The sequence below is a fragment of the Cibotium barometz genome, chromosome 20 (genome assembly GCF_041138505.1).
Source record: "Cibotium barometz isolate CiBa-2024 chromosome 20, ASM4113850v1, whole genome shotgun sequence".
NCBI lineage: Eukaryota > Viridiplantae > Streptophyta > Polypodiopsida > Cyatheales > Cibotiaceae > Cibotium > Cibotium barometz.
Window position 1 is genome coordinate 22,015,314 of NC_141065.1, and position 144,179 is coordinate 22,159,492.

General features: G+C 43.2%; 2 protein-coding genes across 3 annotated transcripts; one reads left to right on the forward strand and one right to left on the reverse strand.

Annotated features, from left to right (window-relative positions):
- Nucleotides 1-4,339: 4,339 nt before the first annotated feature.
- LOC147627667 (ARM REPEAT PROTEIN INTERACTING WITH ABF2-like) lies at nucleotides 4,340-99,471 on the forward strand. Of its 2 annotated transcripts, none has more exons than XM_086814604.1 (19): nucleotides 4,340-5,130; nucleotides 24,288-24,442; nucleotides 57,490-57,662; nucleotides 63,600-63,720; nucleotides 63,995-64,069; nucleotides 81,157-81,251; nucleotides 81,373-81,448; nucleotides 81,628-81,735; nucleotides 81,810-81,938; nucleotides 82,030-82,098; nucleotides 84,004-84,063; nucleotides 92,974-93,097; nucleotides 93,283-93,425; nucleotides 98,018-98,081; nucleotides 98,181-98,260; nucleotides 98,359-98,423; nucleotides 98,512-98,629; nucleotides 98,759-98,883; nucleotides 98,997-99,471. In XM_086814604.1, exons 1-19 carry the CDS (start codon nucleotides 4,872-4,874, stop codon nucleotides 99,088-99,090), a joined length of 2,133 nt encoding a protein of 710 aa, XP_086670730.1. In that variant the 5' UTR covers nucleotides 4,340-4,871; the 3' UTR covers nucleotides 99,091-99,471. The 2 variants fall into 2 exon arrangements, with proteins under 2 accessions (XP_086670730.1, XP_086670729.1); XM_086814603.1 differs by having other exon boundaries at nucleotides 4,341-5,130; nucleotides 81,807-81,938.
- LOC147627668 (uncharacterized) lies at nucleotides 46,103-47,020 on the reverse strand. Its single transcript, XM_086815106.1, has one exon. The coding sequence runs from the start codon at nucleotides 46,978-46,980 to the stop codon at nucleotides 46,300-46,302; it is 681 nt and encodes a 226-aa protein (XP_086671232.1). The 5' UTR covers nucleotides 46,981-47,020; the 3' UTR covers nucleotides 46,103-46,299.
- Nucleotides 99,472-144,179: the final 44,708 nt, after the last annotated feature.

Here is a 144,179-nt window from a genome sequence, read left to right on the forward strand (position 1 = left end):
AATAAAATGATTAGCTTGCTTTCCTCCAGGCTTCCCAAGTACTCCAATCCTTTAACCAAAACAACAAAAAATTAAACTACTTTTAACCATTATGTAGCAACCTTATCCACTTAGGTCTTCACTTAAAACCTCACCAAAATTGAAATTGTAGACTTAAAAACATGCAAGCAAGGAGATGAGTGCTCTTTAAGAAGAAGAAAGAAGTAAAATTGGCCTCGACAGAGTGCCAAAAAGGTTATGGCCTGTTTCTACCCCTTCAAGAACTCTCTCTTATTCAATCAAGAGTGGAAATAGACAACAATCATCGTGGGGATACTTACCTTACTTGCTATCTTAGGATCTTCAAGACCTCCAAGCTTTACCAGTGGTAGCTAGCCAATCTTTCAAGCCTCGCTCTTGCTATCAACAAGAGGTTTACTACACCTTAACACACCTGTATCACTCTCTCTCATAAAGCATAAAGAGGCATATGTACCAAGAGCAAGCAAGCACCTTCTCTTAACTCTCTCTCTCTCTCTCTCTCTCTCTCTCACACACACACACACACACACACACACACACACACACCCCAAAGTAGAGCAAGGAGATAATAATACCTCACTTAGAACAAAGGGGGATTGTGTCTTCACATTATGAGAAAATATATCGTATACATCTGGCCCTTATTCACATTTGGGCACTGCAAAATTTAAAAACTAACTAGTAAGCTTGGTCATGGTTAGATTTTCCCATAACATTTGCAACTTCTATAGTGCCTTTTCATGACATTTATTGCTACTTTGGTATGTTGTAGAGAGCGCTTTTGTTAACCTATCACACAGGTGACCCGAGTTTAATCCCTTGGGAGCGGTGCCAAAAATACTATGGTTTGTTCCCTTTTAAGAACTCTCTCTCATTCAATCATAAATGGAAATAGATAACAATCGTCCTGGGGATACTTACATTGCTTCCAAGATTAGGATATGTGTGACCAGTGGTGGTGGGTAGATAGCTCCAATCTCCCAAGCCCCCATCTTGTGTCAACAAGAGGTTTGCTACACCTTCTTGCAGAACACACCTCTCTCACTCTCTACACTCTCTCTCACAAAGCATAAAGGCACATGTACCAATAGCAAGCAAGCACCTCCTCTCAACTCTCTCCCTCTCTCCCTCTCTCTCTCTCTCTCAGAGCAAGAGCAAGGAGATAGAAGAGCTCACTTAGCACAAAGGGGGATTTTGTCTTTACATTATGAGAAAATGTATTATATACATCTAGCTGTGCCCAAAACTTAAAAACTAACTAGCAAGCTTGGTCATAGCCAGCTTTTCTCATAATATTTATAACTTTATAGAGCATTTTCATGACACTACTCCCATATGTGGTAGAAAGCACTTCTGTTAACCCCAAAATGTGTTCAAAAAATCAAATGTTGCTTATAAAAGGAAAGTGAGTTTCATGCACATTAGACATCTTATCAAGTTTTCTCCCATTGGTATAGTTATGTATAGATTATCCTCTATGATCATAGTCTTGTTAATTTTATAAGATTGTTTCTCCCATCGGTATATTCGTGTATAGATTATCCTCTATAGTCACCATCTCATGTGGCTTATATTGGGTATCTCAAATGATACTAGAAGTTGAGTGGATCTACTTTGACATGGATAACAATCATGTTGCACTTTACAACTTACATAGCTATTTTGTATTAGTTCTAACCATGTGTTTCTATTTGATGGATTAGGTGATATTTTTCCAACTCTTTATATGTTAATTTACTTTTAAAAAAAGGTTTTACATTTGTATAAATTGATACTCGTGGCCAAAGCATGATCGTGCCAATGCTGTCAGACATATTTGTGATGATCAAAGTCCTATAGTCTTTGTATCCTCTGATGAAAAACAACATTTGTTTGCCTAAATGCATGTGTATACACACACATGCATGCGCACGTGCGTGCATGCAGAGAGAGAGAGAGAGAGAGAGAGAGAGAGAGAGAGAGAGAGAGAGAGAGAGAGAGAGAGAGAGAGAGAGAGAGAGAGAGAGAGAGAGAGAGAGAGAGAGAGAGAGAGAGAGAGAGAGAGAGCTCTTTGTTATCAAATTAGGGAAGTAAGCTTAATATTGAAACTTATGCCTTAAGAACAAAGACCAAAATTAGAGGAGTAAGTAGGAAAGCATTTGTATTGAATAAGATAACAATTTAATTACCACATGGATGTAATTTAAATATTATTCTTAAATTTGTTTTTTGAATGTAACTTTTCTCTCACTTGTTACTCACATAATTTATTCTTAATATGAAGTGATGTACCCAAAAATATATACTTTTGGTGTGACTGAATGCTTGAAAACTTGTATAGACTTTGGATTCACCAATGATAGCTTATGAACATATCATGCATAGGACAATGATTTGTCTTGATTTTATTTCAAGGAAAAAGGCTATTCCTTATGTACTTTTGAGAATGAAATGTTATAACATGTATACTACATGCTATGGTCTTAAGAAAACATCACATGTAGTCTTGTGAAAGGATGATAATTAATGTGGCTTGTAGAATGACATAGTCCATAACAATTATCAATTGTTAAAAACCTAATTAATGATATCACCACGAGGCGATACTCCATTACATCCATGACAAGAAGGGAGATACTACATCAATGATGATTTACTACCTACTTTATGAAAGCAACAAGCTAAGGACATATTGAGAAGGCTCGCGTACATGTGTTATAGCAAAAAGTGCATTACATTAAACACTATATTTCCAAGTAAGGACAATACATTATCTTAAAATAGTGAAGTGACATAACTATTTGCATTGCTAACATGATTAGATCTTCCACATATAAATTGATCAACACATGTACTCCATGGAAAATAGAGAGTGGTTCTTAATCATACTACTGTGAGGATTCATTGGCCTAAAGGTTCCATAATCTAAGAAGGTAACTTTGAGACATGTGTACTTCGAGAACAAGTTGACTTACTGGTTGGGTGAGCTATGCCAAATGGAGAACCCATATTATATATTGGTTTTCCTTGCAAGAATATTGATGTTGCTAAAAGAGGTTGGTAGGGTCTTATTATGTGATCCCTCTCCTTTTCTCATCATGCGGCCCCCAAACAGCCACCACCACCACTAAACTAGAGGAGATGGTATAGGTGTTTGAGTATGCTAGCCTTATATTGGCACTTGGGAACCTCCGACTCCATTACAAAGACACAAAAGTAAAATTCAAAGAAATCAAGATGATTCACAAAAGGTCTATTGTGAAATAAGCAAATTGATGACTATAAGAGGTACAACTCAAAAAGAGGCATCCCTTTGACTTGTTGAGAGAGCGTAGTCATCCTGCAATATAAAGGCGCACTTGAATTTTAGTGTAGGCCCTGTGTGTTACATAATTCACTACAATATGTATTTTGTGTGCATATCTTATCAACCTCCGCTTTGAGATGATCAAGGTGTGTTGCATGCTCTTGTGGTGCTTTAGGAGGGAGAGGCCACTCTTTATCATAGAAGGTGTCTAGCAGTCATGAGAAAATCTTATAGCTCCTATCCTCCTCTAGTTCCATGCATCTCCTCAACCTTGGTGTCTAGCAGTCATGAGAAAATCTTATAGCTCCTATCCTCCTCTAGTTCCATGCATCTCCTCAACCTTGGGTCTCGCTCCTTCATTATCATGCTCATGGGTAGAGACAAAATCACAGACATGAAATCAACAAAGCCTTCTCCATAGGAATTTGTTTTACACGTTTTAAGACCCAAAACACATTCTAATGTTGCTACATGGTAAAGACGCTTCATGAGTCACATTTTTGACCATTGTGGAGTTGTTCTATCAACATATGGGAAACTTACTTTTAGGAAGCGTAATATTTCCTCTTCATTTGTCACGAAGCCAAAAAATCGATGAAAATAGCAGTACCTTTTGAGAAATTTACACCGTTATTGCTGTTTTGTAAGTTGGCTCGGTTCCTTCAGAGATGCTCTAAATTGGCCATTTTGGATAAGCTCAAGGATTAGCTGAGGCTACCCTTTCGAACAATGCTTTGCATGAGAACATCAGTGTCTTCCCATGATCAAGGCAACCATGAAAGGGCATGCGAAGAAGAGCAGCAAGGCCATTTTGGGATAAGCTCAAGGATTAGCTGAGGCTACCCTTTCGAACAATGCTTTGCATGAGAACATCATTGTCTTCCCATGATCAAGGCAACCATGAAAGGGCATGCGAAGAAGAGGAGCAATGGGTTGAGCATGCGTAGAGCTGATAACACTTCTTGTCATGATACATCATACCAACATAGAGCAAAACAATGTGCGCCTTGTAAAGGCTAGTCGAAAACAAGAGGGGAATTTGAATTTGTTGAGAAACGCAAAACGAGATGCCAATTGTACATAAGTGGCAATATAAGGCTTGGTTTTCAGCATTTCTCAACTCTTTTCTTCTCCTTAACCTCTGTACCTTTTAAGTGCCATAGCCATGGCCGTACTCTGTTTGCCATAGCCCTTCCTCTCTCTTTGCAGAAAATCTCCTCCTTCAACATCTTCTCCTCTCGCAGAGAGGAACGTCCCTCCCTTTCCGGTGATCGCCTTATCCGACTCCGAATTTTACTCTCCTCGCTGTCTTTTTGAAGAACTGAACGCCTTCTGTCTTGCTCGCTGGAAGGAATGATTTTGAAGCTTTCTTAATTGGAGCGCATGGCTACTCGTTCTCTCGCTGCCTTTACTAAAAATTAAGCGCTGAAAATCTGAGGTCGGCTTTCAGGCCCAGGTTAGGGTTTCATGCCATGTTTGGGCTCTGAGAGGAAGACAAGATCAGCTAGGGTTTCACAGAGGAAAAACCCTTGGCAGAGCGTTTCCATACTGGACTCTGCGCTTCATGGAAACAAGGGCCCTTTCTTCTGGCAACGATCGAATGGATGCAAAATTTCCAACTGCAAGTGAGAGGAAGGGCCACAAAAGAAAACTGGCGGACACCAATCTAGCCGCTGGGCCTGCAGCAGATGGCTCCAATAGTTCCCTTCCTGCCGACGTTAGAGCTCAGGTAGACGTTCTGAAAAGTTGCGTTTCTTCTTCCGAAGCAGATCGTATTGCTTCTCGACGAGCTGCCCGTGCCTTAGCTGAGTTGGCCAAGCAAGGTGTGCCTTCCTCCTGCTTTTTGCTTTTTTTGTCTTTCTTTTCTTTGCTCGTTGATCTTTCGTGATCTCTTTTGGGCCTATTCAGGCATGTGATTGCTCGTGTTAAACTTTGCTACACCATCAACAATTAGATGAAACCTGATTTGCATGCTTGCTCTTGTCAAACTCATACCATGCTTGCCCATTTGAAGCAATCACATGTCTCCTCATGTGACGTGATTTCATGTGTGCTCACATTTAAGCGATTCAAATCTACATATTGAGGGCTTGAAAGTGGATTTAATGATTGATCATGCACACAAGAGGCTTTGAGCTTGTGATTCCGCAATACTGCATGAAGCTGCTGGCTGTTTTGTACCCTCCTTTTGTCTTTTTGTAGGACAGCTTGAAGAATTTGTAAGTGTATGCTATGACGGATGTGCTGATCTGCTGAAGGTGTGTCAGGATCATTTAACAATTTACAATGGGAGAGTTTTGATTAGAGATATAACACATTTCTGAGAGTATAAGTTACCGCAAGGAAGTTTTAAAGGAATTTTAGGGCAGCAATTGAAACTCCACAGGCGTACCTACACGTTCTCGCCATTCATTAACTTTTTTAAAACCTTTTGAAGCAAGACCGACTTTGTACTTTTGAGGCTACTCATATTTTGTAGTGATCATCTTTACCTGTTCCCAAGCTCACACGTAGCAAAAATATTAAAGGGATTGACCATTTCAAAATTGTGCAAAGCATAAAACTCAAGCTGCTAAAATCTATTGGAGTGTTGAAAGAGCTTGAAAGCATATATATTGAGACACTCCTATATGAAATGATAGGGGAGATGGTTGACTTCTCAAGTTCTAGGTTCACAGTTTGAGACCTTCTTTTTCATGTTGCTAAGAGAACTTGTCTACTATATGTGGACAAGACTTGCACACCTAGGAACAACCAAAACCTTCACTTTGTTGTAAATGTTGCCAAGAGAACTTGCCTACTATATGTGGACAAAACTTGCACACCTAGGAACAACCAAATACCTTCACTTTGCTGAAAATGTTGAAACACTCGAGTTCTCCTTTTGGTATAAGTGTTTATGTTAGTTGCAGGAAGGTAGTTGTGAAAGACTCTTCCTTTTGATTGGGAGCTTGGGCTCTCTAGTGCTTGTTGAACTTCACGTACAGGCTTCCATATTTCTAGAAAAGAAGCCCGTGTTATATCTACCTTTACTTCTCTTTCCACCAGCACGTCATACTTACGGTCATTAACTTGTACTGCACAAGGTTTTTTTTTGGTATATGATCATAGAACATGCAAATTCTCTACCTTTAGGGATGTGATGATATGTAAATTTATGGTGTTTGGGCCAATGAGGTGATAGCTCAAGTGGTGAAGGTGTTTGCCTAGGACCAAGAGGTCTTGGGTTCAAAACCCCCCTTGGTGCTTTTGTTACAGGACTGAGTATTTTACCTCTTTGTCTTAAGCATTGTAATTATGTTTTAAGCATGTTTAAGCATTCACTAATCATGTTTAATCCAGTAAATTCATGTGTAAGTCTGTACATGTGTGTGGATTCAGATACATGTTTGGTGTGTGTGTGTGTGTGTACATGTGTGCATGCTCATATGTTTGTTCACGTGCATGTATATGTGTGTTTCTCTTACCTTGATGCAGAAGCAGCAGCTGAGGCATCCTGTGGGTCAATGGTCAGCCCAGTCAATAGCTGATGTGGCACTGCCATGTGGCACAGGTGCAGGTGACATGGAGCTGTAGGCGTGCTTTGTAGACGGCTGGCTGACGTGGCAGGCTGGACTGCACGTGTGCAGGTGCTGCCACGTGGGCAGGCCGCCGGCTGCCACGTAGCAGGCGCCAGGCGCTGCAGTGCAGCCAAGCGCCGGGTAGCAGCCAAGTGCAGGCAGCAGTGAAGTGTAGGCAGCAGCAAAGCGCGGGCAGCAGCGAAGCATGGGTGCCGTGCAGCAAGCGCAAGGCGGGCAGCAGTGAAGCGTGGGCGCCGGGCAGCAAAACCCGCAGGGAAAAAGCGCCGGGCAGCCCAAACGCAGCGTGGAAATTTTTTTTAAAAAGCTATTCGCCATGTTTATTTTTTTAATTAAAAAAAAAGAGAAGAGAAAAAGCTAATCGATAGTTTTTGGGAAAAAGCTCTTCTATTAGATTTTTCCAAGGGGGAAAAGCATAGCTTTTTCCCTCAAACTTGTATAAATAAGGGACCAAGGCTCTTGTATCATACAACACATCTTGGGTGAAAGCTAGAAGATCTCCTCCTTGTGGATCGAGGAGGCATCTTCTCGGGAATTGTACAAGGGCTATGCCGACCTTGAGTAATAAATAAATACGTGCGGGGGTGCCACGCTTTGGGGCCAATTGGTCTTTTGTGCAGGAGCACTCTAGCTTCACTTATTTTATTTTCTTCTTCTTTCAAATTTATTATTCCAGTTCATAAACTGATTAAAGTGTGATCAAGTGTGATCAAGTGTGTTCACCGCCCGTCAAGTTTCTGAAGGCCGGTTTCAGCTTCCTCGGCGGCATCACCTATGGGTGGATAAATAAGCGCCTACGGGCGGTGAAATTTGGTAACTATGGGAGGATCTTGGCCCAAAGGCTAGTTGAAAAAAAAAATTATGGTTTTTGGGGAATCAAAGACTAAAGTATGCTTTGGGTGAAAGAGTGCACAGAGCGGAAGCAGAGTGGCACTAGAATGTGGTGAACAGAGAGTGCAAGAGAGAGAGAGATATGGAGCAAACTATGCTGAATATACTGAACCAAAACAGTCCCAAGCAAGAGACAGTGATAGTCTCATAAGTGAGGGAGCAAATAAGTACAAGACTCTATGAAAAATGAGAGGCCAGCACCCACTATTTATAGTGGGGAAGAGCTGGCCGACTGGAGCACAGAAACAGGCCGACTGGAACTACTGGACATGGCTCACTGGAAAAATGCCAGAATGGCTGGGAAAAATCCCAGAAAAATACTAAAAAAGGGGTGGCCAGCCCACAAGCAAGGGCCATACAAAAGGGGACCAAATGGGCACCATACAGAGCAGAGGCCGAGGCACCAAAATCCAAGTGCCATTCCGTTCGATAGCATCCAGCTCTGTCTGCATAGCATGACGCCAAGACTCATGTGAAAGAGCCTCGTCTACAGAAGTGGGATCAGAAGGATTATTAATGATTGTAGACATAAGAGCATAATTAACAAACATGTTGCCCTCATGAATTTGTTTCCCTGTAACTCTGGAAGAACGCCGAAGAGAACCAAGCGGAGGAGCAGAAGGAAGCTCACGTAACCCAGAGTCACGAACTGTCTGATAATACCAACCAGGTACAGATCTGCTCGAACTCGCCGGAGGAGGAGCAGGGTCATCATCATCTGATTGAGAATCCTCAGCTGGAGGTGTAACAGAAACAGCGGGAGCAGGAGGAGGAGGAGGAGGAGGAGAAGGAGGTGCAGGAAGAAGAAGCTCACCACCCCCCTCTGAAGATGTAGGAGTCTCGTCGAACACCACATCACGGCTCACAACAACTTTACCGGCTTGAGGATCATAAAGACGATATGCCTTGGACACAGTGCTGTATCCGAGAAAAGTCATGCGCTGAGACTTCGATTCCAACTTGGAGCGGTGCTCCTTAGCACATGAACATACGCCGTACATCCAAATATCCGGAAATGAACAACGGAGGGCTTCTCACCATGGAAAGCATCATATGGAGTTTTGTCGGGAAGAGCAGCAGCAGGAGACCTATTCTGAATGTAGACAGCAGTGGAAGCCGCCTCAGCCCAGAAACGTCGAGGTAATGAAGAATGCTCAAGCATAGCACGGGCCATCTCCATAATGGTCCTATTCTTCCTCTCGGCAACTCCATTCTGAGATGGAGTATATGCTGTAGTAAGCTGTCTCCGAATGCCATGTGTCTTGCAATATTGCTTAAACTCCTGGGATGTAAACTCACCCCCTCCATCGGTCCTGAGAGCCTTGACCGAGTGACTGGTCTCTTTTTCCACCTCGGCTTTCCAATCACAGAAGTGATGAAAAGTCTCATCCTTGGTCTTCAGAAAGAAAACCCAAGTATATCTGGTAAAATCATCCACCATCACGAGCATGTACAACGCCTTACTCAAAGACGCGGTACTCATAGGACCACATAAGTCTGCATGAATGAGAGCAAGTGATGTCGAAGATCTGTGTGTCGCCTCCTTCGGAAAGGCGGCTCGGTGTTGCTTCCCCTGCAGACAAGAGGAACAAGGAGAAGACAGAGCCTTGATGGTTGGTAATCCATCAACCAACCCATCCTTCGAAGCTCGCTGCAGAAGCTGATAGCTCAAATGGCCAAACGGAGCATGCCAAAGAGCAGAAGAAGCACCAGAAGAAAGCAGAGCGGTCAGTTTGTAGAGACCACTATCTTGGACTCCCTGAGCCAAGATGCTACCAGTCGCTTTATCACGAATGGTAATCTCATAACGAGAAAAGATCACCTCCGCACCCTGAGCTGTAAGAGCACTCACTGACAAAAGGTTAAAAGCCAAATCTGGAATATACAGAACGTCAGAGAAGTGACGGGGAGAAACCTGAATTAGGGTTTAGAGTTCATTCATGGGAGACATACACAGAGAAGCAAGGGAGAGAGAGAGAGTTGTGGGGATAAGTCAACTCATCAAGTGAGTGTGTGACTCCCCTATCACACATGTATATTGCACTAGTACACATAGTGCACTTAGTACATTAAAAGTACTAAGTGTACTATGTACTATAACTTATGGGCTTGTACACACTATAAGGGTGGGCATTATGCCTTTACCCCAACAACCTCCCACTTAAAGGCAAAGTGCCCTTAAGTAAAGGAAAAGAAAAAATCAGCATGTACATGATAATATACAAGGCCATATCAAGGCTGAAAAATGGCCTCATCCAATGCCCATCAAGTGTCTGCAATGAGCAAACCGCTCCGGAGGCAAACTCTTCGTCAACAGATCAGCCGGGTTGTCATCCGTGTGAATCTTAACAAGCTGAATTTGCTTGTTCTCTATCACCTCTCTGATGAAGTGATACTTCACATCCACATGCTTCGTCTTTGCATGAAAAACAGGGTTCTTTGCCAACTGAATGGCACTCTGACTGTCACAATGCAACAATGGAATATCCCCTGTATAGCCCAAATCAACCACTAACCGAGATAGCCATAATGCCTCCTTGCAAGCCTCTGTGGCTGCAATATACTCGGCCTCTGTAGTAGATAAGGCTGTGCACTTCTGCATCCTGGATATCCATGACACAGCACCTCCTGTGAATGTAAATACATAACCGGTAGTAGACTTCCGGTTATCTGGATGACTGGCATAATCCGAATCCGTGTAACCATGCACTAATGCATCCTGTTTGCCAAAGCAAATGCACAAATCCTGTGTGCCCTTCAGGTATCTCATGACACCTTTCACTGCTTCCCAATGCTTCTTGCCAGGGTTGGCCATGTATCTAGAAACCACTCCCACTGCAAATGCAATGTCCGGCCTAGTAGCAACCATGGCATACATGAGACTGCCACAAGCTGAAGCATACGGAATCTTGGCCATATCAGCCCTGTCTCTATCTGACTGTGGGCTGTCCATAGCACTGAGTTTCACATATGGAGGCAAAGGAGTACTAGCTTTCTTCCCCCCGTCCATATTGAACCTCTGCAAGACTTTGCCAATGTATTCCTTCTGAGACAAATACAACACATGCTGATTTCTGTCCCGAAGTATCCGCATACCCAAGATGTGATTTGCATCACCCAAATCCTTCATATCAAAGGTTTCATGCAGCCTCTTTTTCAATGCATCCATCTCTTTACGAGATTTCCCGGCAATCAACATATCATCAACATACAAGATGAGGATCAATAGACTGCCATCCAAAGCTTTCTTGGTGTACAAGCAGTGATCTATGTCACTTCTCCTGAATTTCTGAGTTTTCATGAATGTATCAAATTTATGATACCATTCTCTTGGTGCCTGTTTGAGCCCATAAAGACTCTTTTTCAGCTTGCATACAAGCTTCTCTTTTCCACTCACTGCATAACCCTCTGGCTGCTGCATATATATCTCCTCATGGAGATCACCATGAAGAAAAGCAGTCTTCACATCCATCTGAATCAAGTCCAGATCATCATGCGCAACCAAAGCCAACACAGCTCTAAGTGTGGTCATTTTGACCACTGGAGAGAAGATCTCCTCAAAGTCCACACCATATTCCTGCTTAAAGCCCTTAGCCACTAACCTGGCTTTGTATCTTGGCTTTGCATCTGGTGCAACTTTGAGCCTGTAAACCCACTTGCATGGCAAAACCTTCTTGCCTGCAGGCAAAGGCACCAACTTCCAAGTTCCATTTTTATGCAGAGAATCCATCTCTGACTTCATGGCACGTTCCCAAAGAGCCTTGTCTGCCCTCTGTAAAGCCTCTTTATAACACGAGGGCTCCCCACAGTCAGTGAGCATCAAGTAGTCAACCCCTGGAACAAACCTGTCAGGGGCTCTGGAGGGTCTAGTGGACCTCCGTACCCAATGACCATCATTTGCAGGTTGCTGTCCAGCCTGCATATCACCCATTGGTGGCTCCTGTTCCATGCCATAAGGCTGAAAAATCATGCCCGGTATCTCTTCTAACTGTGGTATATCCATAGGGATATCTTCTGCCATATCTGGCTGTCCATTTGGACCATTTTCAGCACCATTTAAGGGCTGGTTTTCCTGCTGTAATGGCTGATTTACAGCCCTTTGTTGTTGTCCATGATGTCCATCATCATCAAAGATGACTCTGCCAGGCTCATGTTGCCTTGCAAGCTCCTTATACATGCATGTTTCATCAAAAATGACATCATTGCTGCGTATGATCTTTCTATTCATGGGATCCCAAAGTCTATACCCCATTTCACCTCTGTCACCATATCCTAGGAATATGCATTTGTGAGACTTAGGATCAAGTTTGGTGCGCATTTCCCTGCGTATGTGCACGTACGCAACGCAACCAAACACTCTCAAGTGCTTGTATGACGGAGGCTTCCCTGTCCATACTTCTTCTGGCACTTTCCCACCAAGCCTCGTGTTAGGTGACCTATTTATAAGGTGAACGGCTGTCATAACAGCTTCAGCCCAAAAACCATGAGGTAATGCAGCATGTGACAACATAGAACGGACCTTCTCCTGTATGGTCCTGTTCATCCTCTCTGCTGTCCCGTTTTGTGGAGGATCATAAGGAGTAGAGAGCTCCCTCTTGATGCCTTTAGCATCACAAAAGTCCTGAAACTGTTTGGACGTATACTCTCCACCATTGTCGGAACGCAAAGCCTTCAGTGTTTTGCCAGTTTGATTCTCAACAAGAGCAACAAACTTCTCAAACACTGAGAATGTATCACTCTTCAAACGAAGAGGATAAACCCACACCTTGCGTGTGGCATCATCAATAAAAGACACAAAGTATTTTGCCCCTCCCAAAGAAAGCTGAGGCATCTCACATACATCTGTATGCACAAGCTCTAACTGAGCATCTTTCTGTCCAAGAGCTTTCTTGTGGGGGCACTGTAGTTGCCTACCATATATACAATGCTCACAAAATTGAAAACTTGAAAACTTTAGAGAAGGCAAGTAACCCAAACGAGACAATTGCTCCATTCCCTTGACACTCATGTGTCCCAACCGGCTATGCCACATAGAGATTTCCGGCAGCTCGGTTGCATTTACATTAGCATGGTGACAAACACCTGCATGCATAAAGTAAAGAGTGTCCACCTTAGAGCCTCTGGCAACAACCAGTGAGCCCTTACTAATTTTCCACTTTCCACTACCAAATGTGGTAACATAATCAGCATCATCAAGCTGTCCAGTAGAAAGCAGATTCTTCTTGATCTCAGGCACATGCCTGACATCATGGAGCATAAGCTGTGAGCCATCTGAAAATACAAGCCTCACATCACCTCTGCCAAGAATTTTGCATGCATGGTTATCACCCAAATAAACCACTCCTTCATTGCCAGCAGTGTACCTGACAAACAAGTCTCTGCAACCTGTGACATGAAAGGAGGCACCTGAATCAATGATCCATGAGTGCATACCATGACCACCTGTAAGAAGTGAATGGGCATCAAGTGAAGAAGTAAAGAGGACCTCATCCTCACTGCCACCTGCATGTGACACATTGATTTCTTCGATCTTGACTCCACTTTTGCCCTTTGGCTTTACATCTTTGGCTTCATCTTTCTCTTTGTCTTTGCCTTTTCCCTTTTCTTTTTGATCATTTTTCCATTTGTAGCATTGCTTTTTAATGTGTCCCTTCTTGCCACAATAATGGCATTCCAAATCCTTTTTGGAGCGAGACTTGCTCCTTCCCCTTTCTTGGCTTTTCCCCCTTTGCTGGGATCTCCCACGTGCATTCATTGCATTGGACTTTCCAACAGAGTTGTTTTTCCTGTTCATCTCTTCTTGAAGAAGAGCACCCTCAACATCTGCATATGACAGCATAGCATGCGAATTGCTAGTGGCTGTCCTGAATGTGTCCCAACTCTCTGGCAAAGTGCATAACAAAAAAGTGGCTTTGAACTCATCGTCCATTGCCAACTTTTGATTAATGACTTGGCTGACAATACCATTAAACTCATTGAGATGGGCTGTCATAGATGCCCCTTCCTTCATCTGAAGGCCTATGAGTTTTTTCAACCAATACATTTTGCTTGAGGCACTTTGTTGGGCATACAAGTCCTGCAATCTCTGCCACATTCCCCAAGCTGTCTTCTCTTCACGAATGCTGAAAAGTAATGAGTCTGACACAGACAACATGATAGTAGATCTTGCCAGACACGCCTTGTGTCAAGTCGTCCTTCGCTTCACTTTGCTGCTGTGTTCGTTCACGCTGAACTGCTGTAGGCGCCTGGCTCTGTTGCCTACGTCCAGCAATAGCGGCCACCTATCCGCCTGAAGTCGACGCTTTTGTGTCCAGGTCCCTTGCTGCAAGCCTAAGTAGTCGACTGTGCTGATGACGCTTCTCACCAGCGATGGCCCTCCCTCTAGCGCCAAGTTTGGCCAGACCTCGTGGCTGTTGGGCAGCCCACGCTGGTTGGCTGGTCCAAAAAGCGAGCGAAGGCAGCAGCCGTAGCGCTGGGCGGAGGAGTTCGCGGCAGGGTGGTACAGTCCAGCCTGCGCCTGCGGGCAGCCACTTCTGCATCTGAGCGTGGAGCGAAGGAGGATAGGATAGCTAGCTGACTCGTTCTTGTGCGCTGGGCGTCGAGCGTGAGCAGCCAGCCGAACATTGGCGAAGAATTCGAATACATCAGGAAGGCGACGTCAACAAGCGCTGCCGTCCGTCCTTCGGAAAGTCTTCGCCCTCGCATTGGCTCGCTTCAGGCTAAGCGTTCTCGCCAAAACAGCCATAGCCATGCTAAATCCAGACACTAGTGATTGTGTTCAACCTCTGCGATTGCGGCAACCTAATCAACTGGCTGAGCTCTAATTTTGGGCACTAATCGCAGAGATAAATCTGAGAGCTGGCCAGAATTGAAATGGGTTTGTCACAGGAAAAGCGAGTCCCTTATCTGCATCAGTTTTCTGCAGAATAGCACCAAATCATCAACCTGCAAATCAGAGAAATTCAGAAATTTCAGAGGTATTTGCCTTCAATTTTTTGCGAATTTCTTATCAATTAAATCAATTGAGCAGGTACAGGTGCCCAATTGCTCAATTTTTGAGCAAAATTGGCAAAATTGGGTGACATTGGTCACAATCAGGATCAATTTGCAGGAAATTGGTCACAATCAGGTTCAATTTGCAGGAAATTGGATGTCGAAATTTGGGGCTTTTGATGTAATTGTGCAATTAAGCACTCATACATGCTGTATGATGTGAAAAATCGCACATTTGGGCAAAATTGCAGCAAATTGCAGTGCAAATCAAGGGGCTTTTGTGCCGATTGAGTTGATTTGCATGCAGGCAATCGCATTTGATGCTGTGGATAATGTGCTGATGCCTTACAAGCACTCAATGTGCCTGTAAATCAAGGGGCTTTCATGTATTTGATGTATATGTGGCCAGGGGGAAGCATCGTGAACACTCTGGATGCCTTCATGTGCGCCAATGTACCATGCATGATCAGAAATTGATCTCAAATCAAGGGGCTTTTCAAGTTTGTATGCTTGTTGAGCTTGGCAAAGCAGCAGGCAAAACATTTATGCCTTGAATCCTCAAAAATCAGCTTGCAGTCAAGGGGCTTTTGCCCAATTTCTGTTCGGGACTGTTGTATGCAGTGTACGGGACTGTAAAAATCTGATTTTCACTCATTTGGACAGCCAGGAGAGCATTTATTGCTACTGCACCTGCTGGTACAGATTTGGCACAGCTTTGTGCATGTTTTGACATGGCTGTACACTGTTTTGAGTGATCAAAAGGTTCAAATTCAGCTGCTGAAATTGCCGGTACAGGTTTGGTACATCATTGGTGAGCGCTTAGTACTGCTGTACAGTACTTTGGAAGGGCAAAAGAGCACATTCAAGGTGCTGTCCAAAATCTGCAGCAACCAGATTTTGGTGTTTTCATCACAAAAAGTGGGAGAAAAGTTGCATTCTTGCTTCCGCAGTGGGAGATAAAGCTTGGGAGAACATTTGTGAGCACTTTGTGTGCTTTGGGTGCAGTGTTTGCACATCTTGGGTGCAGTGATTGCACATTTTGCAGGGAGTCGGGCATTGACAGGTTGCATATTGCTATGGCAACCACAGGTGAGAGCTCTTCATTGCTTCACATCAAGAAGCTTGAAGGCTCGCATAATTATGATATTTGGCAAACCCAGTGCTACAATGTGTTGCTCCAGAAAAAGCAGCACAAGCCTATCAAAGAAAGGGGTGTGATGCCCGCTTCTCTTACGGCTGAAGAGTGGGAAGATATGGATGAGCTGGCAAGATCTACTATCATGTTGTCTGTGTCAGACTCATTACTTTTCAGCATTCGTGAAGAGAAGACAGCTTGGGGAATGTGGCAGAGATTGCAGGACTTGTATGCCCAACAAGAAGTACCTCTTGTCCTCTTCAGAACGGAAGATGGGGATAGTGCCATGACCATGCACTGGCACAGAAGAAGAATCACCCAAAGTGATCTCGCCTGATCTGGCAGTGAAGTCCTCGAACCAATCTCGATGGGGTGTCATATGAGCAGTAGCACCGCTATCAACAATCCAAGACCGTGACTGAGAAGTCACAAGAGCAAGTATACGCCGAGTACCTGCTAAGAGAAGAATTCCATCATCCTTCTTGGGTTGAGACACCGCCGTTGAGGAAGAGTTCTTTGCTGCTTCATCACGCTTCTTCTTGTGACATTGGGGTGACTTGTGACCCTTCTTGCCACAATAATGACATTCAATGTCCTTATTCTTTGAAGATTTGTTGTCTTTATCCTTATCGGAATCCTTGGAGTTCTTGTCAGAACCCCCTTTACCTTTCTTTTGTTGAGACTTCCCTTTATCTCGTGCTGCCAAAGCTCCATCAGCGCCACCGGAGGTGCCAGTCCGCTCCTCAAAGCGAGACTCTATCTGCATAATGGAGGGGAGAACTTCCTCCCAAGTAACTGGAACAGGACGAGGAGAAGAAACCAGAGATTGAAAGTATGCATCAAACCTCTCTGGAAGTTTGGAGAGCAGCCGAGTAGCCATATCCTCTGTGGAGATGTCCTTGCCACAAACAGCAAGCTCGTCCCGGAGATCTTTCATCTTCGAGATGAAAGCAGATAAAGATGGAAACGCAGAAACTGATAAGTTCATAAGTTGCTTTTCCAATGCCAAAATCCGACCCGGAGACTTAATCTCATAGAGATTTGCAAAAGCCTTCCAAACTTCATGTGCAGCATCTGCTGTACGCACATGAGAGAGAACAGCATCCTGACAGTTCAACATCAGGAAGGAGAAAACACGTCGATCATTCGACTGCCAAATATCAATGTGTGCCTGAGTCACACCACCGGAAGCAAGGGTGGGAGGGGTGGCATTGGCTGGTGTAACAAGCCAATCCCAGAGATCCACGCCACGCAAGGCCGATTTCACCTTCACCTTCCATAGGGTGTAGTTGGAACCATCCAACTTGGCAGACTCAGCAAACATATGAAGAGAAGTGGGAGCAGCCATCACAAGAGCTTGGGCTCAATCTCAAGAAATGTAACGCGCGGAAGCTCTGGGTAGTCTTCTTTCAGCCCTAAACACTCTTGAAGACCTCCTGATGCAAAAACGCACCATGATGCAAAAACGCAGGTAGAGAGAGAGTAGAGAGAGAGAGTGAGAAGTGCTGGAATTTCAGTATATACTATGTACAAAAAAGGTACAAATCTGTACAGCCATGGGCTGCCTTCATAAAAAGGTAATAAACCCTAAATTCTGTCCCCTATGGGACCTCTAAGTGACCCACACCCCTAGTGGGTGGAATGAATAAAGCCTTGAGCATGTGGACCTTTTTATATGAGTCTCTGGACAATTTATGCTGGCCGACTGCTGGTCGGCCAGTTCCATGTCCAAACAATCACTTTTTCCCCTGCCCGACTGCTGCTAGTCCTTTGTCTTTGATGCGCATGCTGCCCACCCTATGCTGACGTAAGCCGACATCTCCTCTGGCAGCCAGCATCCACTGTCCTCTGCAGCCGACAGCCATCTGATCCATCTCTGCTCCATGTCCACCTCAGATGAGACACCTGAGGCTCTGATCATTCTGGTTCTATCTGGTTCTGCTCTTTATCTGCTTGCCTCTTCTGGATCTAGCCCTGGAAATGTCCATGGCATCTGTGATGCACATGACATCCCCCTCTGCTAAACTTGATGACGGGAGTCCAACCTGCTCTTGGATGACTGTCATCATCCCAATCCTGTTCCGAAGTCCCTCTGTCATCATCCATCCCTGGCAAAGCTTTTTTCTCTGAAAATCCGTTCTGTTCTCCAAACCACTCTGTCTCTGATGAAGATCTATGCATCTGGTCTTCCTCTAGTCCACAATCCATTCCTGCCCTGACTCTGAACACCGTCTTGGTCTTCGTTCCTGGAACTGAGTCTGGCACTCTCACATCACCCTTGGAGGATCAACCTCCCTTGGGACCGTTCCCTTAGAACCTATCTGGCTCACGGAACTGCCATCCCCATCTGGCACTGTGGAACACCAGCAACAAACCTCCTGGGAGTTCTTCCCGATCTGTGTTCCCGCCTTGGGCTTCGAATCCGTGTACTTTCCTGTACCTTGGACCTGTACACCATCATATGGGACTGAATCAGTGTTTAGCTTTGCTGAGCCTGATGCTCTGATACCAATGTAACGCGCGGAAGCTCTGGGTAGTCTTCTTTCAGCCCTAAACACTCTTGAAGACCTCCTGATGCAAAAACGCACCATGATGCAAAAACGCAGGTAGAGAGAGAGTAGAGAGAGAGAGAGTGAGAAGTGCTGGAATTTCAGTATATACTATGTACAAAAAAGGTACAAATCTGTACAGCCATGGGCTGCCTTCATAAAAAGGTAATAAACCCTAAATTCTGTCCCCTATGGGACCTCTAAGTGACCCACACCCCTAGTGGGTGGAATGAATAAAGCCTTGAGCATGTGGACCTTTTTATATGAGTCTCTGGACAATTTATGCTGGCCGACTGCTGGTCGGCCAGTTCCATGTCCAAACAATCACTTTTTCCCCTGCCCGACTGCTGCTAGTCCTTTGTCTTTGATGCGCATGCTGCCCACCCTATGCTGATGTAAGCCGACATCTCCTCTGGCAGCCAGCATCCACTGTCCTCTGCAGCCGACAGCCATCTGATCCATCTCTGCTCCATGTCCACCTCAGATGAGACACCTGAGGCTCTGATCATTCTGGTTCTATCTGGTTCTGCTCTTTATCTGCTTGCCTCTTCTGGATCTAGCCCTGGAAATGTCCATGGCATCTGTGATGCACATGACAAGAAATGCACAATCTTTGAAGAAAAAAAAGGTGTCCTCCACAGGTACCAAGAGTGCCACCAAAGCCTGCAACACCACAAGCCCCCTCTGCAAAGGGAAAGAACCACTGGAGAGGAAAACCCAGCAATGAACAAGTGCTGTCCTGTAGAAAACAGGCCGCCTGCAGTCCAATCTCCAAGTGGGCAATGAAACGCTGATCTCCAAGAGCCAGACGGCTGAATCGGTGAAGCCAATCTGAAGAAAAAACGACCAGCAGAGTGCTGTCCAGAAAACGCAGCAGCAAAAGCTATGGATTTGGAAGAAAACGCAGAGGAGAAGGTGCTGAAAACAGGGCTGAATCTGGGGCAGCAGAAAGGTTGCTAAACCTGGAGCGATGATACCATGAAAGAGTGCACAGAGCGGAAGCAGAGTGGCACTAGAAATGTGCTGAACAGAGAGTGCAAGAGAGAGAGAGATATGGAGCAAACTATGCTGAATATACTGAACCAAAACATTCCCAAGCAAGAGACAGTGATAGTCTCATAAGTGAGGGAGCAAATAAGTACAAGACTCTATGAAAAATGAGAGGCCAGCACCCACTATTTATAGTGGGGAAGAGCTGGCCGACTGGAGCACAGAAACAGGCCGACTGGAGCTGTTGGACATGGCTCACTGGAAAAATGCCAGAATGGCTGGGAAAAATCCCAGAAAAATACTAAAAAAGGGGTGGCCAGCCCACAAGCAAGGGCCATACAAAAGGGGACCAAATGGGCACCATACAGAGCAGAAACTGGGGATGAAAGTGCTAACATTGGGCCACTGAGTTTGTGAAAGATGCACGAGCAATTCTACCTAACATTAGCGTGTGTGTACTACATGGATCTTTTCAACTAGCTTTAGCTCGTAAATGCAAGACCACTCATGGAGAAAATTGGTCGGTTGACCACCTAGCTGCAAAGGGATTTTAGGCTTACACATGCACATGGGGTTGGGCCTAGGCACATGGCCCATGGGGCTTAGGGGCATTTACACAAGTGGTGTTAGGACATGAGAGCTTGGTACTATAAAAGGCACTAGCCCTAGGTCTATTGTATCTTTTGATTACCTTTTGTGTATCTTTGTTATAATCAGGTTAATCAAGGCTAATCTAGGTTAAGCTAGGCTAATCCAAGGCTAATGTAGGTGTAGCTTTCTTTCATTGATATCAATGAAATGAAGAGAATCCATGGCTTTGATACCAATGAAAAGAAGAGAATCCATGGCTCTGATACCAATGCAAGAAAGCTACATCTAGATTAGCTTGAGATTAGTCTAGCTTAACCTAGATTAGCCTTGATTAGCTTGGATTAGAGTGAAAACTAGAGATGTCCAAAGATATCTGATATCATAAAGGTTCCAAAGTTGTCAAAAGGTACAATAGACCTAGGGCTAGTGCTTTTTGTAGTCCCAAGGCCCTCATGCCCTAAGATCACATGTGTAAATGCCCCTAAGCGCCATGTGCCTAGACCCATCCCCATGTGCAAGCCTAAAATCCCTTTGTTATACTAGCCATAGCTCCGTTTGGGAGCATCCCTGATAGACCAGAACTTGTCAATGATTCCTCATTTAAGTCCCGACAACAAGGACCCACTTCTCACATGTTAGGCTTTAGTTTGGCATAGGCGAGTTCCTAGCCGTGATTTTCCATGTTCTCCTACGTTGATGAAAGTCCCATAAATGAGTCCTCTTCTCACTTGTATGTCTTATTAAGTGAGGTGTCCTTACCTTAAGATCATTTTACACAGGGTTATTAACATATAATTAATTATTACTAATTTGTATTTTAAAACCATCACTAGAACCACAAACTAGTATTTACACTCCTCACGTACATGTCTTGCAGGATGTTTAAGAGGAGGTATATTAGCAACCATATACACTCCTCACATACATGTCTTGCAAGAGGTTTAAGAGGAGGTCTATTAGCAACCATATACACTTCTCACTAGAACCACAAACTAGCATTTACACTCCTCATGTATATGTCCTGCAAGAGGTTTAAGAGGAGGTCTATTAGCAATCATATAATGGTTCTACAAAAGCATCAAAGTCAATTTGACCACTCGAGTGCTAATTCCAGTCTTTTGCACATCTAGTCTATGACCACCCGACTGAAAACTTTGGGCGTTTTCAAGACAATGTTCAAGACAATGTATGAAGTGCTTTTGGCGCGACAACTTCTTCATAAGTTGTGAGTATTTCAAGATAGTCCTTGAAATACTTCTCTGGCATCCATTTAGCATCCATGTGAGAATAGTTTTGGAACTTTAAGAGTAAGTTTCTGGTGATGTTCCTTCCTTTCTTCCTAACCATATGGAAGATAATCTCTTTTGGTTGTAATATCTCTTCCCGTTCATCCATTTCCGGTGGTTCCTTCATAACAGGATCCTCTAGAGGTGGTCTTGCATAGGGTTTTAAAGGTTAACATGGAAGGCATTATGGATCCTCCAATTATACGGAAGTTGCAACGTGTAACAAACATCACTAATTTTTTTGTTGACTTGAAAAAGTCCATAGTTTCTAGTGGCTAATTTAGGAATTTTGTGCTCTTTTTCTTTAGATATCATGAGTTTGGTTTTATCAAACTTTAGCCAAATCCAATCTCCTTCCTCAAAAGTAAGAGTTCTTCTATGCTAATCAACTGTTGTCTTTTGTTTGGCTTGAGACCCTTGTATTGCTCTGCGTACTTGAGCAAAAGCTCTATCCATATCTCACACGAACTCATTGGCACGGAAAATTTCTTCTTTGGTTCTAAGTACAGGTAACAAGAGTGGCTTGCCATAAATGATCTCAAATGGAGCTTTACCTATGGAAGTGTGTAGTGTGTTATTGTAATTCTTTCTATTTGCTACTTCCCTTAGTGCCAGGCTTCATTATGGCTGAGTCTGCCCTACATCTCTGGAGGTTTCACAGAAACTTAGTACGAAGGGCTTTGTGTGAATATATGCGCTTATGTGTGTGTGTGTGTGGAGTGCGTGCGTGAGAGCATATCTTGATACAGAGTTCTGCATCCACTTTTGGGCACTAATGACGTTAGTGGGGATGTCGTAGTATGTAGTCCATACTATGCATAATGGAGTTGATAGTTATATAGTCTTGTGGGTTGACTACCACGAGTATATAACATGCACGTTCCGAAAAGGTGAATTTGGGCATGTTTCTGGATTCATCTAGGTATATATATATATATATATATATATATATATATATATATATATAACATGCACGTTCCGAAAAGGTGAATTTGGGCATGTTTTTGGATTCATCTAGGTATATAATATATATATATATATATATATATATATATATATATATATATATATATATATATATTCTACCAATGGTAGGTACTTATAGCAATAACACTTAAACATATTCAAGATGGTGAGATTTGCTATCTCACTGTGTCCATCTGTCTAGGGATGATAAGAAGAAAAATTCAATTTTGTATCAAAGAGAGCCCACTTGAAAAGACTGTTAGTTCTTGGATCTCTGTCTCCCACGATGGATTGTGGTAATCCATGATACTTAAAGATTTGTTGGATGAATAGCGTAGCCATATGTTGTACCTTGATACTTTTCTTCACTGGAATAAAATGGCCCTCCTTGTTGAACCTATCAATGATGGTCCATATCCCGTCATTTCCATTTGTTGACTTTGGCAAATTAAAAATGAAATCCATAGCAATACTTTCCTAAGGCTGGTTGGGAATTGGCAGTGGTTGTAGAAGTCCAGTTGGTTTTCGTCGATCAAATTTGACCCTTTGGCAGATCAAGCATTTTCTAATATACTGCTCAATATCTCTTTTCATACTGGGCCTAAAGAAATACATCTCCAAGGCCTTAGTTGTGGCTAAAGTACTTGTCACGTGCATCCCACACTTCGATGCCATGTAGACATATTTGAACAAGAAGGTGCAGGACTTGGAGTGCAATTTCCCAAGTGAGCCCAGTCTGGGACGAGTCAGCTAGTGTTCCACTCTATGCGTGTGAGGTGAGGTGTGCATTGTCCTGTACACCTTCTTCCCACATTGGAAACATTTATCCTCTTTGACATAATCTTCAAGTTGCTTGTGGGTTAGCTTCTTTTGGTAAAGTGGAGGTTTATTCTCATTCTTGTTCTTCTTCTCTTGTGGCTCATTCCTTGATTGAGATCCTCCTTTGAACCTCTTCTTTTGGGATGGATCTCGATTCTTGTTCTTTGATTTGCCCACCATCCAAGGCATGTGTAGGGCTTTGGCTTGCAAGGCTTTGTCTTGTGCTTCTTCCAAAGTTTTAGGTCTAAACTGCTTGCATAAGCTTAGGTTGCAATCCATTGACAAACTTACACAGTTCCATTAGTGATGGAATGGGAGTATAAGAAGTAAATTTCAATGAGAGGGTTGAAAAATTATTACGGTATGTTAACACATTCTCGTGACCTTTTGCTTTACCTCATCCCATTCCTTCTACACATCTGTCTCGAAGTTTGCAGGAAGAAACTTCTTGTTGATGAATTTTGAGCATTGAAGTTACCGATTCAAACCTGAAGCTTCCGCATGTTACATCAACCTAATCTACCATGTATATATCAACTGAATGAATGGATATTTGACTCGATGTGGACACTCAAAATAATTTGTGCTTTCTTCAATTGCATGCTATTGACTACACCGGCTGCTCCAGTCCTGCAAACTGATGTTCGGGGCTGCCGTCTACTAACTTGGACTTGTGAACTCTTGATCTAGGATCAAGACATTGATAAACCAATGTGTGCTCAATAATGACTTAATCTTGCTATTTAAAGCTCCCAAAACCACTCAAGTTGGCGGGCCTTTGCAAGCCCAAAAGTTATGCCATTGAATTCATTAAACATGTTCATATTGGGCTAAACACCTTTGGGCTAAAGAGGTGCATTTGGGCGCTTGGCTTGGGCACTTTTGGGTGCCTATGTGGGCTGGTTAGCAGCCCCAAAACCTGCCCAAAACTGGTTAGCATGTCCACGTGGCACCCGATTATGGTGTGCACGTGAGAAAATCCAAGGATTGTCATCAGCAGGGTTCCTCGTTTCAGTTTACAGTTTGTGCTATTACAGTTTCAAAACTCCCACCATGCAGCAGAAACTTTATTGCCTATTGAGTGTGCTAATGTATTTTTTTTCAATCATTGCCCACATATTTTTCATTTTAAAATGTTTTTCTTCACTCATTATGTCTGAATGGCTTCTTTATGTCTTGTAGAGGAGAATGTCGAGGTAATAGTTGAGGAAGGTGCAGTTGATGCGTTGGTTCAACATTTACATGCTTCCACTAGCGAAGAGGATGATGGACCTGTTGCTTGTGAGCACGAAGTTGAGAAAGATGCTGCCTTTGCATTAGGACTACTTGCTGTAAAGGTAAGCATAAAATGAGGTTTTGTTGAGCATGAGCAAGATATGTAGATTGTCTTTTTTTAATTAATCTGTAGTAATTAAGGTTCTGTGCCCTCCTGTAACATACCTAAGGGTGTTTCAGTTCTCTGTGCCGTTCTATCTTAATAATCATTTTAATTACACATTGCAAGGAGAATCTGTGCACAATTTTTTACACACACTCGTTGAGTAGTGAGCAGTCTTGATGTTTTGCCGACAACATTGCAAGGAGCTTGACACATGACCATGTATTGTGACTGTGCAAGCAGCAGTCTGGCTTGTACTTGGGCTGATTGCACCACACTCATCTCTCCTGCCACCCGCTAGCTTTTCACACCTTTTCTTTTGAGAGAGAGGGGGGGAGGAAGTTCCCACCCTTAGAGCCACAGGCTTCATGAAGGTTTAGATACTGTTTACCTTCGAATTTGTCACGAAGAACCTTGCTGAATTGGACTGAATAGCACTGTTTTCAGCCCACAAACATGGTGTACAGGTCACCCCAACAGATGAGAGGGTTGCCGTGTTGTTTGCCTTGAACCTAGAGTAACGCAGCCCTGAAATCTTCTGTACAGCAGTCAACCAGCCCTGTAGAGGAGCCAGAAGTAGTTGCTTGCTTCAAGAGAGAGAGGGAAGAATCGCTTTTGTCTGTAGCAGCTATGGAGGCAAGCAATCAGCTATATATCAGCCTTGGAAGGAGTCGACAAGCCTTGTAGAGCTGTTGTGCATACCAAGCTGACACGTGTCCTCCAACCCTAGAGTGTCACACTCCAAAAACAGCTGGAAAAGGGGGTGCCTAGCTGCTTTTGGCTTTTCCCTCCCATAATAGCAACTTGTGGAGCTATTATTACATGATGGGCTGCCCACTTTGAGCAATGACCAAGTTTCATTAAAAACTGGTCCACTAAACACTTTATAAACTGTCCGCCCAAACTTAAGTGTATGTGAACACCTGCACTCGTAAACTTTAGTATAATAAAATATAAGCTTTAAATTGAGTTTGGGGTCACTTACCATCTGCAAAACACATTAGACCACCACCTCAGTCCCAAACAGGGGTGCACACACGCTTTCACAGGTTTCCAGGCGTCCTCGGAGCCCATGGACAATCACAAACAGAAATACCAGGCATTGTCCAAGCCGCTAAGACAAGTCATTCATGCATTTCAAAACACACATAAATGCTTTATGCATACTATATACATATATATATATTTTTCAGAAAGAGACTTCTATTAAGTATGAGAAAAACATACAACAATCACAGCTATAAGCCGGAAAAGAATAGAATCACCCCAATATGTAAGGTGATTTCAACCACTGAGGAGCATCATGATGCCATGTAAGACCCGTGGTACTAGAGGAAAAGAAGATGCCATGGTCCCACTCCCGCATAAATATCATGCGCTTTGCCTGCATAACGAGAGGGCCCCTGAATGTGAGCCCAAGTAGCCATAAGAGTATGGATGATATCACCCCATATAGTACTAATGCACTGAGATCCAAAAATCTGGACACCCTCAATAGTCTTCATGCATCTAGCTCTCCAAATCTGCCATGCTGTAATACTGGCAACAATCTCCCAATTGGTGTCAATCCTTTGTCTGGGGGGTGTATAATCAGAGTGAGGAACATCTTGCAATAAACCATGCTGGGCAATACCTCTACGAATGAAAATAGCAGAATCTGTACCATAGCCCTCGTAAAAAAGCTGCGGACCGGACTGGAAGAGCGAAGCAACTGCTCTCCAAGTCACATGCATGGCTTGGCCACTCAATTTGCCCATAAGTTGGGCTACAGAACCCCAAATTTGTTGTGCAGTGCTGCATCCCCATAAACAATGTTGTACAGTCTCAGAATCTGCCGCACACCTAGGACAGGAAGATGCTACACCAAAAACCGATCTCCACGGATTGGTGGGGAGACCACCATGTAAGAATAACCAAAAGAAATGAGAGATTTGGCTCTTTCTATATGAGTGTCAAAGTCTATGCCAATATCTATGTTGTATCACTGGAGAAATATCATAGCTATCCCAATGAGGCTTGAGAGTAGGGATCCTATGCATCTGTCGAGTGAGGAGAAGCCTGGCATTCCGGACAATGAAACTAAAAGAAGGAAGGCTTTTCAAAGGATCGAAGGCATCAATCCACTCCCAGTCTCTTGGATCCCACTGAAGATATCTGATAGGACTGCCACCATATAACCACAAATACCAAGAGCCACGAGTCACTATCTGAGGAGAAGGGTCAATGAACCAATGCTTTCCCGAACGAGCAACAATCCTCACTGGACTAAGCCTAGTATTTGGGATGATCTCCTCCATACTACATCTCCTCAATCTCCCTGCAGGCATGATAGAGTAAATGATGCAATCTGTAGCCTCCTGGCCCGGGAGAGCAATGACTAGCAGAGGTATGCCTATCCTCGAAAAAACTCCAAGCCAACCCGGATGATAGTCTTCGTGAAAGGTCCCAGAAAGCCACTCATGCGGAATAGTTGCATCAATCTGATCAATACGAATGCGAGAGCCCCTAAGATGCTGAATGGATGCAGCTCTCCGATCCTCCGGAAGACTCTTAAAGGTCTTCCAAACAAGAATTGTGTGTGCACATCTCTCCCATCCTGACCACTGTATATAACGAGATGCACTAAGTGGCCGACCAGCCTCATCCCTAATGAGCCCATTCCACATAATAGGTTGTCGGTTAGTCTCATCCAAAGACCTAGGAGGCCTTTGTCGCAAAAAAGATCTCATGCTTCTCCATGCTCTAACAATGGCTGCAATAAGAGGGGAAGATGGTGCCCTGAAATTAGCCTGTGTGAACAAAAAACGTGTGCTGGGCATCTAGTCTCTCTTGACCACCCTAGGTGTACATTTGGAAATCTGAGACAAGAAAAAATCCTTCCAAGGCTCAGTGCCTGGTAGAAAACCTCTGACCACAAGTTTGCAAAGCAACGCCTTGCACTGAACTTCCGGATCGATAATATTCAAGCCCCCGTCTCATTTGGGCTGAATAACTGTGAGCCAAGCTACCCTGGCACAAGTGTCTGAGGTGCCATCCAAACCCGACCAAAGAAAATTGTGGATCAATCTCCGCAATTGGCCAGTACCAACAAGAGGCAATAAACCAAGCTGAGGCAAGCAATACCTGATCAGCCACCAAAGCTTTGGAAGCTAAATCTAATCTCCTCGAGCTCCAATGGATAATAAAGGGGCTAAAGGGCAGCCCTGCCGTATTGAGCGAGAAATCTGAAACCGCTCTCCTCTATCACCGCAAGCGAGCACTCTACCGTGGGCATCACGATACATGCATAAAACTCCCTCGTCCATCTCTGAGAGAAGCCCATATGGCTAAGAGTACCCTCAAGGAAGTCCCAATCCACTCTATCATAGGCCTTCTCAAAATCCAAGAGCAGAATGGCCAAGGGCTGATTGCTCGCTTTAGCCCATTTGACGGCCTCCCAAAACGAGAAAATGTTATCAAAGATGCTCCTGGTGTAAGAATCCATTTTGAGTATCATGAATGACATCCTTCAAAATTGGCTGCAATCTGATGCTCACTTCCTTAGCAAGAATCTTATAGGCAGTCCCAAGTAAGGTGATAGGTCTCCACTGGCCAATCAATGTCTTATCCCCACTCTTAGGAATAAGATAAATAAGCCGCTCAGTGAGAGAAGAAGGCATAGAACCTGTGTCCCACATCTCTTGCAGAGCCGATGTGATCTCAGCCCCAATCTTATCCCAAAAAGTAATGAAAAAAACAGGGGAGAGGCCATCCTCCCTCGGACACTTACCACGAGGTAAGGCATGAAGAGCATGATTGAACTCCTGCATAGAGAAAGGGGCATCCAGGTGGCACACATCTCCTCAGTGATCAAATGTGGCAATGCATTCCAAACCATCTTCTTTGCCTTATGTCTCAAATCAGAGTGCGGCTCAGCACTAAGAAGCTGGTGATAGAAATCAGTGGCAATCTGTCTAACCATAAGAGGATCTGAGTGAAGAGTGCCATGTGAATCCTGCAACTGCCTGACACTATCTCTGGCATGACTGTCACCCATCTGTGTCCAAAAGGATTCCTGGGCATGGAAATGGTACTCCGCGCGTTGCTCAAGAGAGTGATGAAGTTTTACCCTAACTATACATAAAGAATCTGCAACCCATTGAGCATGAGGATGTTTCTCGTGCTCTTTCAGCAAGGCAGCCAATCTATGTCTAATAGCCCTTTCTAAATCCACGGCCTCTTGCCTCTTAGGCAAGGCACGTGTGTGATAAAAGTCACTAATATCACAGAGAGTAGAGGCCAGGCTTTGAGAGGCCTGTAAGAAATCATGAGATCTCCAAATATCTAGCATACAACGCGATAGCTCTGCAACTAAAAACAAATGATCAGGGATGCGTACATGGGGTGCTGATCCATGGCAATTCGGATCTCTAATACATAAAACCACTTGGCAATGTCTGATTTAGAGGTGCGTGTAGCAATAAAAGTATGCCCACCTCTGTCAAGCACCCAATCATTCACATAAAATTTGTCTAACCGTGCATAGATACATCCTGCATCTCTTCTCCTGTTAGACCATGAATAAAGAAGAGTGGATGAACTCCTCAAAATGTCATCCTCATGTCAACAGTCTCTGCCATGAATGGAGAGTATAAACCTCTCCCAAGACGCTCTTTCAAGAGGTTGCACCAAGCCCTCATGTCCACCTCTTTTATCCGTTGGCATCTCAACCATGTTAAAATCCCCACCAATAAATAATCCAATGGTCAACAAGAGGCATCAGTGTAGTGAGAGATTTCCATAAGGCAATCCTCTCACTTCTATGGTTAGGAGCATAGAGGTTGAGAGTACCAATGCGTGTAGTACCCTGCATAAGAAGGATCCATTGCGCTCTCGTAGGCAAAATGAAACCATGTCCAATGATGCAAGGCAAGATCAAAGCTGGCTAGCATCTAGTTTATGCTCTTGCAAGAGAAATACATCCATAGGTCCACGTGTGACTGCACAGTGGAGCTAGGTTTTTACAATTTGTTTTCGTCGACGCGGAAGACAAACCCCCAAGACCATGAATGTTCCAAGAGACAATCCTCATAGGGATTGAGAGTAGGAACGACTAGATCTCGTGGTCGACGAAGGACCCCCTTTAGAGGCGAAAGTACGTCTCACATAGGTAAGGGAGGAAAAACTTGACGATGTAAACCTTACCTCTCTCTCCCACTCCGGGGAAAAGCCAGGGCTAGTCCTCAGAACTGGAGAGGTACCATGACAATGCGAATGCGCAACATCATCCTCAAGGGTACAATCATCTTGTAACTGTAATGCAGCATCCTCCTGTGAAGGATCCAGATCATGTGCCTGCAAAGATCATGTGCCTGCAAAGCCTCATCCTCCAAAGAAGGATCAACATCCTGTGAGGCAAGAGTTGCATAGGGGTTAGGGTGCCCCATAAGAGGTGTGGGTGAAGGGGCAGGTACGGGGGTCTAAGGGTGCTTGCCATCCCTAACCACAACCCAACGCTGTGTGGTATGTTGTGGCAAAGGAGCAACTGGAGTATCGGCAACTGTAGAAGGCCTCTGATGGGCAGGACCACACCGCCTCCTAGTATGGCCCCTCGATCTGGGACAATCTTTAGCAATGTGACCCTGTTGACGACAAATCCGACACTAGTCAGGTCTGCTTGCAATCTCCATCCTCTGGCTGAAATGAGATCCGTCAGGTCTCTAAAGCATAACATGATCATTAGTAATCGATGGATTAGGAACAAGCACAAGGACCCGGGGTACACCATCAAGAGTGGCGGTAACGGCCGCGGAAGCTGAGGCGGGAGAGCTTGGAAACTGGTCCGGGGTAAGACGCTGATCCTCCGCCACTAGATCAAAGCCCATCTGGTACTGAAAGAAGAACATTGGTGTGGTAGGTTGATAGGATTGTGTAGAGGCTCGCTCTCTTCAATGGGACGGTTTAGGGCTCTTCCTAGGACCAAGATGGAAGGGGCTGCCAGCCAAAACCTGAGAAGTAGCTTTTGAAGAATGAAAGTCCACCTCGAAGAAGCCTCGACCAAGCAAATGAGTATCCTAGAAGTGCACAATCAGCTCCGAAGGAAGAGTTGCTAGAAGCCATTCACAGGCCTGCGAACAAGAGGGGTGGGAACCATAAACACTCGCAACAAGGGTGGTTTGGAGAGAGGTGAGCTCGTCTTGTGAAAAATTGATGATTCTCCCGGCCAGTGGGGGTGACGAAAGATTGGCTGCGGTAGAAGAAGCCATAAAGCCAATCAAAAAAATGGGCGGCCGACTTGAATCCAAATAAAATTGCTGTTAAAGAGGCGGGTGTAGAAGAGGGGGGCAAAGGCGGGAGCAGCTGGGAAAGGTAGTGGGGCAGGTGGGGGCAGCCGAGGGGCAGGCGGGGACTGCAGATGGGCAGCAGAGGGGCAGGCGGGGGCTACAGATGGGGAGGCGGGGGCTGAAGAAAGGCAGGCGAAGGCAACAGAGGGCTGGCGGGGGGCTGCAGAAGGGTTGGCGGGAGCAGCAGGAGGGCATGCAGGAGGGCAAGCGGGGGCTGTAGAGGGGCAGGTGGGGGCAGGAAAATCGGCAGCGCAAGCTCACCTGTCACTTCCTCCGCTCCTATCATTGACGTCCTTATGCATAATATTTTGGATTCCATCTCCCAACTTATTCATCTTGTACAGAACCTGTCTTGGGCATTGCCCATACAGGTATAAAGAATGCTCACCAGGGTATCCACCCTTCCATGAGATTTCATCAGCATGCCAGGATATCTACCCTTCCATGAAGCCCTTCGACATTTACTGAGCCATGCTAGGAACTCACACCAGGATATCAATCCTTCCATGGAGCCCTTCCACATGTAACAAATCATGCTAGGAGCTCACAGCAGGATCTCAATGCTTTCATGGAGTCCTTCCACACATAACAAACCATGCTAGGAGCTCACACCGGGATCTCAATCCTTCCATGGAGTCCTTCCACATGTAACAAACCATGCGAGGAATATGACAGGAATATACTGCCTAGACATTGTTTTTGTTTGTGTAAAACTGTCTTTTTGGTGTGGACATTGCTTTGGACTAAATGAGTGTCCCTTTTGGGTTTTTGTAGGTGGTAGTGTGTGCACAAAATCTTTTTGGCTGCAGGTACATATTACATAGAAAGGCGGCTGGGCAACTTTTAAACTTTTAAAGCTTTTCACAAGCAGGGCAGGTCGTTTTTACAGGGGACACCTGGTAACCATGGGCGCGTGGAAATCGGGCTGCCCATGCATGTGTGGGCACATGAGTTGCCAGATATAGTTGGTATACCAGATTTGGGAAGTCGACTAGCTACCCTGGGCTTCTCGAGCTTGGCGTACACATAAGCGAGAAAAGGGGTGCAATTCTCCATCGTTTTCGCTTATCCTCCTTGCATAACTATACAGCTAGCTCTCCTATGCACATATCTACCCACTATACCGTTGGACACTGCTGGTTGTCATCTTCTCCTTGTAGGACTATCAAAATCTGCTGGTCAGACTGTAAGGTTTTTTCCGGAGGTGTCTGGTGGTGTGTACTTCACAAATGTGGATTGATCTGTTGATTTAAGTCTTGTACTTGCTGTTCGGAGCCGATTCAAGTGGACAAAAGCTGTAAGCTGTCTCTACTGCCCGGGATTGGTTTATGTTAATCCGGTGGTGCATTGGGCAAGTGTGGGAAAACCTGGAAGGTGTTGTTGCATGGTAGAAGCAAAGCCGTGCTGCTTGTGAAGACTTTGGATGGTTGGAAAGTTGTGATTGGCTTTCATGACTATTTGAGTGTGATCGGCTGACACAAGCACGCGAGTACTCTTAGTTTCTGTGGCTGACTGCCATCGGAATCCTTGGTTTATTTTGTTTTCATCTATTTGATGTACTTGGAAAATTTGGTGCTTGTGGGTTGAGGATTCTCACGGGCACCCACATCTTGTACAAGGACTTATACTCCTTTTGGTAATAAAGATACCTTAAGGGGGAGGGGTCGGCACATCTTTGATTTCCCCTCCTTTGGTTGGGCAACGGTCCTTATCCTGGAAACCTATTTAGAGGATTTGATGGAGATACCATGGCCAGCCACTCTTGAAGTGAAGTGGAAGCTACACCAGAGCGTTTTCTACACACTCAAGGTCAAGAAACATACCCACTTGGAGTTGGAAACTTTAAGGTGTTAGGTGAGACACTATCGTGAAGAGACTGGAGAGCTTAGAGCCATGCATGAAGACCTTGATGTGACAAGGGTCTTGGCTGCAAAAAGGAAGGTTTTGGTGGAAGATGCCACTTTTGAAGCTATTTTTGCAGAGATGGGTGTTGAAAAGTGTTATGTACCTAGACACGAATCTACAGATTAGGGATATAATCCAATGGGGTTAGTGGGCCTTGGGATTAGTTATTACTATATAAGTCAGAGCTTGGGTTATTGTAAGACATAGTTGTGTGGGTGCACCACTGAAGGTTTGGCTTGAACCAGGTGTCGAAGGCCTACGGGTAGACTTCGGTGGTATGGGATGCCGGAGTTAGAAACGAGCCTATGGGATTGTGCAAGAAGCCCTAGCCTTGGCTCGGGAGAGATCGGTGGATACCGGTCTCGGCGACGATTGTTGGGAGGTGAGCTAGTGTAACTATTTGTCCCTCCTAGCTCTATTTCACATGATAGAACCCTTGGCCACCAAATAGGTGGAAAAAGGCATGGGGACAAGGATTGTAAGGTTTGCTCAAGGAAAAGCACCAATCTTGATCGAAAAGCAAGAAAAAGCAAAATGTCAAACTAGGTTGACTGCAAGCCAGGGGCACCATTGGCAAGAGGAGACTGAGATGGACCAAAAATCTAGAAGCCACTTTTTCAAAAAGCAGCTCCTGGGCCAAAAAGCAAGGTCTTAAAAAGTTAGAAAACCAAAGTTAAAGAACTTTGACAAAAGTGAGTAATATTTATTATAAAGTGGAAAGCAAAGGAAAAAAGGCAAAAGCAAAAGCTTGGTTAAGCTTTCGGCAAAAAGCAGAGCCATTTCAAGTATAAAAAGGCTTGAACCTCTCTTGTAGCATCATGAAGGAGATCGTGGAGTGTGTGTGTGGGCATCATTATGATCATGGAAAGCTCCTTCTTCGCCATCAACACCTTCTCCAACTTGCTTTTCATATGTACGGTCAGCCGATAATGTTGGAGATCTATTCACAAATTTACCTCGAGAAAAGTTTGAAGCTTTCCGCAAAGCTTTGGGCTTACTCTCAAACAGAGAGTGATCTGCTACCTTGTACAGGTTCACACTTCCACTACAAGGGGGATTTGTAGACATATCCTCACTTATGGTAGTGCTATGTGTGAACAGGGCTTAACCAAGGGCACTTTTTTCCCATGTGGTTTTTCCCCTTGGACATCAAGTGTGAAAGGACACTCTAACATATAATATTTTGTACTTCTATATTATATGGATGTGGCACACATGCAAGGGTTGACTTGCATTTTGTGGATACCACACTTTTGGCTCTCTCTCTCCCTCTCTCTCATTTCTGTGTGTGAGCTTCTCTACCTTGCACCTAACCCTAATGTGCAGGTTTGTGTGTGTGTGTGTGTGAGTCCAACACCCAACAGAACAAATGTCATGTCCTCGACATCTATGATTTCTTGAGGAGTAACTAACTGGTCTGTTCCACCCAGTACTTCCTTAAGTCTGCTGACATGAAATACAGGATGAACTTTCACATGAGAAGGCAAATCCATTTCATATGCAAGTGAACCAATCTGTTGTGTAATACGAAATGGTCCACAGTATCTAGGGGATAATTTCGGAGATCAACCTGTCCCTAGAGTCTCGGAATCTTTCGAAACTCGCAAATACACCATCGTTCCTTCAGAGAACTCTCTGGGTGAACGATGTCTATTAGAATAAAATCTGTCTCGGTCTTGAGCACTTCTAATAGATTCCTTCGCAACTTGTAACATTTCTTGCATATCTTGCAAAAAATTACTTGCTGCATCATGCTGAAGCCCTCAGAATCCTACTGTAATAGGTGATTTAGGTTGAAAACCATACATAAGCATGAAAGGACTAAAACCTGTACTCGTATGCTTAGTAATGTTATAAGCAAATTCTAACATAGGAAGATAATCTTCCCATGAACTCTGTCTTTTGGATACATATGCGCGAAGCATATCCTCCAAAATCTGAGTCACTCTTTCTGTCTAGCCATCAGATTAAGGATGATCTGAGGAACTCAAATTCAAAGTTGTTTCCAACTTCTCAAAAACAAGTTTCCAAAAATCACTCGTAAACTTAGACTCCCTATCATTGACTATGTCGTGCGGTAACGTGTACAGTCTAAACAATTGCTCGATAAACTGCCGTGCTAATTGCGTAGCTGTAATAGTCTTCCGGGTCGTAAAAAATCTAGCCATTTTTTGTCAAGCGATCTACCACAACCCAAATAGAATCGTGGCCTTGATGTGTTCTTGGCAATCCGGTAATAAAATCCATGGAAATACTTTCCCATTTATTACCTGGGATTTGCAAAGGATGCAACAACCCAGCCTGTCTAAAGCGTTCAGCTTTATTTGCTTGACAAACTTGACACTTAAGAACGAACATAATCTTCTACATACCCTTTCATCTTTGGCCAATAAAAAGTGTGCTTCACTAATGATAGCGTCTTGTGTATCCTAGGTTGTCCAGCAGAAGGGGCATCATGACACTCCTTAAGAATCTTGGACCGAATGTCAGGGATCTGTGGTAGATAAATTTTGTCATTACGGAATAGTAAACCATTCCGAATCATCCACTGGTCTCGTGCAGCCTGAATGGTAGGCTGCTCAATCATCGAGTCTTGGTCAATCAATGAGCTCCCGTCTTGGATCTTCTGCCAAAATGGACCAAAATAACTATTAGTCCTGCAAAGCCCTCTCAATGACTGAAATAAGTCAGTAGAAATCTCGGTGAACGACAAAGTATTCACCTCTCTAATTCGACTAAGCGCATCTGCAACACTGTTCATAGACCCTTTTCGATAACGAATCTCAAAATCAAAATCTTGCATTAACTCAGCCGAACGAGCTTTCCTTCCTCTCAAATCATCCGCATCACACACATGCTTGATTGACTGATGATCAGTCAATACCACAAACTTGGAGCCATATAAATAATGTCTCCAAACCTTGAGAGCATGAATCACAGCATAAAGCTCTTTCTCAAGGGTTGGCCAACGAGATTGAGTGTCGTCTAGCTTTTTACTTTAAAAAGCAACAGGTCTACCATCTTGAAATAGAGCAGTCCCGATGGCATAGTCACTGGCATCAGTTTCAAGAACATAAGGCCGACTAGGATCGGGTAATGCTAAGATAGGTGCTTCCTTGATTTTATCTTTCAAAAGTCTGAAGGCCATATCCAAATCGTTATCCCAAGTGATAGGCTGATTTGACTTTCGTCCACGACCTTTCAACAAGTCGGTCATCGGAAGTGTGAGTTGAGAGTACTCCCACACAGATTTTCGAAGAAAAACAACAAAATCGAGAAAAGAACGAAGTTGTTTCACTGTTCGCGGTATAGGTCAGTCCAGAACCTTCTGAACTCGGTCATAGTCAATGCTCAATCCATCTCTAGTGATCTTGTGTCCCAAGTAAATGATTTCTGTCATAAAAAACTCACATTTACTTAATTTAGCATATAGTCGATTCTGTCTTAAAATAGATAAGACAATCGTGACGTGTCTAACATGATCCTCAAGAGTACGGCTATATATCAAAATGTCATCCAGGAACACCACCATAAATTTCTCCAAATGTTCACGAAAAAGATCGTTCATCATTTGCTGGAAAGTGGCTAGAGCATTGGTTAACCCAAAAGGTAATACGAGAAACTCGTAATGGCCATACCTAGTCCAAAAGGTGATTCTTTCGACATGCCTTTCATGAATACGTATCTGGTGATAGCCAGTACGTAAATCTATCTTCGTGAAATATTTCGCTCCTGCTAACCGATCAATCAGGTCATCTGATCTAGGGAGAGGATAACGGTTCTTAATTGTCAGCTTGTTCAATCTCTTGTAATCTATACACATTCTCCAGGTGTTGTCTTTCTTTCTCCTAAGCAACACAGGTGCACCCCAAGGTGATTTACTTGGAAGGATCTGGCCCATCCTCAAATAATCTTTGAGTTGTTTAGCCAACTCATCTTCCTCAGCTTGGCTCAAGTGAGCACCAGGGATCAAGTGAATACGATGATCTACTGCCCTTTCAGGTGGTAAACCCGATGGCGGTTCCTTAGGAAATACATCTTGAAACGAATCAAGTATCTTCTGTAATTTTTTTGCTTTCAAACACACTTAATTCATTGACATCCATGGAAGGTATGAGAAATGAAGAAAGTGGAATCAATACACAATGGAAAGCGGTATACAAAGAAGAATCCATTATATTTCCAAAATCAACTGTATTTACAAGAGGTCCCTGAGAGGGATATATACAATCACCTAAAATACTATACTGGGTGTTCCTATGCTGAAAAGAAAAAATATAATCTATCTGGACGTGAAGAGTCTTAAACCACTCAATTCCTAATAACAAGTCTACATTTTCTAGGTGCATAACATAGCATTTCAGAGTATCTTTGTAGTCCTGAATCCGGATTGGTAGCATCTCCACCTTTCGATCCCATACTTGCCTTCCCGCAGGTAGACGTATGTCATAGGTATGATCGTTGGGTGTAGTATCAAGACTCAATTTCTGCACAAGTTTGTAGTTAACAAAATTGTGTGAGCTGCCAGGGTCTAGAAGAATGTGGATTCTATGGCCATTCACTTCTCCATAAACTCGGAGAAGATCATGCAAGCCAAAAATTTTAGAGTTGAACAAACAATCAGAACATGAACTAGGGCGAGAAAGTATAGTAACTGACGTACCTGTCAAAGACAACTGGTTAGCTGCCTTTGGCTTGGGTCCTGCGTTGGTCTTTGCATCCTTTTGCTTTGGGCACTCGTTACGTATGTGTCCTTTTTCTTCGCAAATGAAACAACGTCTCTCCTTTGAGCTTCAAAATTTTTAAGGGGTCGTTTCTTCTTCGCTGGTGTTGAACTTGATTTCTTCAAAGGTTGGTCCGAAGACTTTGCTTTTGTTGTGTTAGTCACCATAGGTGCGGAGAACTTTCTTTTATGCTTGTTCCCTTCCTCGGTAACGGGTTTAGACTTGGAAGAGACCATTGTATCGTCATAGATACGAGCTGAATGAATGGCCTCGTCCAATGTTTTGCATTTGTTATTTTTAACCTGTAAACGGTATGAGTCTGGTAAACCAGCTACGAAGAACCCCAAAAGAGTAGTGGGATCTATCTTTGTAGCTTTCATCTGCAAGTCCCTAAACTTTTGGAGGTAGACCTCATAAGTGAGCTGTTGTGAGGTCATGGTCAAAGCTGTAAACCGGGCAACATCATAATCGTTCTCTTTCTTGAGGAATTCCTTCTTGAAGACGTCTTCGAATTGTGCCCGAGTCGTTGGCTTAGGGTTGAGTTCCTTCCACCAAAGCAAAGCTTTGCCTGAGAGGAAACCTGCTGCTAACTGGATCTTTTTTCCATCATCATATGGATGAAACTGAAAATGGACCTGCCACTTATGTAGCCAAGTGGCCACGATCTCCTCGGTACGCTGCTTTTGCTCGCCCCCGAACGGTTTCGGAGTAATATTGGGGCCTAAAGCAGAGGTCAAGGTATCCATACCCGAAAGAGTAGATAGGGTAGTGGTCAAAAGAGAGATGGAGTTCTGCAAAGCTTGCATCTGTGCGGCGATTTGTGCTTGACGTTCCGAAGAAGCTTCGAGAGCTCCTTTGAACTCTTTGGAAAATCTGATTTTGACACATAATCGTCAAAAAGATCGGCATCGGTATCTTCCGTAGCCGGCAAGCCTTCGCGTTTGACAAGGGGCTCCAACTCTGATTCTTGGGTCGACATCTTGAAGAGGGCAAGTGGAGAGAAATTTCGATCTTTGCACAATAAAAGTGTGGGGAACTTGAGAGCTTGAGAGCTTGAAAACTTGAGAGATGTGTGGCAAGAAGCCCACTTAAGGGGTTTATATAACCTTCCCCAAAAGCAATTTGAGCTTTTGCTTTTGTGTTAATAATATATATATATATGTATATGTATATATATGTATATATATGTATATGTATGTATATGTATATATATGTATATGTATGTATATGTATATATATGTATATGTATGTATATGTATATATATGTATATGTATATATATGTATATATATATATATGTATGAATGTATGTATGTATGTATGTATATTCTGGTTTCTTTAAAAAAAATACACCTTTAAACCTTAGAGGGGGCTTTTAAACTCTTAAAAAAAAAAGTTTAATCTAAAAAAAAACCAAAAGCACCTAAATCGGCGAATGCTTTTTTTGGTTTTTTTTTCTCTTCCCTTGTGGATTTATTGTTGCCGCCGGTATGTTGCCGTCGCCTGCGCTGCTGCCAGGTGTGTTTTTGCGGGCGCCTAAGTTTGCTTAGGTGACCTGTGCCGGCCTGTGCCAGCCTACGCCTGGGCTTGGCCGCTTGGCTGCGTAGGCCTAGCCGCCTGCCAGCAGGGCTGCCTACGTAGGCTTGGCCGCCTGTGTAGGCATGGCTGCTTACACGCTTGCCCGTCTACAGCTTCCGATAGCCCACGTACAGCACGCCAACGCCCGCCAGCTTGCACACCTCTCGCACGCTCTCTCTCTCTCTCTCTCTCTCTCTCTCGCGTTCAACAAAAAAAAACGAACATGCTTTTTTTTGTTTTGTTTTCTCACTCGACTTGTTCATGCGACTGCACAAGCATCTTGCATAAATAAAACAGCAAGCTTCTTGAACACATACCTTTCTTCGACCTCATCTTCTCTACCTACCGACTTGCTCATTCACGAGGCACGCTCTGATACCACTGTCAAAACCCCCAAAGGATCTCCCCGTAGAACGCCCGTGGTTCGAGACTCGAAACCTGCAAACAAACAAATAAACAAGAAGGGGGTGCAGGCCGCAGTTGAGGACAACTGCGATGTAAGAGGGAGGGAATGTAACTATTTGGCCCTCCTAGCTCTATTTCACATGATAGAACCCTTGCTCGGACACCGGACAGGTGGAAGAAGGCACGAGGATAGGGAGTGTAAGATTTGCTCAAGAAAAAACACCTGTCTTGGTCAAAAAGAAAGAAAAAGCAAAAAGTCAAATTAGGTTGATTGCGAGCCAGGGGCACCATTGGCAAGAGGAGACTGAGATAGACCAAAAAGCTAAAAGCCGCTTTTTTAAAAAGTAGCTCCAGGGCCGAAAAGCAAGGCCCCGATAACTTGCCTCTTGACATGCAGCAGCTCTATGAGAGAGACAAGTAACAACAGTATCTACTCTATCATTCCTTGATGATATAGTGAAGTTAGAAAAGCAAAGTTAAAGAACTTTGACAAAAGTGACTAATATTTTATTATAAAGTGGAAAGCAAAGGGAAAAAGGCAAAAGCAAAAGCTTGGTTAAGCTTTTGGCAAAAAGCAGAGCCCTCTTTAAGTATAAAAAGACTTGAACCTCTCTTGTAGCATCATGAAGGAGATCGTGGAGTGTGTGTGTGTGGGCATCATTATGATCATCGAGAGCTTCTTCTTTGCCATCAACACCTTCTCCAACTTGCTTTTCACATGTACGGTTAGCCCTAAACTTGTATGGGCATTACGGACGCGTTTTTGGAGCTGTACGGACATGTGTGGAGCCGTATGGAGATGTGCGGACGCGTTTATGGAGCTGTACGAACATGTGTGGAGCCGTATGGACATGTGCGGAGCTGTACGGGCTAAAAGTTTCAAAAACCCTGAAACTGCACCAAAAACTCTAAAAAAATTGCTTTTTGGAAGTTTTTATTGCCAAAAACCCATTAAAATAGATTTTATATCAGTTGGCTTGCTAGGAAGAGCTTTTCCATGGTTTTCTTCATCGACAAGGCCGTGCCTCGACACCGACTTTGACTTAGGGATTCTCCATCGGCATATTTGTTTGCTTTTGTATTCATTGTTGTATTGATCATGGCCAACGTGCCCGCGGATTGTTCCAAAATAAATTCCAAAAAGGGGGCGGGGCTTGTTCCCCGCTCAGTGTGGTGTACTGTGCAAGATCCTTATTGCCTTCTCTCTCTCCCCTCGCTATCATTATCTCTTGGACACATGGTTGAATCTATCACGTCACTCCCTGCTAGGCTTACAGCTAGCTTGCTACCTCATGGTTTGGTTTAGGATTAACCTTGGTTTTTAGTTGTGTCTAGGGTAGATTTTGAGGAGGACTTCACAAGGGAATTGGTAGCATACTTGTAAATTGTGGGGCTGTGGTTAGAGATGCCAATGGGATTTTAGCTTTCCAAAATGCACTCTGCATTCAGTCCATGGAAATACCACAAAAAGAGAGAAGGATAAGCTTAGACTTGAGGTTTCATCTACTTCTCATCGCTGTGCATCTTCTCAAAGAGGAGCCATGCTTCTTCATCTCCTCCACGGCATAGAGATGAAGGTGAGTTGCAGGGTGATTCTCGTTGCAAGGAGAAGGCTAAGAGTTCAAATCCGGTGACAAGGATGTCAAATTCGAGAATTATCAATGATCATGGTAATTAAAGTAAAAAAAAAGAACAAGAAGACACATATACGAGAAACTGTTTCGATGTGGTAGGCGAAGATCACTTTGTATGTAAAATGCTTGAAAAATCCAAAGAATACGGATGCAAATGTGGTGCCTTATGTGCAAGGCTATACGGGTAGCCGCCCAATAATAGAGTGATACGTAAATCATGACAGCAATTGAAGGACAAACACGCGCTATTTTTATTTTTTTTTAAATTTTAATTTTTTTTCGAGTGGCCTTGGGCCCAAGATCCTCCTGCAGTTACCATTTTTATTTGTCCGTAGGGGCTTTTTATCAGCGTGTATAGGCGATGTTGCCAAGGAAGCACCATGTGGGGTTTTGAACCCAGGACCTCGTAGTCCTAGACAAACATCTCTACCACTTGAGCTATTGCTTCGGTGCATTGTTTTTGTTTATTGATGCCTCCAAAGATAATTTTATCTTTGTTCGGATGCTTATCGTCATTGGGCTTGATGTGTATCAGACATGAGAATGCAAATTAGCCTTTGAGGGCAAGGAGGTGAGTGTTACACATGTGATTGACAAACTGCATACACATACATGGATATTTGGATCATGAGAGCTTTTTGATAGCTCCTTTGATAGGGGTCAATCTTGCCTTTCTTTGTGTATTTGCAACATTAAATGATCATGTCTTTATTTTGCATTAATCAACTTTCTTATCATCATTAATTAGGGCTTAATCAAACACGCTTTTGCACGCATGTACAATATTGGTACATTCGTGCAGGAAGTGTGCTTAATTAATGTTAATCACATCATGGTCAAATACACAAACAAGCTTCAAAGTTGACCGAATCTACTTAATATTCCATAAGATTAATAGTTACAACTTCACACTCATCCTTTGGTTTTGAAGAAGTCTCCTCCTTGGATTGCTCTTTCAACGTCCTTTGACAATCCTTTGTGATGTGCTTGGTGGAGTTGTCACGATTTGCAACTAATCTCTTAATCTCGCTAAACTACACCTTAATCACTCATTATTAGTGAAGGGTGTCTTCAAAGGACACAAACTTTCACTATGAAAGGACATGTCTCATCCTTGAGACACAATTGCTTGTTTAAAAGACATAACTATTCGTCTAAGAGTCACAACTCTACATTAGCAATGTGCAACGCCACTTGTACATTTTCGGGTCCTATTTAAGAAGGCCTTGACTGCTTTCCGCTCAAACATCTTGTCTTTAACTATTCTCTGATAAGATTTAATTAAATAGGAAAACCTTATAGTGGTATAGGAGCACTCAAGTTCTGCCTTGTGAGATGCCCACAATCTAAAGGACCACACATAGAAACCCTAAAAATAAATAAAAAAAACCCAAAAATCAGCCATAGCCTGTGTTGTATGGAGGAGAAAGAGAGAATGGTGGAGCCGAATTTTCCTAATTTTTGCCCAATGCTGTAATGTTTCCATCACACAAGTTGAAAAAAAGTAAAAATGAAAAATAAAAAAACCCCAAATTGAGATGGAGAGTACGTGCAATTTTGCATAGGGCTACTTTGTAGCCCCCTTTTGCCCTTGATGCCTTGAATTTTTCCCTTTGTAGTGTAAAAGAAATAAACATGATGGCAAGTTGCAAAAGAACACAAGAAGTACGAAGACTATCTATGATGGTTGGAATTCCCTGCAAGCATAGTTGCAATGAAACACGTTTCATTCAGTTTGAATGAAACGAAACGTTCCATACGAATGAAACGCATTTCATTCGTGTTCACTTGGGAACTGTACGATTTAAGCGTTTTTTAACGAGATTCTTTAGTTTTAACTTGAAAACAGGTTTTAATGTGTAAATGATGCATGTTTAATATTGTTTTGTAGGGAAGGCAACATATTTTTTTACATATTATAAACTTATATATAAATTTTGGAGCCTGTAACACCCCCTTTTTGTATGAAACGTTTTTGAAATGTCTGGGATTTGAAAGAAACGTTTATGAAATGCGTTTCATGAAACGCCTGGCAACTATGAATGCAGGATGGTTGATTTGCTCCCATGATGCCTTTTCTTGCATTGTTTCTCCGCCAGGCATTTTCCTTGGGCTGAATTGTCACATTCCTTCATGGCGCGTGTTCTTGAAAGTACACGACTTCTTTATTAATGTTGTCAATAATTGGGGCTTTTTATATATAGGTTTTCAAACCTTATAACTCAATATTAACATGCACAAACATAAGAAATCCTTATGTTTGAAGAAAATAGCCAGCGTTATACATAAGAAAAAAATAAAGGTTGATTTTTCCACTGCAAATTTTCAACCTGTAGCCTTGGACAATCTGCATCAACTTGCCGCCTGTTGCAACAATAAAAATCAGGTGTGCGCATTTCTCATTTTTGCCCGTTACATCATCATGTGGCAAACTTATGCTTTGAAAATCCGTCATGCTACTATTTTGCGAGCACAATTTATTTCCAAGAAAATTATTACTTCTTTGTGACTTTGGTAACATACCATTAAAATAAAAAACTATGCACCAAATGACGGTCAGCTCTAGCCTCATGTTTAGTCAATACTGGTCAACCCGAGCCTATGTCTACCAACATTGATGGTGATGGAAGTGAACCTCCAATTTACCTCTTCCCGCATACTAGAGCTCAAGCCCACTGTCAGGCACAGTTACCAGCAATGGACGAAGAACAAAATATGGAACATGATTCATCTCCACCTCCTCCCGACTGGCGATTACAAATTGTGAAGTTACGAGACTCGATTTTAACACTCTCTACAGCACGACAACTCATGCGAAGTGATCAATAGATTGCACCTCGTCAATCATCAAAACACAAGAAAACATCTTGGGATTTTGTCTTCTCATTAACGGCTATTGTAAGCATCGACTCATGAAGTACAAGGTGATGCTTTAAAAGCTCTTTATTGAAAGCAAGTCAAACTAAGAAGCCGGACGTTAAGCTCCCATAATCTTATAATGGTCCTCAAAATCATTAAACTTTGGAACAATGGCTTTATAAGATGAATCTTTATTTGGATACATGGAACTGTCGGAGTCAAAGAAAGCTGTCATAGCCGCATCTTGCTCTAACACAATGACTTCCTTTGATGGCATAGAGGGGTCGTTATAGCAAAGGTGCTGCGACGTGGGTTAAATTTGAACATGTTATCCGTAAGTAGTTCATACTTGCCAATGCGGATTTTGAGGTCCGTTCATTCCAAACTTCAGCTATTGGAACAAACAGGTTCCTTATCACTTATATCGCTGAATACACCACATTGGTATTAGAGATTTAACATCCTTTCTACTTACGACGAGATTTATGCTTTCATCTTGGGATTAGAACCCACCTTGCATTCCCATGTCCAAAAATATGATCCTCCCAACTTAGTCTTGGCTATTTGCTATGCAGAGCGAGTGGTGGATCTCAATTCTTCAACTTGGAGATCCTTCACTAAAGGACAATCTTCCTATACTAATAGCAACTCTTTTGGTCCACGAGTTTTGGAAGCCTCAATATTTCACAAAACACCAATCGTCACATGGTGCTACCTTCAAGCGCCTTAACAACTCTCAACATCGGACATCTGGTTCAATCAACTCAAAAGATGCTTCTACACTTGGTCTTTGCACCATGTGTGTTGGTAACCATAGATGGTTGAATTGCTCGAAGCGCCACAATACTCGTCTGAATACTAATGTGGAACCTTCAACTTTAGAAGACAAGTTGCAAGTTCAGTGCTTGGATAGTTTAAAAGGCAAGCATGCAGTAGCTCATGGAATTCATGTTTGTACTAACCTTGCTTCAGAGACTTTCCTAGAGACTTCAGAGGTATCAGCTTCTCGTTGGATATCAATGGATACAAATGAAGATTCTTTCAGCATGACTTTAGAAGAACGAATGGATGAAATTGAAAAGTTCTTGGATTTGTTATCTCAAGTAGATGATTCACTAATGATTGAGTCCGTCGAAGAAACAAAGACTAGCCTAGCACTTATTCAATGTATTTTTGAAGGGCCAATGACACGTCAAAGATTAGTTAACATGTGTTTGATATTGTTCTCGAGAATGATGAACCTATCTTCAATGCTTCTGATAGCTTCGTTGCAAACTTCACTACTTTTGGCATGGAACTTCATACAGATGATGTTCATATATCTATGAGAAATTTCATGATTCTTCAATGTGGAGAGATGTACAATAAGTCAACCTCAGGAAAATAATTCTACAACATTTTTGATGCCTTATTTTAGAAGGCCTTGACTACTATCAATGCAAAACACAGCTTTCTGCTCAAACATCTTGTCTTAAGTTCTATCTTGTCTTCAACTAATCTTTGATCATGTTCAAACCATCCACAAAACGCGTAAAGTGCTTAGGTTGTCGGCAGACTGTTCTTGGGATCATGAGCAAGATCTTTTGAAAACAGGTTAGGTAATCGGTTGCATACTCACAATGTTTTTGGGCAAAGTGCTTCCATTGCCACTTTAACTCATGGTGGCAATCCATGGGTACAAATTATTTTAAGATTGCCTTGCGGCATTTATCCTAGCAGCGTCCATGACTAGTGATCAATAAGAAAGCCCAAATAAGATCTTTCTCCAAACCCGACCTTGTGCAATTTTGGACTCTAGGGCTCTACCCTAGCCAAGCAGGTAAATGCACACGGGTATCAAAAAAGAAAAATTTCTAGGTTCCTTGGGCTAGCCCCAATTGGAGAGTGTTCACGAACCTCGCCGGTCAAGCTTGGCGGTGAGCTCACCTTTTACCCTATTTGCACCATGGAACCACTTGTATGGAAATCTAGCTGAAGTAAGGTTAGGCTCTGATACCAACCGTAGAGTACTTGTGCCTTTGTGCTAGGGTTTGAGAATATATATATATATATATATATATATATATATATATATATATATATATAGAGAGAGAGAGAGAGAGAGAGAGAGAGAGAGAGAGAGAGAGAGAGAGAGAGAGAGAGAGAGAGAGAGAGAGAGAGAGAAAGATATATTAACGTCCTGTCGAGGCCAAAGCTGACCTATAGGACAGATCAGAATACATCTTTGGTTACAATCCACTTCGGGGTATCGGTTAAAGAAAAGTGCATGTGGGATCAAAAAGAAACTAACTTCAAAGCTCTCATGACTCATGAGAGTTACATGTTACAATGGTAAAATCACCATGTGCTTAATGTGATTAGATATGTATAAGTATCAAGTTCATGTCCTTCAAAAGGAGGGTGGACCTTTAAAATCTTTGATGATAGCTTTTCCTCCTCTATAGACCGCCCACTTCCCTTGTTTCCTTGCTTCTCTGACTTTGGCCAGTTCCCCCGCTCTATTCTTTAGTTGTAGTGGGGTCAACTCATCAGAAATCCACACCGAGGTACCTTGCAATGATTTAGTCTGCTTCATTACCTTGATCTTATCAATCATATCATAGTATCGAACCCTAGCCTGTTTCCCTTTAATTTGAATGTCAGTTGGGTCACCAAGGTCTATAAAAGGTACCACTTTAGTGAGTCGTTCCTTTATGATATCTACATCCAAGATGTATCCCTCTAGCTGTTCATCTGTGTTGGTACCTACTGACCAATCTTCTGGCAAGCCCCCAATTCGAACAAAAGTTTCCAGGCTTTTGACCCTTTCATTTTCTTTCAGGACTGACAGTACTTCACTGACAAAGTTCTCTGATTTTACCTGAGGTTTTGTGCTTTCTTGTTGTGTTTCCTGTATTTTTTGGGTTGCTTCTTGGGCTGCTTCCTGAATCTCCTGCTTGTTCTTGATGTCCTGCAATTGAGCTTCGAGGCCAGCAATCCTTGTTTCTTGACTGGCAATCTTTGTTTCCTTGTGTGTCAGCTCAGTTTTGAGGGTGGAGACCTCCTGCTGCAATTTCTTCAGTTCTCCCATGATGAAGATCTCCCATGGGGATTGAGGTTTGATAAGGGGTGGAAGGGTGGGTGGGTTCGAGGCCATGGTTGCAAATGACTTCAGTTTAGGGGCCATGTTGTATCACGGGGGTGCTGAAAATAGCCCACAGGGAGCCCCCCCCCTCCCCCTCAGGGGGGTTACTGAATTTAAACCCTACTCAAGAGAGGGTAAGGGCGAGCAGAGGAGCAGAGGAGGGGGCTGCTACTACAGCGGCGACGAGAGAGAGAGAGAGAGAGAGAGAGAGAGAGAGAGAGAGAGAGAGAGAGAGAGAGAGAGAGAGAGAGAGAGAGAGAGAGAGAGAAATGATATATTAACGTCCTCAAAAGGCCAAAATGATCTATGAGACCAAAAAGGTTACAACAATTGGTGGATCTGATCCAGTGTCTGTGTAAGAAAAGCTAAAACAACTAAACAAGTAATCGAAACTGAAACAATAACTATGAGGAAAAGTAAGGTACTAGGAGCTCCTTATGGATAACATTTGGGGAGGAAAACTCCAGCAACAAAGGTAAGCAGAGAGAGAGAGAGAGAGAGAGAGAGAGAGAAATGAAATGAAATGTTATATTAACGTCTTCAAAAGGCCATAATGACCTATGAGACCAAAAGTTACATCATGGTGGATCTGATACAATGTCTGGATAAAAAAACCCAGAAAATGAAAAATGAAAAATAAAGATGATACTACTGGCACCTAGAAAATGAAACTGGAAATGGAAGGTAAACAGAAACCCTTATAGGGTGTGAATATAGTGAGGAGGGGGGTACGCTATGGAGGTGAGTGGAATATAGTGAGGGGATACAATATCATGTGGGACGGAGGGGTACACTATGGAGGTGCCTCCATCTCATAATATGTGCCGCATCGGACGCTGGCGGATCTCCTCAATATCCTCTGTGGTCAGCACCCTGACTGGCTGTCTCGCATGCCTCGCAAGAATAATCCGAATCCGCCGCTGCAACCTCCGTCTATGCTGGGATGCCCTTCTCCGTAGTCGTGGGCGTCTGGACCACCCAAGCTCAATCGCACGATCAATCAGTGTACCTCTGGTGTGGGCGGTATCCATGTCCTGCTGCTGCTGTGGTCCATCTGGCGCAGTGATGGCTGGACTAAAGAAGTCTGTAATGTGCCTCTGAGTTTGGCTCTCTGTGCGCCTAAGCAGGCTATCTCTATGTCTCTGCAGCTCAAGCAAGAACAATCCCAAACACCTCTGGTCTTGGTACCCCATGACTCTCGAAAGTGGTCCAAAACCCTCTCTGAATAAATAGTGGAAACGACCATGTATCTCATACATAGTATGCAGTACAATGGCATATATAATGCAGCTCTGTCTCTGGCTCCCCATGGCATACTCGGCATATCCTGGCCTCAACTGGTATACCTCTATATCGGCCAATCTCAATCTCAAGCTGGTGTGAGGATGTGCGAATCTGACCAATAGCACATCGTACTGCATGAGACAAGTGTACATCCATGTAACTGGGTCTGATCACAAAACCATCTGCTGTGAGCTGAAGAAAATGCTCTCTGTAGAAGCCATCTTCGTGCCCAGCTCCTCAGTCGGCTGTATCCATGTCCTCCTAATGTCCAGCTGAACTAAATCCTGACAGATGAGTCTGGTAATCTCTGTCCGTGTGAGAGAGAGAGAGGGTGCCTCCAGAGAATACTGGAAGGGAGGCAATCTGTCCATGCTAAAACCATGTGCCTGGAACCAAGATGTCATCTGTCCATACCAACAAGCCGTGTCTCCCTGTAAAGCTAATTGTCAGGAGGACTCCAGGGCGAGGCGTGCATATCTGTCTCGGGGGGAGATCCCACAAGCCATGTATGTAGGAGAGTGATCTCGTAAGAGCCTCAATCACAAGAGGGGTAGCCGCCAGCTCTGCTCGAATAATCTCATGAGGTACCACGGCCTTGGCTCTAATAATCCTAGCAATCATAGATACCAAAGGCCTCTCCATACCTCTCCACCCGCCTGCGCTGTGATGGCCCACTGAAGGTCCCCATATCTGCACTCCATAAAGCATAGCTGATGTCACTAGAGTGTCAAAAAGCCAAAGTTTCGTTCGAGGTTCCTGAAACTGAACCTGCGAACACATCCTCTCCAAACCACGCAGGGCTGCATGTGCTCTAGTCAATCTAGTCTCTGCTGCTCTCCTCATCGAAAACACTGGCCCACTGAATACTACCCCAAGATATGTATATGCATCTGTATACTCCACAATCTCTTGCCTATATGTAAATGTGGAAGCTAATCGCCTAACCCACTGTGGCGTGGTGTTAAACACCATAACCTTGGTTTTGCCAAGGTTGACAGACAATCCACTATCATGTGCAAACTCATGTAAAGCATCCAGATGACGCTGCATACCCTCAGGGGAGTCAGAGATCAACACAATATCATCAGCATATAACAATAGTGGGATCCATGTACCTGCTAACTGGGCTCCTCTGTCCCCCAATCTCTCAATGTAGTTAGAAGCCTCATCCACATACATACCAAACAATGAAGGTGATAACGGGCAACCTTGCTTCACTCCTATAGTGGAGTGAACCAAAGTAGAGACCCCCTCTGGGGTGCGTACCTGTCCTGCAACTGATCTATATAAAGCCATAATCCCCCATATGAGCTCTGTGGGTACCCCCATCTCCTGCAATCGCCTCATCAATCTGGCTCTGGGCACTGTATCACATGCTTTGCGGAAGTCCACAAAGCTACAATAAATCCGTCGCCCATGCGACCTGCCCTCCTCAATAATGGCCCGCAGAGTCAAGATGTGGTCAAGAGTAGAGAAACCTCTCCTGAACCCTGCGTGTCCCTCTGCTCGAATGCCCTCTCTCTCTGCCCATCTACTCAACTGCTGCTCAAGAGTGGATGCATACAATCGTGCTAGTGTGTGACCAATCATAATAGTGCGATAATTCCCTGGCTCCATAGGGTCCCCTAACTTGAAGATAGGCACGATGGTGGACCTACTCCAAGTCTCGGGTAAGCCTTCGCACATAGCACGATTGAACATCACTGCTAGAAGCTCTGCCAGCATGTCTTGCATGAATAAAGTGCTCAGCGACCAATCCATCATGATCATATGCTCTCCCAGTCTTCATCCTATCAATGGCCTTCCTTACCATCTCTGCGGTAAAGAAAGTACATGTCTGTGGGCATGGTGCTGGCGGGTCAGGAAAAGGTGTCTGTCCAGGAACTGTATATAGAGATGCTGCATAACTACCCCAGACCTCTGTAGAAGTGATGGCCAAAGCAGGGGAGGACTCATGAAACAGACGCCAAGCCTCCCTCGAATCCTGGCTCAAGAAGAGAGAGAGAGAGAGAGAGAGAGAGAGAGAGAGAGAGAGAGAGATTAATGTTTGCAATAGGCCAAAATTGGCCTATGAGACAAACAAGTAGTACAATGATGTTCCTCCGGTCATCAAGAGGAAAATGTGGGTGGAGAGAGAGAGAGAGAGAGAGAGAGAGAGAGAGAGAGAGAGAGAGAGAGAGAGAGAGAGAGGGATGTTGAATATCCATGTATGCTTATATTCCTTACCTCTTGTGTTAGGAGCTTTTGCTGTTGCTCTAGAAAAAATGTCCTCATGCCTAGTCGGCCACAGAGAGAGAGAGAGAGAGAGAGAGAGAGAGAGAGAGAGAGAGAGAGAGAGAGAGAGAGAGAGAGAGAGAGAGCGTCTACTAAAGACCCAATGGGCCCATGAGACCAAAGTGATACAATAATGTCCATGACATATCTATCATGGAATGGAAAATAAAATAGAAAGAAAACATAAACATAGCTCTCTCACTGGGGTGATACAAAACTATCCATGGAAACTCATCATGGAATACTAAGAACATAGAAACATGAGAGCAACATCAACTCCGAGTAGATGGTAAACCACTCTCCAAAATATCAAGCATGGGGCTAATGAGTATGGCTGAGAGGTCTCCCTCAGCTATGTCACGTGGAAAGGTAGCTCGATGGCGGTGGAGCATGTCCTGGATTTGGATGTAATGAGGTGATTGTGGCCGGTGGGGGGGTCGAGGGCGTCGGGCATGCTGGGGTGCAGAGGCTCGGTCCGAGGTAACTCCTCTCGGGCGAGGTAGGTCCAGAGCAGCTCGTGGAGGGTCCACAAGATCCACTATGTCGGTGTCCTCCACCTCTTGGGTCCGGAAGAAACTGGTGATGGTTGGCTGGCAAGGGAGGGGGCGGCATGGCTGGGGCCGAGGCTTTCTCAAGGTGTCCCTGTGTTTGCGGAGCTCAAGCAGGAAGAGGCCCAGGTAACGCTCGTCCTGGAAGTCAATGATCCTGGATAGTGGGCCGAATCCCTTACGAAATAGATAGTGAAACCTCCTGCGGATCTCATAGTATACTGGGTAGCAACATATGTAATGCTCCTCCATCTCAATCTCTGTGTGGCATTGTCGGCATATCCTCTCCTCTCTGGGTCTCCGTATGAGCATCCCGGCTCTGAAGATGCACTCAGTTCTACCTGTCTCCACTCTGAGGCGGTGGGATGAAACCCGTTTCTGGCCAATCGCAATCTGCATGGCATGGGACATGTGAACACTCAAGTAGCCTTGTTGTTGCTGGATGAATCCATCCTCAGTGAGTGTGAGGAAGTGATCTCTGTAGAAGTGCCAGAGGTGTAATCCATGTGCAATGTGTGTAGAGGCTGAGAAGATCTAACCGGATAACCCAGTTGGTATCCTTGTGAGACAGGCGGAGAAAAGGGGAGTCCAAATTGTACTGAAGGGGGGGTAGGCGGTCCATGCAGAGCCCATATACTGAGAACCAAGTGGAAACTAGTGCATACCATACTCCAAAGTGGCGCTCAAGTGCTAGTTGTCTGGAGGACTCTAGGGGCAAGCCTTGGGTACCTGTGGGGATCCATGTGACTGATGCGATGGAGGTATGTGACTGTCTGGAAGAGTGGATCCACTACCATTGGGGTTGTAGCAAACTCTGCCTGGATAATCTGGTGTGGGACTGATGGTTTGCTGCGGATCATACGGGAGAACATCATGACCTGGGGCCTCTCAACTCGCTGCCAATCCTCATCGGATAATTTTGGCACCAGAAGGTTGCTCCTTACAACAAGGCTGGTGTGACGAGGGGTGTCAAAAAGCCAGCCCTTCGTCTTGGGCCCCTGGAAATGTGCGTGGAAGCATTGCCGCTCAAGTAAGCTCAAGGCTGCATATCCCCGCGTCACTCTGGCATGTGCTGCGAGAACCATGGTAAAGCGTGGGCCACTGAAAGTGACCCCAAGGTAGACATAGGATGAGAATCTCCACAGGATCCCCTCTATATGTGAAGCTCAATTTGGATGTGAAGGGGCGAGAGGTATTGAAGACCATTACCTTGGTTTTACCAAGGTTAACAGAGAGGTCCCGCTGAGTGCAAAAGTCATGTAAGGCATCCAATTGTCTCTGAAGCCCTTCGGCTGAGTCTGAGAGGAGGACAATGTCATCTGCATAAAGTAGTATGGGGATCAATATGCCTGCCAGTGTGGGGCCAGCCCCGCCTAATCCATCAATGAAGCTCGAGATCTCATCAATGTAGAGGCTGAAAAGAGTGGGTGATTGAGGGCAACCCTGTTGCACCCCAAATAGTGTTGGAAATCTCATGTGATGTACCTCCTGGGGCTCTCACTCGTCCGGTGACGGACTCATAGAGGGTGATGATGCTCCAAACCATGTCAGATGGGACTCCGATCTCCTGTATATGGTGTAGGAGGCGGGCTCAGGGTACAATATCAAAAGCTTTGCGAAAATCCACAAAGTAGGAGTAAATCCTTTGATGTCATGCTCTACCCTCCTCGATGATGGCACGGAGGGTGAAGATGTGGTCAAGGGTAGAGTAGCTCCTTGGAAAGCTAGCCTACCCTGTGGCTCTGCATCCCTGGTTCTCTGCAAATGAACTGAGCTCCGCCTCTAGCATTGATCCATAGAGTTTGGCCAATGTGTGGCCAATCATGATCGTCGTGTAGTTATTAGGATCAAGTGGATCTCCGGCTTTGAGGATGGGGGTGAAGGTGTTGGTAGACCAAGAGGGTGGAGATCCTTCACAAAGGGCTCTATTGAACATGTAGGCTAGTAGGGGCGCCAGGGTATCATCAGCATGCGAGATGTACTCGGTAGTGAGTCCCTCATGATCTTGGGCTCGCCCACCATTGCGTAGTCTACGAATGGTCTTGAGGACCATGCCCGTTGTGAAGAAGGTGGAGGTGGTGGGACGGGGATCTGGTGGTGGGGGTAGGGGTGGTTGATGGGGGATATGATAAGAGGGAGCGTGCATAGGAGTGCCATGTGTCCGGGCAAGTGATAGGTGTGGGAGGGCGATGTTCTCGGAGTTTCCTCTAGGCCTCTTTGCAGTTCGGCCCTAAGAAAAGTCGGTATAACTCATCCTCTTTCCGAGCGTAGAACTCCTGTTTCTTGCGTTGGGTGAGCCGTTGAGAAATCCGTTGAACTTGGCGCTTCGTGATTTGCCCAATCCGTACCTCATGCTTAAGATGGGAGTGTGTGGCCTGGCGTTCGTCATCATACCAACAGTTCTGAGGCATGGAACCGCAAGGTGGCTTGGCGGTAGATCGCCGCGTGCAGATGAAAGAAGCGGAAGCGGTGGCAGATGTGTGGAGTATGGTGGTGAGCTGTGCTGTGAGAGTGGATAGGGGGACATTAGGTTCCCCTATCCACTCGTGATCAAAAAGGACTCGAGTGTAATGTGAGATGGGGGGTGGTGGTGGAGGGACGGGTGGTGTGCAGGTAAGAGTGAAAGAGAGGTAGGCATGGTCAGCTTCAAAAGGGGGGTGGCGGGATGGAGAAGTCGGGGAGAAGGTGTGCCAAAGCCGGAGATCCCATAAGGTAGTCCACGGTGCTAGTACCTTGTGAGTGAGGGAAGGAGGTTAGGGCGCCGGAGGAGGGCCATCGGGACATCCCGTTATAGATAACGAGACCATGTGCAGCTCCCAGCTCTAAGAAATATCTCCCATACACTGTGACCTCCACACGGTCCTGTAATGAACGCTGCAGCCCTGTGTCATGATCGTTGCAGCCCTGTGTCTGTGATGTCCAGCTCCTGTAGTCTGATAGGGTCGTCTAGATTGAGTAGTGGGACCTGCTGATTTCCCGTCCTGGCATTGAAATCCCCGAGCAGGAGGACTTCCCCAACTGTGAGAACTCCATGATATCCCAATATAATGGTAAGTACGGTGATTGGCCATGTTGTGCGGCGTAAGGGGAGTGGCATGGTGCAAAATAACACACAGCAATGTGGATGATTTTGTCACTGCTAAGCTGTAGCCGCACCCAAAGATACCGTGCATCCCTTCTTCCGGACGATGCTGAGAATCTGTCGGAGATGGGATCTAAAAAAGGACAGCTACCCCCCTAGAGCCACGTACTCCTCCTGATGTGCGGGTCTCGCCTCGGAAAGCTGACTCCCACTCATACCCGGCTATGTATGGTAAGCCCCTCTCAGGGCTCTGATGAGTCTCTGTATAAAAAATGACATCCTTGCCTGTGAGAATCTCGCTCAAGCCTCTTGGATTCCACCACATCATGCCATTGTAGTTCCATACTGCCAGTCTCAGGTGTTTGGTCTCATAGACCCCACGTCCCTATTTGGGATGGCGCTCAGTGATAATGACCGTACCATCTCTGTAGATAGCCCACTTGCCTGCTCTGCGGGCCTCATGAATAGTCACCATCGCCTCATGCCGGTGTGCCACTTGTGTGCCACTTGTGCTGGAGTGAGATCATCTCCCATGTACACTTGTGTGCCCTTGAGGGCAGCCCGCCTGTCTAAGAAGGCATGTCTGCTGGTGGCATCAGGGAATCTAATGATGAGGGGCCGCTCTCGTGTCATATCCTTGCCTGCCCTCCATGTATCTGCAAAGGGGGGGGGGAGATCCCGTCCACTACTAGCATCTGTCAAAGGATCATGGCATCCTCCTTGGGGGAAGCCCCCCGCCTGTAGCCCCCGTACTCGCACATGGAGGGCCCTATCCTTCCTGCGTTTCTCCCCCTCGAGAGTCTCATGTATGATGCTCTGTGGGGGTTTGTGCTTCTTCACCACCTTCACCCAATCTTTCTTAGCGGTCTGCAGTTCTTCCCACAGCTTATCACTTGCAGCTTTAAACTGCTCCAAATCAGTCCTTAGACCCTCCTGAATATTCAGTTCCCCTTCCTCCACTGTATGGTCCTTGACCGTAGCCTTTAGGGCTTCCATTTCTGCCTGGAGTTCCCCTATCACTGTCTGTAGCAGCTGGGTCTCTTTCAACATCTGAATCACCTCTTCCTGGTGGTTCACCTGGGCTGCCAGTTCTTCAATCTTGTTCTTCTTTCTCTGTATCTACTTGCGGAGGCCTTCCAACTGTATAGTAAAAAAAGGTGCGGCTAGCCGGTCAGTTCCCAGTGAAGGGGGGGGGGGGTGGGGGGCTGTCCTGGTGCATCATATAGCTCTATAGCATAAGCATGCCATGCCTCAGCTGCAGTAATCGGAGTACCAGGCTGTCTCTCCTGAAACATCTTCCATGCCCTCTTGCTGTCCTTCCCCAGGAAGAGTTGGTAGATCTCCTCCTCTAACTTAGCTAGGTAGGCTCGTTTCTTCCTCCGCACAAGGCCCTGAAAGATCATCCTGTCCTGTCTATGCGTGTGAGTCCCAATGGCAATCTCATGCTGTAGCTGTGCTCGTGTCTCACGACACTCATCATCATACCAACTGTTCTGTGGGGCAGTGCTGGGGGGGGGGGGTGTGGAAGGGATCATAGTGCAGAGAGAGAGAGAGAAGAAATGAGATGGAAATGCTTAATATCCATGTATACTTATATTCCTTACCTCTTGTGTTAAGAGCTTTTTCTGTTGCTCTAGAAAAAATGTCCTCATGCCTAGTCGGCCAGTAGGACTCGTGTTGGCCTGTAGAGGACAGCCCCACACTTTTGGTCTCATAGACCCTTTGGTCTTTATAGACATTAATTAAAACTTTATCTTTGTTCTTTCACGACCACATCGTAGATGGCGGACTGCTGCTATGCCTGGTCGACTGCCATGTGGTAGCCACGTGTCACCTGCACTGACTCCTGCTTTGCAGGCTGCCTGACTGATCATGGGCATTGCTTGGCTGTTGTACACCTGCCATGTATGCCTGGAATACATGGAGGTGAGGTGTGTCACGCACTCTGGAAGCGCAAGTTATACATGGCAAGAAGAGTTTTTACTGACACAGATGAATGGGATTAGTGTACGGTGGGAGGGGCATGCATTAGCTACAAGGTTCTTTTCTTTGTGCCTGAGAGTGATTATCTTTGTCTTGTAATCGTTATCAGAATTGACTCTTTAATGGATCAAAGTCTGTTCCTCTGTTGGTTGATGTCAGTTTTGGACCAGTGGCCAAATAAGCTTTTGCCTTCCACTTCTGTTTGACCTGACGATCATGAGCTTTTCCTGGCAGCATCTAGTTTGATCTTCCTTCCATGTCAAGAGGGATGCTAGCAAAAATTACACCGGTCTTGTCCTTGCCGAAAACACATAGGAGGTGGAAAGTTCTGTATAGCAAGACAAGCTTCTTGTCCTTGTTGATGATTGTTTTTCATGGAGTTTCTTTTCAAAGTAGCTGTCCTATTTGCAGATAGCAAGAAGGGTGCATGGTCTTTTGTGTTTTTCTAGTTTTTGCTGTCCATTTCTCGAGAAGATGAATTGTGGGTTTATTAATGCCCCTTGAATTGTTTGAGAAGCACTAGCCTTTGAATTTTGGTCGGGTCTGTCCTGTGCCTTTAGATAAATGCTAGAAACTTAGCATGGTGTTCCATAGATGAAGGTTCAAACATGAAGGTGGAGAGTGGGCTCTAGTTTTGTACTGAAATTTGCACCAGTTTCGCTGATGTGATATGCATGATGGAGTTCGTCTCAAGCTTTGTGAATAGAAAGTTGCCTTTTTGTCGCACTCAAGCTTGGAAAACAACCTTTTCTCTAGAATATTTCATGTAAAATACAAAATCAATGCTCCTTTTTTCATATACTTTATTGTTTGTATTTCAAGGGCACTAAGCCGGGGTTTAGCTTAAGAGTGTAGATTTTGTTGAAACTAAGTGGACAGTGTTCTCATGGAGCATAAGTATTCCTTTACTTTTCCTCTTTGAAAGCATTGCACTTGTCTTGTATTACATTTCTCCTGAAGGTGCACTTTATGTGATGAAAACTGTGTGTGGGATAAACTCTGAGCTTTGAAGGGTGCAATGCCCATTCAGAAAGTTGCAGACATTAAGTAGATACCCAAGCAGCATTGGGTAGATATATAGCAGATACCCAAGTGGCATTGTGCATCTTCAAAATCAAGGCCCTTGCAGGGGATTTGATTTTCTCTTTAGATTCTGTTTTCACTGTTTCCACTCTGACTTGTTCGAGCTCTTTTGAGTGAATAAAGATTTTTTTTTAAAAAAAAGGAGGAGCTCAAGGATATGAAGACCTTTTGATAACTATCTTTACTGGCTTTGTCTTTCAGCCCGAACATCAGAGGCTCATTGCAGATGCAGGTGCTTTGCCATGTCTCGTTTCTTTGCTGCAAAGGAAAGCTACTGGCTCAAATGCTCGTATTGTTAACGGTGTCATTCGTAGAGCTGCTGATGCCATTACTAATCTTGCTCATGAAAACAGCAGTATAAAAACTCGAGTAAGGTATGTTTTACCTCCCGTTTAATGAGTTGTCGCTACAGGTATATTAATTCAGCCCTTAGAGCATGAATTGAAAGAGAAACATGCAGTATGAATTATCTTCTTTTATTTATCTGGCCAAGTGTCATCATGCCACCTCACTGGCTGTAAGGTTGTTAAGAGTTTGAAGGTCTATACAGTAGGCCAGCTGGTTGGGGAGGGGGGTTTCTTATGATGAAATAAAGTTGAACACAATTAGATTGATCTTGTAAAGCGCCCTTTTTCTTTTGTCATTTGAGAGACTGTAAGGATGCAATCAGGTGAGAATCGTTACTTTCATTTTCAAAGCGATCAAAGGCGAGCCACTTATATAATATTGTGAGGATAAGAGCTTAAGCCATTCTTGATAAACGAATAGCTGGAAACCAAGATTTTGCAAGTTCAGTAAACTGGCCCGTGCAATGATTGACACCCATTATTTTTATGGAACCCCTCTCTAGGGGTTCTGCACTGGAGGGCCTAATTTGAGATGCAGAACCTCATTTTTAAGCTGAAGAAGCCATGTTGACACTTGTGCGACGGACTTTTTTGGTTGATCATCTCACTGATGATGTCATTTCACACACGTGCTCATACCCAAGCAAGTGTGCATTAATTTTGATTAATGAAGATAGTAGAGGACATGTGAGTCCAAGTTGTGCTGTATGATTTTGTATGCAGGGGAGGGTGGTTTTTTGCCCATGCCATGCTTACAGCCGGAGGAGGAGCTTTTGTCTTTCTGTCCAGTGTGGGTCTTCTCTAAAGGGCTGCCAGGTTTTCCTCAGAAGTCATGTCCACAGGATGGCGTGTGCGTTGGGAAAGGTTCTCTTTGCTCCAAAGTTGTAGTTCATGGGTGTTGGGCTGGATATTAAAGTATGTCTGCTGTGGAGGAAGGAGCGTTTAGTGCCCACTTTCCATGATGTGGATATGGGCCATTTGTGCTGTTTTTGACAGTCTTTTCGTTCCCTACCACGAGCAACAGGTGCACTATACCTGAGATTATCTTACCCAAGGAAACAGTGGCAGTTCCGAGGCAGTGAGGGAATACGAATTCCAATCCAGGGGAGGGAAGTTCCAAGATGTGCTCAGATGACTCTTCCGCCTCCAACTCGTCTGAGGATGTGCGAGCTTCCTTGCTGTCTTGTGGAGTTGAGAGGAATAAGGTCAACTATGGGGCTCATAAGGGGGGACAGCCCCCTCCGATTTTGATGAACCTTTTTGAAGTTCTAAATGGGAATTATGAGCTCCCTTGCCATCTTGTGGAGTTGAGAGGAATAAGGTGAACTATGGGGCTTGTAAGGGGGGACAGCCCCCTCTGTCTTGGTGAACCCTTTTCAAGTTCTAAATGAGAAATGTGAGCTTAACAAGGAAGGGATGAGGCAGCAAACCCAAGACACTTGGAGTATTGGAAGAGCAGGACACTACAGAGGAAGAGAATATAAAACTTATTGCCAGCTCCCTTGCTGTCTTGTGAAGTTGAGAGGAATAAGTCAACTATGGGGCTCGTAAGGGGGGACAGCCCCCTCCGATTTTGATGAACCCTTCTGAAGTTCTAAATCATAATTTTGAGCTTGCAAAGGAAGGGACGAGGCAGCAAACCCAAGACACTCAGAGTATGGAAGAGAAAGACGCTACGGAGGAAGAGAAATGATGACATCATGAACTGTGAGCACCAGGGGTCCAGCTAGATCGATCCCATTGGGAGCCCCGATGTTACATTCCCGTAACGCCGCTACGGGCATTACCACAGGAGGGGATGGCCTCTGGCTCACCACCCAGCCATAGAGGAAGAATGAGGATTGCCCCTCATCCCCCAGGCTATATAGTGTGTGGCCTGCCATCCACACTAGCCTGGCCGCCCATGACTCCGCATGGGCATCCTCTCCCACTGAACCCCGGACATGGCCATCCGGTCTGCCGGGCGTTACAGCCTACGTGACATCCTCATCAGTGTTACAGCCTACGTGACGCCATAGAGGAAGAATGAGGATTGCCCCTCATCCCCCAGGCTATATAGTGTGTGGCCTGCCGTCCACACTAGCCTGGCCGCCCATGACTCCGCATGGGCGTCCTCTCCCACTGAACCCTGGACATGGCCATCCGGTCTGCCGTTGGTCACAGGCGTTGCAGCCTACGTGACACCCGAGGAACAGGTAGACGGGTTGGAGACCGTGGAGGTGGTTTCTAACTTTAGTAAGAATGCCGCAAGGAGCTTGCCGGAAAGAAAGAGATCCTTTATTAGGAGCTCTCCTGCTGCCTATGACAAGGTGTTACAGAAATTCACAGTCCGAGCTAAGTTAGTAGATAAGGGAGGGGTGAAGTTCTTACATTTTGAGAATGGGGATGTGGTCAAGGAAGCTAACTTTTTGGTCCGGAATGAGATCTGAGGAAGAAAAAGTGATCACTTGTATCTTCGTTGCTTGTGAAAGGGTGTATCCGATTATTTGATCTAATATAAATGTATATCTGCTTCCCAAAAAGAAGAAGGGGAAGAGAGACAGTACGACCAATTGAGTCCCAACTAAGGTCCCCCACCTTGCGGTGTATTTGCTTATATTACTGGATTTCTAGAGAGTGCAATGCTTGGACATGAATTGGCCCTAAGTGTGTGAGCCGATCTCTACTCAACTGAGTGTGGGATGAATTCCAATTTGATCAGGATGCAGGACTTGCTCACCTGGGCTAGTCCTATGCACGAGTGGGCTGCTTGGGGAGCTGGGAAAGATCTTGGAAAGTGTTTCTGGTTCATGGCTGGTTTGGGATACTTCTGGAGGTGTTCTCTTGCTTGATGTTTGTAAGATGCTTGTACTTGCAGAACTGAAAGATGAAGTTGAGGGGAAGAGGCCTTTGAATAGGGCAACCTTTTGCCGCCTTTGCGGGTTTGGCATGCTTGACCTGCTGCACGACCAGCCCATGATCTTTTCCTGCTACCTGACCTGCCTTTGCTGCCAGATCTGCCCGACCAGCAATCTGTTTCTCCAGCCTGCACAGCATGTGTGGATCTGCCCTCTTTTAGTCAGAAGACTGCAGTCTGCCACACTGCCTGGCATCTGTGATTGGGCTGTCCAGCTGCTTCCTCACTTGCCTGTCTCTTGAGCTACGTGGACCATAGAAGCGAGAAACTCCCCGAAATGCCCCTCCACAGCCGCTTCGGTGGCAACCGAAACATGTTTCCCTTCTGAAACGTTTCAGGATATCGGAAGCAGCCAGGTGCACAAATGTTATGTGCACCTACTGCTCTAGAGTGCCACGTGGACATGTGTACATAAGTGTACAATTACTTTTTTGATAAAAGATGAGCACTGAGCACTTTGTGAGCCCCAGTCCAGGCACCAGCCGCTAGTTGCCAGCAGGATAGACCATTAGGTCAAACAGTCAGTGTTGTCCATATTAGATGTGTAACCCACTTGGAGTTAAAGTCTGTACAAGTGTCCAGGCAGCTTATTAGGCCAAGAGCCAGGCACGGGGCACAAGTGCGGATGGTTTACAAGACCCATAAGAAGATTTACAAATTCCAAGCAGTGTGCACAGCCTTGCAAACAGAGGAGGGAATGTCTGGACAGGCAGGGCACGGTGGACAAGGCACCAGGCAGGTCGGGATGCCGATCGAGCAGGTCAGGCTGGTCGCAGTCTGGTAGCAGCAAAGAAAGGATCATGGGCTGATTGTGCAGCAGGTCGAGCAGGCCAAGCCCAGGTAGGGGGGCACAAGGTGCCCGATATAGAGGTCCCACTTCGAAATTGGCCCCCCCCCCCCAAAAAAAAAATAAAAATAAAAAAAATAAAAATCAAAGCTGCAGCAGAAAGCCCTAAATTTTAGGGAGTGTTTGCTCTCCAATTTTGTTCTAAGCCTCATATTTTGAAAACCTCGGACTTTTTGGAACTATAGGTACTTCAATTTTGATAAAAACTCCAATTTTTCTCGACTCCATGTACCTCAATTTTGAAGGAAAAGCTCAATTTTGAGAAAAGCCTCAAAACTTTGAGTACACGGAAACTTCAATGTTGCATGTACAATTGGTACAGTGCATGTGTGCAGGCACATCAGGTATGGTAACACGCAGGTACAGTACATGGAGGTACAGAGGGTTCCTTTAAAAAGGTACGGACAGTTGATAACTATATGGATAGAACGTAGAGATGTACTACAGCTGTGCGGGTATAGCAATGTGCAATAGTACGACGTGTACAGATGACATGAACGCTACTGCTGAATCTAATTTGTGAGGTGATGTCCATCCAAATGAAGCGGATCGTCTTTGGTAGGTGGGGTGATGGATCAATCTATGGCGTCGGCACATCTGGCTTGCCAGATGTGGTAGGCAGTAACACTGCTTATCAGCTCCCATCATTGGCTCACACCGGCTTGCAGTGATCATTGGGAAACCCATACCGAGGAAGTAGGAATGGCTGAGATTTGAAAGTGTGATCTGAAGGGTGAAACTTGTGCCATCCTTCTCAAAGAGTAGAAAGATGAGGATGATGATTAGTCTCCATCTGCGAGAAGATTCCCATCAAAATCTTACACAAGCTCCCAAACCACCACAGTATTCGGTGAATCAATAATCTGGGGATCTGCTCCAATAGTAGAGGGTCCAAGTCCTTCTTCTAGAAGTGTCTACATCTAACGTTGTGTGTCGTGTCTCCCAATGTCGCTGGAGCCTCTCCCTCGCAGACATGCACTATGACTTGCCAGCTCAGTTCCATGACCTCTAGACGTCAATGGCGACTATGCGGGGTCGACTCAGTAGAGGAAGTGATGCTGTAAGCTCGATACCAAGCTCAATGCTCTTGAGCTCTCTGTGAAGCTGCATGTACAACTCCTCTTGCTCATTGCCCAGCATGTCACTCTCCTCGGCATGCTGCTCTATGTGGCACTCGAACTCCTCTCGATCAACCTAAATAGCACTTATATAGCTTTTTCCAATAAAGCTATCTTTATTGTATTATAAACTTATAACTCACTTATGAATTATTATAAACCTTGACCGCTATAATCAGCCTCATTTCCTGATCCTACCCGGGTCTCCTAACCCTATGGTTAGCATCAAGTACGTAACATCGGGGTACACATGAAGCAGTTTGGAATGATGATGGGTTTTTCCAAGAGTATCCGGTGTTGTTGACAGACTCCTTTGGGAGCAATGCATCTCCCATCAGTAAACTAAGTAGGAGGGGATGTCACATGCACACACTCCAATAGGGTACAACATGGACATATCTCTAGATAAATGCATAGTTACCTTTTACTTAAAGATAAGCCTTAGCATTTTGTGAGCCCTTATCCAAAGGCCTCCTCCACGAACGAGTGGCCAGTTGCCATTAGATAGACCAGGATTAAGTCAAATGGTCAATGGATCAGCGCATTGTCGCCCACAGTTATGTAAACCATTTGGAATTTACAAGTGTCCACGTCAAAGTTGTAGGAAACTAAGAAACGAAAACGGAAACGGATTTTTCCAGGAGAGGGAAATGGAAACGCCACGTCAAGAAGGAAAAAAGAGAGAGGGCGCGCCGGGTGGGTGTTGGGGGGGGGGTGCGGGGGGGAGTTGTTTAAACCATAGTACTGGGGGAGAGGGTTTGTATGCATGAGAGAGTGAGTCATTGGAGGATGTCTTTGTGGATTTCAATCCAGCATATTGCTGATATCTCTATTCTGAGCCCAAAGCTATACAAAATGGATGTGGGAAAAGCGTAAATGCATGTTATTTTAGCTTGATGTGACCGAAACGTTTCCGTGACGTTTCGATGTTGACTAAAACTTTTCCCAAAGTGTTTCCTATGTTTGACCTTTTGGTACTGTATCTGAGAAAGTGTATAGTTCATGTATGTTTGTAGTGGTGTCGTGGTTCTTTCATAATGTCCTTATCCTACTTGTGTGAGGTATGCTAATGTGTTTTATTGAATCCTATTTCTTTTTTTTAGAACGGAAGGGGGAATCCCCCCTTTGGTCGAGTTGCTGGAATCTACCGACGGCAAGGTGCAACGTGCAGCAGCTGGTGCATTGCGAACTTTAGCTTTCAAGAATGAAGAAAACAAGAATCAGGTAATACCTTCTCAAATCTTGTTTTTCATCTTTTTCTATGAGAGGATTGTTCAAAGGTCTACTTGAGGTGCTTCAGATTTGACAAATTGTGGCTTTGAAAAATTGACTCACCCAATGAATGTATCTTCAAACTATTGCTAGTTTTCTGGCTCTCTTGCAGAGTGCGTTGCTTTCTCTGTTATGAAGGAATGTCTTATGTTATTGAACGAAACTTGGTTTGGTATCACACTTTTTCATCGTATGTGTCAGTTAATGGTTATGTGGGTCTTCACAGATTGTGGAGCACAATGCTTTACCGACTCTGATTTTTATGCTGCGCTCAGAAGACATTGGAATCCATTATGAGGCGGTAAGTTTGTGAACAGGTCATTTGTGAGGATTAACTTAACCTTTTATTTGGATGATTTGCATCTGCCTATTTGAACTAGCATTTGATCTACCCTTATATTGCCGAGAAATGTGATTTTATCATCAGGTATTCAATGTTGTGGTACATCTCACTCTACTTGAAACCTGCACGTTAGAAAGGGTTCACATTAAGAGTTTTGTGTAATGACCAGGATTAACTCGCTAAGAAATCTTTCACCTTACATATGATATGCATGGATGAGATTGAGGAAACAACCATGAACATAGGCTATGGCCTATTGATTTGTCCACATAGACAAGCATCATGAATCATGGTGGATTTCTCCAACAAGAGATCGAAGTGAAGCGATGCCCTTGAGGATAGCTGCCGGGTCTGCATATTCACTTAGCTTGTGCTTTATGGCTGAAATGTTTATTACTAAGTGGACGCAGATTTACATGCAATATTCACTTAGCTTGTGCTTTATGGCTGAAATTTTTATTACTAAGTGGACATGGATTTAAATGCAATCCTGGAGCTTTTATCGTAAGAAAAGAGCATTTGAGGTGTACACAACACAACACTGGTAACATTATCTTCCCATGTGCAAGGGTCAGAATATAAAGAGAAAAAAATATATTTGCTTCTTACCCCCAAATGGCCAACCTAGTAGTCCCGTACACCACATAACCTCGAAGTGCTAGCTTACCAAGCTCCTCAACGTGAAATTGAAATATTGAAGATGATATTGACATCATAGTTCCAACCATATTTTTGAAAACGACAAACGTGATAGGTACGTAAACGTTTGCTTTAGCGTGTGGAGTCACATTCATTGACCCAACCATACCCACCTGACCAACCCAGGCGTGGGTGCCTTTAGTCATTTCCAAAATATGAAATCATGAAATTATAAAGCTTGTGAATGATGACAATGAAATTCTGAACTTGTGAAATTCTGAAATTTTGGATATTCTAAAGATTTTAAAAATCTGAAAAGTCTGATAATTTTGAAAACATACAGTTCAAAGTTCATAAACTAGACTCTATGTAGTAGCAAATACTAGAGACAAATTTCAAAGACTCAAGTATCAACTTTCAATGTCCATTGTCAAATGGTCATATCCTCATTCAGATTCCTCATCCTGCTCTTCCTCCACATGAGAGGGAGATGAAGCAATTTCATTATCATCTTCTTCAACTTGCTCTTGAGTAGCAACTTCCACTCGTGCATTTGTGGCTGCCCCATTCTCCTTGAGTTCTTGAGTAGCAACTTCCAATTGTGCATTTGTGGCTGCTCCCTTCTCCTCGAGTTCTTGAAGTTCCTGGATAGAAATAAACCTTTCATCATTTTTCTCTTTGTTTATCATCTCCAAAGTAACCTCCATCTTCTCATGCAATGAATTGAAGGTTTGTGTGTATATAAACTACTATGTATCGGAGGGCTTCAACCTGTTCCTTGTTTTTGTATGGCTGAGAGAGAAAGGGCTCCATTTCTCTCACATGGAGAAGCAATAGTGCTCTCTGATTGTACCACCCATTTTGCACCTCCATCTACCTCTTGCTCTACCTCTTGCCTCTTTCCTCTCCATATAGGATGCAACATGAAACCTGCAAAACATGCAAGGGAGAGTGCAACATGACCTACCAATCAACATGCAAATCCTTTCTTTCTCTAGTACTGTACAACCCGTACACTGTAAAGGTAACATGTATATGCAACAACCCGTACAACACAAGCAACAGACCATACAAGTTACAACACAGGTACAATTTACATTCTTGTACTGTGCAGCTTGTACACTGTACAGGTAACATGTGCAGACAACAACCTATACAACACAAGCAACAGGCCATATAACACAGGTGCCAGCCCGTACTTCCGAACAAGACATGTCACCTAAAAATGGGATTAAGTGCTTAATTACTTGGTTTTTGAGGTGCACATCGGCTGCTTGCAAAGAAAAGGGAGAAAACGGCACGAATGGCAAAAAGCCCCATGTTTTATTATAAAAAGGGCCACATATGAAACCGGCATACCATATGCGAATGTTCGGAACTATGATTGCCCTGCATTCAAGGCCAGTCAATTGCATCCATTTTATCAGTGATGACTCCTAATGAGGACCTCAATCCAATTGCCAATTTTCATAGTACATAGTGTACTTCAAGTGCAAGTTTTTGATAATGTTTTGGGTTAGAGATGTACACTGAGCAAGTTTGTAAGACCTATTCCAGGACAAATTGCCAATTCCTATTAGAGTAGGCTAGTGCAGGTCACCCGCGGAGCAAATCAGTGCTAAGCCCCCCACAGCTTTGTGAACCCACCTGGAGTTGAAGTATTTACAATTGTCCATGCAGCTTATTAAGCCAAGTTCTGGGTTCCGGACACGTTTGGGGATAGTGAGCAGGCAAGCCACAGGTTTGGACCAGCCTGAGTAGGCCAAGCAAGGTGGGTAGCAGGTCGCACAAGCTGTGACCAACAAATACAAAGGCAGATTTGCTGTAAGCCCAATGGGTCGTGCCGTGACAGACTCAACCATGTATCCAAGAGAGAAATATATAGAGAGACGGGAAGAGAGAGAAGGGATTAGGGAACTTTGCACAGTACACCACACTGAGGGGGGAACAAGCCTCGCCCCCTTTCAGGAATTTATTCAGGAACAATCCACAGGCACGCTGGCCAGGATCAATACATAATGAATACAAAAGCAAACAAATATGCCGATGTAGTATAACCAAGTCGATGTTGATGTTGAGGCACGAGATCTCTAATGCTGAGCTCACCACGGGGTTGACCCACAAGAATATCTCACCGGGCTAGTACCAGATCCAAAATCCAAATCCAAATCCAAGTCTAAGTCCAGATCCAAGTCCAAGTCCAAATCCAAATCCATGTCCAGAGTCCAAGTCCAAATCCAGATGCAAGCCCAAGTCCAAAGTCCAAATCCAAATCCATGTCCAGAGTCCAAGTCCAAATCCAGATGCAAGCCCAAGTCCAAATCCCAAATCCAAGTTTAAATCCAAGTCCAATTCCAAATCCCAAATCCAAGTCCAAATCCAAATCCAAGTCCAAGTTCAAATCCAAGTCCAAACCCCAAAGAACTCCAAGTTTGTATATGAAGTATGTGAGGGATAAGTGTATACGATGAAGCTTCAACTGGGAGTATGTTGCCCAAACAGGATGTAGAAATCAGTCCACAAAGGTCTTACAAATGTGTTAGAACCAGGGTAAGACCATGAGATAGCACTGTATAATCAGTTAGTGTCCCAACACATCAAGTGGCGACACTGGCAGTGGTTTTGTTGGCGGGTAGCCCGCAAGTTCTCTGAAGGTGGCCAAGCAGCGGTAGACAGCTCTACGGCTGGTGCAGGCAACAACCAATAGTGGACAACGTTGCTCTGCAAGTGGCAGCCAGGCAGCACAAACTGGCGGGGGCAGCAGGCACTGGCAGCTGCGATAGCTGGCATATGGAAGACAGAAACAGCAGGTGGCTGCTCCAGTTATAGGTGGTGCTGAAAGTCGGCCAAGCGGTGGGACAGCCAGGTGCTGCACTTGGCGGCAGTTGCTGTCCAGAAACAAGCAGAGGTGATGGCGCTGCTGCCCAGCAGCAAGTCTGTTGGCAGCTCTGTAGAAGGCGCAACAGTTGTATACATAGCACTGCTGGTTAGCAGACTGTTGGTGGCAGGCATAGTAAGTGGCACAAAGCGGTGCTTCAAGTGGTGCAACCCAAGCGCGGCTGTGGTTCTGCTGGTGTAGGAGGCGCAGTCAGGGAGAGGTGGTGGCGCACAGGTACAGCACTGAAAGATGGCACAGCCAAGGTGGCGAAGAAGAAAATTCCCACACTAGGGTGAAGAACATAATGTTAACGATGATGAGCGCCTTGCTTTGTTGATGAGGTTGATGCAGAGTTTCAATCTTTAGTGATAATCTCTTCGCCTTGATCGATGGTCTTCACACTTTCGTGGCTTTGATAACAAAGATGATGATGATGATAATGATAATGACTCCACGATCTCGTTCATGATGCTACAAGAGAGGTTCAAGCCTTTTTATACTTGAGGAGGTCCTTGCTTTTTTGTCAAAAGCAATGCTTTTGCTTTGTTTTTACCTTTTTACTCTTTGCTTTTTGCTTTTCAATAATAAAATATTACTCAACTTTTGTCAAAGTTCTTTACTTTTCTTTTCTAACTTCAAAGCTTTGCTTTTTGGAAAAGCGGCTTTTAGCTTTTTGGTTTGGAAGGTGGTAATGATATCTTTGCCTTGTGGTCAACTCAGTTTGACTTTTTGCTTTTTCCTACTTTTTGACCAAAGAGTGGTGCTTGTTCTTGAACAAACCTTATGGTCCTTGTCCCCATGCCTTCTTCCACTTGTCTAATGTCCGGGCAAGGGTTTCATCATCTGAAGTAGTAGAGCTAGGAGGGCCAAATAGTTACATTTTCCCCAGGAATAGATCCCTCCACTTCCCCACTTAACCATCAACTCAGCAGATCTGCAATCAAGCGTGCTTGGCTAAGCAATCTGGCCTCTTGTTCAACTTGGAATTGAGCCGCACTCACTTTAGCAAAGAAGAAGGTGAGTACCACATTTAGGAAATTCCAAGTCCTTATCATTGTACTTATTTCAACTTCACAATAAAGAAAATACACGGAAAGGTAGGGGCCCTTAGTGGCTTATTTGGTATGCAATATTGTGTAGGTGCATATTCTCTCATAAGTATATGAAATGTTGTGAAAGACTTTGTTGCACACTTACCACTCAAGCTTCAACAGTGTATGTAATAGGAAATGTGGGAAATTTATGCCTCATCTTTCTTCTCGTATTCAGCCTTAACCCTTAAGTGTTGTAACAAGTCCCCCCCTTTACATACATCGTCAACAACCTTTCCCCAGGTTGAGTCAATTTTGAAGCAAAATCATGAAATTTATTATATATTTAGGGTGCCTGCCAGATTGGTGTGTACAAATGCAGTTGACAGATGCCTGTTCATGGTGTTGTGCACCTGAAAATGGCAGGCTGCTTCAAGGGTTCATGGCTTGCAATTCACCAATTCACCACCACAGCCGGGCCATTGCTGATTATACCGGGTTGTGGTGGTGATGGGTGGCTGGCATAAATAAAAAGAGACAAATTTGGGCATCTATGCTGTAGATGCTGGTAGTGGGCTCAAATCAAAGCCTTGAGTAAGCAAAAAACCTGAATTTGCTGCTCAACGGCGGGTGCAAATTGCAAGATCGGAGTCAAGCTCCTCTCTGTGGAAGCATGCCCTGGTTGACCATTGTTACATATCCTTTGTGGCCTTCACCTTTAAACCTACAAATTCATTTCTAGGGTCTCTCCGTTGGGGTGTTTCTCCTCTAATAGGTGACCTCACTGATTGGTATAGCCGTATAGATTCCCTAATATGTACTTGTCCTCTGAGAAATCCCGTGAATGCAGGTGATGTAACACTGTAGAAACAACACTAGAGAGAGGATTTGAGGGATAATTGCGCATTGGAAATGTGCAATGTGAAGGCCTGTAGTGGCAGCACGAGAGGAGGTAATTGGCAGCATACAACATGCAAGGCATAGTTGCCAATAACCTTGTATGTACTCTTTAGTAATTGAGCTATTGTTGGCTCTAAATGCTCAAGAAGAACCTAGCGACTGCCTAGTTTGTCATGTCGTGTTGGGTTTTTCATAAGGGGTGCATTGGTCAACTTCATCGCCTTATTTGGAACTTCCTTTCGTTAGGATTAAATGGCACTGTATACATTAGTGCGAGAGTAGCTTGGGATACCATTATTATGCCTAAGCAAGAGGGAGGATTGAACAACATTGACCTTGAGGTGCAGTGTAAGGCCTTACTTTGTAAGCTGGTTGTTAGAGGATTTCTTCTTGGCATTGAGCCTTGGAAGGACTTTCTTCTGCATTAGATTACAAGGTGCAGTTCGATTAGGGGAGATGATTGGATCTACAGCCCGGCTTTTATATTTTCAGATGTAGAGCACCGACCACCTTCTTCGCCCTTGGTGAGATCTCTTCTGTGAGCCTGGGGTTGCATGAGAAGCTTATTGGTTCATATTCCTCCGTGATCAGTTGAGGACTCTAACAGGCAGTCCACTGTGTGGAATGACTTGATTTTGGATGAATATGGTAGACCTCTTGGGGCAACCATGTGTGACCGCTCCCTACAGGAGGCCTACGTATCGGAAGACAATATACACACATTTAGAACACTCAATCTAAACTGATATTAATCAATGGAAACAACATCAGCAACACAAATACTGGAAATACTGAAAATACAAATGACACCAGCACTGGGGCCGGAAAGAGCTGCCTCCCCCCCTCAATACTTTTTGTATTTCTTGGAGTATTTATATTTGTACAAGTGTCACGGGCCTGATAGGCCAGATTTCTCCACCAAGGAGTGAAAACAACCACATAAAATTGGTTCAAGTCAATGAAGAGGTGTTGGTCGGAGTAGCCTCAAATCACAAGCTCATTCTCATCTTCACTGGGTGCACACTTGCTCTCACTGTTCTTCTGGGACCGTGCATAAATGGGCACGTCCGTACTAATGCAGGCAACTGTGATACACCGCGGAGGGAATGTATCCTGGTTCTCCTAGATAAGCCTTGTACCTGGTTTTTCCTTATACCCTCATGACCTTCACTGGCTTCTCTATATGTGAGGGCAAGGTCAGGGCAATCATGGGAAAAACCACTACCCAATGACCTTCTAAGGTGTATGTAGCTGGAGAAGAAACTTGCCTACACAAAGCTTGAAATAACAACATCTAACTTTAATTGTTATTTGAATTTGAAATAAAATATAGAAACAAATACCTGGCATAGGTTTTAATTCAAATCTCAGCAAAGAAGACCATTTTCCTTTTTGTTGTACTACAAATGGGTGCAATCAGCTGTTGTAATTAGGGCAACCAGCCGGTACAAATGTGGCAGCCAGCACAGTTCGCAGGTACACATGGGTAGCTAGCACATCGGGTACAAGAAGGAAGCGACACTGTTTGCAGGTACACGTGGGTAGCCAACACATCAGGTACAAGAAGGTAGCAACACTGTTTGCAGGTACAACACATTCAGGTGGGCGGGTACAGTTCGTACAGGGAGGCGGGTACAGTAGGGCTGCAAAGCCAGTACAGTACGGACAGGTAGGGGGTAGGTACAACAGCTCCTTAGGCAGGTACAATAGGAGTAAGGAGGTGGGTATATTACCGAAAACTTCCTTGGAGAGAGAGGCGATGGAGCAAGAGGCGCAGCTAGCCAACAGGCGATGATGAGAAGGGAATCCACCAACCTTACACGTGTGTATTTTCCAAAAGAATTCCATGCAAGGCTTTAAAAAAAAAGGTTATAACACCTTAAATCAACTTATTACTTTGGGCACCCTCATAAGCAAATGTCCAGCCCCTATTTAAAATTGGGTGTGAACACAATACCTTTTAAATATTAAGGTTTATCCTAGCTTATAGATTTTACCTTTGAAAAGGGCCAAAATGAAAATACTTACCTCCTGTTCACATGCCACACCACTAAGTCAGCAAACAGTACTCTAGGGGGCGTCCTCGTCCAGTGTATTGGCACGGCATAACAGGCAGACACATGCAAACAAGTCGTGCAAAAACAAATTTATGCATGCAGGTATAAATGCATGTGTACATATAATGGACGAAATTTTCCTTTCATGAAACTTGTACAAGAAGTTCCTGTCGGGCACAAAACTAGAGCAACAGAAAGATAAAGATATGTCCTTGTCTTCCTATGGAGTGACAGTCCCATAGGTAAGACGCCCTTTTAGGCTGCAACTCCCTCCTCTCACAAGGGACCGGGAGTAGCACTCCCGAACAGCCCACAAGCCGGAAGAAAGAGGAACTTTAGTCTATGTGTGTCTGACACTGCCCACCAGCCTGAATCTAGAGAGAGAAAGAAGACAGTAGCCGGCTATCCCTGCACAGTAGGCAGTCCGCCGCCTTCGTGTTGTTTCTCCTACGGTCTACCTTCCACGAGAGAGAGAGAGAGAGAGAGAGAGAGAGAGAGAGAGAGGAGAGAGCCTGCGCTTCTTGTTGCAAAGAGGGAGAGAGAAAAAAAAGTATCCTCCTGGCTTCACCTGCCCCCACCAGCCCCCTTTCTGCAGATCTGCTGGCTACTGTCCAGCGACCCAACGCTCCCTGCTCAGCCCACTGTTTTCTGCAGCCAGCTGCTTGCCTTCCCAAGAGAAAAAGCTGTTGTGCCGTGTAGCTGCAGTTGGCCTGTTGCAAAGAGGTAAAGAGCTTGCTGTTCAGCCCCTGTGCGCCGCTTGCAAAACTGCCGCCAGCCTTTCCAAAAACACGTGTCCTCAGCGTGCAGCCGGCTTCTCCCCAAAAGAGGAGTTTTTTTCCAATCTTCTCCAAAGGTATCCCTTTGGTTTAAAGGTTTTTAAAACCTTTGTCCCCTCCAAACATTTGTCCCACCCCACATGGGGTTATAAAAGGCCAGTTTAATAGTACTTAGTGTCACCTCTTGACCCCAAGGGTGCACATTTAATAAATGTGCTGCACATTGTGTCCTATATACTGACCACCATGCCCAATGTTCGGATACACCGTACAAATACTAGGGTCGTGACATACCCTCCTCTTGAAAGATGGCAAGCGTCCTCGATTGCATCCTGGTGATACACCATGACATCCAAGTGGAATCACACTGATAACGAAAATTGCCTATACAGCAAAATATCAGCCATGTGATCCAATTGAAAGTGAAAAGTACAATATGGCAAGATCAGTGTCCCAATCTCTCTGAGCCATACATATGTTGCAACATTCACTGCAAACCAATGATGTAGTAATAGTCCAAGTTGTATAGCATATACCATTGTGAACCATACATGCAATGGGACTGGTACACGTATATCATAGAAGTCTCATAAGCAGATGTACTGTCAGCTATCAGTACCTTCGGGTGAGACAAAAGCTGCACCAAGCGACCTCTAGATGGCATCTGAGCTTGTCTAACAAGGGAGCAGAGGTGTTACTCCCCTCTTGAGCATCAGGCAATGTTCTAGACCTATGCTTTGTTGAACCTGAATGAGCCGTAGCAAGAGTCGGCTCCAACTCGAAGGCATCAAGATAAAGCTGCAATACTTGAGGTGAATTTGCTAAGTCAGTGGTCACCCTCCTCCGTCCACTTAGCATCCATCGGTGAATAGTTCTTGAACTTCACAAGATAGCGAGACGAGAAACTTTACCTCGTACCTTTCTTTCCTTGTGTGCCAATATCTACTCAGAAATAAGAACCTCATCAAGTTTCTCCACTTTCGGTTGAGCCTCATCTGATACATCCTCAGGCATATCCCCTCGGAAAGGTCCAAGAAGACTCACATGAAATGCATTGTGAATCCTCCAGTGATGTGGTAGCTTCAAACGAAAGGCTACCTTACCGATCTTTTCCAATACCTGAAAAGGGCCATAGTAGCGCATGCTCAACTTAGGGAATAAGCATTGTTTACCCTTCACATCTTCTTGAGCTTGGCTTTCTCAAAACGCAACAGAACCCAATCACCCACTGCAAACTCTAATGCACGCCTGTGACGGTCTGTTGCTTTCTTTTGCTTTTGTTGAGTTCTTTGTAGTGCCAACTTAACTCTCTTGTAAGCTTCATCCATATACCACATACTGGTCAGCCTGAAAGATCTTATCCTTTTTGTGCAAAATGGATGGTACCTTCTTCCCTTCTTCCACAATCTCAAACGGCGCCTTGTCCGTTGAGGTATGGATGGTGTTGTTATAAGCGAATTCCACCAAAGGAAGATCCTTTTCCCATTGTTGCTTGTGCTCTGACACATAGCACTTCAAAAGATCTAACACTTTGGAATTAGCCTCTTTGGACTGCCCATCTGTCTGTGGATGAAGCAATGATGAAATCTTGAGAGTTGTATGCATGTTGTCAAACAACCCTCTCCAAAATAAACTTGTCATGTGTGGATCACGGTCACTGATGATAGACAAAGGCATGCCATGATACTTGAAGATGTTCGCCATGAACAACTTCACCATGTGATCTACTTTGATCTTCTTATGCATGGGAATGAAATGAGTGTGTTTACTGAACCTGCATATGATAGTCCACATGCTATCATTCCCCGTTTGTGTCCTCAGATGATCAAATATGAAATCTATGGCAATGCTCTCCCATGGTCTATCTGGTATAGGTAAAGGCTGAAGTAACCTTGGTGTCTTCTGACGGTCAAACTTCACCTTCTGGCATATGATGCATGCCCTAACAAAAGCATCAACATCCCTTTTCAAGGTCGGCCAATAAAAGAAAGTCTCAATTGCCTTTACGGTCCAAAATGTCATCGATCCTCGGAATAGGGAATCGATTCTTGAGGGTATTCTTGTTTAGCGTCCTGTAATCTATGCACATGTAACAAGAACCCTTTTTTTTTTTTGCACCAAGAGCACAGGTGAGCAAAAAGGCGAGGAGCTTGGCTGAATTAGCCCCTTTTTTAACAACTGTTGTACCTGGCTCATGATTTCTTGTTGTTGGGCTGCACTAACGTGGTATGGCGGTCTATTTGGTGGGGTACTTCCTGGAATAAGATCAATAGCATGTTCTTCTGTCCTTTTCAGAGGAAGCTCTCTCGGCAATGACTCGGAAAAGTAATCTTGGTACTCACGTAGGAAATCGGTCCTATCTTTATATCTAACATAGACAAATTAGATTGAGGTTCATCATCTTTTGCATCCTTAACAAAAACCAAGTACATGGAAAGATGCTTTTTCATTATTACTGATGAAATGGCCGAAGCCGATATAAAAGGAACATATTCCCTTCTAAGCTTTGCATCCAAAATGTGCTCTTTCCCTCTGTGAGTCAAAGTAATCTTCTTGTTGTACGTATCCACCACCGCATGTACCCTATGGCACCATGGCATATCCGACAAAACATCACACCCATCAAGTGGCATGATGTAAAACTCCTCACTGTCAACATAACCCTGCACATGAAGCCTCAGCTTCCCAATGATAGGGGTAATGGGTTCTGCATACCCACGACAGGCCATATTTGCCTCATACATAGGCCCCATCTCGTCTGCACGGATCACTTGTTTCAAAGAAAATCAAAGCGGTCTGATCTTTGACTTTTCCCCATGCTCTATACAACTCTCTCCTCACCACCTGACTGTTTCCCAACAAGATCAGGAACTAACCTTGCAGAAGGCTTTGGTTTCTTAGGCTTGGGCTTCCCTTTAGTGTTAGAGTCCTTGTTGGACTTATGCTTAGGAGAATTGAAAGACATATGTCCTTCTTTGGTATAGAAAAAGCATTTCTTGGCATCCAATAGAGCTTGCTTCTCCTTAGGACTTCTCTTAGGCATTGGTAACATTTTATACCGCTTCTTTGCAACCACTATTGTATCTCGAGGTGCCTGCGTTGACTTCTCGGTTTTCTTGCCAGTGCTTTTGTTGCCCTTAAATCCAGTTGAAACCCCCGTGAGTAACGCATTTGTTCTCATAGCATTCTCTATCATCTGCGACATATTTGCTACTCGGGTCTTAATGCAATAGTCACGCACTTCCTTGGGCAACCCACAACAATACTTCTCAACTTGCTCAGACAGTGGCACTGCACGATAAGAAGTAACTGGGAGTAAAGCTTCCCAAAACTTCTTGTTGTAATCCTCTAGATTCTCACACTTCAATGCATCCAACTTATGCCATGCTGTCATTACATCCACCTCAAATGTAGATGTGAGCCACATAGAAGAGAACACCTGTTTAAACTATACCCAAGTAGATGGTGCTATGCCCGGCAAGAGAAGAGTAGACCACCACTGCAATGCATTACCCTTGAGAAAAGTAGCAGCTTTTCTCACTTTCGAGGACTCAGTGTAATTGCCACCAGAAAAAGCAGCATCAAACTGTTGTAAAAAGGTAAGAGCCTTGAGCCTGTCTTTTGCCTCACTGAATGTGTCAAATTTCACTGCAGCTCCCCCTTCCTTATAATCCTTGGTCTTACCCAAAGGCGCTAGATTATCATAAGTTGAGTACCTTTCATATTGTGTGTACTCTTATCCTACTCTGATCTTTGTATATGGTGTGTTGAGTGTTGTGTGAAGTAGAAGAAGATTTTCAGCCTCTCACCTTGTGTGCTCTCTTTTAGGGTTTTGTGAGTGTGTGTGTGTGCTTACAAGAGTTGAAGCTCTCTTCTCCCCTACATCTTTTCATGGTATCCGAGATTGGTTCATGCTAAGAGCTGAGCTGCAAGCAAGAGAAGAACAAGAAGCGGTAGGAGGGTAAGAGCTTCAACTACTCTTCCCTATTTGTGTTGGCGACTACACCCTTGTCAGGAGGAAGTGGCTTTACAAGGTTGCTACCCCTTGCATTCATAGCCATACTAAGGTCAACATTGCCAGTTCCCACACCCTGCATACCATGCAATCCTGTTGACCCTCCCATGTTTCCAAACATGCCACTATGCATTCCGGGTTGCATGTCCCCATACATGTTTTCTTGCATTCCGGGCTGCATGCCCCCATACACGTTTCCTTGCATTCTGAGCTGCATACCACTATATATGCTGCCTTGCATTCCAGGCTGAAAACTAGCACCAAAATTTCCTTGCATTCCCATTCTTCGTTGAGGATAACCCCCAGTCATAGATTGGAACACAGAACCTCCTCCAAAATAGCCTGGATGCAAAGATTGCCGCGGAATAGGTGGCTGCTCGAAAAAGGAATTCCGTGGGTTAGCACCATAAGTGTTCTGCATGTTGGAAAACTGTCCATAAGCAGGATCCTGTGGGATAGCACCACTATTGACCTGAGGTGGGTTCCTAGAACGCACCTTTTTCTTCTTCTTCTTAGGCTCAGAAGGGGCCCTCATAAATTCATAAGCAGGATCCTGTGGGATAGCACCACTATAGACCTGAGGTGGGTTCCTAGAACGCACCTTTTTCTTCTTCTTCTTAGGCTCAGAAGGGGCCCTCATAAATTCATCAAACTTCTTACTTTGTGTGAGTTGCTTGAGCACACCCACTGCCTTGCCAATCGGGCTTTAAATTGGGCATCCTCTTCCTCTTTACTTGGCATCTCTTTTGGCTGTGTTACATCATCAGAATGTGCATCTGTTGCACCCTGTTCTTCTGCATGTATATCCTCAAATGCAATCCTCTCAGGAGTGGACGACTCCTCTTTCTCTTCCTCTTCCTCTTTCTCATAGTCATAGTCTTCTTCTTGATTAGACATCTTGCTGAAATTTACAGCAACGACTTCTCTTGAGACAACCACGAGCTCACCCCCTTGGGAAAGTTGTTGATGGTCCTGGCAATAGAAACCAAAGTGCGGTAGACTAACAACCGCCCAAACACAGCTGTAAATCAGCAAAGTAAAAAGATAAAAGGGAGCTAGAGTGCTCCTACACAAAAGCAACGACACCTGTTGGCCCCAAGCTTGGCGCCCCTTTCGGCATTTCTTTATTCACATTCGAGGAAGAGTTGAATTGAATACATCATATAATATGCATGTCCAAATTGCTAGTCCCTTGGTCCTCTTAGCATACAGGCTTCACACAGCCCTATGCTCAAAACACCACATCGTTCTTCACCTCTAATCTACCAAGAAGGTACATCCATGAGGCCTTGAAAACGCAGCCAATTTGTCCATGCATGTTGCCATAAAATAGCCCACGAACCCCTCCAAAAACATGCTAGAATTGCTCTTGTTTCTGCCCTCTTAGGCTACAAATCCCTCCTCTCACAAGGGACCAAGAGTAGCACTACCGAACAGCCCACGAGCTAGAAGAAAGAGGAACTTTAGCCTGTGCGTCTGACAATGCCCATCAGCCTGTATCTAAAGAAAGAAAGAAAGAAAGAAAGATATATTCAGCGTCTACTAAAGACCCAATGGGCCTATGAGACCAAAGTGATACAATAATGTCCATGGCATATTTCATCATGGAATGGAAAATAAAATAGAAAGAAAACATAAACATAGCTATCTCACTTAGGTGATACAAAACTGTCCATGGAAATACTAAGAACATAGAAACATGAGAGCAGCATCAACTTCGAACAGATGGTATACCACTCTCCAAAATATCAAGCATGGGGCTAATGAGTATGGCCGAGAGGTCTCCCTGAGCTATGTCACGTGGAAAGGTAGCTCGATGGCGGTGGAGCATGTCGTGGATCTGGAGCTGATGAGGTGATCGTGGTCGACCCGGGGGGGGGGGGGGGGGGTGTGGAGGCTTGGTCTGAGGTAACTCATCTCGAGCGAGGTAGGTCCGAAGCAGCTCCTGGAGGGTCCACAGGATCCACTATATCGGTGTCCTCCACCTCCTGGGTCTGGAAGAAACTAGTGATGGTTGGCTGGCGAGGGAGGGGGCGGGGTGGCTGGGGCCGAAGCTCTCTCAAGAAGGTGTCCTTGTGTCTGCGGAGCTCAAGCAAGAAGAGGCCTAGGCAATGCTAGTCTTGGAAGTCAATGATCCTGGAGAGTGGACCAAATCCCTCACGAAATAGACAGTGAAACCTCCCGCAGATCTCATAGTATACTGGGTAGCGGCATATGTAATGCTCCTCTGTCTCAACCTCTGTGTGGCATAATCGGCAGATCCTCTCCTCTCTGGGTCTCCGTATGAGCCTCCCGGCTATCCTTGCACAGTAGCAGTCCGCCGCCTTCCTCTTGTTTCTCCGATGGTCTACCTTCCACGAGAGAGAGAGAGAGAGAGAGAGAGAGAGAGAGAGAGAGAGAGAGAGAGAGAGCTTCCTGTTGCAGAGAGAGGGAGAGAGAGGTGCACGCTGGAGTGCGGAAACTCGGTCTGAGGTAACTCCTCTCGGGAGGTAGGTCCGGAGCAGCTCATGGAGGGTCCACAAGATCCACTATATCGGTGTCCTCCACCTCCTGGGTCTGGAAGAAACTGGTGATGGTTGGCTGGCGAGGGAGGGGGTGGGGTGGCTGGGGCCGAAGCTCTCTCAAGGTGTTCCTGTGTCTGCGGAGCTCAAGCAGGAAGAGGCCTAGGCAATGCTAGTCCCGGAAGCCAATGATCTTGGAGAGTGGATCAAATCCCTCACGAAATAGATAGTGAAACCTCCCACGGATCTCATAGTATATTGGGTAGCGGCATATGTAATGCTCCTTTGTCTCAACCTTTGTGTGGCATAATCGGCAGATCCTGTCCTCTGGGTCTCGGTATGAGCTTCCCGGCTATCCTTGCATAGCAGCAGTCCGCCGCCTTCCTCTTGTTTCTCCTACGGTCTACCTTCCTCACGAGAGAGAGAGAGAGAGAGAGAGAGAGAGAGAGAGAGAGAGAGAGAAGAGAGCCTGCGCTTCCTGTTGCAAGAGAGAGAGAGAGAGAGAGAGAGAGAGAGAGAGAGAGAAAAGTATCCTCCTGGCTGCACCTGCCCGACCAGCCCCCTCTCTGCAGACCTGCAGGCTGCTGTGCAGCTGGACCCAGCGCTCCCTGCTCAGCCCACTTGTTTTCTGCAGCCAGCCGGTTGCCTTCCCAAGAGAAAAAGCTCCTGTGCCGTGTAGCTGCAGCCGGCCTGTTGCAAAGAGGTAAAGAGCCGCTTGCAAAACTGCCTGCCAGCCTTTCCAAAAGCGTGTGTGTGTCCTCAGTGTGCAGCCGACTTCTCCCCAAAAGAGCAGTTTTTCTCCTATGCCAAAAATAACGTAACCCCCCCCTCCAAGGGGCCACAATTCTCTCCAAAGGTATTCCTTTGGTTTAAAGGTTTTTAAAACCTTTGTCCCCTCCAAACATTTGTCCCCCCCCCCCCCCCCCCCCCCCCCGCCCCCCCCTCCCCCCTACATGGGGTTATAAAAGGGAAACTTAATAGTACCTAGTGTCACCTCTTGACCCCAAGGGTGCACATTTAATAAATGTTCTGCACACTTGTGTCCTGCATACTGACCACCATGCCCAATGTTCGGATACGCTGTACAAATACACAGGGTCGTGACAGCATACCTTTTTGGAAGGATGAGGAGGGATGCCCACATGTTTTGGTGCTATTGCTTGGTTGACACAATTGGGCCCGCGACTCATGTTTGAAGGGAATGATAGAGATATGGTCATGAAGATTACCGAGGGAGTGGGTCAGCGGTGCCGTCTTCAAGACCTTCCAGAGTCGGGCTATGTATCACTAGCATAGCGATTGTATGATACACAGTGCATTTGTAGGATCTGGCGTGATGTTATCCACACGCTCATGGTCACTTGGGCCATGATTCAGGGATCTTCGAGGGCTGCAGAAAGCAAACGAGGCCAGTTCATGAAAGAATGGGATCATGGCATCTCTTTCACTCTCATATGGGACCTTGATGGCAGCACCAGGTCCTAGATTGGTTGAGATTTCCGCCCTGCTTGATCTGAAATCTCCTTCTTGTAAACTTTTTCATACTTAATAGAAGTCTTTTTTTCGGGGGAAAAAAATGTCATAGAAGGAAAGGGATGTTGGCACAAACGACAAAAGAACATGGTAATTAGAGTAGCATGATAGGCTTTTGAGCCTTGCTATTGGTAAATTTGATCCATGTGTCAAGAGACACCTTCATATTTTAGAAGACAAACTGGATCTAAGCACAAATGGCCTTTAAGAATTTGGTGACCCTCTCTTGAAAATTCTCATTCTGCTCTTGCTTTGTTTTATTGGTGTTTTTAGCTTGCTGAGCCCTTAGGGTAGCCTCCAAGTCATTTTAGGAGGTTGCAGAAGGCTGCACCTCCTTAGCAAGCAAGGCTAGTTCTTAAGAGAATCCAACACAGCCTTGAATCGCCGCCGGATGACTTTTCTTTAACCTGCTAGGGTAAGGGTATGCTTTATTTCTCATGGTGGTTAAAAGTGGCAGGCAGGTTGGTGGCATAGGATAAGAGTAAATCAATTCAATTGAAAAGTGAGGCAACTTTTTTGTATTAAATAAGGTATGCAAGACTTGGTACTGTAATGCTGTAGCTGAAGCATCGAAAATGTTATTTAAGCAGATTTCCTAGACTTATTTTTTCTCGTATCCCGTTCGGTGGAGTGCCAGCTTGTACATTTATCTGGACGGAAGGCTGGCAGATCTGCTGCTTTTGGTAGAGAGCTGACTGTCGTTTCTTTTGTGCAGGTAGGGGTTATTGGAAACCTTGTACATTCCTCTGTCAACATTAAAAAAGAGGTACTTCTTGCTGGAGCACTACAACCTGTAATTGGCCTGCTAAGGTATAAAATCTTTGATGCTACAACCCCTTTGTCTAGATTGGACATGTCAATTAATGGTGGTTTACTGTGGATAGAAGTGACACGATATTTTGGAACACAATTTTGTTATATTTTTTTGCAGCTCTAGGTGCCAAGAGAGTCAGCGAGAGGCAGCGCTGCTCTTGGGGCAGTTTGCTACAACAGATCCAGAATGCAAGGTTGTTGATGAGGCTCTTTTGTTTATTTTGGGCACTTGACCGGATTTTGTAATCTGAAAAGCTGTGCTTTTGGCAGCCATTTCTTGTCTGTTCCAGCTTCTTCTTAGTCTTCTAGTATGACCACAAGTGGTTTATGTTGGGAATGTATCCTTTGTTGTCATTTGATTGTGAGGTAGCAGGTCCACATTGTTCAACGTGGTGCTGTCAGGCCTTTGATAAGGATGCTGGAAGCTGCAGACCCTCAATTAAAAGAGATGGCAGCATTTGCCCTCGGACGACTGGCTCAGGTAGTTCATCAAGGATAGTTTTGTTGAATTATCCTTTCTTAGTGACAAAGGCAAATGATTGATTGGTATAGCAGAATACACATAATCAAGCTGGAATTGTGCATGACGGAGGACTCAAACCATTGCTTGAGCTTTTGGACTCCAAGAACGGCTCACTGCAGCACAATGCTGCTTTTGCTTTGTACGGGCTAGCTGACAATGAGGTAAATTGGTGTATGCTATGTTGTTTTGAAAGTCATTTTTTTGAAGCAAGCAACAATGTCATGTGATTGATTGCTGTGCATATATGGTTAGGATAATGTCTCTGATATTGTCAAAGAAGGAGGTGTTCAAAGATTGCAGGATGGAGATTTGATTGTGCAGGTGAGCAGTGCTAGTGTTTAATGTGTGAGCAATGCTAGTGTTTAATGTAGTGTATTGCTTTTGATGAGATTCTTTTTTCCTTTCTTTTAGGGGCTCTTGGTAGGATAATGAATGTTGTCTAGAAGGAGTAGTGTTTTGTCAAGAATGACTGATGCCTCATATATAATTCACTTGCCTGATAGTTGCCCCATCTTCAAGCTTCTCTTAGGGCAAGGCTGATGCTGAAAAGTTCTTTAGAGGACTTCAGACATGTTCCGCTAGAGGACTTCATTGAGATTGTACATATGCATACACATTTGCATGCACATATGCATATGGGTATACATGCATGCATACATACATATGTGTCCTTGCCCGTGTAATGTTTTAGAGACCTACTGGCTAATATGTGAAAACCAAATAAAAATACACAGAACCTAGACACCTTTTGTAACGTTTTAGAGACCTACTGGCTTGAGATATGTGAAATCCAAATAAAAATACAAAGAACCTAGACACCTTTTGACTAATGAAGGATCTTTTCTTCTTCTTCTTTTTTTCAAGAAAGAGGAAAAAGGACAATGCACATTCAGGTATTTCACATGCCATGGCATTCTGAAGAAACTGAATCATCGTGTATGTGCCAGTAAATGGGCTATGGTGGTGGGTGTGCCGGTGAGGTATTCATTTAAAAAAAAAAAAGAAAGAGGAAAAAGGACAAATGCACATTCAGGGATTTCACATGCCATGGCATTCTGAAGAAACTGAATCATCATGTATGTGCCGGTAAGGGGGCTATGGTGGTGCGTGTGCCGCATGAGCTTTACCTACAAGTTATAAGATGAAAGAGAAGCCTGATCATGTTGATGGTGAAATGAGTACTCTCCTATCCTCCCATGGCTCTACCGCTTGTTTGGCAAGAGAGATCCATCGAGAGAGCTTTACCTACGAGTTATAAGATGAAAGAGCAGCCTGATCATGTTGATGGTGAAAGGCTTATGAGGAGGATGGTGGGGGGCTAGCCCTTCAGGTTTCTCACCTCTTCATTTCGACAGTACCAGTCATGGCCCCATCTACTAACCACCAGAGACCGAGCTCATGCCAGAGATGGGAGATTGTAGTAGCATTGCAACCTGGCACATATGGCGAGCTAGATGCAGCAAAGCCATTGAGGGTACCCACACTTCGCTAACGGAGACCATCAGGAGCATTTGGGGCTTAACATCATCCATGCCTTCGCAGGTTAGTGGGGGAAGTTTCAGGGTGGCTCTAACCACATGCAAAAGCAGCGAGAAGCTTTCTTAAAGCTCTGGCGGCCTGGCCTGATGCTGATCTAAGAATCTGGCTACAAAACCTAGTTGACAATACTCATGGATGTCTGTCATATTTGAAATTGTAGGTGTTAATTTCATGAAGATGCCATTAAAATGACCATTACAATGACAGACTTTGCAATATGACAAAGGTTTTAGCTAAACCACTCCTCTAAACCACTCCTGTTTCTATAGGGCTTTGTTTTTGGGATAGAGCTACGAAGAGGAGGGAGGGACTGTAGGGGCTGTAAAGCAGGAATCATCTGAGGGAGTCCCTTTGTTTGTGGTTCAACCGTACAAGAAATTTTTAAATATAGAGGATAACAAGAGTCTTTAACGAAACTTGTTCTGACCCTTACAATGTTTAGAGTTTGACGATTTGGTGCTTAAAAAAGTTGGAAGATGCTGCTGCCTTGTGGATCCCAAATGAAAATTCTGGTATAGGCTAATGCACGATGAATATGTGCATATTGTAGTCAATAATTCTATTTGGTATGTGACCTTTTCTTTGCACCAGTTCTTTTGTGAGTCTATAGTATGTATGTGTGGTGATAAAGCAGTTCAATAGTTCAAAATGTCGTCTAACGTTTTTTTTTCTGGTGTTGGGTCGCAGGCATCAAAAGATTGTGTGGCAAAGACCTTAAAAAGACTGGAAGAAAAGATACATGGTCGGGTATGAAGCACTTTAATCATTTTTTTGTTTGTTCCAAGTCTCAAATAAATAACTACTGGTTTACGATTTAAGCTTGAAAATATCGTACTTGTAAACCAATTGTTATGACATTTTCACATGAAAATTATGTGGGGTTTTTAGAGGTACTGCTGTAACTTCATGCCTCTGCAGTCTGAAAAGTAAATGTTGTTTTCTCGAGTGTTTACCCTAGTGTTTCAATTGGCTTTGAAGAATTTATAGTTTTTCTTCATATTCTCTCTCTTTTTATGCTCAGTGTTATCAGTGATAGAAATCACATGAAATCTTCTCATATCACCAATTTAGTTCCATTTCCAGGGTCCGAAAAGTTGTAAACAAGCTTGCGGTGCACCAACTTTCATCTGCACGTGTATATTATGATTCTTAGAACTTGTGCATGCAACCATTTTCAAAAATGACCTCAAAGGGGCTGTGAAGGGAAGGTAGCTCCTTGGTATCTGTTGTTGTGAGAACTTTGAAGGTTTTGTGAAAGGAAGCAAACTCAAATTTATAGAACTCACATATGGTGCGGTGGTGGTTGGACAGAATTTACACTCACAGATGTGATTTTTCCAGCTTTCTCCTCTGGATGAAGAATCAGAATTTGCAGGTTTAGTGAAGAGGATAAGAAACCAGCTGTATACAGAAAATATGTACCCTTATATGCAATATGTATGCTGAAAAAGTCCAATGAGAAGTTAATGTTGGGGTCCCAAGTATTCTTGAACTTGTAGATGACATGTCCGAGTTTGCAAGTTGAATGCTTGATGTTAGGGGATAGAAAACTCACTCTCTAGAAACTCTAGACGTCATAAGTTTTGAAGTTTAGGGATATCTCTAGGTTTGTTAAGGTTGGGAAATAACCTGCACTTTCCATTGCTTTATTTTTCTGCTGTATTAGCAGACATGCAGATTCCTTTTGAAGTCTTCGTCCAAGTTGCAGCCATCTGGTTTATATTGATTCTTTCTACTTAAAGAAGTGCAATTACCCAACCAGCTCTGCCTTTGCCACTGTGCGCGTGCGTGCGCGTTCTTTAGTGCTAGCCGAGTCTACCCTTCACCTTTAGAAAAGTGATAGAAATTCAGTTTGATGATATATCTGTGAAGATTTGTGTACTAAGGTGACATAGCTTTTCATGAACCTGCACAGGGGGGATGCCATAGCGTGTAGTCTATGGTATACATGGTGGAGTTGATGATTGGAAGCTTTGTGAGTAGACTCTCATGCATTTTAGTTTTGGTCAAGTTTGGGAAGTAACCATAACTTTCCGTTGGTATATACATAGTTGGAAGTTTCAACATTTCCAATCCTTCACACCATAGAAATTTTGGACTTTTACGAACAGCGCAAGCGCTTAGTTAGCATAAAATTTTAGATGTGTCAAATCAGGGCTAAAATAAATATAATATTTATCAGGCTTATTTTTTCAAGAAAATATAATATTACATACAAATGTATTAGGTCCAACTAATAATGGCTACATGTACACGCTCAAAACCCTCAACAGAGGTAAAGAGAATAAACAATCTCACTCCCTCTTCCTTCCACTACATCACCTGTATTTTTGAGAAAAGATAGCAATCTCTCTTGGCTTCACACCCAATTGTGATGCAACATTTTCCAAAGCATCATCCATAAAAGCAGTTCGCGTTTGTGCATCTGAAACTTGCTGGATCTTCATGCAAACTGAAACCGGCCTCTGGTAGAAACCAAAGTGGGTAGACTAGCAGTCACCTATCCAATTGTAGTCCAGACAACTAACAAATGAACAGGAGCTAGAATGCTCCAGAACAAAAAGGAAAACGACACTTGTTGGCCCGAAAGCTTGGCGCCCCTTTTGGTATTTCTTTTTTCAAATTCAATGGAAAGTTTACTGAGTAGTACAACAAAGCGAGTCAAGGAAAGTGAACCTGCATGTCCAATCTGGCAGCCCTCAAGACCTCTTAGCATAGAGGATTCACACACAGACCTGTGTCCCACAAAAGCAACATACTGTGGTCTCCTCTAATCAACCAAGACAATACAACAGGGCAGCCTTGAGCACGCATCTGGCTGTTCCATGTTCATGGCTTCAAACTCAGCCCAAATACAAATCCATTGTCCAACTCTGTTTCCACCCTTCAAACTGGCATACCCCTCCTCTCACAAAGGGCCAGAAGAAACAACTCTGTAGCAGACATAAGCCAGTGGAAAAAAAGAGAGAAAGATATGTTTAGAGTTTACCAACTGTTATGCACAGTTCTGCACCGGAGGGATTGACCGTACCAGTCTGTACTTGCAGCCGCTTGTGTCAGCAACTCTGCAGCACACGTGTGTACCTGTCTGTACAGGTTTGTGCTTGGAGCACACGTGTGTACTTGTCTGTACTATTCACCCTGTAGCCGCCTGATTGATGCGCCGCTTGAACTGTTGGGCTGGGTTGGACTGTACCCGACTGTACCTATCCGTAAAGATCTGCACCTGTAGCCGTCTTAGAACAGTACCTGCAGCTGCCTGAATGCTGCGTCGCTTGCACAGCTGGACTGATCTGTCTGTACAGTACCCGCTTGTACCTGTCTATGTCAGAAAAACTACAGCACCTGTACCAAGCCGTACCTGTCCGTACCAGTCGCCTTGCAGCACCTGTATCATACCTTCCGGCGTCGTGCTCTAGCTTCCTCTCCACGCAGCCAGACCGCACGTCTTCTTTCAAAAAGCAAGAGAGAGAGCATGGAGAGGGAGGCGTGTACTTTAAAAGTAGAGTAGCCCCCCTCCATAATTATCCTAGTGGTCCTCCCTTAAAGTTTTTAAAAACTAAGGGCCACCCAAGGTTTATAAACCTTATAAAATTTAATACCTTGGTCCCCCTTCACACTTGGGCTTGTCCACACATATTACTTTTGTCTGGACACCCAAGTATGCATCTTTAAAAATTTATCTTGCTCACCAACCACCATGCTCACACTTATGCTGTTCCACTTTCACAGGGTCATGACACAAACGCTTTAATTGAGCATGTCTTTCTTGAACCTGTCTCTTGAGATTCTCAATTTCAGCATGCATTCTCTCTTGCTCTTGCACTCTCTCTTTGCCACATGACCGTTGTCCCTCATGTACATAGACACCATTGTCTTGTCCTTTACCACGATAGGACGGCTGTCCCTCTTGTGCATAACCACGAGGGAATACGTGGATTACATTTTCAGCATGGTGTTCTTCACTAGCATGTGTTCCATGGTGTACATTATCACCCATCTATTCATCATGAGCTTGTCTTCTTGCATAAACATGCGCACCACTACCTGTATGGCTGGCTATAATGCTTAATAACTCTAACAGTTAGTGTATGCAAGATAGGATTGTCTTCCACATAAGGAGGAGGAAGATCCTAGGCTCTGTTACCAATGAAATTCCCCTGGTCGGGGTGGAGCACAATCTTGACACACACTTAATGCTTGTAAGCAAAGTGATTTGGCACAACACAAAACAAGATTGCAATGCTGAAAATTGAAATGACGCTGCAATAGGGCCGGAAATGGCCGAACCCGCTTGTAATATGATTTGTATCATCAAGGAATTTAACATACAAGCTCCATGCGCAATGCTTGCTAGATTTCCAACAACATTCATGCATATGAAATAAATTTCAAACATGTTGTGTGGGTGTAGATATTGAATCCAAGAGACGATATACATAACTAAGGATGGGGGGAGTGGGACTTGCCCAAGACACTCTCTTCAGAGGGCCTTCGGGGTCGGTTTGGAGGGGGAATAATCATAGTGTGGCTAGGGCCAGGCCAAGTGATCCTTGATCTTGTCCTCCATGAAGCCCTACACTGCTCTGGCCCTGGGGTACACCTGCTTTGTGCTCCATCTATTGTAGTAAAGAAATCGGAGGAAGGGCCTCCAATGTGATAGTGATTACCACATGGAGGAACACATATAATATCATCTGCAGGCTCGGGGCGTCAATGTCTCCATCTTGACCTCAGAGGGAGGAGCCTGCTAACTCCATGTGGGCGAGGGTCCAAAAGTGGGTGACGATGTTGACTAGACAGCTATCTCATAGGTGTTGAGTAGGTAGAGCGCAGGAGAGTGAATGGCGAAGTAGGCAGACTTGCAATCCCACTCCTTGTTGGGGGCGACACTGAGGGGGAATGAAGTTGGGGTTGAGCACATCGTTGACCATAGTAACATAAAAACCTGTTTTGCCCTCTCGAAACGGTACGAAAACGTTTCTGGCACGAAACGTTTCGAAACAAAACGAAACCTGCCCATCGAAACGGTGTTTTGTCCAAATGTAAAGTGAGGTAAAAAAAGGGGCGAACGGCACGAAAACGTTTCTGGCACGAAACGTTTCGAAACAAAACGAAACCTGCCCATTGAAACAGTGTTTTGCCCAAATGTAAAGTGAGGTTTAAAAAAGGGGCGGAAGGTTTTTTTTGCAAATGCGATTTTTGCTGTCATTTCCGTTCTTGTTTGCTGCCCATTTGCCACTTCACGCATCCGATGCTTCTTCTCAGCCGCAACCTATTACTCCACCAGACTTCTTTTGGCTCCTTGACTTCTCCTCCTCCACGCCTCCTCTTCCTCTTCCCTTTTCCTCTTTTTCTCTTCTCCTCCACGGTCCACCCCTCCTCATCCCTCCTCCTCTTTCTCTCCTTTTCTTGTCTTCCAACTTTCTCTCCTTTTCTTGTCTTCCAACTTTCTCTCCTTTTCTTCTCACCTCTCTCTTCCCTTCCAACTTGTTTCTTTCCTCCTCTCTTCTTCTTCTTTTCTTACCCAAATTTTGAAAATACCAAAAAACCTACTCCCAAAATCATGAATTTCATACCCACTAGTCCCAAAAAAATCTATGTTCAGCTTTCTGTTGGCTATGTAATAAATTTGGTATGTGTATATAAGAAGTGTCATTTCGAAACCTTAGCGTTTCGTCCAAAAAAGACGAAACGAAATCTTCGAAACAACGAAACGGACGAAACGTTTCATGTTACTATGGCCTTGACACATACTCAAACTATTAATGCTTGTAAACAAAGTGATCCAGCACAACACAATCCAAGATAGCAAAGCTGAAAATTGAAATGACACTGCAGAAGGGCCAGAAAGGGCCGACCCCCCTTGTAATGTGGTTTGTATTATCAAGGAATTTTACATACAAGCTCTATGGGCAATGTTTGCCAAATTTCCAACAACATTCATGCATATGAAATCAATGTCAAACATGTTGGGTCGGTGTAGAGGTTGAATCGGCAACTTCCCTTGCCAAAGGACCTCACTTACCAATCCCAGTGTTATGACCCTGTGCTTTTCTCTGGACAACAAGGAGGTGGGCACGGGCACGGGACGCATAGTGTGGACAGGCATCATCTGAATGTGAAAAGGAAACCCATGTTAGTGGCCAGCCCAAGTGTGAAAGGAGACGAGATTTTAAGTTTATAAGGTTTAGTAACCTTTGAAGGCTTAAAAAAGAATATTATTATTTTTGAGGCATGCATTTTTGCTAAAGTTGCTTGGGCGTTTTGGAGAAAGCGAATCTCATCCTGGTTATTTAAGCAAAGGGTGGCGGAGTCGAGGTATGCGGGTGTCGTGTTGTGTACGCAGGCGCATGGTTGGTCGCCATAGAGCACAAACTACACGAAGAACCTCATCGCGGGCAGCACTGGACAGAGAGAGAACAGGGATCGTCGTTTTCCTTCAGCCATGGCCAGCGTTGCTGCAGGTGGTGGACGAGGCGATGACCACAGATGGTGGTGCTGATGCAGGCTGGGCAATGCTCACAGGTTTGGTGCAGGGGATGGGGGCCAGGCGGCCTGCATGTATGGAAGCAACTAGGCGGGCGCCAGGAGGGCTGCGTTTGTGGAAGTGGCCAGGCGGGCGTCAGGCGTGCAACCTTCGGCAGTGTGGGCTGGACTGCAGGAGTCACATTCAGGCGCAACCTGATGGACGTGGGCTGAGCAGATTCGCGTAGACCTGCAGGATGAGAAACGCACAAGTGGCCGTGTGTGGAGATCATCGTGTGGTGGAGTGGTGCTTCTCCTTGGCTGGCGGTCTGTCCTGCAGTATATATATACAGGCGAACAGATGCTTACACACACACTCTCTCTCTCTCTCTCTCGTGACAGTCAGACTGTGGGGGAAGTGGGCTGGACTGCCCTCAGGCTGGACAGAGGGGCAGAGTCGACAGTAAGCCAGCGGGCAGTTGGCAGTTGGCGCCCTCCAGGTGAACAGCATGCTGATTGGGCAGTTTGCAGGTGATGCACAGGGGCTGAACAGCAGGCCCCTCACCTCTGTGCAACCGGCCGGCTGTAGGTACGTGCGCAGGCCCTTTTACTCCCTATCTCCCTCCTGGCGACTAGCTGGACTGCAGAGAAATATAGGTTTGGACTACACGTGGGCTGGGAGTAGGATTCGCATCCAGATACGTGTGGCTGAGCAGGATTCCTCGGGCGGAGAGCTTTATAGGTCTCCTTAGGCTATGTTTTGGAGACATCAAGGGCTTGCCCCCTTCCCTATGTGTGTGGGCGCACACTCGCAGGTGTGTATATGTGCAGGTGGGCGCTCGTGCGTGCGTATGGGTTGTTGGAGGAGGTACTATTGCTCTTGGCTACTGTTGTGGCGGCTTTGTGTGGATTGTACGGGCGAGCAGGGCTACTGTTGATACTCCTGCTGTTATTGTACGACGGTACTGCTATTTTAGACCATGGGGTGCAGGCTCTATTGAAGAGATTGAGAAACAGAGGAACACGCTACATATGCACAGGAAGATGTTCTTGGAAGAGATGTGTTGTTGCTCTTCGACTTGGACTTATGTGTATTCAGGATTTGCTTGACACGTCCTCTATCTTTCTCTCTCTAGGTTTTGGCAACCGTGATCTGATGGTTTATCTGTCATGGAAACAGGACATTGGTCTTTCGAGAAGAAACAGGACCTTGGTATCGAGGATACAGGACTATGGTTTATGGATACAGGTCTACGGCTTATCAGATACAGGTCTTTGGTTTCATGAGGAAAGCATGCCTCTGGATTCATGTGAACAAGTTTTAGTTTCTCGAGGTTACACGCAAGCTATGATTGAGGAAGGACATATGGTTTGGTACAGCCCTACTGCTGTTTGGGAAAGGGTTTGAGGGATCCATGGTTGAGATGGAGAAGACCTTTTCAAGCAGGGAGGTGTTGTACAGGTGTGCCTTCTCTATGGAATGCTTTGCTGTAGTAACGAGAGTTCTTATTTGGAAAGTCTTGGGTGAAAAGCTAAAAGGAATCCTATTGGTAAAGGATTCGACAAGTTGTACTATGTACTCACATTTGATCAAGTAAAGAAATACCGTAAGGGGCGCCACTGCGTTTTGGGGCCAATCGGTGTCCTTGTACTATTTGCAGGGACATTCTAGCTCCCTCGTTTGTTTTCCTTTTCCAGGTTCTCATGGGTGATGAAGTGTTTTGTGTGCGAGTATTTGTTCCACCGCCCGTCAAGTTTCTGAAGGCCGGTTTTACCCAGTATCTTGGCACAAGAAGCTATGCTCCATTGGCATGCATACACATTCAAGTGTGTGTGCTAGGCCCAGCCATAAGAGACCTTAAATGGCCAAGAACGTAGATGTAGACTAGGTTTAGATTGTTTTTTTTTTTGGGCGTGGGGGGGGGATTTCGTGGTGATCAGGTTGGCGGTGCTCTAGGGGCGGCAGGCATTGGTGTCATCTCGTGGTGCATATTGCCTGCCAACGACTAGGGCCTCCCTCCTGCTGAGCCTAGAACGGAGGCTGTGCCACTAGGGTCGGGTGGATGGGAACCTCCGTCATGACCTCCAGTCCTATATCTTGTGCTCTCGCTTGTTGCGCTTGTTGAGGCCTTGTGGGGGGTGTCCTCTGTGGACTTGTTCGCCGAGGCAAGAGCGAGCAAGGTGGTCCATTTGCCTGCGGATGAAACACTTGCCTGGGAGACTAACGTACTCTACCCGCGGAAGAATCGGGTTGCCCTGGAGGCTCGAGAGCACAATAACCTTCGGGAGATCCTCAGGGACGCAATGCAGAGTTTCATGGACAGGATGCCCGTTGTCTTGGCCGGTCACTCCAAAACCTATCCTATCGATTGTCCAATAGTTTGAATCAATGGGTTGTACTCTTTCGGAAGGCCGGGCTAGCAGACTGTCTCGGAGAAGTTGGAAACACTTGCAAGGGGGTCAAATGCACGTCGAATTCATGGTGCCATCTTGTGAAAACCACTTGAGCGATGCGAATTGTGACAGGGCTCTGTTGCATCACACGATTAGCCGATATGCGGGTGAATCAAACTCCACACGAGAGTAGCCGAGCCCAAGACAATGGATACCGGTGATTTTCCCGGGCTTGCCGATCAAGGTGGAAAAGTACGGTAAGGTACGCATTCAGGTACGGGTTGAGATTTTGAGGTACGTTAAGGGGAAGGGCTAGGAGAAGGAGAGCAAAAATGTGCACAGGAGGGGGCTGGGTGGCGCACAGGAAGCCTGTGCAGGGGTGAACAGGGCGGGCAGCAAGAAGGGAGTGGGTGGAGCTGAAGCAAAGGCGGGGAGGGCGAAGGAGGCACAGACTGAAAATAAGCAGGTGGGCAGCGGGGGGAGCTCCAGCTCGAGCTCATCTTATCTCTTGCTTTAACTGTATGTATTTTACACTAAACAAGTTTATCCAAGCATATAAGTACCTAAAAGTGCTTGTTATGCCATGTTGACCTGTTAATGTGAGATTTCATCACGCATTTCTGTATTGACTTTGCTTTACAAGTGAATTCGGTGGAAATACATTGAATGCTTTTCTTGGGTTACTGTTTGAAGCTCCCATGTAAAGTGCATCCTTATTTTGCAATATTTCATGTTATGCCATTGGTACTGAGTGCCTCTATTTGCAAGTTATAGTTTCTCTGGTTTTCCCTCCAGGTACTGAAGCACCTTCTGTATCTTATGCGTTTACTGGACAAGCCTGTGCAGAGAAGAGTTGCACTGACTTTAGCCCACTTGTGCTCTCCTGATGATCAACGTACAATCTTCATAGACAACAATGGTAAATAAGTCATACTAGATTTGCATTCTTGACAAATGTTGGGTTCCTGTTTATTGAGTATGTCAAGGCTATTTGTAAAGAGTTTTTGTTTGCAGTTAAGGTAGGGTAGTAACTTCAGCTCTAAAGAGTATTTGTTTGCATTTAAGATTAGGATAGTAGCTTCAGCTCTTGTTCCTTTTGTTCAGGGATGGAGGTGCTTTTAGGCCTCTTAGGTACCTTTGCAAGTCCCAAGCAACAACGAGATGGAGCCTTGGCTCTTTACACGTTGGCGAAGAAGGCCACAGCTTTGTCTCCGATTGATGCTGCTCCACCACCTCCTACACCACAGGTCTGTTCCTTGCTTTTATGTCATAACTACATGCACATAATTTGTCCAATTAACTTTCCACTTGTTCTTTTGCGACATGCTGGAAATTCGTAGTAAGGTAGTGATAGAAAACAAGTAACTGTGTGTGAAAATTCTGTATAAACTACTCGCTTGAACATTGCCTTGCTTTAAGGCAACATATGGTGCCCTGAAAAGAAGTGATGGGAATTATTGGGAATGCGTTTTTTGCTGGTGGATTTTGTAGTATGGTTTTGTGATCACCAGGACCAATCATAAGAACATAAGATGGAACTTTTTGATGCTCCATCCCGATGCTAAGCAATCACTGGAATCAATCACAGCTGCATGTGATGGTACATTCATACGCTAAGCCATGCGTGTTGAGCTGTAGGTGGCTGGTGATAGGTGTGTTAGAATATGTTGAGTTTTTCAAAAGAACTACTAATGAAGGACGCATTAGCGGACATGCAGATTTCACATTGTGAAGTTTTCGTCCGAGTTGCGGCCAATTGATATTGTACTTAATCTTTCTATCTTTAGCGGTGCATTTGCCCTATCAACTACTTATTTGCTATACTAATTCTTTGTATTTGCTACTTCCCTTAGTTCTAGGCTTCATTATGGCTGAGTCTGCCTTGCATCTCCGGAGGTATGACAGAAACTCAGTACGAAGGGCTTTGTGTGAATATATGCTCTTATGTGTGTGTGTGTGTGTGTGTGTGAGCATATCTTGATATAGAGTTCTACACCCACTATTGGGCACTAATGACGTTAGTGGGGATGTCGTAGTATCTAGTCCATACTATGCATAATGGAGTTGATAGTTATATAGTCTTGTGGGTTGACTACTATGAGTATATAACATGCACGTGCCTAAAAGGCGAATTTGGGCATGTTCCTGCATTCATCTAGGTATATATATACTATTGAAGGAGGGGGAGGTGGGTTCTCTATTTTATTATCTAGTATGGTTAGGGTGATCAGGCAGAAAAATCTCTACAAAAGTAAAAGAGACCATCTCTAATAGTAAATAGTTTTGAAGTGCATATGATTTTGGAGTGTTCTTTGTTCCTCTTTATACTAACCTACTATTCACTATCTCAAATAGTAAATAGTAGATGAAGTGCATAGGATTTTGAAGTGTTGTTTGTTCCTCTTTTATGGTAAGCCACACGCTGAGTAATTCTTTTTGGGCAATGGGTGGGTGGTTGCCTTCTTTCGAGGAAGTGTTAGTCAATGCATGAGATGGACTAATTTGTTGTTCATGTACTCATGGCACATAGATTTAAAAGCTCTTGATGCAAATGCAGGGTGTGCTCCAGAGAGGTGTGGAAGACTGAGCAGCATATCTTTTTGGGTGTGGGAGAAGGACATAGTACATAATGGGTTACAGAGGGCATGCAGGGTATGCTCCATAGGTGGGAGACTGAGAAGCATATCCTTTTGTGTGTGGGAGATCGAGCCAGTACATATTAATGACTTAGAGAGGACATGCAGGGTATACTCCATGGGGCTATGGGACTGCACAGCATACTTTTTTGGAATGGGACTTGGGAGGAAACATGGGAAGAGTAAACATGCCAAGGAAGGGCATCATACACTTGCCAGAGTAGCAGGGCAGGAGACAAATTAGAGCATGATAAATTTACAGTAAACTACTCAGTAAAACACACTAACGGGCTACAAAGGTGATAAAAAAATACCTCCACATAAGAGATAGGGCTCTAAACATCAGCTCAAGGGATGCTACGGGGGTCTCCTGGCAGCGACTTCAGCTTTAGAGCAGTCCGGACACTTAGAAGGAATAGCATCTAACAACCTTGCCAAGGTTGCTGACTTGCTGTTCCAGTACTGAGGAAGGTGCAGGCAACTGAAGTGCTTGAGTGTGTGGTCCCATTTGTATGGATGATCCACAGTCATAGTTAGTGCATATGTATGCACACGCCCCGCGTGGGGCCCCATGGGTGGGGGGGGGGGGGGGGTGTTGGGGGTTGGGGGTGTGTGAGTTTGGTATGTTCTTATCTTACTTGTGCAATCTACGCTGTCTTGAGCAGTATGGCTTTACTTTGTCACCATAAAATGCTAGATTTAGTCATGCTCTTGCTCTAGCTACATGACATTATGAATACGGTACCGTTGCTATTCATCTCACTTATAATGCGACAAGGATGTATGAATACTAAAGTGGCCCTTGAAAATATGTTGATGTGCTTAAGAACATGTCTTATAGCATCTTTGTAGCAGTACAGAGAGGCCTATTGAGAGGGCAAGATAATGCTTAGCATGATGGTCCACAAATATTGTGGCTCTCTTAGGCTCACAATTTAGAATAACGGAACATTTTTGGGAAAAAAAACTGCAAAAGATATTGGCATTATCTTAGAAACATCCTTATCAAAATGCGTCATGCAAAATCCTCTATTTCATTAAAGCATTCCTCAAACGAGTAGTTTGAACTTTGAGGTGCTGAACTGGTAAAAGGTCAAGGTGCTTCAAATGTGATAGCCTTGATAAAACATCCTTTACTGCAGTTTTTTTTTTTCCGCAGGGGTGGGACGAAAGAAACAAAGAAAGATCTATTAATGTCTGCAAAAGACCTCAAGAGTTTGTGAGACCAAAAGTTACAATGAATCCATGAGTAACTGAATCATGGAATAACAAACTGAAATTGAAACAAGAACTAAACTACAACTGAGCTATCACTATCAAAATTGTCAAAGGAAGCCTTATGTGCTACACCTAGGCTCAATTGTAAAACTGTAATACATCCTCATAAATAGAGATACAATCCACGGAGGCAGTAAGTGTGTGGCAGGGTCAAGTGTCGGAGGTGTTCGCTTTTGACAGGGAAATAGGCTCCGTATCCATAACTGTGTACTGGCTGTCTATATAGATACACAATTCGGTGTGGTGCACTCCGAGATCGCTGAAGGATCTCCCAAAGCTGGAGATGGCGAGGGGATGGTACTCTTGGTGCTCTCAGTCGCGGCCGTCTTGATCTCCGGATCTCTTTGGGGAAACACCAGGGAACCTCAGGGCCTGTATACACTGCCTGGTCTGTCTCCCTGGCTGGTCATCCTCAGGTGGCTCTCTCTTAACGCCAGGTGGAGGTGGGTGCAATGAAGCTCGTGATGGGTAACTGGGATGTGTATGTGAAGTAAATGGTCTGTGTGCCACCTGATCTCTAGTAAGTAAATCCCCAAGCATCTCTGATCTGGATAGTCTAGAACTCTCGTGAGTGGCCCAAACCCCTCACAGAAAAGACAGTGGAATCTCTCTAGTAAGTAAAGCCGCAAGCATCTCTAATCTGTTTAGTCGAGAACTCTCGTGACTCCTCCTAGAAAAGACAGTGGAATCTCCCTCTAATCTCATAATACACTGGGCATTTGCATATGTAGTGCTCCTCCGTCTCCACCTTCAGTGTGCATAGCAAGTAGATCCTGTCCTCTCTGGGGATATCTGCTGCTCTCCTTGTTTCCACCCTGAGCTCGTGAGACGAAACTCTGATCTGGCCAATAGCAAACCTCGTAGCACGTGACATGTGCCTGGGCATGGAACGAGGCTCCCGAATTGTGTCATGATAGAACTGCATCTTAGTGCCAAGCTGTTATGGTGCTACCCATGTGACGTGTGTCTCTAGTCTAGATAGATCTGTACAGATGAGGTGATTATGTCTTTGTAGGAGAGGAGCATGAAGGCTGTAGTTGAAAGGAGGTAACCTGTCTATATGGAACCCATGTGCCTGAAACCATTCTGTGGCGTACCAAGTCTGCATGTGTCCTGCCTCTTTTAGGCAGTGGGATGACTCAAGTGCCAGCCTGGGGAGCCTATCTCTGCTCAAGCTGTAGACCCTCTGTATACATATGACTGTGTGCGTCCACAACTAGTGGGAACGCTGCAAACTCTGCTAGAACAATGGCATGAGGTATTGATGGTTTGCTCCTGAGCATACATGAAGACATCATGATCTGTAGCCTCTCCACCAAGAAAGAAAGAAAGAAAGATTGTATTAATGTCTACTAGAGGCCAAATTGGCCTATGAGACAAAACAGATGTACAAAATGTATCCATGTCCTCTGAATGTCATGGATAAGAAAAAAAAAGTTACAGTGAATATAAACGTAAATGGAAATAGATCTGTCAAGTGGGAGGATGGAGCTATATCTAGGTTCAATGCAAGGCTAAAGAGTGTGTGGGCAGTGAAGTACCCAGGAGGAGCAAGGAGCAGAGCACAGGCAAGGGGAACTAAGCGGTTACTGTTGTGCTCTGAAGCCTGGAGGCACATAAGGGTGTCGAATTTTCGAAGATCTATTTTGTGGACCATCTAACACACATCTTTCCTTTAAGTTAACCAACAACTCCTGTGTTGGGTTAGCTATATGGTAATCCTTCTTAATTGGACTGCATTCCGAAATAGAATGACAATAGCACAATGATAGTGATATCCCCTTAAATAATTGAATTTGTAATAAGAGATTACGAATCATTTCCAGGGTGATGGAGCTCTTCAACAACAAGTCTCTCAACTTTAAGATTAGTACATCCTGCAGCCCTTACTTTGGAAAAAACTGACTGAATCATTTGGAATGCAGGTCTATCTTGGAGAACGATATGTTAACAGCAGCACCTTGTCAGATGTGACTTTCCTCGTCGAAGGTGCTTGTTATTGGTTAATTATTCCTACTTTTCACCTCGGTATTGTTTCAAATGTATGGTGATAATCTGAACTTTTGGATGGGCTGGTCTACACTGTAGGGAGCAGATTTTATGCACATCGCATTGCTCTTCTTGCTTCTTCAGATGCATTTCGTGCTATGTTCGATGGAGGCTATAGGGTGGGTCTATCCTGGATCAGGACTTGGTTTAAAATTACTTACTCTTTGGTAACTATAAAAAAAGATCCCTCATGCACCTTCCTATTTACTTTTTTCAGGAAAAGGAGGCCAAGGACATTGAAATCCCAAACATAAGCTGGAAAGTATTTGAGCTGATGATGAGGTAAAGGGAGTCTCAAAATTTGGTCAAATTGACGACTCTTCACATTTACATACTGACTGAACGTGTGAAATTTTGCAACCTCCTTCAGGTTCATATACACAGGTAATGTGGAAGTGAGTGCAGATGTGGCACAAGACCTTCTCAGGGCAGCTGATCAGTATTTATTGGAGGGTTTAAAACGATTATGTGAGCATGCGATAGCACAGGTTTACATCTCTCCTAAAGAAGAAATCATCTGTTGCAAAAGTTTTTTAGTCAGGTGAAGTCATAGCTGCTACACGTAAAGAATCTGAAGTGGAACTGGTATCTGATGATGGGGGTTGGTTCTGTTTCAGGATCTGACTGTAGAGAACGTAGCAAATGTTTATGACTTGGCAGAGGCTTACCATGCTCTGTCACTGCGCCATACATGTGTCCTGTTTATCTTGGAACAACACAAACATATGTGTGGCACGAATGGGTCTCTTTCTTCTTCCCTCTCCCATATGTTGTGCTGGCTCTGACCTTCCATCTATAAGGTGTTTCTAGCGCCTGTCCTAATAAGTGATTAGTGTTTCATTCGGGTTTGTGCAGGTACCCTTCATTGATTCAAAGAGTTATCCCGGAAATACGCGAGTACTTACTAAGGATATTGAGGCCTCAGCCATGTGAGAGAAATCTTTCTTGACCTAACACTTGATGGAATTAGGCAATTGGGTTTGAAGCGAAAGCTCTCTGCGAGTACTTACTAAGGATATTGAGGCCTCAGCCATGTGAGAGAAATCTTTCTTGACTGAACACTTGATGGAATTAGGCAATTGGGTTTGAAGCGAAAGCTCTCTGCACCAGCCTCCTGCAGCTGTCTTCTATTTCCCTCGGCCAAAGATTCATCCTTGAACTCTTTAATGATCACAGTCTCCATACTTCTGTGCTTTGAGTGTGACACACCAAAGCTGAGGTAGGGATTCCACGGTTTGGGCTTGCCTTGGGGCTTGCATTTCCAACAAGCACTGAGCTTCAGTGATGTAATTAACTCTAAAATAGTTCAGCAAGGTTTCTTTATTGTTCATGTGTTTTGAGTCTCATGTGGTGTTGAGCAACCTGAATGAGGATTTTTAGCATCTTGGAGTGCAACTGTGGTATTTTGAGCCTGGGTGGTGGTCATAGTTGTCTGTCTGTGAATCCGTTAATTAACTAGCATGACTTCAGAAGGGTTTCCTGGAGGTCGTCCTCCTTCAAAGGACGGGTGCTAGGATTGTTGGATCTGTCAGATTAGTGTAACAAAAAGCTAGTCCGCTGGGTGTTGTGAAGCCACTCTTAGAGAGAGGGTAATGTTCTAGGAAAGTGGCAGTGCTGTTGTTTGATGTTAATAACGAAAAGTTAATTCTCCCATGATCTAAAGCACAAACATTGCTGAGGCTACAGCCTAATTATAGGGGTAAAATTACACTCAAGAGGGTTGAAAACACAAATCTATGATTAACCTGTGGGAGAATCATTTTGTGATACGTCTCAATTCATGCTAAACCTCTGTGGGAGGCTCAGACTCTAAATCTACCAAAGATTAGATTGAAGTATTGAGAATAGGTCAATGCACACCCGCTTTTTACTAAAGTAATTGTAACTGCTTTTTCAGCTATCTTATCATTATTTAAGCATGCAAGCTAATTAATTGCACTACCCCTAGCATGATGGCACGGGGTCTATGAGGCCATAGATACACAGTATGGAAGTATGGAATTGCAATGGAACTCTGGTGGGAGACTTGGGAGGATTTACAAAGACATACATATAGAGAGATTATCTTTTACGTGGAAACTCATCAAAGAAGCCTCGCGAGAGGGCTACCCAAAGTGGCGGGTTATACATGGTAGTCAATTTAGAGAATGACATGCACCATTGGAGGGGTGTGGTTGACACGCACCGTTGGAGGGGTGTGGTTCATGAGGAGTGGCATGCTTCTTGTTTCGGCGTCATTATAGATAGATCATCAGGAGATAGTATACATTCAGGATGAGGCGGCCATTAGCCAAGCTTGGCTTGAGAGAGATGCATATTGCAAAATGGTACCTCTAAAGAAATTTGATTTTGCATGCAGGGTGATAGAAAGGGGAGATCCCATAGACACTACTATTTGCAGATATTGTAGAGTTCTCCCTTGTCCTCTTGTTGGGAGATGTTAATGCACGGATAGTAGGGTGACATGTATGGACGCACGACTTCCAAGAAGATGATATTATTGTAGAGTTCTCCCTTGTCCTCTTGTTGGGAGACGTTAATGCACGGATAGTAGGGTGACATGTATGGATGCACGACTTCCAAGAAGATGGTATTAGTTTGTCAGAGATTGACTTGGTTGAGATGGGCCAACGAGGATATGGAGAATGCAACATCATATGGTAGACACTCCTTCAAGATGGCATGAGTTGGTTATATATAACGGGGTGCCTAGACGGCCACAATCAAACATCATTACATGTTTCTAGCAAAGTAGAGGTATTAGTATCGTGGATTACCTTATGGGTCTCTTGATGTCATACTACATCCTAGACTTCACCATCCTCCCTCCTCCCCCCTCCCCCACCACCTTCACTCGCAACAATGTCCATCATGATCTTGACCACATGTATGAGAACCACCTCTCGTCACGTTTCAGCCCTAAACGCACACCAATGTCACCTATACCACAAGCTTCGCCTCTTACACGAGAGGGAACATGGGTTGATTTCAACATGTGAGATTCACTCATTGAAAGAAGCGTCAATTTCTTGCCCTAATCGAGAGTAGGAGTTACACTAGCTCTTTTTGAGCAAGGACAACTCAACCCCTATCATAGCCCTTGGGAAGCCCTATGCATGAGGATTCTATGATGTACGACAGATTAGTGTATACCACAAATGTCGCACATCCCCTCGACCTACATGATCTTACCTCTTTGATTCTCTCTATGTCACTAGGGGTCTTAAAAAGTTGCATAATGAGAGCAAAAGATCATCAGAATCTACAAGCAAAACATTGTGCGAAAACGGGCACCCCATTCGTGCAAATCTTTTTGATAGTAGAGCACTATGTGAAGACTTATCACCTTCTTGGAACACAAACATCATCATCTCACAGGGGAGGATATGGCTCCCAAAAAGATGCTGATATAGGGGACCCCTACCCATCGCAAGCCATCAATAAAAAGGGTTAAAGAGGTGCCATACCTTTCATGGTTTTTTTGAGTGTTCCTACTCATTTTGCAAGCATATACATGCAATTGCCATAATAGGTTATCGTGCAATATCCGTGGATTGCCAACAAGATTACAGTCCGAAGGTGATGGTTCCAATCGCAAGCCGTCATCAAAAAGGGGCTTAAGAGATGCCATACCTTTCATAGTTTTCCCGAGTGTTCCTACTCATGTTGCAAGCATATACATGCAGTTGTTAGAATAGGTGGTGGTGTAATAGCCGTGGATTGCCACGATTACAACCCTAAGGTGATGGTTCCAACACTGTTATACACGGATTTCTTGGTGCTAAAGAACACATGCAAGGAGTTGGGTTGAGAGCTGGGCTGCTCAATCTCACGGATATGACTATACTCAAAAGTGTCCACCACTTCTTGCATGAAGAACAACCAACCGTCATGAATGATTCTTTCCTTGGTTTTAGCATTGCATAGGGTACTACAAACTCTCATTCTACAAAAGGCCTGACTCATCAGGAGAGTGAATGGGAGTCCCAACACCAGTGTCTTGAACAGAGCAAGAGTGTGTTAGAAAGTTTGTGTGTGAGTGAGGGACAAAGAGCATAGTAAGCACCAAAAGTTGTTGGCCTCTTCAACACCACCAACGTGCACAAAAAGGTAAAACCGTTGCTAGCAAGAAGCCACTGACGAGACGAGACCGTTTTTGGCCGCTACTACCAGTAGTTCCACACACAATGATCAATGTAACACCAATGTTCCCGTTCTTCTCGACTACTGGAAAGTGCAGGTAAAACACTTCTCACCCTTCTTTTACTGCTTATGTTGGCTCTCCCACAGAGGGTGGTAGAGTCTATACATCTGGGATTGTTAGTAGGTACGCGCTTGAATAGTCTAATTGCCAAATCACTCGTACGCTCAGAAGAACATCTTGGTAAGAGCACCCAAATCTGCTTCCACTTACAACTCGTAAGTTTTAAGTGCATTCAACCATCGGCACTCACGCACTTTGACATTGGATTCCATCTTTGTACGTAACATTCATGTTCCATGCCAACACTCCTCCCTGTCGAGTCCAGCCCTGTTTCCATACATGTATCACAAATCCGATGATTGCTCACTCTTAATGGCTACTACCTTTCCATATGCACACAACGCACTTGGATGTCGATGCCCACCTGCAAATCTCCATCTTGCCCAATCAAATGGGCATCCCAAGCGCACCCAAATGGTGCTCTACACACACACACACACACACACACACCAATTACCCAATCAACCACACTCGGCATCTTCCTCCAAGGCACAAAATTGGTCTCCATCCGTGTTAATTAGGCAAGGTAGAATTGCCCAAAAGGTCAAAGTAATGTTGCATGCCAAGATTGACATTGTCTGACGACACAAAATTTCATCTGCAAGCCGAGGAGGCTGTGCAATGCTTTCCTTCTTCTCATTGAGATGACCATGCTTCACTTGTATGACCATGCTTCACACAAGTGGTCCAAACAACCACCAACTTGGCTTTAGAAGTACTTGGATCCCTTAAGCCATGCCCGATAGGCCACACGAAGTTCAAGGTTTACCACTATAGTTGCGAGACAAGGTGTCCTAATTTCTTCCATTCTCATGGACAACCCAACTTCATACACACCTGCCTTATGGCCTGCTTCGTTACACATCAACCATCAATTTCTTATCTTAAACCATATGTAAGAGTTGAAGCAAGCATACAAATAAGTGTCGAGAAAAGTAAGAAACGGTTCCTAAAGATAAGCCACCCTTTGAGTGTTGGAGTTCTCAGTGGAAGAAGCTACTACATGGATCCACTTTTTGTCCAATGCCCATGCTTGCACCCACTATATCTATGGGCTCTGCATGGAATAAACACATAAGAATCATTGTTCTTTCATGAACCTTTGTTTAGTCTTATCTCCAACAGGCGTCCAGGTACATTTTTGAGGAGATCGTGGCGGATGCAAGTTTAGCCCCATGATATAACCCACCTACCCAAATCATCACGAGCCTTCATGATCTTGTTTTGGAACACACCACCCATTTTAGCGACCCTGACTCTATCCGAAGTGCCACATAGGTTGCCTAACTCTATTGCATCTATGGGCATAGCCATGGGCAAAAAGTCCCACCGCCACATCCCAAAAAAGTAAAAATCTTTTTTTTTTCTAGGAAAGAGACTTCTATTAAGTATGAAAAAAGCATACAACAATAACGGCTACAAGATGAAATAGAATAGAATCACCCCAATATGTAAGGTGATCTCAACCATTGAAGAGCATCATGGTGCCATGAAAGACTTGTGGGACTAGAGGAAAAGAAAATTCCATGGTCCCACTCCCGCATAAATACAACGCACTTTGCCAACACGAAACGAGAGGACCCTTGAATACGAGCCCAAGTAGCCATGAGAATATGTATGATATCACCCCATATAGTGCAAATGCACTAAGACTAAAAAATTTGGACACCCTTAATAGCCTCCGTGCATCTAGCTCTCTAAATTAGCCATGCTGTAATACTGGTGACAATCTCCCAACTAGTGTCAATCGTCTGTCTAGGGGTGTATAATGTGAGTGAGGGACATCCTGCAACAACAAACCATGCTCGTCAATACCTCTACGAATGAAAATGACAATGTAGATAATCTCCATGAAAGGTCCCAGAGCGCCACTCATGCGAGCGGTATAGCTGCATCAATCTGATCAATACGTATACGAGAGTTTCTAAGATGCTGAATGGATACAACTCTTTGATCCACGGGAAGACTCTTACATGTCTTCCAAGAAAGAACTGTGCATGCACATCTCTCCCATCTTGACCATTGCATATAACAAGATGCACCAAGTGGCCGGTCGGGCCTCATCCCTAATGAACTTGTTCCACATCAAATGCTTCGAAATCTTATATTTTTCAGAGTGTGACCTCTCAATTAACACTCGGGCAATATTGGGTGATCCTCAGCCTCATTAAAATACCTAAGGAAGCCTCTGTCATAAGAATGGTCTCATGATTTGACAATGGTTGCAATAAGAGGGGAAGATAGTGCCTTGATATCTGCCTCTCTGAACAAAAACCGTGTGTTGGGCAGCTAATCTCTCCCAACACGGGGTGTACATCTAGAAATCTTAAATAAGAAAAAATCCTTCCAAGGCTCAATGCTAGGTGGGCAACCTCTAACCACAAGTTTGCAGTGCAACACCCTACACTAAACATTTGGATCCATAATATTCAGCCCCTGTCTCGTTTTGGCCGAATAACTACGAGCCAAGCTACCCTGGCATGTTTATTTGTGGTTCCATCGAAACCTGACTAATGAAAATTACGGATCAACCTCCACAATTGATCAATGCATGCACGAGAGAAGCACTAACAAGAGGTAATAAACCAAGCTAAGACAAGCAATACTTGATTAGCCACCAATGCTCTACAGGCTAAATCCAATCTCTTGGAGATCCAATGAAGAAGCTTCTTTCAAATACTCATGAGTACCGGAGCAAACTGCTGTACAAGAGAAATATTAATCCCAACTTGGCATCCCAAATATCTAGCAGTGCATTTTTTACTGATCCAAGTAAAACCAAGGTTTGCACCCCAAGCAACTCTCAGTGAGTCGCTAATCCAAAAACCAATAGATTTGTGCCAATTATGAGGACCCTTGCTACCAAAAAATTTTTTTCTAGTGCCATCTGGAAGGAACATAAACATATGTGTGAGGCCTTCAAGAACATGGTTGTGTCATGATAGCTAACTCAAAGTCAACTAGCTCCTCCTGACTACGAAGAGGCAGCCTTAATCTAGAAATACCAACGAAGAGTGGAGGGAGGAAGATGATCATTGCCTCTACGACTATATATAATAATGGGGCTAAAGGGCATCCTTGCCATACTGAGCGAGAGATCTAAAACTGCTTTCAAGAAAAGAGATTTCCAGTAAATGTTCAAGAAAGCAACAACAGAGAGAGTCAAAGAAAGCAATTGATCTTGGTTTTCCACAAATTGACCGAAAGATCTCTTCATGCAAAATCTATCTGTAAACCCTCGACTGTATCTACGATCAAGACATTTTTGTTTGCATTTAGTAATATATGGGGACTATTGTCTGGGCCAATGGTAAGTCTCTACATCTGAAATTGTCCACAAATACTACAATCTAATTACTGTATAGATCAAAGAGTGTAAGTGAGAGTGGACAACCTTGCTTAAACCCCAATAGTGCTACATATGAGGAGTCCACTCGGTGCATGTACTTAACCAAGAAGTACCTCATAGAGTGCCATCACACCCCATATCATTTCATGTGAGAATTGGAGCTTATGCAGGCGTCCCATCAAACAGGAACATGCGGGGGGATCAAAGACTTTGCAAAAAAATAGTCATCCACGTCTCTTTAATGACCTCACCTCTATGATAGCCCGTAAAGGAAAGAGATTATCCAAAGTAGAAAAGTTTCTCGAGCTTGCTTGGGCTCGGTGCTTTGTTTCCCATCCTCTCTACTGTAGAGCTCATCATATCCTCTAGTACTACTCCGTATATCTTTGCCATTGTGTGGCCAATCATAATAGTCATGTTACCTAGGTCCATGATGGGATCTCTTGCTTTGCGGATGAGGACGATGATGCTCATGGTCCAAGAGGGCGAGAAGTATTCACATAGTGCTCCATAGGTCTTGGCCATTATGTGACCAATCATGATAGTCATGTAGTTACCTAGGTCCATGGGACCTCTTGCTTTTTGGATGCATTATAGTAGCCGTTGTAGTCGGTGGTGTAGCGATTCGAAGTGTAACCTATAGAGATATGTAGCTTGCATGCCCCATGAAATACATGGGGCTAGGGTAACGTCATGTCTCTAGGATCATCTCGACGAGTTTCATGTGTCTAGACTCATGGCTCATGTGTCAAGACTCAGAGCTCACATGTGTAGGCTCACGTGTTCAGACTCATGCCTTTTTATGTGGGATTGTGGGCTCAGGTCTCTTATTTGAGAACTAGTTTGGCCTAGTTTTTTTATGGGTTTTGAGATTTTTGGACTTGATAGGGTGTGCTTATATTAATGGTCCTAATCCTATTTGATGGTTATGACACAACTAATTAAGTATTTTTGATTATTTAAAGATTCAATATGCATCTAAGCTACCAATTCTAACAATGTATGAAAAATTATGAAATGCATGAACAAAATTTTTTAATTCAACCTAATGGAGCTCAATGCTTATGTTTTCAGATTGGCTTCTACTCTTAATCATAATTACTAAGCTAATCCTTGGATTAAAGCAATAAAATCTAAGTAAATTGGGCTCCAATTTCATGCAAATCATTGGGGTCCAATTTTCATCTATTGGGAGGGCTTTACCCTATCAATAGATGGATATAGAATGTCCTAATGTTAAATAAACTTCAAATCAAAATCAAAATCAAAATCAATAAAAAAACACATCTAATGCTCCAAAAAATCAGGGTTTTACCCTACCAATACATGAAAAGAGAATGTCCTAATGTAAAATAAACTTCAAATCAAAATCAGAAAAAAACATCCAATGCTCTAAAACTATATGTTTTTTGGAGTGTGACTTTCTTATCAGCATCGGTAATATTGGGTGATCCCAATAGCTTGGAATGGATAGAAAAATGGAGCTAAGCCCTAGGCTAGTCCCTTGCAACAACGATGCCAAATATGTTTAAGTCAAGAGCTTACTCTAGCCTTGTCAAACCATGTGTCATTAGGTCTTGCCTTCGAGCCGCAATTACAACTTTCCTCTATGGGTTCGTTAGCTTGTCTATCTCGCATCCTCACTCCATTGTCACCAGGGAATGCTTTTGTGCCAAAGGGGTGAAGGGAGAGCTCTCTATGTCTTGATGGAGGCAATAAGAGATATGTCTTTGTGGTGGTTCTCTCTCATAAAAGGTAGGGGAAGAAAAAGAAGCTAACACAAGAAAAAAACTTACAATCAAACCTATCTAGCATGTGTCCATGAAGCCAGAAAGATTCAATAACATACAAGCAAGAAAGAAGAGGAAAGAAAGAGAGCTCACAAGAAAACTATTGCAAGGGAATGATTGTGTCTTGCTTGTTATAAAAAATGACTTATATACAAAACTTAAAAATGGTTTGGCCTCTATCACAAGCAACTATGTACACTAAGTCTTTAGACTTTCCTTGTTTGACTTTAAGCACATGGTAAGACTACTTTATATATTGTAGCATTGTCTTACAAAATTTAAGTGTACGTTTACATGGGTAACATGGCAAAGAGCCTTACAGTAGGTCGAGCAACAGATGAAAACATGTTAACCAATAGAGTGGTTATCAGAGTTCTACTACAGAGATCAAGAAGTGACCCTCCAAGGATCCATGGAGATTCAAGGATACATACATATACACAAATCACATGCTAGTATCGTGATTGGCCAGCTCAGGTATCCTCCCATTGTATAGAGACTAGCATAGCCTAGAATATCCCAAAGGAGGAGAGGATATGCAAAGTATGCACCACGTGAGTGATAGAGGATGAGGCTCACTATATGTTTAGCTAGCCTACTATACGAGATACATGAAATATTCCTCTGCATTTATTCAGAGGGATTCGGGCCACTCACACGGGTGTGATACAATTTGAGGATAAGAGATGCCTAGGCATGTACTTTTTGGAGCGCAAACGACACATGGATGTAGTGTTGAGGAAGAATCCTAAGAGGCATGCACAACTTGGCTCATCCTTCGTGTCCTCACTCCATTGTCACACTAGAACACTCCTTGCTAATGGGGTGAAGGAAGAGCTCTCTATGCATAGACGGAGAAAAAAAGGGATTCGTCTTCGTATTGGTTCTCTCTGAAAAAACATTGGGAAAGAAGAAGAAGCTAATGCAAGAGGAAAACCTATCTAGCATGCATTCAAGCAAGTAAGATTTAGTAGTATACTTACAAGCAAGAAGAAGGAAGAAAAGAAGTATTCTATTGGAAGGATTGTGTATTGGTATTGTCAGAAATAACTTATATACAAGTGACTAGTTTTCATACTAGCCCAACCAAACTTAAAACCTTTATTACTTTTCTTAAGCAAGTATATAAATGAAGTCTTTCAAATTTTCATATTTGACCCTAAGCATCATAGGTAAGGCTGTTTTATATGTTCTAGTGATGTCTCACATAGATAAGTGCTCGTTCGAGCAGGTAAGATGGCAAAGTATTTTACGGTTACACTGGGCGAGTGAAATCATGTAAATATACGGAGTGGTTAACATATCCCCTTTCCTAATGGTGATTGTATCCTTATATCACCCAAGTTGGTGGTGAAGTTGAAAAAACAAAATAAAGTGGCATGTCATCATGTAGGCTCACGTGTGTGCCACATCATCACATGAAGGCTCATGTGTGCCATGTCATCTCGAGACGACGAAGCTAATGACAAAAGCGTTTCTCTGCTCGAGTCCTCAGAGACAAGCATGCTTATCTCTAACCCTGGCTCGAAAAACAAAAACAAAAAATGTGCCATGTCTCACTAAAAAAAACTTGGAAAAAAATACCACATCATCATGTAGGTTCATGTGTGCCACATTATCATGAAAAAAAAGTGCCATGTCATCACATAGGCTCATGTGCCATGTCATCACCCAAAAAAACTTGGAAAAAAAGTGCCAAGTCATTAGGTAGCTCTTGTTTGCCATGTCATTACTAAAAAAGGAAAAAAAGGTGCCACATCATCATGTAGGCTCATGTGTGCCAAGTAATCACCTAAAAAAATCTTTAAAATATTCAAAAGAACTTTATTATTATTATTTATTTCAAAAAATATAAAGAGGAGAAAGAGAGAGAGAGCACAAAAGAGAGAAAAAAAGAGAAAAAGGGAAAATAAGAGAAGCATCGACGAGAAAGAGGGCATGAGAGAGAAAACCTCACCTGAGAAGAAAATCGGGAAGAGATCCTAAATAACAGGGAGAAGAGATGGCCTCGTCACTAAATAGCATGGGGTCTATAAGATTCCCTCTAGAGGGATCTATGGCTACAAATAGGCATCTCACGATCAGCAATTTTGGACCGTTGATTTGTCATCGAGGGGAAGCAATCTTGCGGGTGAAATAGGAGTGAGGGGCAGGGGTTTGGGACTTAGAAAGTTTTTTGAGAAAGTTCAAAAGAGGATTTGAACTCACTATTTTGGAAGTGAAACTAATCTAACCACTATGCTATACTTTGTAGCAAGTAGTTAGGAGTGCAAAATCGTTATTGATTCTACTAAAAAACTAATCTTCCAATCCCCTTGTTCACCCCTAGTTCACTCTTAGTTCAACCCTAATTCACCACCCATGAGTTTATTCTTCTAGTTCACTTTTCGTTCACTCCTAGTGCACTTTCACATCAGATGGTGCAATGTTGTTCTCGATCACGACACCTAATTGTAGCCATAGATCCTTCTCGGAGAACCCCATGCCATTTAGTAACAAGGAAGATCCGGGAGAAAAAAAGAGAGAGAGTGAGCAAAAGATAAAGAGAAAATAAGAAAGGTAGACAAGACAGAGAGAGAGAGAAAGAGGGCACGAGAGCTGCATGAAAACTTTCCCTGAGAAGAGAAGCAGGAAGAGAACTTGAATGGGGAGTGTTAGCCCATTCCTAGGGTTAACAAGATCTACTACCATTATCTTACATCAAGGAGCCATGATAGATACACCAAAGGGTCATACATTCAAGATATGAAGGAATAGTGTCTAAAGCTACAACTTGGACGGACGCCCGTAATAGTGTAACAGAGTATTTTTGGCAATTTCCACTTCAAGAGCATATGGTAGCAAGCTAGGATGAAGTAATAAGTGATGTATTTCATGGATATATTATGAGAGTATTCATTGTAATAGCATTAGGCCTCTTATGAGCCTAGAGTGCCCGATCGACCGCCATAGTTTAAGTGAGTGTGAAAACTTATGGCCATGTATATAAGTGAATATCTCTCATAATACAACATACTCTCCCATTGTGCAATTGAGTCTTTGTCTTGCTAATCCTCTTGCTAATCTCTCTCCCTAACGCATGCTAGAGAGTGTGTGTGAGTGAAGTGAGGTGAGGTGAGAGAAGGGACGAGTACCCGTAGTAGTGCAACGCGCGGCGGATTGACAACACTCGTGGGGGGGGTGCATTAGAATTTCTTCTCAAGGAGTTGTAGAGCTTGGAGACCTCAAGGGTTACAAGCTTGGCCATTGGAAAGATCCTCACGACAGTTGCGGTTCACCAAGTAATCTCTTGTTGGATGTGTTTCAAGGGGGGTTAGGGTGAGCCATAACATTTTTGACGTTATTACCGACGAGGAGCCATCCCTTGGCTTTTTCCATCGTTTTTCCTCTAATCTATGCTTACCCATTGCCCATTATCTTGATTAATGGTTTTTCATGAAAAATATGTGGATTTGATGGTGATTTGTGTGTGATTTGGTGTAGAATACCTCTCTTTTTTGTTTTTGTAAAGAATGTTTGTTGCTTAATTTTTAACTTAATTTGTTGTTTTTGTTGTTGTTATTGTGGTTTTTCATGTTCTTAGGGCTTGCACATAGGCCGTATTAGGCTTAGTTTGCATCCATTGCATCAAACAATGCAATAGAATGTAATTTTTAGTGAATGTTAGTTCTCTTTAGTGTTAAACATAGAACTAAGATCATTAATTTTAGCTTAATTATGTGTTTTTTGTTGGAATTTTTTGCATTTGAGTGTTAGCAAGCATTAGAAGTAGCTTAATCTTTCAAAAAAATTCTCGAAACCATGAAAAAATCCTTGAATTTGGCTAATTTCTCTTAATGGATTGGTTTTTGTCATTAAGGGTGATTAATCTTGTTCAAGAGGTAAAAAATTTAGAAAATGTGTTAATTGGGGTCTAAAATGATCATGTGAGTAGTCAAAATTAGTGTTTTTGACTATTTTGAGAGCATCTAGATGCATCAAAACACCTAATTACATCAATTTCTTCATTAATTGGAGGGATTTGATTCTCTTTGCTTAATTTTACCTTAAAAGAGGAGACCAAAATTAAGAGTCTAATTAATCTCCTTTTTTTTAATTTACACATTTGTTGATGCACATAGATTAGCATTCCTTTGCTCTATCCAATGAGATGCTCAATTGTGTGAATTAATTAGAGATTAGTGGTTAATTAGAGTCTTTGATTAGTGTAAAAGAGGGAAAGATTAGTGAAATAATTAATCTTTGATTAATTCTTAATAATCACTTTTTACATAACTCATTAAGGCTGGTGTAAGGGGTGTCATAAAAAGGTTGACTTTTTTAATTCCTACTTATCTTTTGGAAAAATGCCCATATCTCCTTAATTTTAAATTCAAAAATATTCTCCCCTCAAAAAAGAAAATTTGTATTTCCCACTACTTAAAAAAAAAGGTTCACACCTGTGAACCATTTCTGTGCTTTCTTGGCCTAAGGTTTTATCAAAGTCATGCAGCAGTAGCATGCACATCACCCTAGGGCACTGAGCAACGTCGGTGGTGGGGCTCCCATCTCCTAGCTGTTGCTCGTCCCTAAAAACCTGGCCGGAGTAGATATCTATGACAAGGTCCCACCACACCCTATATATGGCTCCAACTTCCCATGCTCTTGCATATGGGACAATCCACCACACAACTTCTAGTCATGTGATAACCCGAGTAGCTATGAGAACTGCCACCTCCAACAACCCTCCTTCAATTTGAGCACCTTGATCAAACAGAGGTTAGGACCACCCATGGCCACACATGCCGAGCTCTAATACCATGTCAAAGTCACGCAGCAGCAATAGGCACACCACCCTAGGGCACTGAGCAACGTCGGTGGCTGGGCTCCCATCTCCTAGCCGTTGCTCCCCCCCAAAAACCCGGTCGAAGGAGATATCTATAACAAGGTGCCACCACACCCTATATATGGCTCTTCAACTTCCCATGCTTTTGCATATGGGATAATCCACCACAACTTCTAGACATGTGATAACCCGAGAGTAGCTACGAGAATTGCCACCTCCAACACTCTCCTTCAATTCGAGCAACTCGATCAAACAGAGGTTAGGACCGCCCAGGACCACACAGGCCGAGCTTTGATACCATGTCAAAGTCACGCAGTAGCAGCACGCACACCACCCTAGGGCACTGAGCAACGTCGATGGTTGGGCTCCCATCTCCTAGCCATTGCTCCCTCCCAAAAACCCAGCCGAAGGAGATATCTATAATAACAAGGTGCCACCACACCCTATATATGGCTCTTCAACTTCTCATGCTCTTGCATATGGGATAATCCACCATAACTTCTATTCATATGATAACCCGAGAGTAGCTACAAGAATTGCCACCTCCAACAGGTTTTATGCCCTAGGACTCTGCGCTAAAAAAAAAAATCAAAAAAATGGTTCACGTCGTGAACCATTTATGCACTTTCATGACAAGGTTTCCCGCCCCCTAGGAGTCCATGCTAAAAAAAATCGAATTTAAATTTTCTGTGAAGTCCGGTTCACGGTGTGAAATCCTAAGGTTTCACGACGTGAAAGACTTCGTTCACGTCTACAAAAGAAATTGAATTTAATTTTTATGTGAAGTCCAGTCCACGGCATGAAACCCTAAGGTTTCACAACGTGAAAGACTTCGTTCATGCAAAAAAATAAAAATAAAAATTGTGAAGTTCGGTTCAGGGCGTGAAATCCTAAGGTTTCACAGCATGAAAGACTTCGTTCACACCCAAAAAAAATATCGAATTTGATTGATCCGTGAAGCCAAGGTTTACGACTTGAAATCCGAAGGTTTCACAGCGTGAAAGACTTCGTTTACGCCAAAAAAAATTGAATTTAATTTTTCCACGAAGTCTGGTTCACTGCATGAAACCCTAAGGTCTCACAGCATGAAAGACTTCCTTCACGCCCAAAAAAAAATCAAATTTAAGTTTTTCGTGAAGTCCGGTTCACATTGTGAAAGACTTCGTTCACGCCCAAAAAAAATTTTGAATGTAATTTTTCCATGAAGTCCGATTCACGGCGTGAAAGACTTCGTTCACGTCCAAAATAAATAAATAAATTTAATTTTTTTGTGAAGTCCGGTTCATGGCGTGAAACCCTAAGGTTTCATGGTGTGAAAGACTTCGTTCACATCCCCAAAATAATAATAATAATAAATGATAAAATTCATAAAGTCCGCTTCACGCCGTGAATTGCACCCTGCTAGTTTACGTGAAAGGGGGTCTCTTGGCTTTTAAAAAAAAAATCTAAAAAACACCCCTATTTGGAGGCTTACATCTCGTAAATCGTGAATCTGATGAAGGCACTCTAGGGCTCATCGGAAAGCTGACATCGAGCTCTTCAACTTTGGTCTTGGCCGTCCGAAGTCAAAATCGATTGTTTTGGCCTCTAACACCAGAAACCTCAAAATTTGACCCAGAATTCGAGCCAAAAAACAACTCGAAAAGCATGAAAAATCGTAAAAAAAAGCACGAAAACGACTTCGAAGCATATTTGGGTTACTTTTTGAGGATCTAAACAATAAAATCATGAACGACTTAGGGAGACAAAGTTGTAATACTTCGAAAATACTACAATTCTCTCATATAAAGTTTTTCAAAATTCCTTTTGGAACACCCTAAAAAACGTGCTTCGAAATAGGGAAAAAAGTTGATTTTTTTTTCGTCGAGAAAGTGATGGAAAATAGGTTTTAGGACCTCCCGTTTCATATGGAAAGTTACTAGCATGCATTTTTTTTTGGAAAATTATCTAAGGTCGTTCACGTGCGTATAGCGCTAAGCTAATTAGGGCAAACGAACACCTGTTTGACCCAAAGAAGAGAACACTTGGCCTCGAGGTTGTAACGGGCTCTGAGAAAATATAAAAAGAAAAAAAAACATGTGTGCTTGCTCATTAAGGAGCAATTAGGCAATCAAACATGGCAACGATAGACGGATTGCCAGGGATCACACAAGGACTGAAAACAATGGTTGACATCTTCAAGCCATTGAGATCTATGCCGCAAATGCACTTCCCATACAATACCATTTGCCATGCCTATAACCAACGTGCCATTGGGTTTTATACCCCCTGTCACTTCAATCCCACCGAGCTTTGGTCCCTTACCTAACATTCTCACCAATCTTATAGGTACCAACCCTTTTCAATCCCTGGATGTCCACACCTTAGATATATTAACTAGTCTAGGAAGGGGGGTAGCCCAAGGACTCAGTGAGTCTCTCCCAACAAGAGCACTTACATACGGCCTCAGTGACATACAGAAATACGACCGTTTTTTAAATTATGGGCAAATACGATAGAACAATAGATCCTGTTAAATTCAAATGTTTGAATAGAAATGTGAAGCCTTTGGAAATCCCAACTGCCCCACCAAGGTACATGCGTTGAACTTATACTTAGAGGGAAAAGCTCTTGAAGTTAGCCTTTATACATGGCTTTTCCAGACAAGGTGATCGGTGGAGTGTAACAAAATAACTCTATTTAATTGAGCGTAAACCAAATGAATCCATTAGAGATTTTATCCTTATTCTGATAAAACTCTTGGACTCACGATGTGAGTTATGGAAAAAATTAAACAATTCTCAATTGAAGAGATGTTTTATAATGGGCTTAAAGAATAATAGCATACACAACTTGATCATCGTATCCAATTCGAAAACATTCGATCAATGTTGTAAAGAAGCAATACGTTTAGATGACAACATGCTGGAAGATGATCATGCTACGAGTTGTTCCCCATCTAACCCAAGCGAAGCAATGGAAAAAGATATTACCTATTCCGGATGGTAAATGGACACATTTCTATGGACTTCATCACGGGTCTACCAAAGACAAAGCATGGATGGGATCAAATATTTGTGGTGATTGATAGGCTTACAAAATCAGCCCATTTCATTGCTTCAAAGACCACTTATGGAGCATCTCATATTGCCAAGCAATTTTTGGAACATGTATTCAAGATACATGGCTTGCCACTCAACATAGTTTGTGATCGAGATACCAAGTTCATGGGGACTTTTTGGAGGTCGTTATATGAGAGCTTGGGTACTCAAATCACTCCATCTACGGCCTATCACCCTCAAACGGATGGGCAAACGGAGTGCACAAACAAATGGCTTGAGGTGTACTTGAGGCACTATTGTCATGACATGCAAACATCTTGGGATGAATGGCTTTATCTTGCTGAATTTTGCCATAATTCAAGCAAGCATTTGAGTATTGGCATGTCACCATTTGAGGCTCTCTATGGATATCAAGTACATGTGCCATCGATAGCCTTCCATGAAGACAAAGTGGTCAATCCATTGGCAAAAGAAGAGTTGGAAAGAATGAGACAACTTCTTCAACTTTGCAAGGACAATATGAAGAAGGCTCAAGATGTCATGAAGGCTAATGCGGATGTTCATAGAAGGAATGTGGAGTTTGAAGAGGGTGATTATGTGCTGTTGAAGCTTCCCAAGAGTCGACATAACACTCTCAAAGGTGTAACCAACTCAAAATTGGCTCATAGATATTATGGACCATACTTGATTATCAAGAGGGTTGGTGATTTGGCCTACAAGTTGGATTTGCCTTCTTCGACAAGGATCCATAATGTGTTTCATGTATCTAACCTTAAGAGGTTTATGGGATCTTTGCCTCAAGAGATGGAAGAGCTTCCACCCATGAATGAAGAAGGTGAGATCATTTATGAGCCGGAGAGGGTTATTGGCAAGAGGACAAGAGAGTTGAGGAATCGGAATATTGATGAATACCTTATCAAATGGAAGCAATTACCCATGGATGAGGCTACTTGGCAATCATTGGAGTATGTCCAACAACATGGCTTACTTGTGGATGACTTTCCGTGACCAAGTGGTATGGTTTACTTGAGCAAATTGGGTAATATGAGGAGAAGTATACATGCTGTAATTTCTGGACAGCTTTGGGAAGGTCTACTATTGGGCCTATTTTTCTACTCCAACAAGCTTCATGGCGTATCCTAATGAAAGATTATGATGTGGGCTACATATGGCTGAGTGTACATATCATTTTCAGCCCAATATATGGAGTCTAAATGAAGGATTTTCAAGGGTCTTCATCGACTAGAAGGGCTGTCATAACAGTCCCACTCATACACTTTGGGCTTGAAGCTTTGTGGACTTGTATACATCCGGATTTTCATTGTATATGTGCTTTGGATGTACTTGAGAACTCTTAACCACTTTCCATTGATTACATTAGAGTCTCATACTTTGAGATTGTACATGTTATTGATTTTGAGGACAAAATCTTTGGGAAGGGATGGTTTGTAATAAAGTAGGAACTTTATTCAATAGGGTTAATAATGGGACAAGTCCATGTATAAAAGAGGGGACTTGGACCATGGTTGTAACTTTTGATGATCATTTTTAGAAATGGAAACTTATGTTTCTTGGAGCTCATGGCTTCTCTCTTGGCTTGTGGAAGGCTATTTCCATTCTCTTGGTGAGAGACTAAACACACTTAGGCATCATGTTTACATGGTGATTACTCATATTTTTCATGCATTACATCCCTTCATTCCACATCAATTGTAATTTGCATGACATAATATATTGTAATTGTTTTATGAATGGAGAGAGGGAGAGAGACAGGGGAAGGGTGTATCTTGTACCTTGTATATTAAGTTTGAGTTGCATCAAGAGATAAGGAGTTAGCATAGGGTTGTAAAGAGATAGAAAATAAGACAGGGGGGTTTTAAGAGAGAGGGAGAGCATGGATGTAAGAGTGAGATCAAGAGAGAGAATGAAAGAGAGTCCTAGGGAGAGAGTGTGAGAGTGAGGGAGTGAGAGTAGAGAGAAAGTAGAGAGAGAAAAAAAGCGCTTGCCATTTTGGAGGAATCGCTCGCTGGAAAATGCTTGCTAAAAAATTTCTCTCCCATTTAATCTTACTTTAACTACACCTCTCATGTAGTATAAGGTTAACCTCACATCCACCTCACGATCCCAATCACATCTGTCACCAACTTGGGTGGCTCATGTCTCAAGGGTGGACTACTAAGAAACCCTATGTATCACGTGCGTTCAATTGGGTGGCTCATGTCTCAAGGGTGGACTACTAAGAAACCCTATGTATCACGTGCGTTCAATTGGGTGGCTCATGTCTCGGGGCTACACTACTAAGAAACCCTATGTATCACGTGCATTCAAGGGGTATCACATCCACTTCACGATCCTCCCAATCACATATGTCAACAACTTGGGTGGCTCATGTCTCGAAGGAACACCACTAAGAAACCCGATATATCACGTGCATTCAAGGGGTATTAAAAAACCCCTTACTTATGTTTTTTTCATTAATAAAATGGCCCCTTTTTATTTATGGGCTTATGGTTTTTTTTCAAAATCAATTAAAAAACCCCTTTTGTAGATGTATTTTCGTAAATTTGCCTTAAAAGTTTGAATTAAAAAACCCCTTCATTTGAACTCACGTGCTATACTTACATATTTTTAGGTGAACCCCCCGAGGCTCATGTAGACTCTATTCGCTATTTTTTAACCTCTCCTCAATCTTCTACTTCAAGTGCGGACCCTTCTTCTTCAGATGTATAGTCTCCATATCACCTTAAGTCTATGGCAGTGTCGAAAACTTAATCCACCGTAATAATACTCACAACCTGTCTACACAATCCCACCTGATCATTAGTCGTAAGGGCCCTTCACCCAATGGCACTCTAAAGTGCACTTGATCCATGGAGAATATCATGTGGAATACTACTAACTTGGTAGCACTTGAGGATCGCGTCGCCTGGACCAATGATGACATAGATGATGGAACTCTTACAATTGAGATAACTTTCACTAGTTCTGATGATAACCTTTGATGAGCCGTTGTGATCGTTGAGTATGACTCCCTTATGCACAATCTCACTTAGCGTTTAGTTGATAAACTCATTGATAGACACCTTGTGAGTTGTTATCAATGGGTCTATATGGAGAAAGCTTACTGGTGACAACTCCATCTCTCAATACAAAGCTTGATTGGTTGTACATGGCATTGCAACAAAAGATTTATCTAAAACATATTCTCTAATTGTCAACATGCCTTATTTTTGTATTCTTGTTCCTCTTACAACTCAATATATAAATTGATACAAACATCAAATGGATGTAAAAACAACGTTTCAATATAGTAAACTTGATCAGGAGATAAATATGCACCAACCTCCCCTTTTTGTTGACTCTATGCTCGGACTCTATGGCCTCTAATGAGCCAAGATGTAAACAAGGGATGACCAAAGCTAAGTGTAAAAAGGATGTACATTAGTTATCCTAGGACAATCATATACATGGTTTCCAAGTCTAGGTGCCATGGCATTTATTAAAATTCCAAAGTGAGAGTGAGTTTAATGTGTGAAAATTCCTCTATTACAGTCTCCAAGGATATCCCCTCACAATTGTAAGGCCATGATGGTGGAGAAGATGACTTGCAAGGAGACACTCTCTCACTCTTGCACTCACTCACTCTCACTCACACACTCACTCTCACTCAATTTTAAGGGATGATGATGGCCTAGGTAGATTTCGGGGTGCTTCAATACATGGCACCCCGTTGACCCCGGTAGCCGGTCATTCGGCTTTGGGACTTATTCTAAGTCCAAGTGCCATGTCCAAACATTGGTCTGTGCAAAATGTTACGAACATATGTACAGACACATCTCTAGACGTCGCGCGTGTAAATACATGTGGGAGGTGGGATTTGAACCGAGTACCTCCCTCATCCCAAGCACGTGCCTTACCAACTCCACTATGGCACACCGTGACCAACTCATGTTTGCACATGTATATATCCCGGTGTCTATACATAGGCACCTACACCTGTGGGCAGGGGGCCGGCTATACCGGCTGTGGACCTAGTCAAATGGGGTGCCACATATCGAGGCACCCTGAAATCTACCTAAAACCTTCCCCTTCCTTCCTTTCACGGCTTGTTTTGCGGCATGTCTTCTTCATGTAGATTGGCATAAACGGCTCGAAGGCAGGAGTCATCTAGCAAAAGTTGGCCAAAAAGGATGTATTCGGGCATGCCAAAGCTCATAGAACCCATTATGAAAGCTAGGTCAAAGCTGTGGAAGGAAACCTATCTCTCTCTCTTTCACGCACATGCACACACACGTGCACACACACTCTCTCTCTCTCTCTCTCTCACACACACACACACACAGACAATGAGAGAAAGGCAATGACCAGTCTCTCTCTCTCTCTCTCTCTCTCTCACACACACACACACACACACACACACAATGAGAGAGAAGCAATGACCAGTCAATGACTTAGTAAATGTTATCTTATGAATGGACCAATCAATCATGCCTTGCAAGCTCGCGTCGTGAAACAATAGGAACATGATTTTTCTATGGGCGCAACTTGATATAGCGAGTTTCACGTCAGAATGTTGCCTCCATAATGGGGAATCTTTTATTTATTTGGAAAGACACCTTTAGTAATTTTTGAAATTGAAGCCTTTATTTTGAAGAATTGGAAATTGGAGGCACATCCATATTTGATTAATATAATATGGACAACTTGCATTATTTTTTCAGCCACATGGATCAACCTATATACATATATATATACATACATATATATATATACATACATACATATACATACGTATATATATATACACATACATACATACATACATATATATATATATATATACACATACACACTTTTTTTTAATTCTTATATTACCAATGGGGAACCTCATTGGTGAGGTGAAAACCCATAAACATCATGATAAAACAGAGGCCGCTTTGTAGGGGCCATGTATGTGACTACCTAGAATTTGTCAAAGAAGGCTACACACACACACACACACACACACACACACACACACACACACACACACACACACACACACACACACACACAATACAACTCATTATTATTTTTAGCTACATGGTCCAATATATAAAATTACAAACAGATACATACACTCCATTTCATTTCAATATGAAGCTCGAAGCAAATTTTAAGATTTATAAAAGACATATGGTACCCCTTATGGTAATGTTTTTTGGAACGATCTTGTATGAAAGTGGTAGCCTACTTATGCAATCCTCCTAAAAATTTCAATGTAGAAAATCATGTAAAAAACACTACAAACAAACAACTTTACTCACATGATTTACTTCCTTTTAAAAAAAAGTCCCAAACTAAATCTGAATACTCAATAAGGGGTATGTAAATACACTTATAGATGTACTTTATTTGTTTATCCACCACGATTTCCCCCTATGGATCTACAAAATATTTTTTTGTATGCCCAAAAATAAGGTTTTCCTCTCATGGATCTACAAAAATAAGGTTTTCCTCTCATGGATCTACAAAGTAAAATGTTTTTATATGCCCAAAAAACAAGGTTTGATGACCTTATTTGGTGAAAATCACCAATTTTGTTAGAATTGTAATTGTATGTGAAACTTGTTTTTTTAAAGATTGTTTTATGTCAATAATGCTGGGGAAGCATTTTGACTATCTTGTGAATGGGGACATGGTGACCTAAGTGAAATAGTTGCAACAGGATGACGGAGAGTTAATGAAGGACATCTCGGGTGTGGCAAGGTTGACCGAGGTCTTGACTAGCCTCGGTTCGATTAAAAATTGTGAGCTTCCGCGGTACGGTGGATGAGGGACCAAGGAAGCGGCCTATGAGTGAAGTGCTAGGTGCCTGCGAAGGAACTTAAAGGGTGCTGACTATATGGTGCTCAGGCTCTGGGTCGCCCAGGATACCCACGCGTGCGACGAGGAAGAAAAATGAGTTGGAGCTATTTTCTGAACACGGGCATGGATCTGGTTGATTGGCCTTGTTGGTCTTCAACGGCTGAGTTCATGACTCTTTACATGGATCTTGTTGGTTGATCTTGCTGATCTCCAACTGAGAGTCCATCTGGATTTTATGTGATTAAACTCCTGGGTACTATGGGCTAGGAACTATTGAAAAGGCCCCTAAGTGAGCAAGTGGTGAGCGTTCTGGTTGCCGAGATGATGCCATAGATCGTTGAGGAAGGAATGTCTGAAATTAGATTTTATGGTTGGAAAGTGAAAAAGTTAGAAATTGGATCTGGAATTTGAATACTGAGAATTAGGATGGAAACACTGTGGTTTTATTGCAAATCTGTTTTGGAAATAGTTGAATTAGAGAAAAGGCAATTTTATATTGGGTGTGTAAGTGGTACGTCTATTTAATGTTTGCATGAGAGCCAGTTAGGGGGGTTGGGAACTCTTTTCCCTGGTACTTGGGACAAAACATAACCAAATTTTCATAATTGATCCTACCAATACAATGGTTGGGCGGTTGGCTAACCCATGAGACTGGATAGGGTTAGGCTGGACTGATGGATTCCTATAATAAAATTCAATTCTATTCAAGTTACGATAGTTGAAGTAAGTCCCAGGATAATCCTTGTTCTATGAACGGCTGTGCCTCTTTTGATGGGGAAAAAAGTTTTGGTCTCTATGAACCAAGTGCAAGTTCCTCGTTTGATTCGGCCATGTGACCCGCACGGTCGGTCGGAATACAAAAAGGATAGTTAAGGCTGTTGACTACGTTAGAAGATTTTTCCTCGAGGAATCACCTATGATTTCTAGATGAGGGAAGTTTTTCCCAAGTTCGATTTTGGAAGAGCCACCATATTAGTCTCTTGTCCGGACATTTGTGTGGGGCGAGGCCTTGAGTGGGAAACTCTGCCTTGCGTGCAAGGTGTTGCCAGCACTCTAGAGTTCGCGATGCACAGAGGGGGCAGTGATATCACATCAAGGAGACTGATGAAGAGAACATAGGAAGAGATAATGCAGCAGCTCTCGAGGCCACCGCAGTAGTGGGGATGTCATTCATCGTGGCATAGTTAATCCTTTTGGACTATGCCGCGATGAAAAAGAACCCATGAATATTTTCAAGCACTGGAACGGCGGTAACCTCCGCAATTGGATGTGGGTATGCACCACCAGATGGCAAAATAGCTCCCCCTAAGAATTTTGTGAGTTTAGCCAGGGATCCCAATAACAAGCCATGCTTCCAAAAACATATCTTCCACATTATTAATGCCCTAATGCACACAATGGAATATATGCACAGCATGGATTTACTCCATGACGATTAGCATGGATTTACTCCATAACGATTTGCATGCTGGCAATGTCTTCATTCACTTCTCGACAAATGTGAAGTTTATGCTGGTATCAAAGATTGGGGAAGGTCTACACGGTCCCTGACACACAAGCATGCAGTTCCCTTGAATCGAAACACTGACCTAGCAAAGGCAGAGGCCAGACAAAATTGGCCTTGGATGGCACTTGAGAGCCTGTGTATGCATCCACCTCCCTTCAGCAAACCACAAGATATCTTCTCCTTGGGATATGTAATATCCAAATTGTGCCAAGTAGTTTCTTTTCTGCCATCTGATCTAAAGAGAGGTTTCCTGAGACACATAGAGCTTGCGTGTGAGCCACCGATGAAGACCCAAATACCGCTGGCCTATGAGTTGGTGCTGTGTTTAGCCAAAGCCCCCCAATACGATGTATCTCTACCTTGCCATGGTGGCCTACGCCCTTTTGAGTCTTGACTAAGTCAATTGTACTTTGTAAACAAATCTAGTATTGCGATTTGGATATTGGTTGTGTAATGTCTCTTTAAAGTGATTCAATTTCCGGTGAATATGTAATATCTCTTTCATGTTTTTCATTTTCTAGTGAATGTCTAATGTCTCATTGATTGTCTATTTTCTCGTTGATTGTCTATTGTCTCATTGATTGTCTTTTGTCTCAGTGAATGAAGAGAAAGTTTCTAATTGTCAGTATAAGGGTTCTCATTCTAGCTCTCTATTTTGTTTTTTCAGTGTACCTGTCACCTCGCCGGACTTCATTGCAATGGAGGCAAATCAAGAATGGGAGGATTTAGAGGACATCCCCAATGTTACAATTCCATACCCATTTCTTGCTCCAGAAGGTTTAGACCACAAAGAAGCACATCACATCCTCAAGGACAAGGATGCAAGAATATCTAGCAGCAGATTACTAGGTTTCGAATACATGCAACCTCCAAGAGAGGGACTTGAGGGCCCCCCATTCAACTTGGAGCAATGCAAGAATCTAGTCCCTGACTCTTTTGTGCACACAGTTGTTTAGACCAGTGGAAAGAACCCATCAAAAGAATCCAAAACGAATGTACCCACCGAAGCTATCAAATCTTCAGCATGTGGGACTTTTTGCCATTATTTTGGAGAGATTTGTGAAGAAAACTAAAACGATGCCAAATAATCATCAAGTGCCCCTATACTTCATCCAGAAACTTTTTTGTGAGGAGTTCCTCAACAAGCAAGTTGATTGGGATGATAAGCCACCACAAGGGGGTGCGGCTCAAGGTCGTCTGGCTGATAAAAAGAGGGCAAAGATGGAGGGGAGAGTACAACAAACGAAGCCTCTTGTGCTCACACCTCATGAGCACATGAACATTCAATCTTTTGCCATCGAAGGAGTTACACTAGCAACTCAAGGTATGACAGTGCAACAACTACTGCAAGACTATGAAGCTTTGCGAAGAGAGAATGAAGAGCTAAGGAGAACCATAAGAGCGTAAGAGGCAAAGCTCTTGCAGTATGAAGAAAAGTACGGAGCATTGCCAGATGAATCTCCTCACTTTCAATTGAATGACCTTCTTACTAAGTCCATTTCACCATCGCCTATTAACTTAGGTGATGATTGAATTTTGTAGACATGATCCCCCTATATTAAACTTTTGTAGACATTGATCCCCCTATATTAAACTTTTGTAGACATTGATCCCCCTATATTAAACTTTTGTAGACATGAACTTTACTACAAATTTTGTAACTGCACCAAAATTTTGTGCGTAATGAAAAGAAGTACTTGGTGTTCTTTTAATTGATTCCGACTAATGTATGAAAACAAAATTTTTGAAGTTCTTGGTGGTCTTTAAATTGATTATAGCTTGTGTTTGAAAACAAAAGTTTTGAAGTACTGAGTCTTGTCATTTTAATCATCCCGAAGCAAAACGGGAGCTGTATCATCGATCTCCGATACATCAGAGGTGTTTGAGTCTATCTCCCATTCTTCTTCTTCATCTTCACTTCCCCTTTCCTCGGCAATCACTTCATGTGTTTGCTTTGGAGCTTGCAGTATATCTCGTTCTACCGCTTGGGTTGCAATGGATTGGGGCTTATGTAGCAACCTCATATTGCAAAAGTAGTACACAAGCGCCGAAGCTCTTGTTGCCTTTAATTTGTTACGTCTTGTGTTGAATAAAATCATACGCTGACCAATTTCTCTCGCAACTACTTGACGATGCAGCCACACTCAACACACGCACAACAATGTGTTGCAATTCAAATGTTTGATTGCCATATTCTTTCCACCACATTGGGGGACTTAAGTGTTTGATGGCATCTAAACACCATTTATCACCAAAGTTTTCAATTCTATTGCTAAATTGGACACACTAGTCATAAGCATCTTTACCTTCGTCACCTGGCAATAATGTGCTACACACTTCTTTGAAGTTAGCCATGACCTCACTGTTGCTAGACTGCTCATGCATTTGAAAGGCTAGATCTAGCGCAAAGGCGGCACCATGAAGTGGAGTATGCATCATAGTCCATCCCTCTGTAACGCAAAAAGAAATCTCCTTTCGCTCTCTTGTTGGTAAGTTTTACATGAGATTCAATAGTTTTGATAGCTTGAGACATCAACTAGTACACCTTTCCCATGACAAATTTATCGGTGTCAACAATGCGTAGCAACTCCACAAATGGTTTAGCTACACTTTGAATTTTTTGTACCTTACTCCAAAAAGAAGTCGAGGTTGACACATCTTGTGGCAGCCACAGTATGGGTGGCGTGCTTGCTTGTCCATGCCTGAAAACATCGATCTGCCACAGTTTCATGCAGAGCAGCTCGAACCAACAAAAGCCTTTCTAACACATAATATCTTGTCGCGAATCTTGTGTGTCGCAGAATATTTGCAAGCACTTATCACTCTTAGTACGAAAAGAGTGCATAAGTAAACTGGTGTTCACCAATGAATTTCACAATATGGTTAGCTTCTACAAGAGTTGGCTAAACAAAACTCATCTTTCCAATATCTTTTAACAACAAATTCAATGTATGTGCATCACATGGCACCCATGTAATCTTAGGATATTTCTCCTGAATCAAATGGCCAGAATTTTTGAAGTTTGACGCATTATGAGTGCATATTGCAATTACATATTTTGGACCACCCACACGGGCAATAGCCCTTTCATACAGTTTAGCAAGATAAGAACTTGCCTTCTCTTTAAGTGAAGTATCAATTGACTCATGAGAAACTTTACATTAATAAATGATCATTGATGTCATAAAATAACCTACACATCTACCATTATGCATTCTACACTTTGAAATTTCTATTTCTAATTTTGAATTCATATTGAAAAATAATTGTAACACAAACAAAGAAGCAAATACAAATAACAACAAATATCCACGCTTATTGAATCCTACTACCCCAATGCCATTTATGAAGCTAGCTTTTAACACGGTCTATCAACAATGTCCACCCCTTAGACCCCGAGTGTGAACTATGTTCGAACACGAGGGATTCTAGCTTTTGTAATTAAATAACCTATACCCCAGTGTGAACTATGTTCCAACACAGGGGATTCTAGATCCTTAAAGTAACCTAAACCCTAGTGTAAATGATGTTCCAACACAGGGGATTCTAGCTCCTTTAATTAACCTAAACCCTAGTGTGAACCATGTTCCAACACAAGGGATTCTAGCTACTTTAATTAACCTAAGTCCTAGTGTGAACAATGTTCCAACACAAGGGAACCCTAGTGTGAACCATGTTCCAACACACAAGATTCTAGCTACTTTAATTAACCTAAGGCTGTGTGAACAATGTTCCAACACAAGGGATTCTAACTACTTTAACTGACCTAAGCCCTAGTGTGAACAATGTTCCAACACAAGGGATTCTAGCTACTTTAATTGATGTAAACCCTAGTGTGAAAAATGTTCAAACATAAGGGATTCTAACTACTTAGACTCACTAACCCTAGTGTGAACTATGTTGAAACAAAAGGGTCTCAACCTACCTAAATTTCCTTATTTAATAGTTCTAACTAAATTAGATTTTTTTTTCTTACCACAAGTGGCAAGAGGGAGATTCCTTTTGTAGGAACCCGAGGAATTTTACAATGACAATGCGGCCCATAAGCAAGCTTATATAGCTAATAGTCATTGTTTCGATATAGAATTGAATTCGAACAAAAGACATACAATAGAATACCTTTCGATTATATGATATTTGATCATATGACATTTGATCGAATACTGGTACGATCGATTTGTTGGGACTAAAATGTTAAGTTGACTAATGTTCGACGTGGCATGGAATAATATGACCGTATTTTAAATGTATTTGACTAAATACGCCCTTATTCATGTATAACATATAACTTGTATAACGTATAATGCAACTTAGCTATCCATTTTGTGAAATAACCTTCTCAGAATCTGGTCGATGCCCATTTTGTATAGATGTCCAGCCACTAAGATGAATGACTTACTTCTTAGGAGAGTCATCTTCTTCCTCTGATCTATATGTACTTTGGAAAGGATAGGTCAGATAGGAATTCTAGAATTTTGTCATACCAGTTGGGCCTTTCTCCTTCTATGAGGAAAAGCTGTGCGTCTAGGAAATCGTCTTCCACCCTGTCCGCTTCTTCTCTTGTTTCGAGTCGTGATAGGAAGTCTGCTGCACTACATACTTGTTCCTGGGGTGTGCCTTATGTTGAACTCAAATTCCTACAATAAGAGCATCCATCTGGCCAGCTTTCTTGCCAAGCCTAGTTTGTTTAAGTATAGGAGAGCTTTATGATCTACATGGAACTCAAACATCTTACCTAGCAAGAAGTTCCTGAACTTATTGATGGAGTAGATCATTCCCAAGGACTCCTTCTCTGTTGTGGAGTAGTTCTTTTCCATTCTAGATAGTCTCATGCTTGCATAGTACACTGGTCTGTACCATCCCTCGTATGCTTCTTACATCAGGGTACTGCCAATGGCCACATTCGAGGCATCGACAAACACATGGAACACAAGGTCATAGTTGGGTTGTTTGTAGGATGGGCATGACTCACAGTATCCTGTTCAGATTTCGGAATGCCTCTTGATAGGATCCAGACCACACATCTTCCACATCCTTCACCGTTAGGCAATATAAGGGCACTACCACATTAGCTAGGAGCCTCATAAACCTATTATGCCACTTGATTAGCCATAGGAACCTTGCAAGATCTTTGGCATTCTTGGGAGGTTGCAGCTTTACAACAATGACTGGCAACCTTAGCTAGATCCATGCTAGTCCTTCTGCAGACACTATGTGTCCCAAGACAGATCCACCTGCACTTTTCAAAGCACATTTGGCTGGCTTAGGCTCAGTCTAGCCCTCATGCACTTTTCCAAGAACATTGTGAGGTGTGTAATGTGTTCTTATTTCTTCTCAAACATGCTGAAGTCATCCACAAACACCCTCATGAAGGTGGTTATATATTCATGGAATATTTCCTAAACCATCCTCTAGATTAATGTAGGAGGAGCATTTTTCAGCTCGAATGTCATCACATTGGAGGTGAAGGCTCCCCATTTTGTTATGAAGGTAGATTTTTGTTTATCTTCCTGGGTCATTCACACTTGATTGTACCCACTAAATCCATCCATGAAAGAATATGTTTCATATCCCACTATTGCATCTAGCAAGGAATCAATGAAAGATAGTGGGAACGGGTCGAATATAGTGGAAACATTCAGCTTGCGGCAGTAGTTAATGCACACCCTAAGCTTCCCATTCTTTTTTGGAACAATGACTATTGGCGATAGCCATTCCGCTCAATCCATAGGATTGATGAACCCTACTTTCAGTGATTTGTCATTCTCTTCTTTTACCTTCTTGGTGTAGTTTGGGTTCATCAACCCACAGGATTGATGAACCCTACTTTTAGTAATTTGTCATTCTCTTATTTTACCTTCTTGGTGTAGTTTGGGTTCATCCTATATTTGCCGTATCTTATAGGGGTTGCATCTTCCTTCAATTTTGTGTTGATAGAAACTGGGATCAATCCCTTTCATGTCATAATAGCTTCAAGAAAAGACATCCTTATAGGAATTCAACAATTCAAGGAGCCTCCCTCTGAATTCCCAATTCAATGTAGCACTAATCCTAACTATATTGGGTTCATGAATCATCCCCCAGATTCACCTCCTCAGGCTCGTCTTCCTGCACCCTGATATTTCTTTTCCTAAGCTTAGCTTCTTCCTATTTTAGAGACACCACATATTTTTCTTGTTCTTCCTTTAGCTCTTCCACATCATCTCCTAAGTGTCCTCTTCCTCCTCACACACACTTTCCTTGTTGACTATCGCCTCACCAACAAAAAAATGGTGAAAATCTATGTAATAAAAATATTTTAAATCCATGCTAAAAGGAATGGATAACACTTGAGGGGGAGTTTGTTAGGAAATACAAGTATGATCCTTCCTTAGGAGGAGCCCCAAGCCAATGGTATGGGTTCTAAACCTTAGAGTTAATGGATCCGTGTAAAAGAATTTGTAAAAGGGAAAAGTCTTGGGATTCACCTCAATAAAAAAACCTCTACAAATGCAAGTGGGGGATGATTCCACGAATCTAGCACCCCTAGAATCAAGTCCTAGAATAAAGAGAGAGAAAAGTGGGGCTAGTGTAGAGAATATAGAAGAAACTTGGGGGAATCAACCTTGGCTCCATATGACTTGTATTTGCCTATATTAGAGGCACATAATTGTGAATAAAATGCTGAATTTTTATGCTTATGAAGCAGCGAGTTGCATTCATTAAGCTTAATTAAGCTATATCATTTCATCTAATCATGACCTTACTCATTTCAATGTCTAGCCATGATCCATTCCATAGTGTATTTACCCTGCTTAGCATTAATTGAATTGGTGAGCTCTTGGATATATTTCATGGCACCCAAATATTTATAAAGATTGATTTAAAGTCAAGGTACTATCAAATCATAATCAAGAAGCAAGATGTTTCAAAAACAGCATTGAACACTTGATGCATATATTATACATGTTTCAAAAACACTTGATACATGCATTATGAATTCGCAGTCATGCCATTTAGGTTTAAATACTGATTTCTTTTACCACATTCAACCACCCCATGCAATAAATTTTCAATAGAGTACTTAGATGATTATTTTCTTGTCTTCTTTGATGATATTTTGGTATATTTCAAGAATGATAGTGATCACGATATACATGTACAAAGAGTTTTGGAGATTCTAAGAAAGCATGAGCTCTTTTTCAAAAAGAGTAAGTGTAACTTTTTTGAATACCTGACACTTGTGGTATCCAAGGATGGATTATTTGTAAACCACCCTATCAAAATTCAAGCAGTCATGGATTGAGCAGAATTGAAGATACTGAAGGAAGTCTAAGGATTCTTATGGTTAATGAGATGGTATTGAATTTTCATACCTCAATATGCAAAGATAGCATCTCCATTAGCTACACTCCTAAAATAGAATACCCATTAGCTACACTCCTAAAATAGAATACCCCATTAGCTACACTCCTCAATATGCAAAGATAGCTACATCTCCATTAGCTACACTCCTAAAATAGAATACCCCATTTCATATCAATGTGCTTTTGACAAATTGAAAGTTGCCTTGGGTAACTATCCTTGTTCTCAAACTACCAAATTTTTGTTAAATTTTTTTAAGTGATTGTACCGATGCTAGTGGTTTTTCTATAGGAGAAGTTCTTATGCAGGAAGAACATGTTGTGGTTTTGCTATTTTGGAGGAGTTCTTATGCAAGAAGAACATGCTATGGCATATAAGTCCAAAAAGCTTAAAACATATGAAAGGAATTATGTCATCCACAATTTGGAATTTCTTACAATAGTATATACGTTAAAATTATGGAGAGATTAGCTCTTGGGAAAGAGATTCACATTGATGACTAATCACAAAAGGCTGAATTAGAGCTTTACTCAAGATGATCTCACTATGTGCCAGAGAAGATGGATGTAGACTCTTTAAGAGTTTGATTTTCAGATCCACATAGTTGTTATAGTTGTAGATGAATTGTTATATTTATGGTTCCACATCCCTTGTTAGGGGAAGTTAAAGAAAATATCAACCAAGATAACTTTTTTGCATCCATTACTTCTTTATTTATATAGGAAAGAAAAATTTCCCATGAGGTAAATAAAGTATAAAGATACAAATTTAAATATTGATACCATGAGGGAGACCTTTGTGTAGCACCTGCACCGTAGACTTGTGTGAGAGCTTGAGAGGGAGACCTATGTGTGTGAATGTATGTGAAAGAGAGAGAGAGAGAGAGAGAGAGAGAGAGAGAGAGAGAGAGAGAGAGAGAGAGAGAGAGAGAGAGAGAGAGAGAGCAATCCAAATTAGAATCACAATTTTATTTTAGCAATCCATGACATCTTGAGGTGTGAGGGAATTATGAGGAAACATGAGGATAACTACTCGAAGTTGACACTTTAATTTAAAATTTGGTGGCCACTTTAAATTTTTACCTTTAATAGCATGAATTCATTAAAATTTAGTACTTAAAGCACACTTAGTACTCTGCCATTATTTGGTCAGAAGGAGTACTATTTTGAACACCCTTTCGTGCTTCCACTCAAGGGAGCTCCACCACTACTACAAACTCCAAGAGCTCCTTCATAGTAAAGTTAGCCTCCCCGCCACCTCATCTAGTTTATGTATATATGAAAAATAATAACTATATTATTGTTGTTAAGTTTTTTTTTAAATTTTTCTATTCTTTATTTTAAAATTAGTTTTAGAATGAAAAATCAAACATCAATAGAATCAAGTATAACACTACTATAGTTTATTAATAATATTAACCATTTAATAATAATTTATTATTCTTTTTTATAATCTATAATAAAAATAATTTTAGGTTATATAATTGAACATTGATAAAAATTTCCTAGGTTATTAATAATAATAACCTAGATTTATTAACAAAGTAAGGTCTTAAAGAACATTTGCCTCACATTTATACACATCAAAGTCATAAGGTAGACCTTGAATAATAAAACAAAGAGACAATATGGATGCTAAAAATAAAGAGGATAATTTAGCTTTAGTTAAGTGTAAGTTAATGAGCCAAACTTATTGTGTGGGTGTGACATAGTGAGGAGGTTTGAGTGACAACTAAGAGACATATTACAAATGAATAATGATATAAGGAGAATTATCATAGTTTGACTTAGAGGTTTACAATGTGTGTGTGTGTGTGTGTGTGTGAGAGAGAGAGAGAGAGAGAGAGAGAGAGAGAGAGAGAGAGAGAGAGAGAGTACTCACATTCCATTGATATTCCAATGATAGGCAAATTGTATGAATGTTGTAGTGATTTTAGTTAGGATGATTATGATACATTTGTTTGTTATGGTGCAAAACTACATTGGAAGAAAGTGTTGTTCAAGAAGAGCTAAGGCAACAAGGCAAATGATATTATTACATATATCCAAAAGTTATAGCAACAACCCAAAGGGTATCAATATAGATATCCACACCTACCTTAATGGGACCATCTTAAACATGCTTGAAATAAAAAAAGAAAGCCTCTAGTGTATTTTTCACATGCTTGAAATAAAAAAAGAAGGCCTCTACTACAACTCAAAAAGCTAAAATGGACTCGGATTTCTCAATAGCCTTGAGATTATGCACTAAGAAAAAACTAATTCATGTGTAGCTTTACATTAGAAAATAGTAGCCAAGAATAAAACTAGTTGGCAAACTAATTCACATGTAGTTTTACATTAGAAAATAGTAGCCAAGGAGACAAGACATCTTCTTTTTCTGGACTAGTTGGGAAACAATGCAGTTGGGTATAGGGGAGAAAGAGTGGGACAAGAAACATCTTCTTTTTTTGGACTAGTTGGGAAACAATGCAGTTGGGTATAGGGGAGAAAGAGTGGGACAAGAAACATTCTTCCTCATTCAAGCTCTTGTATCTCATGGGTCAAGAATTATGCATGCAGACTGTATATGTATAAACTTGTCTACGAGATTTCAAAATTGGAATTAGGTGGCATCAAAAGATGTGAGCTTTCCATGAAATACTCTTTGAAACGCCCCTTAAGGGTGGATTCATAAAAGGCATATGGTACCCCTTATGATAATGTTTTTTGGAATGACCTGGTATGAAAGTGGTAGCCTACTTATGTGATCCTCCTAATAATTTAAATGCTGGACATCATGTAAAAAACACTAAAAACAAAGAGCTTTACTCACATGTTTTACTTCCTTAAAAAAATATCATACTTAAATCTCTTGATCCTTAATAAGGGGTATAAAAATAAATTTATAGATGTACTTCATTTGTTTATAAATTATCTATTATTATCCCCTATGGATAGATCTACAAAATAAAAATGTTTTTGTATGTAGGTTTGATGACCTTGTTTGGTCAAAATCACCATATGATGTAATAGGATTACTTGTCTTAGAGATGATGCATTTTCATAGCCAAACATTCTAAATTTCGCCCAAGAAATTCAATAATAATAAATGAAATCAGAGGATTGTGGGTTGGTCCTTGTTGTGGGAAATTACTTGACTATGTCATGGTGTGACAAACTAACCTAGTAGATGTGACTATGCCATGGTGTGACAAACTAACCTAGTAGATGTGCCCCACCATCACTTAAAGGGACTTACTTTTTGTTGAAATATTAAGTGCATGCAGTGAAAGCTTAACTTAAGGGACTGCTTTCGCTTTTGTGAAGTGTATGTGATTGATAAAAGTTGATGGGTTATTCATATATGCAAGTAACCAACTCATACCTAGTCACCTCCATTTTGAGCCTTGTCATGTGACTAATGGGTTTTCATTGCAAGCAATCGATTCAAAGATAAAAGTGAAATCTCTCAAGTCCTTAATTCAAGGCACTATGAGCCAATAATAATATTTACTTTGAGCTTTATATTGAAATGAAATGGAGTGTGTGCATGTGTTGTAAATTCATATATTGGGCCATGTAGCTGAAAAAAATAATGATTTGTATTGTACCTCAAATGCTCTCAGGAGTTGAGGTACCCAAGCCCTCTACTCCATCTTAGTGTAAGCTCCCTAATCTTGCGTAAGGCACTCTGATCATCAAGCTTAGGAAGTCTAAGTGCTTGTGTTCATCTTAATATAATCTTCTGCTCTCAGACAGTTCATGAGTTTTTATACTGCAGATTTATATTAAGCATTTAGTATCGCAAATACATGAGCTGACCTTTGGAAGCTAAGAGATCTAAGTGCTTGTGTTCATCTTAATATAATGAGTTTTTATACTGCAGCTTTATATTAAGCATTTAGTATGAGCCGACCTTTAGAAGCTTGTATTTTGATGGATTTGTGGCAAATTCTCTCATGATTATCAAATTGTGCACATGGAGTAGGTTTTTGTGAGGCTCGGTGGCGTCTACTATACAAACCTTATAGTCATCACACACAAATTTAGTATACAGCTATAGTCTTATCCAACCTAGAGTCATCACAAATTTAGTATACAACTTTTGCAAAGCAAATGCTTTCTTCTTCTTTTTTTGAACATAATTATAATTGGCTGTGAGCCTATATGGCTTGGGAGAGAGAGATACATACAATTAATGCACGAGAGACAGACAGCGAGAGAGAGGAAGATGGATCACAATTAGAGAGAGAGAGAGAGAGAGAGAGAGAGAGAGAGAGAGATACATACACTTAATGCACGAGAGACAGAGAGCGAGAGAGAAGAAGACGGATTGCAATGTGTGTGTGCGAGAGAGAGAGAGAGAGAGAGAGAGAGAGAGAGAGAGAGAGAGAGAGATCACGATCAGGATGTTAAAAAATGTAATTTAAAAAAATGTTGCTAAGGCTTAACCCTTAGCCTACTTTATTAATTAATAGGGTGCTAGGGGGTTTGTGTTTCTAAGTCAATATGTTTGTACCATTTTTAACAATTTTATGTAAGCTTGTAAAAAAAAATTTATTTGCTAATATTAATGATAGCCAAGCTTTTATTTTTACAGTAAAGAGTTAGTTTTTAAACATTGTTGATATTAAAAGCAAACCTGCTAGCCACCTAAGGACTAACCTACAAACAAAAGCACGCAAGTAGACTCTTTCAATCACTACAAAGTTTAATGTTTGAAAATTCCTCTATTACATTCTCAAGGGATATCCCCTCATAATTGTAAGGCCATGGTTGTGGAGAAGATGACTTGCAACTCTCTAACTCTTGCACTCACTCACTCTCACTCACACAACTTGATAAGACAGAGAGTAGAAGTAGTAGATAAGAGCTCTCAATCTCACACAAGGGAAGCATCCTTTCTCATTAGTTAAGCTGGCTTATATACAATTTTAATAACTTCCATGGCACCTAGACTTGGAAACCAACCATGTATATGATTGTCCTAGGATAACTAATGTACATCCTTTTGATGCTAGCGTTATACCTAGCTTGGTAATCCCTTGTTTACATCTTGGCTCATTAAAGGACATAGAGTCCAAACATAGAGTCAACAAAATCAGGAGGTTGGTTCATATATAGAGAAACGTTGTTTATACATCCATTTAATGTATGTATCAATTAATATAATGAACTGTAAGAGGAACTCAGGGAGTTCACTATATGTAAATCCATATCATGTGCATTCAAGGCCTAATTTTACAAACCCCTTATCTGTAAAATTTTCATGAACAAAAACACACCCTTTGTCTATTCAATCTATAAATACCCTCTTTAAGTGGTACCTTTCTGTGTGCAAAAATGGTAATTTAAAAACTCTTGCTGTTGAACCCACATGCTACACTTACATATTTATGAGTGACCCCCCCCCCCCTGAGTGAAAAGATGCAGGGGGGAGGAGAGCTTGAGCTCTTGCAAGTACACACACACACTGACAAACCCTAATAGAGAACACACACGGTGAGAGGCTGAAAATCTTCTTCTTCTCTACTCAACACTCAACACCCATATACAAGATAAGAGTACACATAATATGAAAGGTACTCAACCAATACATACACGGGTTCTCTATAGTGTGAACCCGACTAAATGAGCTGGCGCTATAACTATGCCAGTCTCTAGAATGGCTGTCACACAGCTTGTCATCCCACTGGCCGCATATCTCCCAAAATCTCACCAACCATGCCAGTGGTGTAAGTGTGGGACCTATCCCCCAGTCAGTGGCCACCGCCTCACTAGATGAGCTCGATATCTCAACACTCCCCCTCGAGCTCAACTCCATCTCATGTACACCAAGCGAAGCCCTGAATCTGCAGAGCTTCTCTGTACCCAATGCTTTGGTGAAGATGTCAGCTACCTGATCCTCTGTGCTGACATAAACAAGGTCAAGGTCTCCTGCCAAGACCTTCTCTCTGACGAAGTGGTAGTGGACCTCTATGTGCTTCGTACGAGCATGAAAGATTGGGTTCCTGGCCAACTGTATACTGCTAATGTTGTCACAGAAAATGACAACTTGTCTATCCACTGATAGACCCAAATCTGCAAGTAGCTTTCTCAACCAGGCTACCTCACATGCTGCCATAGCAGCTCCTCTATACTCGGCCTCTGTACCGATAGAGCAACCGTAGGCTGCTTCTTGCTGCTCCAGGTCACAGCAGCACTCCCCAAAGAAAACATGAAGCCGCTGGTAGATCTTCTATCTGAGATACTACAAGCCCAATCAGCATCTGTGTACCCATGTACACATATATCTGTCCCAGTCTCATAGAATAGTCCATAATGCAAAGTAGACCTCACATACCTCAGTATGCGTCTCACTGCATCTAAATGCGGTTTTCGTGGAACCTGCATAAACTGACTCACCAACCCAACAGCATAGCTCAAATCTGGTCTGGTGATCGTCATGTAGATCAAACTTCCTACTATGCGTCTATACATAGTAGGATCCTCCAAGATCTCTCCTGAATCTGCACTCAACTTGCCATTCTGATCCAATGGCACAGAAATAGGCTTACAGTCTGTCATACCATACTTGGACAACATGTCCAAGCCATACTGTCTCTGCAGTAATCCAATACCATGTGGTGACCTAATCACCTCAATGCCCAAGAAATATCTGAGCTCCCCCAGATCCTTCATCTCGAACTTCTGTCTAAGCAAGATCTTTACATCAAAGATCTCTGCATCATGGTCCCCCGTAATGATCAAGTCATCTACATAGATGACAACAAGCACAACTCCTCTATCACCATGTCTCACATACAATGAGAAATCTGCATTGGCTACATGAAAGCCAATAGTGACAAGATATTCAGAAATCTTGTCAGACCATGCTCTTGGTGCTTGCTTTAAGCCATACAAGGCTTTCTTCAACCTGCAAACATGCTCGGGGTGACCCACATCCTCATAACCAGGTGGCTGCAACATATACACCTCTTCTTGCAAATCCCCATGCAAGAATGCATTCTTTACATCCATCTGATGTAAAGACCATTGCTTTGACGCAGCCACTGCTATCACAACTCTCACCGTTGCCATCTTGGCAACTGGGCTGAAAGTTTCCTCATAATCAATCCCATATGTCTGCGCATATCCTTTGGCTACCAATCTAGCCTTGTACCTGTTTATGCTCCCATCACTGTTATGTTTAACTTTGTACACCCACTTGCATCCAATGGCTTTCTTGCCTTCTGGCAATTGCACTAAATAGTGCATCCATCTCCTCATCCATAGCTTTCTCCCAATTCTCATTTCCAACAGCCTCATCAATGCATGTGGGCTCAACAACCTGCACAACCTTTGCCATATATGCATAGTGATGTGCCACATAACCATCATATGTAAATATCTGCACAGGGTTCTTCACTCTCCCTGATCTTCGCAGCTTTTCATTCATGGCTTCCATAGCCTTCTTTACACCAGGTGTTCTCATAGCTGGGATCCCAAGCTCCTCATCAAGGCTCATATCTGAGCCACTAGACTCTCCATCAACATGAGAATGCCCTGCAGAAATGTCAGGCATACCAAGGGGCTCAACCACTTTCTCTTTTCCTTTACGTGATGTACTAATCACATTTGCAGGACTGGTATTATGATGCAGCCTGCCACTCCATGGTCTATCAACAGACCCACTAGATGAGGACTCTCCTGGTCCACTCAAAGACTGTGATTGCTGACCTGCATTCTGTGCAACCACACTTCCACTCACATCAGCCCCAACAGCTTCTTTTTCAGCAGCATACCAGCTGCTCATCTCATCAAAAACAACATCCCTGCTTACCCTCAACTCATGTGTAGCAGGGTTATAACACCTGTATCCCTTTTGCTCAAGGGAGTATCCAATAAACACACATTTTTCAGCTTTCGGATCTAGCTTAGTTCTCAGCTCATCTGGCACATGCACATATGCAATGCATCCAAAGACTTTCAGATGAGACAAATCTGGTTTTCTGCCAGTAAACCTCTCCTCTGGAGTTACATCATGTATGGCTGCAGTTGGAGTCCTGTTCATGATGTATACTGCTGTAGAAACAGCCTCAGCCCAATAGCAATGCGGCATATTCTTCTCTTCCATCAATGCTCGCGCAATCTCTGCAATGTGCCTGTTTTTCCGCTCAGCAACTCCATTTTGCTGCGGAGTGTATCTGCATGTGAACTGTCTCCGAATACCATTCTTCTTCAAAAATTCAGAGAACTCATTGGAGAAGTATTCTCCCCCTCCATCCGACCTTAGGCACTTGACATATTTTCCTGTTTGCTTTTCAACCAAAACTCTGAAATTCTGAAAGTGAGTGAACACCTCACTCTTCTCCTTCATGAAATATACCCACACTTTCCTCGTGTGGTCATCAATGAAAGTCACATAATACCTGTAGCCTCCCATAGATATGGTCTTTGTAGGACCCCATACATCTGAATGCACAACATCTAGTGCATTTCTGCTCACATATCTGTTACGTGGAAACACATGCTTTGTTTGCTTCCCAAATTGGCATGCTTCACATATTTTCTGCATACCTTCCACTTTAAATTTTGGCAGCCCTGTCACAATTCCTTTTGTCTGCATAGACTTCAATCTTTGCACATTTACATGTCCAATTCTTTTATGCCATATGTCTGTGTCTGCAACAACTCCTGAACCATTTGCAAACATCGCAGCACTCATTTCAGGCATGTCTACATCCAACGTAAACATTCTGCCCACTCTGTTGCCTTTTGCAACCAACCTGCACTTGTCTTTAAAATCTTCAACATAACATCCATCAGGGTTAAACCGAACCTGCAAACCCTGCTCAATCATCTGGCCAACTGAAACCAGATTCTTTGTTATGTTTGGAACGTGAAGTACATCTGCAAGGTACTTCACTTTGCCATCCTGCATAGATAATGGCACATCTCCAACGTGGGCAATTGGATGAGTAGTGTCATCCCCTGTTTCCACAAAACCTGGTCTTTCCGGGTTTTTCATCTCCTTGAACCACTCCCCATGACTCGTCATGTGGTTCGAAGCGCCTGAATCCACATACCATACATTATCTTTTTGTGCTGCATCAACATTTTCAGACATGGCATTCACAACATGCTGCATAACAAACAACCTTTCATTATCCTCATTATTTCTGCTTGAGGATGCATAGTTGTTTTGCTGCACTTTCCCATTTTGCATGTCAGCCTGCTTCTTATAACATTCTGACTGCACATGTCCAGGCTTACCACAATAATAGCATTCACGTGCATCATTATATTGTCTTTGCCAATTTCCACGGCCTCTTTGACTCCGCCTGCCTTTGAATTTGCCTCTTCCACCTGCGTGTTGTTGTTGTTGTTGTTGATTCTGGGACTGTTGTTGTTGCTGCTGCTGCTGCTGGCCATAATTCTGATTACCTGTTCGGCCACCTCCTTGACCGCGTCCACGGCCTCCTCTACCTCGTCCTCTTCCTGAACTCGTGTAGAAGGCCTGTTGCTCTGAACTGTTTTTGCTTTGTGAAGACTGTTGGTCTTCACCCAAGCTCTTCTCTTCGATAATCAGCATAGACACCAAATCTGTAAAGTTGGGAATGTTTTCCTAAGTCTGAATAGACGTCTTGAACGCCTTGTATTGCGGCCCGAGACCACGTAGACAGACTTCCACCTTGTCATCATCATCTACTGACACACCAATAGATGCAAGGGATTCCACAATACCCTTTATCTTCAATGCATAGTCATTCACAGACATGCTCTTTTTCTCCACAGTATGAAGCTCATTCTTCAACTGTATCTTGCGTGCCTTGGTATTTGTTTCATAGAGCTTTACCAAGGTGTCCCACGCCTCCTTGGGGGACTTGGCATCCTGAATGTGCCCAATCATGGTGTCCTGTATACTAATGGAAAGCCAATACATAACCTTCCTGGCTCCTTGGTTCCAGTCTTTAAACTCTTTCACATCTGCAGCAGTCGGATTTATATCCGATTTATATCCGGTATCTTCGGTGCCTCTTCATGCTCACCTTCTATGTAGTCCCAATAGCCTTTTCCCATCAGGAAATTCGTCAACCTGAACCTCCAAGCATGGAAGTTATTCTTGTCCAGCTTCTCAGCCACAATCTGTGTTATGCCATCATTAGACATCTTGCCAAACACACAATTTTACCAGAAACTGCACTCTGGTTTTTTCTGCACAAATGCTGTATTTTCTGCACAGCGGTACTGTAGTACTCTCAAATGTCACAACCAGTGACTTCAATGTGCATACATACACCCAATGGCAACTGTAGACCTCTTTGCAGCACCCACAGTGTCTGCACAGTCAATCTCTCTTCCTGCAGTTCTTAAAACAGAGTTCTGCAGAGAATTGATGACTTACCCGCAGTGCTCGAAATCGCCTGCTTTCTAAAAAACGGAGGTCCAGACGCGCCCGAAACGCGTTTTCGGCCTGAAAATTTTAGTCCGTAGGACTGTATAGTTGCCCTATAGCTTCACTCCCGCGAAGAAAGCTCCTCAATCTCGGAGATCGTTTGCCGGTGCCTCCCGTAGAGCTCCCGACAAGGGTGTAGTCACCAACACAATAGGGAAGAGTAGTTGAAGCTCTTACCCTCGTACTGCTTCCTGTGGTTCTCTTGCTTGCAGCTCAGCCCTTAGCACGAACCAGGCTCTGATACCATGAAAAGATGCAGGGGGGAGGAGAGCTTGAGCTCTTGCAAGCACACACACACACTCACGAACCCTAATAGAGAACACACACGGTGAGAGGCTGAAAATCTTCTTCTTCTCTACTCAACACTCAACACCCATATACAAGATAAGAGTACACATAATATGAAAGGTACTCAACCAATACATACACGGGTTCTCTATAGTGTGAACCCGACTAAATGAGCTGGCGCTATAACTATGCCAGTCTCTAGAATGGCTGTCACACAGCGTGTCATCCCACTGGCCGCATATCTCCCAAAATCTCACCAACCATGCCAGTGGTGTAAGTGTGGGACCTATCCCCCAGGCGGGTCATCAGTGGCCACCGCCTCACTAGATGAGCTCGATATCTCAACACTGAGAAGAGGAATAAAAATGCAGAAGAAGGCATGTTGAGAATTAAAGAATATGTTTTAGAAAAATCTTTTGTTGCAAACTTAGGTGATGCCATGTACAACGAATCAATCTTTCTATTGAGAGATCGAGTCGTCTCACCAGTAAGCTTTCTCCATAGGACCCACTAATAACAACTCACAAGGTGTGTATCAGTGAGTTTATCAACTAAACACTAAGTGTGATTGTGCATAAGGGAGTCATACTCAGTGATCACAGTGGCTCATCAAAGGTTGTCATCAGAACTAGTGAGAGATATGTCAATTGTGAGAGTGCCATCATCTATGTCATCACTAGTCCAGGGTGACTGGGTGATGTTGAGATTCAAGCTCGATGTCAGTGTGTGCCAGCTCTGCTATGTGCTGGCATGTTAGGTAGGAACATGTGTGAGACATAAATGACCGCGTCCAGTTGGTCATAGTGTGTGGACATTAGCTAGGGTTAGATGTGTGTGGACACAACTCATAGTGTGTTGTGTGTATTATGGATTATGGCTTTATGCATTGTGTGAGAAGGGAGATGGCTTCCCTCTATGGTTAGGGTTTACAATATACTTTAGGGTTTGCTCTTGTGTGTGTCTCCTCTCCCTCTACCTATTTTTTCAACATGGTATCAGAGCCTGGTGCTCTCTATTAGGGTTTATGAGTGAGTGAGAGAAGAGGGAGAAGAAGCTGTGAAGCTTGCCATTGATGCTGTGAAGCTTGGAGCACACCGATTACTATTAAACCTGAGAGCTTGGCCTACCGGGTAAGGTCTTCTAAACATCCTTGAGCGAATTGCAGGTGATTCAGACAGAAACAAAGCAAATTAGGGTTGCCCAAAGTAAAGAGAAATTTTGGTTTTTGAAAGCTTTCCATTAAAGCTTGGAAGCAGTGATGTATGGTGAAATTAGATGTAAATCTGGCAAAGACACATGTATCTGACAAGGAGGAATGTATTGGCAACTTATATGCAAGCCCTAAACTGATTTTGGAGCAATTTGGATGCATTTGAATGTGTGAAATTGATTGGTTTTTGAGCTCTCACAAAACAGAGAAAAGAAAGTCAAATTTTGATGCATTTGGAGCGAGTTTTTGGCAAAAATAAGAGCATTGATGGATTGCACACTTGTCTAGGTGTGTTGGGTACTCAATTAAATCATCAATTATCAACATAAACACTCCCAAATCCCTCAGGAGCAGGCGGCGCAGGCTGGACAGAGAAACATAGTATTTTTTTAATTTTTTGATGAGTGGAGGCCACAATTCAACTTGGGTGCTTGATTATTTCCACAATTGACTTAGCAATTGGTTGCTACATACACTAGAGAAGGAGGCTATATGATTGGATTGATCAATTATCATCTATGGAGCTGGAAATGAGCTGATTAAATAGGCTGTCTACTGGTTGCAGAGAAACAGAGTGTGATTAATCGATCAATTACTCACACTCGTCTTAAACAATTGGACTAATTCCTTTTACATGGAGTTAATGGACATCATTGCTAAGCTAATGAATGCCTGGTTGCTCAATTTGGACAAGGATTGAAGAAATTAGAGCAAAATTACTACTGGTTTTTCTGGTTTTGTTGGTTTTTCTCAAAACAGAGAAGGGGGTTTGACAAAATTGATCTGTACGCATGTTGGATGGTGTTGATATTCAACATTGAGGTAGTTTAGGTGTCAATGCAAGTTATCCATACTTGATTGAACCACTACATTGTAATTTGGAGCCTTGGAAAGCGCATCAAAACAGGGTATCTTGGTCTGTGTGAGCCAGTTCATTTTGGATGCATACAGGTTAATTTTCTACATCAAAATTGAAGTTTGTTGACTACTTTGGAATATCTGAAACACTCATTGGAGTGTGGTGAGCTGAGGAAGGCTCGTTTACAGATTTGAAGTGTGCGGAAGGTGTATGCATTGAGCAAATATGTCGGATAATCCAGTACAAATTGTTGGTGAAAAGCTGGATAGGAAGAACTTCCAGGCATGGAAGTACATGATCAAAAGTTTTCTGAAGGGAAAAGGTTTTTAGAATCTCATTACAGGTGCTGAGCCAGAGCCGGAACTACCCCGACAACCTACATAGCACAGCAGGTTATAGCTCATAAGCAATGGTCATAAAGAGCATTCAAAGTGTTGCATTATCTGTCTATATGTATTTCGGATGCTATGCTCATACACATACATGATGCTGAGAATCCCAAGGATGCATGGGATACATTGGTGAAGTTGTTTGATACAGACACGAGTGCTCGTAAGTCTCAGTTGCGACAACAGATACATAATGTGAAGCGGAATAGAAGGAGCATACATGATTATGTACAAGAGAAAGAAGTTTGCAGATGCATTGGCAACAATAAATGCCCCCATGCCTGATGATGATTTGGTAGACATTACCTTGCGTGGTCTTAGCAAGGAATATAAATCTTTTGATACATCCATCTCGATTCGGAGTACAGGTTTACCAAACTTTGATGAGTTGGTTTCACTCTTGCTTGTTGAGAAAATCAAACTCAGTGATTCCTTTCAGGATGCATCTACTAGCCATGATGATAATGACAGAACTCAGGCTTTCTATTCCCAAAGAGGATTTAGAGGCAGGGGGAGATTCGCATCACGTGGCCGTGGTAATGGTCATGGATGGCAGGACAGGTCACCACAACAGAATTTTCAGCCTTCATATGGTACTATAGGTGGTCGTGGATATACACCTCAGAGAGGCAGAGGTAATCCTCATGGTAGAGGACGTTGGCAAGGCCAACAAACATCTATGCAAGATGTGGAATGCCATTACTGTGGGAAATTTGGTCATATGGCACGTGATTGTTTTCGCAAACAAAATGATTTGAGAGGGGGTAGAGGACAACGTGGTGGACATTATGGTGGAAATTATGCACAACATGGTGGAAATTATGCATCAAGCAGTAATGATGGCATCGCAAATCACTTGTTTGCCATGAAACATGTTGTGGGATCTATGATAACAAATGCTAAAAA

Excerpts from the sequence above, each read along its gene's own strand:
- LOC147627667 (XM_086814603.1), top strand. The coding sequence starts at position 4,872 with ATGGAAACAAGGGCCCTTTCTTCTGGCAACGATCGAATGGATGCAAAA. Across the intron at positions 93,098-93,282 it reads AATCTTCATAGACAACAATG|GGATGGAGGTGCTTTTAGGC; the intron begins GTAAATAAGTCA and ends CCTTTTGTTCAG. Across the intron at positions 98,630-98,758 it reads GTGAGCATGCGATAGCACAG|GATCTGACTGTAGAGAACGT; the intron begins GTTTACATCTCT and ends GTTCTGTTTCAG.
- LOC147627668 (XM_086815106.1), bottom strand. The coding sequence starts at position 46,980 with ATGGGAGAACTGAAGAAATTGCAGCAGGAGGTCTCCACCCTCAAAACT.